The 140812-nt window shown below is 41.7% G+C and overlaps 18 protein-coding genes and 3 long non-coding RNA genes across 22 annotated transcripts in view; 15 read left to right on the top strand and 6 right to left on the bottom strand.

Moving 5' to 3' along the window:
* The window catches only part of LOC129457175 (uncharacterized), a 425493-nt gene extending 424778 nt beyond the window's left edge, over positions 1-715 (top strand). Inside the window, exon 4 of the long non-coding RNA XR_008649129.1 lies at positions 534-715. This is a non-coding gene — a long non-coding RNA (uncharacterized LOC129457175). The remainder of the gene's footprint in view (positions 1-533) is intronic.
* Positions 716-13824: 13109 nt separating this feature from the next.
* LOC129457178 (uncharacterized) lies at positions 13825-18462 on the bottom strand. The gene is made up of 3 exons (XR_008649132.1): positions 18350-18462; positions 17148-17287; positions 13825-13943 (listed from the first exon to the last, which is right to left on the bottom strand). It is a non-coding gene; the product is annotated as an uncharacterized LOC129457178 (long non-coding RNA).
* A 3903-nt stretch (positions 18463-22365) lies between these two features.
* Positions 22366-25536, top strand: LOC117387179 (histone H2B 1/2). The gene is made up of 2 exons (XM_055229687.1): positions 22366-22746; positions 25523-25536. The coding sequence occupies exon 1, from the start codon at positions 22371-22373 to the stop codon at positions 22743-22745; it is 375 nt and encodes a 124-aa protein (XP_055085662.1). The 5' UTR covers positions 22366-22370; the 3' UTR covers position 22746; positions 25523-25536.
* Positions 23781-24166, top strand: LOC117387173 (histone H2A). 2 transcript variants are annotated; one of them, XM_055229686.1, is made up of 2 exons: positions 23781-23861; positions 23967-24166. In XM_055229686.1, the coding sequence occupies exons 1-2, from the start codon at positions 23781-23783 to the stop codon at positions 24156-24158; spliced, it is 273 nt and encodes a 90-aa protein (XP_055085661.1). In that variant the 3' UTR covers positions 24159-24166. The 2 variants fall into 2 exon arrangements, with proteins under 2 accessions (XP_055085661.1, XP_033840491.1); XM_033984600.2 differs by having other exon boundaries at positions 23781-24166.
* A 632-nt stretch (positions 25537-26168) lies between the features above and the next one.
* On the top strand, positions 26169-29640 carry LOC117387188 (histone H3-like). The gene is made up of 2 exons (XM_033984620.2): positions 26169-26539; positions 29281-29640. The coding sequence occupies exons 1-2, from the start codon at positions 26211-26213 to the stop codon at positions 29600-29602; spliced, it is 651 nt and encodes a 216-aa protein (XP_033840511.1). The 5' UTR covers positions 26169-26210; the 3' UTR covers positions 29603-29640.
* LOC117387169 (histone H1-like) lies at positions 28105-28716 on the top strand. Its single transcript, XM_033984595.2, has one exon. The coding sequence runs from the start codon at positions 28110-28112 to the stop codon at positions 28704-28706; it is 597 nt and encodes a 198-aa protein (XP_033840486.1). The 5' UTR covers positions 28105-28109; the 3' UTR covers positions 28707-28716.
* Positions 29641-30400: 760 nt separating the features above from the next.
* LOC117387177 (histone H2B 1/2) lies at positions 30401-30802 on the top strand. Its single transcript, XM_033984606.2, has one exon. It carries the CDS (start codon positions 30418-30420, stop codon positions 30790-30792), a length of 375 nt encoding a protein of 124 aa, XP_033840497.1. The 5' UTR covers positions 30401-30417; the 3' UTR covers positions 30793-30802.
* Positions 30803-37701: 6899 nt separating this feature from the next.
* Positions 37702-38099, top strand: LOC117387175 (histone H2A). Its single transcript, XM_033984603.2, has one exon. The coding sequence runs from the start codon at positions 37714-37716 to the stop codon at positions 38089-38091; it is 378 nt and encodes a 125-aa protein (XP_033840494.1). The 5' UTR covers positions 37702-37713; the 3' UTR covers positions 38092-38099.
* Positions 38100-38997: 898 nt separating this feature from the next.
* Positions 38998-39408, top strand: LOC129457205 (histone H3). Its single transcript, XM_055229850.1, has one exon. The coding sequence runs from the start codon at positions 38998-39000 to the stop codon at positions 39406-39408; it is 411 nt and encodes a 136-aa protein (XP_055085825.1).
* Positions 39409-43089: 3681 nt separating this feature from the next.
* Positions 43090-45228, bottom strand: LOC129457204 (putative uncharacterized protein DDB_G0282133). The gene is made up of 4 exons (XM_055229849.1): positions 45204-45228; positions 45082-45171; positions 44623-44705; positions 43090-43978 (listed from the first exon to the last, which is right to left on the bottom strand). Exons 1-4 carry the CDS (start codon positions 45226-45228, stop codon positions 43193-43195), a joined length of 984 nt encoding a protein of 327 aa, XP_055085824.1. The 3' UTR covers positions 43090-43192.
* Positions 45229-47728: 2500 nt separating this feature from the next.
* Positions 47729-50053, top strand: LOC129457203 (circumsporozoite protein-like). The gene is made up of 4 exons (XM_055229848.1): positions 47729-47753; positions 47786-47875; positions 48248-48330; positions 48976-50053. The coding sequence occupies exons 1-4, from the start codon at positions 47729-47731 to the stop codon at positions 49933-49935; spliced, it is 1158 nt and encodes a 385-aa protein (XP_055085823.1). The 3' UTR covers positions 49936-50053.
* Positions 50054-63259: 13206 nt separating this feature from the next.
* On the top strand, positions 63260-63662 carry LOC117387174 (histone H2A). Its single transcript, XM_033984602.2, has one exon. It carries the CDS (start codon positions 63272-63274, stop codon positions 63647-63649), a length of 378 nt encoding a protein of 125 aa, XP_033840493.1. The 5' UTR covers positions 63260-63271; the 3' UTR covers positions 63650-63662.
* Positions 63663-64754: 1092 nt separating this feature from the next.
* LOC117387183 (histone H4) lies at positions 64755-65117 on the top strand. The gene has a single exon (XM_033984615.2). The coding sequence runs from the start codon at positions 64768-64770 to the stop codon at positions 65077-65079; it is 312 nt and encodes a 103-aa protein (XP_033840506.1). The 5' UTR covers positions 64755-64767; the 3' UTR covers positions 65080-65117.
* A 777-nt stretch (positions 65118-65894) lies between these two features.
* Positions 65895-66315, top strand: LOC117387182 (histone H2B 1/2). Its single transcript, XM_033984614.2, has one exon. It carries the CDS (start codon positions 65903-65905, stop codon positions 66275-66277), a length of 375 nt encoding a protein of 124 aa, XP_033840505.1. The 5' UTR covers positions 65895-65902; the 3' UTR covers positions 66278-66315.
* Positions 66316-70391: 4076 nt separating this feature from the next.
* LOC117387176 (histone H2B 1/2) lies at positions 70392-70783 on the bottom strand. The gene has a single exon (XM_033984604.2). The coding sequence runs from the start codon at positions 70764-70766 to the stop codon at positions 70392-70394; it is 375 nt and encodes a 124-aa protein (XP_033840495.1). The 5' UTR covers positions 70767-70783.
* Positions 70784-71530: 747 nt separating this feature from the next.
* Positions 71531-82340, bottom strand: LOC117387187 (histone H3-like). The gene is made up of 3 exons (XM_033984619.2): positions 81995-82340; positions 73378-73383; positions 71531-71890 (listed from the first exon to the last, which is right to left on the bottom strand). Exons 1-3 carry the CDS (start codon positions 82321-82323, stop codon positions 71569-71571), a joined length of 657 nt encoding a protein of 218 aa, XP_033840510.1. The 5' UTR covers positions 82324-82340; the 3' UTR covers positions 71531-71568.
* Positions 72455-73066, bottom strand: LOC117387172 (histone H1-like). Its single transcript, XM_033984599.2, has one exon. The coding sequence runs from the start codon at positions 73059-73061 to the stop codon at positions 72465-72467; it is 597 nt and encodes a 198-aa protein (XP_033840490.1). The 5' UTR covers positions 73062-73066; the 3' UTR covers positions 72455-72464.
* LOC129457174 (uncharacterized) lies at positions 77056-77278 on the top strand. The gene is made up of 2 exons (XR_008649128.1): positions 77056-77167; positions 77232-77278. It is a non-coding gene; the product is annotated as an uncharacterized LOC129457174 (long non-coding RNA).
* Positions 82341-83228: 888 nt separating the features above from the next.
* Positions 83229-83618, bottom strand: LOC117387493 (histone H2A). The gene has a single exon (XM_033985008.2). The coding sequence runs from the start codon at positions 83612-83614 to the stop codon at positions 83237-83239; it is 378 nt and encodes a 125-aa protein (XP_033840899.1). The 5' UTR covers positions 83615-83618; the 3' UTR covers positions 83229-83236.
* Positions 83619-86500: 2882 nt separating this feature from the next.
* On the top strand, positions 86501-88974 carry gpatch4 (G patch domain containing 4). Its single transcript, XM_033984868.2, has 2 exons — positions 86501-86740; positions 87658-88974. The coding sequence occupies exons 1-2, from the start codon at positions 86662-86664 to the stop codon at positions 88446-88448; spliced, it is 870 nt and encodes a 289-aa protein (XP_033840759.1). The 5' UTR covers positions 86501-86661; the 3' UTR covers positions 88449-88974.
* Positions 88975-92421: 3447 nt separating this feature from the next.
* Positions 92422-138952, top strand: wu:fj29h11 (uncharacterized). Its single transcript, XM_033984417.2, has 48 exons — positions 92422-92470; positions 94048-94689; positions 95884-96067; positions 97416-97771; positions 98352-98477; positions 98547-98744; positions 99885-100031; positions 100153-100404; positions 100588-100768; positions 102027-102193; positions 102269-102412; positions 103863-104041; positions 104383-104555; positions 104927-105151; positions 106955-107064; positions 107465-107671; positions 107840-107936; positions 108026-108260; positions 108727-108874; positions 109853-109960; positions 110168-110237; positions 110494-110671; positions 111867-111993; positions 112301-112420; positions 112602-112752; positions 113651-113763; positions 114534-114684; positions 115809-116057; positions 116482-116700; positions 117615-117796; positions 119037-119226; positions 120183-120325; positions 122146-122327; positions 125047-125306; positions 125903-126119; positions 126732-126915; positions 127612-127738; positions 127809-127895; positions 128798-128983; positions 130065-130330; positions 130862-131007; positions 131653-131737; positions 133177-133300; positions 134738-134857; positions 135243-135479; positions 135632-135818; positions 137247-137403; positions 138396-138952. The coding sequence occupies exons 2-48, from the start codon at positions 94054-94056 to the stop codon at positions 138807-138809; spliced, it is 8745 nt and encodes a 2914-aa protein (XP_033840308.1). The 5' UTR covers positions 92422-92470; positions 94048-94053; the 3' UTR covers positions 138810-138952.
* Positions 138953-140812: the final 1860 nt, after the last annotated feature.

Here is a 140812-nt window from a genome sequence, read left to right as displayed (position 1 = left end):
GAGTTCAGTCTGGTCCTCGTCTCAGTTCTGTCCCAGTTCATTCAAGAACTCAAGAGTCCAGACCAGGCCTTCAAAGGTAACACCCCAGAGCGGCCCAGACCAGGATCATAACTAGATCTGGATCGAGACTAGAATCCATGACCAGATGGGTTAGACCTGGTGTTAGACCTGGTGTTAGACCTGGTGTTAGACCTGGTGTTAGACCTGGTGTTAGACCTGGTGTTAGACCTGGTGTTAGACCTGGTGTTAGACCTGGTGTTAGACCTGGTTTTAGACCTGGTTTTAGACCTGGTTTTAGACCTGGTTTAGTCCTAGCTCAGATGTGGAGGTTGCGTAGCATAACAGCTTCAGACAGAGCAGTGCATCCAGTTAGCTACACGTCCCCAGAGAAAGTTGATGACGTCAGCTGCAAAGTATCAGTATACTGTATAAATGTGTATGTTCTCAGATGAGGAGTGGTGGAACCCCGAGCATCTGGACACTAACACCTGCTGTTACCTGGAGCTGCTGACGATTGAAGTTTCTCTTGACAGGTGCACCTGGGCTCTCCACTGCTCGTCTTCCGTTTCCTGTCCCTGATCTGGAGCTGCAACGCTCTCCAGGGCGACCAGTTGGAGGGGCGGGGCCATGTGCGTCTGGGGGCGGTGCTTCAGATGCAGGCGCTGCTCATGGGCGCCGCCCTGCTGGAAAACCAGAGCTCAAAGCAACTACAGGAGGTGTTCCTGAAGACACCCGGTGCATTCAAGTTGCATTTTAACCTGACCATAAAGAAGCCATGATTTAATTTTCTGACACTTTTCAAATATTGTGTCTCATATATTTTTTAAAGATATGAGATGTAGTCCCTTTGGTTCTGAAAAACTACATTATGCAATTTCCTTCTAAGAAACACTAAGTTCTGCTTTTACCAGTCCTGGTTCATTTCTGGTTTAGTCCTGGTTTAGACCTGGTTTAGACCTGGTTTAGACCTGGTTTAGACCTGGTTTAGACCTGGTTTAGACCTGGTTTAGACCTGGTTTAGACCTGGTTTAGACCTGGTTTAGACCTGGTTTAGACCTGGTTTAGACCTGGTTTAGACCTGGTTTAGACCTGGTTTAGACCTGTTTGTCAGGACCCCATACCCTATTTCACCTTTAAGGCTCTGTAATGTAGCTAGTCCATTACTATCATGGAGGCTAACAGGAAGAAAAAGACATACACAAATGTTTAAAATGTTTTATTGATAAATGTGTAGCACTGATTTGATTTGTAATTGAATTGTGAGAATTTTAACTTACCCATGTTGTCTGCCTAGGTGTTTCGGCCAAATGAGTCCCCGGGGAGCCGAAGCACCTTAAGAAGGTTCTGGGGCAGACCATTGGGGGTTAACAAGGAGGGGTGTTGTATATTTTAGCTTGTTGGTAATGTAATTATTTCCCACTGTTAAAATAATTGAATTTAAACGGAGCTCTATTTTAATTGACAATTTCATTGAATAAATTTGTACATTGATGGATTGCAGCTGAATTTTAACAGAAAAGATTTACCTGTTATACAGAATAGGCTCACCCAATTAGGGAGAGGCTCGATAAAAGGAACAATCTCAGTGGTTATGTGAGAGGGTGCTGTATGTAACAGGTACTGCAAATGAGGATTCTTTTAAACTTTTTCCTTGTTTTTTTGTAAATGGTTGTGGTGGAAATAAAACGCACTTGGGTCTGCACTGGACTAACTGGCTCAGCTCTGCTCTGTTCCTCTTTTAACCGCTAAAGTTGCTATCCGGGCGATTACAATTGGTGTCAGAAGCTGGGGCCCATGCAACAGAGTAACTGAGGATGAGTACAAGAAGAAAAGTGCAGATCGACCAACATGAGGAGCCTGACGAGGGGACAAGTGCACCTGCCGACCAAGAGGCTGGAGCAGCTTGCAATCCTGGGGACAAGCTGGAGGAGTTGACTGCGCTGGTAAAGTCACTCGCACAGTCCCAGGCAGTCAGAGATCAGCGTTTAGAAAAGGAAGCAGTACAAGAAGAAATAAAATGGAAAACATGCAGCACCAGATGAAGCAAATGCAGTCTTTGGTGACTCGCGTCATCCAAAGACAAGATCAAGAGCAAGAAATGGCTCCCCCTACAGGTCAGAATGAAAACTATGAAGATGAAAGTTCTGGCCAATGTGAACACAACAGATTTTTTAGAGAGATGGTAATCCACAGAGAGCCAAAACTGCTACCACTCTCACCTGAGGACGATATTGAACATTTTCTTATGACTTTTGAGAGAATGGCTCAAGTCTGCAGATGGCAAAGAGATGAGTGGGCACTCCGCCTCGTGCCTCTACTCACAGGCAAAGCTCGCAGTGCGTACGTTCAGATGGACTTTGCTGAGGCTGAAGATTATGAAAAGGTTAAAGCAGCAATATTAACAAAATATGAAATAACTTCAGAGACTTACCGCCAAAGATTTCGGTCCATAGAGATCTTGAAAGATGAAACGCCGAAGGAGCTATACGTACGACTGAAGGACATGTTTTCTAAATGGGTAAAACCTGAAAAATTTACAATAAAGGAGATATCAGAGACTTTGATTTTGGAGCAGTTCCTGAGAATGGTTCACGCGGAGCTTGCAGTATGGATCCGTGAACATGACCCCAAGACGGCAGAAAAAGCAGCAGAGCTGGCAGAGGTCTTCCTAGCAGCAAGGAAAGGACTCAATTACACCACTTATGGACGGAGCTCCTTCCAGGTCCAAAGAGGTCGGGACCGAGAACATGGACACAGAGACCAAGCCCAAAGTAAGTCCGATGGGGGTGAACGGGGTTTTGGTCATAATAGGGCTCTGTCTAGACCAAGGCAATTTATACCTAGCCATGTTCAAAAATCTAATCTTGGTAACAGTTCCCATAGGTCCAGCAAAGAAGGCAGATGCTACTTGTGTAATGGGCTAGGCCACACCCAGTATTCCTGTCCTTTAGCTAATAAGTCTAAGCCATCCCTTTACTGTGCAGTGCCCAGACCTGTGCTGCCAAGTCATTTTGCAACCCAGAGAGCTCATACCGCACCAGTCCTTATAAATGGCCACCGTACTATAGCACTATTAGATACGGGTGGGTTTCAGTCTATGGTTTTGTCAAGTTTGGTGTTGTCAGCTTTTCCCGGAGGCACACCGCAAACAAAAGTCCAGTAGGCTCAAGTAGATCCATAAACCAGGTTCTTTATTTCGGCACAGGCATCATTCAAACTGATTCAACATCATGATCTCTTCATCTCCTAATTTTACATCTCCAGAGTGGGCTCTATATACTAGTAGCACACGTCACATTCTCTTAATGATTAGCTTAGAATATACAGACATGTACATGTTATCTGGGTTCAATGAAGACAAAGTCAGCATGCTGATCTGGTCTTTCTTAAGAAACACACGTCTTGCACGTTTTGGTACAAAAATGCACATAGCACTTCCACGTCCATGTATGTTCCAAGTACATTATGACATCATCGTGCCACACTGGCACCCACAAAAACATACAGGTCAAAGTATAATATATCAAGTATAATAATATCATGTTACATGAAACATTAATCTCACAGTGTCAAGGGAAAAATGGAGTGAGGACAAGACTACCATTAGCTGTATTCATGGAGATGAACACCAGTATCCAATAGCAGAAGTGTACTTGACAGTGGGAGGTCAAACATTTCTAATGCCAGTAGCTTTGGCCCCAAACCTTCCTTTTGATGTGATTCTGGGCAATGATGTTCCAATTTTGTTAGATTTGATGCAGGAGTCAGAGAACTTGCCAGAGAACCTGAATATACCCAAATACTTACCTGTAAATCCTAATCTACTTGAAGATATACCTGCAAATCCACCTGTAAACTTATCTGAAAAAGCAGCACCACATAGGCCTTATAACATGGTTATTACAAGAGCTCAGCACGCAAAAGAATCTTTAAAAGAGTTACCATTTTGGGGGGAGGACCTTGAACCTGTAAGGGAAAAACCAGTCAAATCAAAGGCACAGAAAAGACGGGAAAAGTTTATAGGTACGGTTTGCAAACAGACAGGAAAAACAATTAAACCTTCTCTCCAAATTGAGTTTGAACTCCCATCAGATGTAGCCAGACTCCAAAAAGATGATGCAACCCTAAAACCCTGGTTCCAAAAAGTTACAGAAGTGGAAGGGGTGAAACAGGGCAGTCCAGGATGTTTAGAGGAGGCAACATACATCATTAAAGCGGGCATTCTGTTCCAAAGCAAGGGCACTGTTGAAGCCTTGGCATTACCCAAATCCTTTAGAGCCAAAGTAATGGAGCTCGGACATTCGGTGCCATGGGCGGGAACACATGGCATTTCAAAAAACTTTGTGCAGAATTTCGAGCAGATTTGTTTGGTCGGGCATGTACAATGACATCTCAAAATTCTGTAATACATGTGAAATATGTCAACTTACCTCGTCTCGCAAAGCCCCTCGTGCTATGTTGCAGCCTCTACCCATTATCAAAACTCCTTTTGACAGAATAGGAATGGACATAGTTGGGCCATTAGAGCGCAGCAGTTCAGGGAACAAATATATTTTAGTTCTCTGTGATTATGCAACTCGGTATCCTGAGGCCTTTCCTTTGAAAACAATCAAAGCCAGAAATGTTGCTAACTGTTTATTACAGCTGTTTTCCAGAGTGGGAATACCAAAAGAAGTTTTGACAGACTGTGGGACAAACTTTATGTCTAGGTTATTACAGCAGGCTTACAAGCTCCTAGGTATTAAGGGTATTAGGACCACCCCCAGATGGATGGGCTAGTTGAGCGGTACAATCAGACTTTGAAAAATATGCTGCGTAAGTTTGTGTCTCACACAGGAGCAGACTGGGACCAGTGGTTGCCATACCTGCTATTCGCATACCGTGAAGTGCCACAGGCCTCAACGGGGTTCTCGCCCTTCGAGTTGCTCTACGGACGCCAAGTAAGGGGGCCTCTCGACCTCCTCAAAGACTATTGGGAGAATCCAACCCCCTCAGAGGAGAATGTGGTGGCCTATGTGGTAAAGATGAGGCAATGTCTAGAGGAAATGTCTGCTCTGGCACAAGAGACTTTAAGGACCGCTCAACAAAATCAAAAGACTTGGTATGACCGCAAGGCTAGGGAAAGAAGCTTTGAACCTGGCCAGAAAGTGCTTCTTCTCCTCCCCACCTCCGAAAGCAAACTCCTTTCCAAATGGCATGGTCCATATGAAGTCACCAGAAGAGTGGGTAAGGTCACATATGAACTTTACATGCCGGACAGAACCAAAAAACATCAAACGTTTCATGTGAACTTGTTAAAAGAATTTCAGTCCCACCAGGATTCAGTTCATCAGCTGCTGATCCGTGCTGTTGAGGATGAGGAAAGGCCAGAGAAGTTCATGCCTGGAAGCCAGGGTGAGTCGCTAGTCGTAGACATGTCACATCTGTCTATCTCCCAGCAGGAGCAACTGGTTCCTCTTATTGACCCAGAGCTGTTCAGAGACTCACCTGGTTACACTGACCTGGTCCAGCACAACATCCGGCTGAAAAAAGAGGCTCCTCCACGTTAGAAGAGCTACAGAATACCTGAGCGGTTGGTGCAAGCTTTGAAAAAAGAAATCAAATTGATGTTGGAACTAGGCATAATTGAAATCTCAAACAGTGAATGGTGCAGTCCAGTGGTTCTAGTGCCCAAAAAGGATGACTCGCTGAAATTTTGCATAAACTTTCGTTATCTGAATTCTGTTTCACTGTGTGACCCTTATCCAATGCCTAGGATTGATGAACTGGTGGAGCGAGTGGGGCAGGCAGAGTACATCACCACCCTGGACCTGAGCAAAGGCTATTGGCAAGTGGCACTGGCTCCAGAGGTTCGAGAGCTGACAGCCTTTAAAACTCCTTTTGGTATGTACCAATTTAGAGTTATGCCATTTGGACTCCAGGGGGCACCAGCCACCTTTCAGAGTCTAATGGACTATGTTCTGAGAGATGTTTCAGAATTTGCAGCGGCATATTTGGACGACATTGTAATCTACAGCCAAACCTGGGAAGAACACATGGCTCACCTAAAACAAGTCCTCCAGTGCATAAAGTCTGCTGGTCTAACTATCAATTCTCAGAAATGCTGTCTGGCTCGGAGAGAGGTGGAGTACCTGGGTTTTGTCATTGGACACGGCAAACTCAGGCCCCAGGTGGGAAAAATGGAGGCTTATTCATTCTTTCCCCATTCCAACCACAAAGAAGAAAGTGAAGAGCTTTCTAGGGCTCATTGGCTGGTATAGGAAATTCATTCCTCACTTTGCAGATCGCTCCGCGGTGCTTAATGACCTCACCAAAGCATCAGCACCAAGAAAAGTGATATGGACTGACCAATGTGACCGCGCTTTCAGGGACCTAAAGGAGGCCCTGGACAAGCATACCATTCTACAAACCCCAGACTTCAACAAACCATTCATTTTACAAACTGATGCATCTGGAGTGGGCTTAGGTGGAGTTTTATTGCAGGAGGTGGATGGAGAGAGAATGCCAGTTGTATTTTTGAGCAGGAAGCTACAGGATAGAGAGACCAGGTATTCTACTGTTGAAAAGGAGTGCTTGGCCATGAAGTGGGTGATCGAGTCCCTGAGATACTATCTGTTGGGACGCCATTTCAGCCTAGAAACTGATCATCGTGCTCTCCAGTGGCTCCATAAAATGAAGGACTCAAATACAAGAATTGCAGGCTGGTACCTGGCCCTACAACCTTTCAACTTCACAGTTCACTACAAGCCTGGCAAGGCCAATGTAGTTGCTGACTCTCTCTCCAGGTTATATGAAGACTAAAAATATTGTACCCTTAAAAGAGGGGGGAGGAAATGTAATGTAGCTAGTCCATTACTATCATGGAGGCTAACAGGAAGAAAAAGACATACACAAATGTTTAAAATGTTTTATTGATAAATGTGTAGCACTGATTTGATTTGTAATTGAATTGTGAGAATTTTAACTTACCCATGTTGTCTGCCTAGGTGTTTCGGCCAAATGAGTCCCCGGGGAGCCAAAGCACCTTAAGAAGGTTCCGGGGCAGACCATTGGGGGTTAACAAGGAGGGGTGTTGTATATTTTGGCTTGTTGGTAATGTAATTATTTCCCACTGTTAAAATAATTGAATTTAAATGGAGCTCTATTTTAATTGACAATTTCATTGAATAAATTTGTACATTTAACCGCTAAAGTTGCTATCCGGGCGATTACAGGCTCATTTATGCTGTATGTTCTCGACACATGTAAATACACACAGAGGCTTTTGTCCGTTCTCTGGTTGTTCTGTTTAATCTGGTCCGTCTCTTTAGAACATGTGGAATCTCAGCACCAGCGCCGTACTTGATCTGACCACTGGGGGCAGTAGTGAACATAGCTCTGCCGCATCAGCAGAATAAGCAAACCAATATTTTACATTTACAGCAACAACCACTGAAGTAAAAAAAATGTTAAAAAAAAAAAAAAAGTCCCTTGGCATTAATGCTAATAGAATAAACAATTATAGGGCTGTTGTGATGTTTTTGAGATTGTCACAGGTTTAATGACTTAATGATAAAATGCTTTAAAACAACTACATTAGTTTCAATAAAACATTAAAAACCTGGGGCATGTGTGCAAAACCTCAACAGTGTGGCTTGATTTAATATAAAATGTGCTTAAAGTAAGTTGTAAAATCTAAATAAGATGGATCACGATGGAATATCTTGAAACAAATTAAATCTCATTGAGACAAGTGAAAAATCTTAAAATAGTTGAACTATGCTAAATAATCATCTTTGTGTAATCAGGAGTGTGTTCTGTTCACATCAGAGGTCAGTGGTGTTGCACAAACGTGAGCAGTGCCATGTGTTTTTAAACAGTGCAATATTAGGACTGTGATGAATTAACAGCATGAAACTAAATAATTTATCTTTTTAATGGTGAAAATGTGACATAAAACAGGGAGTTAAACCCATGAGTCCAGTCAGTGTTTCCTGTTTGACAAAAGCAGCAGCGACTTATGTTCATTTGTACATTGTTAATATTATTGTTAATTACTTTTTAAATTATAATTGTTTATTATTTTTTTTATTTTTGTGATTTGAAATTGTGATTTGTTTCAGGGTGAAGGTTTACAGGGTTTGGATTTATCAGCACATTATAATAGAAAAACGGAATCGGCGTGGAATTCTGTCTCCACGGCGACGGCGTGATGTCATCGATGGGATGCCACAGAATTGTAGTAGGTGTGAACTTTCCCGCACTTTTGTCATTATTGACTTGGTGATCGAATAGTGAGCCACATTGCATTTGTCTCCTCGACTTTTCGCAAACAAACTGATTTAAGTGTCCAAACGTTGAACTCAGAGAAATGAGTCGATTTAAAGCGGTGAGTTCATGTTTGAAGCTCTGGTTTACACTCACACAAAAGCCTCACAAAACACAAAAGCCTGTTTCTGCAGAGTTCAGTTTTAGTCTGTTTAACTGTTTCTTGATGTATTTTAATTTAATTTACAACTATGAACAGTACATTTTAACACATTTTGGCACATAAATATGGATCATATGATGTAAAACTCATGTAAGACGATTGTTTGGAGCTTGTGGAGACGAGAGTATGAAGTTTTTATGGAGTCAGATTGGGAAAAGGAGCAGTCAATAAATAATCCTCTTTGTTTTTACAGTTTCCATACATCTACGATAGGGACAACATCTATCCAGATGATTTCCTGAGCGGCTGGGAGGGCGAAGAGGAGTTTGCAGATCCTGAATTCGTCCGGGGGCTCATCTCTGAGCCTTCCCCTCCTCCTGCTGCACCTGTGGGACCTACCACACCCCCACCACCTCAGGACGGTCCAACCCAGAGCGGGTTGGACTTCATGGACGAATTAAGCACCATAGACTTTGAGATGGTGGATTTGTGTCGTGAGTCTCTTGAAGAGGACATTCCTTTTGACCTTCTGGACGATTTGGAGCTCATGATCGGCTCAGAGACGCTCAACCCTGGAGCACAAACCTCTGAGTGCTCCAGTCCAAAGAGGAGGAGAGTGTTAAACCGTTGGGACAGGCTAAGGTCTAGAGTAAGTGAACGTGCATAATCCAACGATACACTGTACTTTGCCATTCATATTTAACTATAAAATAAAAACACAATGAAATGTCTTTTTGTCATATCTCAATGAAAGTGATCGAATTGTTTTGTGTTTTTTCAGCCAAACAACAGCTCTGGCCGCACACAGATGCCCTCGGGGACACAAGAGCCACGTCCAGGACCGTCCTCCTCTCGTACCTCTGCTCCGACAAGGTAAAGAACAGGACCATCTGTGTAGAAATATACATACGATCCTTTGTCCCATGAAAGAACATGCACCTTACACCTTTGTTCTCTGGAGAAGTTTTTTGCAAAGGTCAATATTTCCATTTCCCTGTAGACTCCACTAACAGAGTGTTGTGTTTGTAGCAGGAGGACGCAGGATGCGGACGGGCAGAGCAGGCCGTACATCAAGAAGCCTCCAAACGCTTTTATGTTGTACAGGGCGGAGCAGAGGCCCTACGTGGTGCAGGAGCTCGGCATCACCGACTGCGCCAAAGTGAACGTGGTGCTGGGACAGAGGGTGAGTGGAACACGCCAAACACACAGAAACATTCAAGATACGGCTCACGAATGATGAAGAGCCGAAGGTAGAATCCTGTTTAACATGTGTCTTTTTGCAGTGGAAGATGTTGTCTGGTGAGGAGCAGGCGCCGTATTTTGAACAAGCGCGAAAAGAGAGACTCGCTCATGAGGCCAAGTACCCCGAATGGTCTGTGAAGGACAACTTTGTAAGTGCAACACGCGTCTCACATGTCTCACACGTCTCACGCTCGTCTCATACACATGTCGCACGCACGTCTCACACACGTCTCACACACGTCTCACACACACACGTCTCACACACACACGTCTCACACACGTCTCACACTCATCTGGATCATTTCAGTGATTAAAATGTATTTTTACTAAAACCTTTATGTCTTTTCAGGGTCAAAAGGCCAGAAAGAGAAACAACAAAGGCCGTCCAGTCACAGACCCACAGGGAGCTCCTCGAGCAGCGCCTCCTCAGCCTATAGCCTATATGACTTACCCAGTGAACAACCAGGGCCACAGCAACCAGGCCCCCATCAACCTGGTCCCCATCGACCAGGTCCTGAACAACCTGGCACCCGACAACCAGGTCCTGTACAGCCTGCCTCCCAACAACCAGGTTCTGTACAACCAGGCCCCCAGCACCCAGGCCAACAGCAACCAGGCCCCCATCAACCTGGTCCCCATCGACCAGGTCCTGAACAACCTGGCCCCCGACAACCAGGTCCTGTACAGCCTGCCTCCCAACAACCAGGTTCTGTACAACCAGGCCCCCAGCACCCAGGCCAACAGCAACCTGGCCCCCATCAACCAGGTCCTGTACAACCAGGTCCCCATCAACCAGGTCCCGTGCAGCCTGCCCCCCAACAACCAGGTCCTGTACAACCATGCTCCCAGCACCCAGGCCCACAGCAACCAGGCCAACAGCATCCAGGCCCTGTACAACCAGGTCCCCATCAACCAGGTCCCATACAACCTGGCCCCCAACAACCAGGTCCCATACAACCTGGCCCCCAGCAACCAGGTCCTGTCCAACCTGGCCCCTAACACCCAGGCTCACAACACCCAGGCTCACAACAACCAGGCCAACAGCAACCAGGCCCCCAGCAACCTGGCCCCCAACAATCACGCCCACAGCAACCAGGTTCTGTCCGACCAGGCCCCCAACAACCAGGGCCTGTCTGAACTGGCCTCAATCAACCAGATCCTGGACAACCTGGCCATCAGGAACTGGGCCAACAGCCACTAGGCCCCCAACAACCAGGTCCTGTACAACCGGGCCCCCAACAACCAGGTCCTGTACAACCGGGCCCCCAACAACCAGGTCCTGTACAACCGGGCCCCCAACAACCAGGTCCTGTACAACCGGGCCCCCAACAACCAGGTCCTGTACAACCGGGCCCCCAACAACCAGGCCCTGTACAATATATATTTTTCTACATTTTTCTACTTTTCTACTTCTATTTAATAAACAATTTTCTATTGAAAATACGTGTCAGCTTTTTCTTTAATATGTGTGTGGTATTAAGTATGAATTGTATATCTGGGTAAAAGTAACTAAGTTATTTATTTAAGGCCTTATTGTTCAAGCAGTTTAAATAAGTGGCAGGTTCTGGTTCACCCAAATGAAAATCTTGGGTGGACCCGTGGTGGACCCGTGTTCACCCATGTTTTAAGATACGTCCAAACTTGGCTTTTGTTTAGTAAAAGTCTTCATTAATTACTGCAGAACTCTCCTTCACGTGGCCCGGGAGGATGAGCTTCAGGGGACAAAGGACCCGAAATGAGTCATGTCAACATGAGTAGCATAGTGGCGAAAAAAAAAAACATATTTAGTGCCCAACCATTCAAATTGCTGCACAATTAGTGATGTCTCATTTTTGCAGAAGCAGTTTAGTGGGCATTTGGAATTTCAGACAAATTTAATGGAAACTTTAATTCAAAACATTAATGGAAAAGATGTTTTATAAGATACATGCATGATTATTTTACATTGTATTTATTATTATCTGCAATAAATGGAAAAAAGTCACATTTTTATATAGTGCTTTACATCAAGAAACCACTCACCCATTCACACACACACATCGCGCAGTAGAATAGAGTAGAATTCATTACAAGAACATATACAGTGAAATGACCCGTGCATTCAGCCTGTCCCTCTCTGTGCAAAGGCCTTGATGACCCTGTTCGTGATGTTCTCTCAGGATGGATGGGTCACTATCATGCACAACGGGATCGACGCTGTAGCAGAAGACATACAGGTATGTCTTAGATCACTCTTCATTTCTGCAGAATTTATTATAAATAATATATTATGGTATATACTCCCACCATCATTATATGTATATATATGTGTGTGTGTGTTATATATACATATAATCGAGTCCTAATAAATACCACGCGTCTTCTGGTGTAAGCACAAATATCTGCCCAAATGTGCTCCATTTTCATAGCCGACTTGATAAATGAGGGCCAGTGTGTCATATGGAATCTCCTGTCTCAGGCAGTGACCAACTACAGTGAGTGGCGCCTGCTCTACTTCCTGTCCTTCATGATGGTGAGCTTGTTCTTCATGTTCTTCAGTATCCTGGTGGAGAAGTACGCCGTGGTCCAGAAGAAGCAGATGGAGTCCACACAGCGCAGGCATCCCAAGACAAGAGGACACAATAAGGGTAAATCACATTTCTGCAAACACTACTGAATCAAGGTTTGCATCACATTTGAGAGAAAACTTTTTTACTGTGTTTTTTTTAAATAATTTATTAATCTATAAAAGGAGCTGTAGTGTCTTGAAAAACAGAACTGGTTCATTTTAAACGGGTTTGCAGAGGTCCAAAGTTATTCCTCATTTACCTTATGCATTCTGAGCATTCTTTTGTCTCGATGGTGACACCACTAGGCCAACTTACACGTCAGATCTGTAGAGAAGTGAATTCATTCACAGTAAGATTGCAAGTTTTTCAGGTTATATTTGACCAATTAAAAATAGATGAGCCTATTAGACAAAGCAGCATCTCCTTGGAGACAGGTAGGTGTCACAGTCACAAACTAGCTAGTAGTCTGTGACTGTTGATATTTGAAAGGGACCTGTTTAACAGCACAAATCAGCTCACCTGTTGCAGTTTCAGCTAAGACCGTTCTTTATTGTCAGATTGTGTTAAAACAAAGCTCAGATTAAAGTCTAACTTGAGTAAAAGCGCTTCAGACAGAGCAGTGCCTAGAGTTAGCATCACACCCTCAGGAAATGTTGATGACATCAGCTGCAAAGTATCAATCCAGGATATTTAGAGAGGTAATTATGGCAACTATGGAAGAGATGTAGCAAGGAGTTAAACACGACGGCACATTTGCTAGTGCGCGGCTTTTTGTGGGTTTGTAACAGCAGGATTTATTTAAATAAGAACAGACTGTAGAACACACAGCTTCAATTAAAGACGTAATTTACAGTAAGGCCTCACTGGTGAGAAATCAGGATACTCCATTTATATACCACAGTAAATGTGATATTCTGATTTTGGAAGTATTCTGACTTATAGGTACTGACTTATACAGGATTCTGAAATCAGAATACTGTGTTTGTACATGGACACACATATAACCGGGGAACTGGAGTGCATGTATACACACACTATGCTAAAAATCTCTTGCTTTATTTGACAGAGGAGAGCTGTGAACCCTGAGACATCCACAAATAGAGAGGATGTCCAAGTCTGAGAAAAAGAGAAGCCTTCTACATCTGCAGCACAACATTTCTTTTAAAACATTTTATTCCCAGTTTTTAATAAATACAAATGTTCAAATCTTTTCATATTGTCAACGTAAAGCTTTTGTCACTTGTAGACTTACTCACAGTGGGAAGAGTAACCAAAACGTTTACTCAATAAGCGTACTGTTTCTTCAATAAAAAATATAACTCAAGGAGTTTAAGTATGCTGCTAGAAAAGTACTCTGAAAAGTAGAATTTATTTAAAAAGTTACTCAAGTAGTAGTAGTAAATGTAACTAACGTAATGTACTACCCACCTCTGTCCATATGCATTTAAAATGTAGAAAGAAGTAAACCTAAAGAGAATGAGAAAGTGAAGGTGTGTCTAAACTTTTGACTGTATATTTTTTGTAATCATAACCACACACAGATGTAAAAACACTTTTATTAACATTCATACACACATTTATAAACATTCATAATTGATATACAGAAATCCATATTCTCTCCCAGCTGCCTGTCCTATCTCCACATACATCAGTTCTGAGTGTGCAAAGCTTTGGTCCTCCGCTCAGCCCGGGCCACCAGCAGCCTCACCCTTTCACCTGATGTTTGGATCAGCTCCTTCCCACTGAAAAACAAAACAAATTGATCACATTTTTGTTATAAATACACATAATTTGATATTTACTACTCTTACTATTGAGAATGTGCTCTTTAGAAAGTAGTGTTGACCTAAACCAGAACTAGTGTTGGACACATGCAAAATATCCAAGGTGACTGTGGAACTTTTCTGGCAGGGATGGTAAATGGTCACTTTATTATCCAGAGCTTTTCCACCTTCAGGGGAAAAGCTCTTTACATCAAGGAACCACACACACACATACACCAGTGTACGCACACACTGGGGGCGAGGTGTGTCAAGTGACTTGCCCAAGAACACAACGGCAGCATTCATCTGTGGAATCGCACACCAAACCTGTGGGTCAGTGGATATAACCTCCAGCCTTTGGATCTGAGGGCGAACTCTCTACCAACTGAGCTACTATATTTATTTGAACAATATATTACACTCAGGCCCAGCCTATAAACAGACTAAGCAGCTGCTCAGGGCCCCGAGGGGCCCCAACAGCCCAGACATTTATATTGAAAATAATGATTGGAAAGTTGTTGTTTTTTTAAACTAAATGTCACTCATGTGTTTATACTAATCTAAATATCCCTTTTAAACGATTAGATGTGTGCTATTTCCAGTACATAAATATGTTCTGCCTACATGAGTTTTTTATTCAGGCCAGGTGCACTCTGGGAACGCTGAGGCAGCAGAGGGACATTTGAATGGGTGTTTTACAGACTTTTACAGACTAATAGACTAAAAGTTAGTCAAGTTTATCTAAAGTCCGGGACAATGCATGAAGAGCCCAGACGAAGATCGTTTTCAGAGAAGACTCGAAATATGTCCCCACTTTACATCAGTGGACCTGCAGATAAAACAGTGAAGCTGGACGTGTGTAATTCTGTAGACAGGACACACCTCAGAGGGACAGAGGACAGACAGGACACACCTCAGAGGGACAGAGGACAGACAGGACACACCTCAGAGACATGAGGACAGACAGGACACACCTCAGAGGGACAGAGGACAGACAGGACACACCTCAGAGACATGAGGACAGACAGGACACACCTCAGAGGGACAGAGGACAGACAGGACACACCTCAGAGACATGAGGACAGCAGGTGAGTCTGTTTATTACACTGTCTGTTTGTGGTTGTGTCTGTGCTCATGCTCATTCAGGAATACAACTGCAAGTTGTTGAATACTCGCTGATACTGAGTAAAATGGAGTAAAACCGTTTCCAGACATTATTTTAAGTAGTAAAGCTAATTAATTTCATGGGATTTTTAGAGTATAGCCACTTTTCATCTTAGAATTCTTATCTACTGAAATCACTGTAGTTATGTATAATTCCAGTATAATTACTTTGGATAAGCGTCTGGCTTTAGTATTTACCACTTCCTCTGCAGACTGCGCTCCGCGCTAACATGCTAACTGCTAACATGCTAACTGCTAACGCGCCACTCTTAGCATAACAGTGACTGTTTTGTTACTTTTACCACGGTCACATTTTGACATGTTCATGCTGTACGTCTTTTAAAAGGTCTGAACCCGCTAAATGTGTTTGTCAATTATAATAAGTTACAATGCAGCACAAGCAAATTAAGAGCCACTTAGCAACATTAGCATGCTACTATTGTAAACACAAGCACTGCGCTGATCCTCTGTGAAATATAAAAACCTTTAGAGTCCTAAATATTTGTATATTTCCTGTGACAGTCACATGTGTCACAGCTTAATGTGCAGAACAGCGAATGTGCAGCTTTATGTCCATAGCTGATCTGTGGAGAGATGAGCTGTGAGTCAAACAAGAGGCAGCACAGATACAGTGGTATCGACAGCCCATTGATGAGTACGAGTACTGGCACTCGATACTGGCATCAGTATCTGTGCATCCTACTCATTAATATGTGCATTTATGTGAAATCACAGCATCCAAACCCTCACAATAAACATAAAAATGATGTGATCTTAAAATCTTCTCTAATTTAATGTTCAGTCCAAATGATCTGATGATTATAAATCTGATGTTATGTCCAGACTGATTCACTACTTTGTACTTCTTGAGTGATATGATTTTGAAGTAAGTGTACCTCTCATTAAGTACATCATTGGCTGCTTTATCCAATTCTGCATTTTATGACATAAAGAGTTGATAAATGTGAGCCCACTTTAGTCAAATGGAACACATTAAAATGCACCAGAAACAAACAAAAAAAATGGCCAGAATTTAAAATGTCTTTGGCAGACTCCCCTTCCTCACATGTTTATACTGTTAAACTTATAGACTTTAGAATACCACTAGAATTTTCAGTCTTTTTATAAGTGGCTGTGATGATGTCTGAATGTTGTCAAATATGAATGTGGCACTGAAGTGGAGAGGGCCCCGAGAACAAATTCAGCTTGGGGCCCCCTAAAGACTAGGGCCCTGATTACACTTCAGAATACATTCTCATGACAGTTCATTCTCAGTTCATGACAGGACTAGTAGCAGTAAACTTGTCTATCATGCATTTCTTCAATTACAGGTATTACCTAGGATTTTGATGAAATAATAAATAAAATACATTGAAAAACTTACATTGTTATTATGATCAGGGTCACCTCTCCACAGGTCTGACCTGTAACTTGGCCTGTGCTGGCTCCATGGAGATAGACATGTTTACTGTCATACCAAATTAAAAATAGTATAATTTATTGTAGAAGTTGATATTAAGTCTTTTTAGAGATGAGAGTACAAATTGTTCTACATTGTGCTCAGAATCCACTGGCCATATCAGGGCTGTATAAACTATGGCACCCATTTTTGTTCTGGTGAAATGGCAAATTTAAGTAATTCTATAACTAATCCCTCAATAACATCACACTTCATTATGGTACAAGCCTTAAGACAATGGTTCTGTCAAAACTTCGCATATGTTTCTATATGAACTGTCCAACTCTCTACTAAACAAAAAGTAAAAGGAGCTATAAACTTAAAAACTACAGCTTCATGGCATCACAAGGTGGAACAGAGTATTTTGAGCTTTGGTGATGCAGACAGACTAATAATAAAAGCATTACTCAAACATGTATGACTGAAACAAGACACAAATACAGGTATGTTTTTAAATTAAGTAACATTATACCATGGCTTAAAGCTCACAATAATCCATTTTGCGTGATATAGGACCTTCAAGTGACTGCCCACAGCTTTCCCTAGTGTCCCTTACTGACCCATGGTAGTCCACTCCCAGCAGACTGACTCCGTTGACGGCCAGGATCCTGTCTCCAGGGGCCAGCCTCTCAGTGCGAGCAGCCGGGGAGTCTGGAAGCACCGCACTGATGAAGAGGCCACTCGTTTTCACCGGTGCGTCCTGCAATGTACACAGACCACTTCAGTGACAGAGCGCGTGTACAAAGGGCCGTAACGTTAGAATACTTGAAATTCTTCTTACTGTGAGTGAACTTAACAAGTAGTAGTAATCACTGCTTGTTGGATTTCTAGAGTGCTGTAATTATAAAGGTGCACTGTGTAGCTTTTCTAGTGGAGGGTGCACCACTAACTTGTCTCCATGGAGTAGGGCTGAAAGATTCATCGCATTTAAATCGAAACCACAATTTGAGTGGACGCAATTAGCAAATCACAAAGGCTCCAGTTTTTGAAGTACCACAAATAACAAAATGCCTCGTCTTATTCAACAAACTGCTGACCCTGTAGTTTAGATCTGCACAAAACTTCTGTGTCTTTTTGTCAATTCTTCTGGACATGTTTAAAATGTGAACTTTGAACAGAATCCTATTATTAAACTACAAATTGCGAGACTAATCATAATCTTAAAGTGCTTGTTAGAAACATCAATTATATATTTTGCCCAAAATCATGTGGAGCTGTTATAGCTTTACTGAAAATGCTCCACAGTATGGCATTAAACTTGTGTATGACGAGGATGTAATGTCACCAGGTCAAGTTACAGCTCGAATATGTGGAGAGGCTTTTTAATATATTTTTTAGACATAAAAAATGTAATAAATGCAGGATAAATACATTTAATTCCACACTTCGGAGCAGCACTTTGGAACCTACTTTGTTTATGAAATGTGCTATATAAATAAAGTAAATTGGATTGAAAAACTCCAGGTAGAGCATTAACATTTTCCAGACAGCAGGTGGCAGACCCTCTACCAGAAAAGTTACAGTGTGGGGAGTTATACATGTCAGTGCATTTACAAATAAATTCTCAAATGAGGAATTACTAAGAACTGTATGGGCTTTAAAAAATGGTAAATTAACTGTATGTAAGACCTATGTTCCCAGATATGAAGTAGATTATGTTTAAATCAAATATATCTTATAGTGAGAATTTAAAAAAATGTAATGGGGGTTAAACGTGATAGTTACAGCCTAAAAATCCCATAATAAAACGTCTGCTCCTCACCCACGTGTCGACCAGGGCCAGCCCGATGCCCCGCTCTCCTCGCTGCAGCTCCAGACTGAACACCTCCTGGTTGTTGTTCTCATGGTCCTCCTCTTCTTCCTCCTGCAGCTCCACCACAGTTTTGAGCTCAGTGAGGTCCTCACACACTGACACACCTGTGACAAAAAGAAAGGTTTTTAATGTGAGACTTAACACCTAAACAGCACACAGTCAGTTTTTGAACATAAAGCTGTACATTTACCTAATTTACGCTAAAAATGCTAAAAAACTAGGACTTGGATCAGAAGATAATGCTATTAACATGTCATATATGTTGCAAAAAAAAACCTAAAAAACTGTTGATTTAGTGTTGGATCCCTTTCTGTCTGTAAAATGGAACCCAACTATTAAACTGAGGGGTATAAAACTGTACATTTACGTAGTTTACATAGAGAAATGCCAAAAAACTAGGACTAGGATCAGAAGATAATGCTATTAAAATGCCATATACATTACAAAATTAACTGCTAATACATAACATTAAGATTATTGTTTTGAGAATGGTTTATTCACCAAAAACAATGTATTAAGCTGTTTAATACGTTTCATAATATCATCACTATGCAATCCCGCTAATGAAACTACTGCACATCACATCAGGTTTGTCAAGTTGTAGTGTGTTGTTTTCTATCGTGCTTTTGTATACTTGAAGGACGGAGGCTTGTGGGTGAAGCGTTGGACAGAATCGTACTGCTAACCTTAAGGAGGGTTCAAAAAGGGATGAAATAAAACCTCTTCAGGCATAGTTTTTCATGAGGGAACAATGTTATAACATGGCAGAAACCTCCAAATAATCACATGTTTGAATAATACTACTTCTTTAAGCTGAGGATGAGGAGTTTTCATGTTGTTTTTTTCTAATTATGATATGGGTCTTCACACTTGTCATTCTTTTGTCCTAACTTGTTCCATTTCAACCCTGGTGTGGACTTGGTTTGGTCCTGTTGTAGTCCTGATTTAGCCCCAATTTTGATATATGTGTGAATGCATCTTAGTACGATACCCGTAGTAAATATATATAGTAGTTTTACATCAGTTAAGTGGCAGTTTGTGGAAAAAAAAATAAAAAAAATAAAGTAATGCTTGATTTAATAGTAATTGCATTATACAGAAATATATATGCTGCCCTCTGCTGGCCACTCAAGGCATTTGCAACTACACCCATTTACATACAAATTAGCTTCTTTGTGTATATCTCCATTAGATATCCATAGATCGGTCTCGTTGTTCTTCAGCTGCTGTGAACGGTCAATGTGGTGACCGTCGCGAGGTGAGCGGGGGCTAGTAGGAGGGGTGAGCAGACTGGGGGAGGAGCCTGCAGCAGCTTGCGTCGTGGCGTCTCGGTCTTCGTCCCGTTGCTGGTTTTGGAGCTCCAGATGTTGTAGTTTTTGTGCCAGCCGTTGTGCGCCGCAGGAGTTGTAGTTGTAGTTGGCAGCGGGTGAGGAAGCGGGGGAAGGGGGAGGGGTGCTGCTGGTAGTTTGGAGGTGGGATTTTGGAGGAGCCTAATAAAAGACAAATATTAAATATGTTGTTCTGATGAAATAAACCAAACCAAACATAGCTTTTACTATTATTTAAACTGACAATTTTAATCAGTCAACATCACCACATTCCACTCAGTCATACCCACTGACCCACAGGTTGATGTGATTTCAGCTCCCACAGATGTTATTGTTGTGTCCTTGAGCTTGACCCCTCACCCTTGCGCACTGGTGTAAAAGTGTGTTTGTGTGTGTGTGTGTGTGTGTGTGTGTGTTTGTAAAGCGCTTTGAAGGTAGAAAAATCCTATATAAATGTGACTATTTATGATCATCCAAAGCAGAATGAGCCTCAACACCAGTTTCTGTGCTGAAATCCAGTTGGTTTAAACCTAAAAAGACTCTCTGATCTGAAAAGTCATTACCTAAACTCCAGCAGCTGCAGCCAATCATGAATCAGTGCTAGTGCAGCCTCTGCAGCTCAGTGAGTGAATTCTGGAGGTTTTGAGCTTCCACATGAGGCCTGTCCATAAACTGAGAATGAGAAACACTTGTATGCGTCCTCTATCTGCAGGTTAAAGTTCTGAAAACCCAGGTTCAGTTGTGATTGTAAAACCCAAGAGTGCAGTTTACATACAGTTCATTTAATCCTGCTGAGCAAATTTAAAATCTTTGGACCAAACCTTGATTTAACAAAAATACATGTTAAATACCATTGATTTATAAAGCGTTGTGACTGATATGTGTGTTTGTTACATTTTACCTTTGTTCATGCACGAGGCACTTTGGAGAAAAAGACCTATCACACACTGCCCTTCAGTGCTGGAATCTAAATATGCACTTTACTTTTATATGTGTGTGCTCTAGCCCCTGTCCCATCTAAAGTTTACCCTGACCTTATTGTTATTTTTAACAACTGCCTTTCTGTCTCTGTGTTTCTTTGAAGGAACAGAAGAGGAGCTGGGGATCCAGCACCACCTCCCAGTTAGGTGGAGTGTCCTTTTTATAGCAGCATGTAAATAGTGTTGCAAACTGCAAACTAAAACAAAAAAAAAAAAACATATAGTAAACATATAGCAAATAGTGTGTTAGTGTTTAAAACAAAACAAACTAAACAAAAAAGTTAAGTCTAGTGTGGTGTTGTTATTATTGTGTTGTAAATAGTTTAATCTTTGTGTGTTACTGTTATGAAAAAAAAAAAAAAAAGTGTAGTGTTTAGTGTGATATTATTATTGTGTTGTATATTGTCTCATCTATGTGGCTGGGCTTAGGTTTGTAGGACCCTAAAGGGGGCAGATCACTTTGTGCACTGGAAACACTCAAAATGGACAACAGCAACTTGCAAAGTGTCCAATCAGTTCAATGTGAGCGGGTTTCCCCAAGCAACAGTCGCCAGAGTGACTGTAAATAAACAGTTTTATTATCAACATTCAAAAGTGTCTGTCATTAACTAAGCTGTATTGTTGATTTTGAGGTTTTATGTGTTTTTATTTTATTTTATTTTATTATATATATTTACAACACTTTATAAATCAATGGTATTTAACATGTAACATTTTATTTATTTTCATTTCAACAAATACTTACGCCACATGCAACAAATCCAGGGAGCTTTTGGTGACTTCAGAAGTGAGCAGGAGTCAACACAGGAACCTTAACTGCTGCATACAGAAGATCTCAACAAGTATCTTATGTTGCTTTAGATGGGAGTGAAGCCACGATGAGGAAATACTGTTTTTTCAGGTTAGTGAAGAGTAATAAAGAACGGCGAAAACAGAAGAAAAATTGCATCAAACATCAAACAGAGCAGACGAGTGGGTTTTGACTGACGTTTACAATGACGTGTTGAATGTTTATTATGTATTGAATGTATTAAAGTCTAATCTTATTTATTCCTTTGATGCAAATACTATTAAAAAAATATATAGTCTACAGAATAAAACAACCACGCTTTTCACTAAATGTTTTGTCTATTTGTGAATTATCCATGTTACTAGATGACATCACAGGCCAGTATTACTTAATACATGGTGATACTAACATTAATATTGTTAAAATGCAGATTGTAGTTAAGAGAAACGATCAGGTTCAATATTTGTGCATTTACCTTTTGGCCATTTCATGGCAAAATACAATATAATCAATTTAGAAAACCTTCCTGCCATTTAAGAGTATGATATCATGGATTGTGACATTTAAAAATAAATAAATCAAAGCACTGAGTGCATGTCTGTAGCCTGCACATATTCAACTCCTCCAAGGACTCCAAGCATCACATAAAAGTAAAGTGCACTTTCACTGGATGACTTTTGTAGGAAGCAGCTGAAGTCGTTGAATTCGGTCAGTTTCCCTCCAAAAAACATGGCAAAGAACCCAACATCCTGTCATACCCCCTCTGCACATCCAGCGCACACAGGCTCCTCCAATCAGAGCGCAGCGAGGCCCGCATAAAAGCAGCGGCTGCGCCACTGTGCCTTCAGTGTGCGCTGATCGCGATCAGAAACATGCCTGAACCCGCCAAGTCCGCGCCCAAGAAGGGCTCCAAGAAAGCCGTGACCAAGACCGCCGGCAAAGGAGGCAAGAAGAAGAGAAAGACCAGGAAGGAGAGCTACGCCATCTACGTGTACAAGGTGCTCAAGCAGGTCCACCCCGACACCGGCATCTCCTCCAAGGCCATGAGCATCATGAACTCTTTTGTCAACGACATCTTTGAGCGCATCGGCGGGGAGGCCTCCCGCCTGGCGCACTACAACAAGCGCTCCACCATCACCTCCAGGGAGATCCAGACCGCCGTGCGCCTCCTGCTGCCCGGAGAGCTGGCCAAGCACGCCGTGTCCGAGGGCACTAAGGCCGTCACCAAGTACACCAGCTCCAAGTAAAGTGCTCCAGAGAATTTACACACCAACGGCTCTTTTAAGAGCCACACACTCCACTAAAGAGCTCATCTGTTCTGTCTGCGGTCACCTGGTTCACTCACTGAAGTGTCCTGTGCTTATGGACATGTTTTTAACGCAGCTAATACCTTAAAGGCGCAGTGTGTTCTGTGCCCCGGGGTCTCCTGGCACATCTGCGTGTCCTGCACATCCATCGTGAAGTGTGTGAAAATGAAGTTTATTAGGTTTTTTGATTCAATCTTTTACACAAATTGAGGCCTGCCATTTGCATCCTAGAACAAAAATAAAACATTGTGGCATTATGTGCAGTGAAGAACATCACAAGAATTATGAGGTCTTTGTTTTCTTCATTTAAAAATAAACGGTGGCCATTTGTGGTGCAGATAATGTTTTACTACAGTTGCTCGGTTTGGGTTACACGTGTATACTCACTGAGCAACAATATGGTTATGATCTAACTGACTCGTCTCTGTGGAATGATGAAAAATATGTGGAGGTGATACAGTCAGGCGCCTTTTTACTATGAGCCACCACCTTTTATTATCAGGACAAATCGGGTAAAATATTATCCATTCTAGTTATTTTGACTTGTCTAGTGAACACATTTTTCAGTGTATGATTGACTCTGGTGTAGGCTCTCTAGTAATTTATTCATTTTATTGTAAATTTAGATTTTTAAAACATGTTTCTAACCAAATGTAGGTCGAAATATGTTGACTGGAGGCTTCTAACTCAAAAAGATTTAGGAATAAAGTGTATTCCAAATAATAATTATGATGATCAAAAATGAAGATGGTGAAACTGATTATTTTTAATTGTCACTATGAGTTGATTAGTTTTTGCAGCCTGACTTCACACAGCAGAAAACACGGTGTGTCCAGTGAAGTCAGAGCTCCTCCTCTTGTCTGAGTGCGGCCGCTCATTGGTGCGGCGCACAAACGCACGCGCTCCCGCAGATAAAAGGCGCTGCTCTTCGTCTCCAGACATTCGTTCTCTCGTCACGAAACTAAACTTTCAACTATGAGCGGAAGAGGCAAAACCGGAGGAAAGGCCCGCGCTAAGGCCAAGTCCCGTTCCTCCAGGGCCGGACTGCAGTTCCCCGTTGGCCGTGTGCACAGGCTGCTCCGCAAAGGAAACTACGCAGAGCGCGTTGGCGCAGGAGCTCCCGTGTACCTGGCCGCCGTGCTGGAGTACCTGACCGCTGAGATCCTGGAGCTGGCGGGAAACGCGGCCCGTGACAACAAAAAGACCCGTATCATCCCCCGCCACCTGCAGCTGGCCGTGCGCAACGACGAGGAGCTCAACAAACTGCTGGGAGGAGTGACCATCGCTCAGGGAGGCGTGCTGCCCAACATCCAGGCTGTGCTGCTGCCCAAGAAGACCGAGAAGGCCAAGTAAAGCATCTCCAAGACTCAACAACAAACGGCTCTTTTAAGAGCCAAACACTCTCAAAAAAGAGCCACCTCTGTTGAACCAGACCATAGTATAATAACATACGGCAATCAGTCACAAAGGAATGTTATAATGTCCCCCCTTTATGATAAACCGCATTTATCTCACCATGTGCGTAGACTGAGCACATGCAAGTCTCACCAAATATACAAAGAGCGCGCGTTGGAGTGTGCGTAAAAGCTCAGGGACGTGCGCATTTTGACGCAGTGTGTGTCCTCTTACACTTTTCACTTACATGGAGGACTGGGGCCACAGTTCGGAGAGAAACTGCCCTGAACCAGGAGCCAAAAAAAGCCCCTGTTCTTTTGTGTGCGCGCGCCATCACGTGCACGATTTACAGAGCTCCAGAAGAGGATGGTGTCTATTTGCCCCTCTCTTTATCTTCAATCTTCACTTTAGATGTGATTAAAGGTGATTACGGAGGTATTCAATGTACAAAATTGTAAGAAATGTTCGTTTCTGATGCAAGCGTCAAAGAGGACTAAGAGACTGAAATATAAGTCAGAAGGGTTTAATGAGTTCATCACAGGTAAAGTTAACAATGGAGCACTGGACTCTCAGGAAATATAGGAAGAGAGTCCTGAGATGTTTGTGTTTCCAGCTTTTATAGGCCTCCCAGTGTGTGAGGCGGGTCTTCCTCTCGGCAGCATGTGATTACACATTAAAAACCTTTTTGGCAAAATCCCTGAATGTGCGTTTTTAAGTCAATCAATCTTATTGTTTTATGACCCTCACAGGATGGGGGCACTCAGTCCTTGGTGAACAGGGCCACAGATAAGAAGTGGCCCTGGTCATAGGTGTTATCTTCTTGGCCCCAGTGCTGTAGATTGCTTTACGACCCTCTCAGGATGGGGGTCTTTGGTGAGTAGGGCTACAGGCATCTGAGGGTAGCATTACATTGTTAAAAAATACTTTACAAAATGCAAAGATGAGGAATTTGACTAAACCAAAGATGGATTCCACTCGTGAGCAACTTGACGGTGTGAATATGATCCACAACTACACAACAAGAGGTGGAGGAGGTTCATTGGGACAGAGGATCAGAGATCACAGGATGTACAGGATGTTCCACCTGCGGCAGCTGAGGAAACGCAAGCTGCCGGTCCAGATGATGGTGCAGTTTTACACTTCCATCATTGAGTCCATCCTCACCTCCTCCATCACTGTGTGGTTCGCTGGGGCCACTGCCAGGGACAGACAGAGACTGCAGCGCATTGTGCGCTCTGCTGAGAAGGTGATTGGCTGCAGCCTTCCATCTATACAGGACCTGTACATCTCCAGGACTCGGGGGCGAGCAGGCCGTATAGCAGCTGACACTTCTCACCCTGGACATGGACTATTTGAGCCACTTCCCTCTGGCAGGAGGCTACGGTCCATTGGGGCCAGAACCTCTCGCCATAAGAACAGTTTCTTCCCCTCTGCTGTTTGTCTCATGAACACTTTATAATATCTGCACTAAACTGGACACTTTATAATACCGGTCACTTTAATAAGTCATGTTTGCACTGTTGTTCTGATGCTGCTGTTGTATATATTTTCTACCTTTAAGCATTTTTTTTTCTTCGTGCATGCCCTTATTTGTATTTGTATTTATTCAGTGTGTTTTTATGTTTTATGTTGCACTTTATCACCAAAATAAGTTCCTAGTTTGTGAACTGTGTTCACAAACAATGGCAATAAAAGGATTCTGATTCTGATCAGGATATAGCTGGATGTGTCTGTGTGGAGCCTGGTCTACTGCCTCTTTTCCCTCGTGGAACAATAGCCCCGCCCCCTCCACGGTCCCGCTCAGCTTTAGGCGCTCACTTCAAACACGCGAGCTCCAATAGAAAGCGCTTTAGCTGCGCCTCTCTGGGCGGCGCTGTGCGTCAGAGTTTGACGCAGACCAATCACGGAGCCCGCTCCTGTGTGTGCGCGTGAGGCTGCCCGCTTAAAAACAGCTCGTTTGCAGCTCCTCAGTAGTTCCTCTTCTCTGTTCACAGACGAGACACTAGAAACATGGCCAGAACCAAGCAGACCGCCCGTAAATCCACCGGAGGCAAAGCCCCCAGGAAGCAGCTGGCCACTAAGGCCGCGCGTAAGAGCGCCCCGGCCACCGGAGGAGTCAAGAAGCCTCACCGCTACAGGCCCGGGACCGTGGCTCTGAGGGAGATCCGCCGTTACCAGAAGTCCACCGAGCTGCTCATCCGTAAACTGCCCTTCCAGCGCCTGGTCAGGGAGATCGCCCAGGACTTCAAGACCGACCTGCGCTTCCAGAGCTCCGCCGTCATGGCTCTGCAGGAGGCCAGCGAGGCTTATCTGGTGGGTCTGTTCGAAGACACCAACCTGTGCGCCATCCACGCCAAGAGGGTGACCATCATGCCCAAAGACATCCAGCTGGCCCGACGCATCCGCGGAGAGAGGGCTTAAAGCGCCTGACTCTCAACAACGGCTCTTTTAAGAGCCACCACACGCACTAAAGAGCCGCTTTGTTTGTTTTGCTGTAGTGGAACAACATCCTAGTTATGTTACTTAGTAAAAACGTGCAGTACTCATAGGTTTACTTTATTTGGGTTGTAAGATTCACACTGCACATTACAATCTGGCTACTTAAAGCCACAAAGTTGTTTCGAGACTTCTGGCTTTTCTATGGGGACCAAATCTTTTGGATGCGTTCATTTAAAACGGTCTCTTTCACTGGCTCTTATAAGTGTGAGAACTTTTATTTTAACAAGAAGCAAATCAGAAATGACCAAGGTGTGTTTAAAATGGTTCAAACTGAAAGTGGCGGTTATATCAAATTATGCTTTAAAACACGGGCTTTACTGAGCTACCACACCTTAAAAAAGGACATCAGTTTAGATTCAGTGTCAGATTGAGATGTTATTCATCAGTGTCATTTGGAGGAAGGACAGTGGAGAACCTGGCAGCTGCATTAACCCCAGACATAAGTGGGTCTTGGTTCTTTTATAGCAGATGTCTGTATTTTAGGTCGGCCTACAGGCTTCAGACTGTATCTGTTCTACACTGTCCAGCCCATATCTTTATTTTGGGCTTCTTCAAAATGACCAGGCAAACAGTTCAGCACCTTGGAAAGCGACTTCCTGTGATAACATGATTACGATTATCACAATTGAACATATAGATTCAGTATGAGTAACTCTACGAGAGGTGTAGGAAAACGTGGAAAAACAAAATGTCTTTGTCATCGTCACTTTTCCAAGACATAACACAATTTGGTGAGTATAAACAATGATTTAATTTCGAGTACGATATGCAGCAGTAAGGTCCATATATAAGGCTTTACTAAACACATATGTAGGCCTATTTATGTAAACACGCCACAAACTGGTCCAGTGTGTCCACGTGTGAGCTCAAGGTCCACAGCTGGAGGGATGTGCCCTTGTGTAGATGGTTATGAACAGGTGACACATGGTGAAGCACTTTGCCCTTTATCATTTTCAATATAGAAACTCAAACAAAACAGCAAAAACCTACAAAGAGCACGGACTGAATAGAGACATCCTACATAAAGTATCTCCAGTGACAATGATTGCTCTTATTTTCAACTACATGCACACACTAAGCATTGATGTATCTACTACTCTGACATTTCTCAATTGTTTCAGCGGCTAAAGTGAGTGGAGCGGCTTTGGAGAAGAACAGACACGCTCCACACTGAACATTGACTGGACTTTATGATAAGGGCACATTCTCGCGTGTCTATCCGTGTCCACTGTGTCCACTTTAGTTTTGGACTCTTTCCCTGACGCACAGAAGCACAGGCGCGTCTCACTCTGACGTACACAGCAGCCTCAGACTGCGTTGAGTCTCTACGGTTCTCACGGTGTGTTTAAGTGCGCTCCTTGTCCCGGGACACTCCATTCTCTCTCTCACTCTGTTAGTGACACTTGTACAATGGCAGAAGAAGCTCCCGCCGCGGCTCCGGCCAAAGCCGCCAAGAAGAAAACCACCAAACCCAAGAAGAGCGGCCCCAGCGTCAGCGAGCTCATCGTCAAAGCCGTGTCCGCCTCCAAAGAGCGCAGCGGCGTGTCCCTGCCCGCGCTCAAGAAGGCTCTGTCCGCCGCCGGGTACGATGCGGAAAAGAACAAGGCTCGGGTCAGGCTCGCCGTCAAGAAGCTGCTGGAGAAGGGCACTCTGGTCCAGAAAAAGGGCTCCTATAAGATGAACAAGACCGAGACCGTCAAGAAGGTGAAGAAGCCCGCAAAGAAAGCCGCTCCTAAAGCCAAGAAGCCCGCGGCCAAGAAACCAGCCACCGCCAAGAAACCCAAGGCAGCCAAGAAGCCCGCCTCCCCCAAGAAGGCCAAGAAGTCCCCGAAGAAGGCAGCGAAGCCCGCAGCCAAGCCCGCGGCCAAGAAAGCAGCCAAGAGCCCCAAGAAGCCCGCCAAGAGCCCCAAGAAGGCGGCGAAGAAGGCCCCTGCAGCCAAGAAAGCGGCCCCGAAGAAAACAGCCAAGCCCAAAGCCAAAAAGGCAGCGGCCCCCAAGAAGAAGTAAAGTCCCCGCTCAGAAAACTGCACCAACAACGGCTCTTTTCAGAGCCCCCACTCCCACTAAAGAGCTGCCTTTTATTCACTGCACACATTTATTTAAACCATTATTGTCCCACAGAGAGAAATGTGGCGCAGTGAAGTAATTAAGAAAATAAAAACATAAAAGGACCAACCAAATAAAACAACTAGAACAAAAAAAAAAACGGGAAACGGTGATTCTCCTGTGTCATTTTGTGCCACTACACGATGTTGCAGCATCAGTAACAACAGAAGACACATGTGTGAACACTAGATATACAACATGTTTATAAAAAGAAAGAATTGAAAACAAAAAGACAAATAAAGTCACACTGATCAAAGTACAGAAGTGAATGTTCCAATTGTGTATTCATATTTCCTGAACGTAAAAAGGTAACAAAAAAGCGGGAAATGTGAGTTAGTTTAATGTTTTGAATGTGTCTGTGCACATACTGTCCAGTTGGTGGAGCTAGAGAGCCCCTGTTCTCTGTCACGTCCTCTGTCAGTGAATAAAGCCCGTGCGCTCCGAGTCTGTAGTCATCTTGTGTTCACACTCACAGAGAACTCAACATGTCTGGAAGAGGAAAGGGAGGCAAAGGTTTGGGGAAAGGAGGCGCCAAGCGTCACCGTAAAGTTCTCCGTGACAACATCCAGGGCATCACTAAGCCCGCTATCCGCCGTCTGGCTCGCCGTGGCGGTGTGAAGCGTATCTCTGGTCTGATCTACGAGGAGACCCGCGGAGTGCTCAAGGTTTTCCTGGAGAACGTCATCCGTGACGCTGTGACCTACACCGAGCACGCCAAGAGGAAAACTGTGACCGCCATGGACGTAGTGTACGCCCTGAAGAGACAGGGCCGCACTCTGTACGGCTTCGGAGGTTAAACTCTGCTCCAAATCACGACACAACGGCCCTTTTCAGGGCCACACACACACCACTCAAGAGCTTTTGTTCTGTTCACTATATATACTTTATCACCAATGATGAAGACAATTTAACACATGGAAATAATACAACTTTAAGTTAAAAATAAACCTGTTTGAGTCAGAAGGTGATTGGAGGGGGGGAAACTGGCACAGATCATAGTAATAACCGTAACCAAACTGGGTCTATATGAATCTTGGTGCGCGTAAAACACTCCATTTGAGGATTTTTACGCATCTCGGTTTACTTTGATACTTTGAAATATGGGTTATTCAAAAAATCATGTACAATCATATTCAAATGGTGTAGCTGTTTACAGTGTGCATCTTTAAAGGTGTGAAATACTGAGGTGATTCTTTATTTGTGCTTCCTTTACAGTCAAACTCTGTGCCAGGATCACAGGAGAAAAGGCGCCCGGAGAAATGTGCATAATCGTCTTTGTCAGGCCTAAACCTACTCAAAAGAACATGTCAACAGCCTACATAAGAAATACACTGTGAAGCGCTAAAAGCACAAAACTCAAACCATCACGTTATATTTCTGCTAATAACTGCGGGGGGACTACACGTTTCTATCTGAAAACGGGGGAGGGCTGCCACGTTTGCGCGGGAGTTTGTTTTGTCCGTTTCCCTCCTAACATCAGACAAGAAGAACTCCCCTCACCCCGCACATCCAGCGCGCACACGGGCTCCTCCAATCAGAGCGCAGCGAGGCCCGCATAAAAGCAGCGGCTGCGCCACTGTGCCTTCAGTGTGCGCTGATCCCGATCAGAAACATGCCTGAACCCGCCAAGTCCGCGCCCAAGAAGGGCTCCAAGAAAGCCGTGACCAAGACCGCCGGCAAAGGAGGCAAGAAGAAGAGAAAGACCAGGAAGGAGAGCTACGCCATCTACGTGTACAAGGTGCTCAAGCAGGTCCACCCCGACACCGGCATCTCCTCCAAGGCCATGAGCATCATGAACTCTTTTGTCAACGACATCTTTGAGCGCATCGGCGGAGAGGCCTCCCGCCTGGCGCACTACAACAAGCGCTCCACCATCACCTCCAGGGAGATCCAGACCGCCGTGCGCCTCCTGCTGCCCGGAGAGCTGGCCAAGCACGCCGTGTCCGAGGGCACTAAGGCCGTCACCAAGTACACCAGCTCCAAGTAAAGTGCTCCAGAGAAATTACACAACAACGGCTCTTTTAAGAGCCACACACTCCACTAAAGAGCTCATCTCTTCTGTCTGCAGTGAAGTATATATTTGCTATGCTTTTATTTTACAGTAGACATGTATATGGAAAAACACAAGGGTATTTCTAGTAGTTTTTAACATTTCTTACAATATATCCTTGACAATGGAAAAACACTGCACTAATAAAGTTTGTACCACAGATGTAGGGTTAGGGTTAATGATGGGTTTATGGGCTAGGATTTAAGATATGTGTAATGTTTAGGCTTAAAGGGTGTGCCAAGTAAGGAAGCCTCTTAGTTGCATCACAAATGCATATATCAAAATATTGAATGCATATTAGTTTGAATAAAGCTTTTTAGGTGCATTATATATACATATATATATGAAAACACAGATTTCATAATGTCAAATAAGCAAAATCTTTTATACTGAATTTATATCCTTTGAATGTGTATAATTTTGAAGATGTTTAACGAGCACGTTGTTTGTACTAAACTTTGAATATTTCCAGTTGTTAGATTATCAAACCAGTGCTCAGTCACTAATGTTATATCCTTTGAAGAATGCCTAACGAGCACTATACTCTGACACTGTAACTATTCATTCCTTATAACAGTCCTCCTTTAAAGGCAACATTGTGTGTTCTGAATTATGGGAAATAAAAAAGGGGGGCTTTGCAGGATACTCCCTTACAGAGATAGGACCACTGGAGGAGACTCAAGGCCGAAAAACAGACCGGTGCAGTCCAGCGGGTCAAGAGAGGTGAACGAGGCCGGAGGAACCAAGGCGTCAACCTGCTCAACATAATATTTGCATATTCATGTTGCATTTTTCTCCTTTGGGGCGAGGGAAAGGCAGACAGACCGCCTGCTGCACATTCGAGGGATAGATCATTTGACCCCGGGTCCTGTATTAGATTGTAACTGTCAGGGTAATAAACTTTTGAGATTTGAACTGACCGAATCCAGTTGTCATTTTGATAGAACACGCCTAACAGGGTGTAGAATTTAAGATGTAGGGTAATACGTGTAATGTTTGGCGTGTTGTGTTAAAGGTGTAGGATATAGTGTGTAGTGTCACACTATATGTGTCATGTTGTGCTCATATTCTGTATACACCCCTTTTCCTCCCGGTCAAAATGACCCGTCTTCACTAAATCCCCAATATAAGCAGTTTAATTGAATTCTAAACACCAAATTTTATTTTGCTTGAAGAAACATTCACCACAAAATATGTGAAACTTGAGTTTTCCCTTTTCATCTGTACTTCTATAGCTTTAGAAACAAAAGAAATATGCAAAAATGAATTTATAATGCATTTTTATTCTTTATTCATTCATTTATTATTTTGTTTTGTTTTGTTTTTTGCCAGTGAACAATGTAAGAAAATATACAAAAAAAACAAAACAAACAAACAATATAACTCATTCAACTAATTAGCACATGTAGGGCAGTATGCAAATGCAGAGCTCTTGCAGATATATTTCTTACACCTATAGCACACAGTATGTGTTTTACAGTCCTTCTTTGGCGGGCAGAACTGACATCTCTTCCTCTTACTTGCCCCATCTGGGGCAGCGGCTGTGGATCCTCAGGTTGATCAGGAGTTTCTGCACTCTGTATAGCTTTGACAACTGCTGCAGAGGCTTCTGTGCGGGGGACATGCTTCCTTCTTTCAATGAGTGGAGTTACAAGAGCCTTTCCTAGCTGCTCCAGAAACACCCTCCTCTTGTTCTGCTTACGAAGCATCCAGGTTGGGTTGATCTCTCTTGTTAGGCGTGTTCTATCAAAATGACAACTGGATTCGGTCAGTTCAAATCTCAAAAGTTTATTACCCTGACAGTTACAATCTAATACAGGACCCGGGGTCAAATGATCTATCCCTCGAATGTGCAGCAGGCGGTCTGTCTGCCTTTCCCTCGCCCCAAAGGAGAAAAATGCAACATGAATATGCAAATATTATGTTGAGCAGGTTGACGCCTTGGTTCCTCCGGCCTCGTTCACCTCTCTTGACCCGCTGGACTGCACCGGTCTGTTTTTCGGCCTTGAGTCTCCTCCAGTGGTCCTATCTCTGTAAGGGAGTATCCTGCAAAGCCCCCCTTTTTTATTTCCCATAATTCAGAACACACAATGTTGCCTTTAAAGGAGGACTGTTATAAGGAATGAATAGTTACAGTGTCAGAGTATAGTGCTCGTTAGGCATTCTTCAAAGGATATAACATTAGTGACTGAATATTTCCAGTTGCTAGATTATCAAACCAGTGCTCAAAGTTTAGTACAAACACCGTGCTCGTTAAACATATTCAAAATGATACACATTGAAGGGTATGACAAATAATAAAGCTTCTGAGTTGCATTACAAATACATATATAAAAATTATTGAATGCATATTGATTGAATAAAGTTTCTTAGGTTCATCACATCTACATATATACTTTTTGACAGTGAAATCATAGAAGTTTTGAATATTGTCATGTAACCACTATTTGTATACTGAATTCATGTATCCTTTGAATATTGTACTCGTTTGAAGGTCATCTAATGGGCACCATGTTCATGCTAAAGTTTGAACAATATGTACTAACACCAAAACTATTCACTCAGTATAATACTCCCATATTAAAGGAGGCATTGTAAGATGTGAGTTATGGGGGACAGCTAGTTCTTTGCAGAAACTCCTTTTACAGAGATAAGGCAGCCGGATGAGATCCAAGGCCGAAAAACAAACCGGTGCTGCCCGGAGAAGTGAACGAGGCCGGAAGGAGGGACCAAAACACAATAAAATTAAAAAGGGGGGAGGTTGCAGTTCATATAACATAGGGCTAAACTGGACAACATTAACAAAGGACAATTATGGTTTAGGCAGTAATTATGGCATCTAATACACACTGATGCCTCTCAATAGATACTGAAGGATTTACCACCAGTACTGCACAAAAAAAAAAAAAAAAAAACCCTGAACATTCAATAGAACTGATAGACACTGGCAGGTTATTGACTGTGTACGAGCTCAGTATTTGGACTGGCACAGATATGACAAATATGTACCGAATATGTAACCAACAGGACAAATAAGTGTCACAATAGACCACCTGACAATTGACAGACTGTTACATATGGCTATATTTTATAGAGGGGGGCCCTCATCACTTGAGCAAATGGGGAAACAAAACATGAACTTTACCAGAATGACGTGGTTGGATGCTTTGCCATTAGCGCTGATGGCAACGTGATTCACAGCCATCATTCTTGATTTCTCTTTACATGAGATCTTAATTAGGAAAAGGATGGACACTCCTCTCCAACCTGAAACAAGTGTCCTTAAAAATCTTCAAATTCATAAGGTCTTGATTACAAAGCACTGACTAACTTAAGTCTATAGTTCTCTCCCAACAGGTCCAGAGTCTCTGAGAACCCCCTGGTGACTGGTAATGGTAAACTAACCTAAACTGAATAAAAACAGCTTAGAACGTATCTGGCCTGAAGCCTATCCTGTGAACCGTGAGGATACTCTTCTGTGATCAAGGTCATGATTAATCATTATATTCCTACTCATGGCTTTCCAGCTCTGATTAGGTCTGATAATGGTACAAATTTCCACAACCATGCTCTTCAAAAGGTCAAAAGAATGCTAGGTCTGTGTCATAAATTTGGTTCTGTGCATCATCCTCAAAGTCAAGGACGGGCTGAACACTTTAAAAGACAAATTGGCTAAGATCTGTTCTACTTCAGGGCTTAATTGGCTCCAGGCCCTACCCCTGGCCCTTCTGGCAGTGAGACAGAGTATTAACAAAGTTACTGGTTTCTCTCCTTATGAATTACTCACTGGACGTTTGATGCCAGGGCCAGGGGCTACATTGGTACCACAGGAAGAGGTGCCCCTCCCAAATCTCCAGTATAAGCCATATTGGGATCAATTGCGGCATCTGGTATCTAGTTTTTCTTCTCAGGTATCCGAACGGCTGGAGCTCTCCACCAAGGACACTGCTGTGTCACCGCCGTCTGAGGTCTATCTGAAAGTTCTGTCACGCAAGTGGTCGGAACCATGCTGGACTGGCCCGTACAGAGTAACTGCTCGTACTGACAGGGCGGTTCAAGTGGAAGGCAAGGGCCATAAGTGGTTTCACCTGACCCAGACCAGATCGGTGGACCCTTGAACTTTTGTGTTTGTCTGTCTGTTTGTTTTCTTTTTCAATATTTCACAGGTGTATTTTAGTTTGCTCCAGTGACGTTCGACGGTTTTAAACTCCAGGTGTGGTGTTAGGCTTTGGTCTCTCCTCCCTGTACATGGTTTGGTAATACGTTCTGGCGGAAGGTTAAGTACACTCACACACACACACAGCTATTTTAGATTGCATGGAGCTCCCCCTGAGCAAAAGGGGGAAATGGGGAATTGTGGTGATATTGATTGTGGGTGTGCTGGTTGCCTTTGCCATCCTTCTCTAAGAAGATCCTCTGTTGAGCATGGAGAATGACAGAGGGGACCAGCTGCCACGTGATGTTACCTTGCTCTGGGATGTGACCTCTTAGAAGAGGTCAAAAGGGGGAAATGAAGGGTATGACAAATAATAAAGCTTCTGAGTTGCATCACAAATACATCAAAATTATTGAATGCATATTGATTGAATAAAGTTTCTTAGGTTCATCACATCTACATATATACTTTTTGACACTGAAATCATAGAAGTTTTGAATATTGTCATGTAACCACTATGTGTATACTGAATTCATGTATCCTTTGAATGTTGCACTCTTTTTAAGGTCATCTAACGGGCACCATGTTTATGCTAAAGTTTGAACAATATGTACTAACACCGAAACTATTCACTCAGTATAATACTCCCATATTAAAGGCAACATTGCAAGATGTGAGTTATGGGGGACAGCTGGTTCTTTGCAGAAACTCCTTTTACAGAGATAAGGCAGCCGGATGAGATCCAAGGCCGAAAAACAAACCGGTGCCGCCCGGAGAAGTGAACGAGGCCGGAAGGAGGGACCAACGCGTTAACCTACTCATCACAATATTTGCATATTCATGTTACATGTTACATTTTATCCTTTGGGGCCAGGGAAAAGCAGACAGACTGCCTGCTGCACAAACGAGGGATAGATCATTTTGACCCCGGGTACTGTATTAGATTGTAACTGTCAGGGGAATAAACTTTTGAGATTTGAACTGATCGAATCCAGTCGTCATTTTGATAAGAACACGCCTAACAACATTCAAAGGATAAATTCAGTATAAAAGATTTTATTTATTTGACAACATTCAAAGGATTTATGAATTCTGTGTTTTAATATATATGTATATATAATGCGCCTAAAAAGCTTTATTCAAACTAATATGCATTCAATATTTTGATATATGTATATGTGATGCAACTAAGAAGCTTCATTACTTAGCATACCCTTCACTCTCCAAATCACAAAGGCATTGTGGGAGGAAACATCAATGATGGGCAAGCGGGCAGTCCTCCTTCTGCAGCTATATGTTGCAATCACCTTATCTAGGTTGTCCACACCTCCTTTGTTACAGTTGTAGTCTAGGATGATGGATGGCTTCCTGTCTTCACGACCGCTAATGCCAGTGTCTGTGTGCAGTGTGCTCAGAAGTACTACATTCTTATTTTTCTTTGGGATGTAGGAAACTAGGGTGGTGGTGGAGGTGAAGGCAAACTTTGATGAGAAGACCTCTCTCTCCTTTGTTGCAAGCAGTGCAGGAGGGAGCTCAGGCTTGTTCTTTCGAACTGTGCCAACCATGGTGATCTTCCTCCTCAGGAGCTGCTGTCCGAGTTCATAAGAGGTGAAGAAATTGTCACATGTCACATTGTGACCTCTTAGTCCCTCTGTCACATCAAGCACAACTCGCATCCCCTGGTTCTTCTCTGAGCCTCCACTGGTCGGCTTCCTGGTGTAGACTTGCATCTTCTAAGCGTAGCTTGATTTGGCATCGCAAGCCACTCATGACTCGATCCCTCAGGGCTGCTCATCTTAGCCATTCGCACGGAGCATTGAAATCGGACGGGTACTACGATAGGCACATCGAAGGGTGCATTTGTCAAATTGGGACACAGCCGGCTTCTGGAGACGCTCGCAGTTGGAAAATCAGATGAGTCGGGTGCGTGGCTTGACCTCCGCTGAACCTCTGAGACTGACTCACGGAACCCCCCAGGTTAAGAACTACTGGTTTAGAGTGTAGCATGAACTGAAGAAGCGGCATGGATGAGCAGCGAAACGTTTTCACTCCAACAACGTTTTGTCTAGTTGAAAGATTTAAACTTCATCTTTTGCTTTAGTGTGTAAGGGTTATGATTTGGGTTGTAGAGTTTAGGATGAAGCGTTTAGGGTGTAGGGTTTAGTGTGTATGAGTGAGGATTTAGGGTGTAACATTTTGACTGACTCATCTCAGTGGGGTTGACCTGCATATCCATCAAAAACAATTGATATTTGCAGGTTTATAATGTTCATTCCACACAGTGACAACTTCCAGGCAAAGCTTTAATTTTAAGAAGGTGGTGGTTTAGAAATGTTACATAGTGCCTCTTTAACCCCTGACATTCACGTTTCTAACCAAATGTAGGTCGAAATATGTTGACTGGAGGCTTCTGACTCGAAAAGATTTAGGAATAAAGTGTATTCCAAATAATAATTCTGATGATCAAAAATGAAGATGGTAAAACTGATTATTTTTAATTGTCACTATGAGTTGATTAGTTTTTGCAGCCTGACTTCACACAGCAGAAAACACGGTGTGTCCAGTGAAGTCAGAGCTCCTCCTCTTGTCTGAGTGCGGCCGCTCATTGGTGCGGCGCACAAACGCACGCGCTCCCGCAGATAAAAGGCGCTGCTCTTCGTCTCCAGACATTCGTTCTCTCGTCACGAAACCAAACTTTAACTATGAGCGGAAGAGGCAAAACCGGAGGAAAGGCCCGCGCTAAGGCCAAGTCCCGCTCCTCCAGGGCCGGACTGCAGTTCCCCGTTGGCCGTGTGCACAGGCTGCTCCGCAAAGGAAACTACGCAGAGCGCGTTGGCGCAGGAGCTCCCGTGTACCTGGCCGCCGTGCTGGAGTACCTGACCGCTGAGATCCTGGAGCTGGCGGGAAACGCGGCCCGTGACAACAAAAAGACCCGTATTATCCCCCGCCACCTGCAGCTGGCCGTGCGCAACGACGAGGAGCTCAACAAACTGCTGGGAGGAGTGACCATCGCTCAGGGAGGCGTGCTGCCCAACATCCAGGCTGTGCTGCTGCCCAAGAAGACCGAGAAGGCCAAGTAATGCATCTCCAAGACTCAACAACAACGGCTCTTTTAAGAGCCACGCACTCACAAAAAAGAGCCACCTCTGTTGAACCAGACCATAGTATAATAACATACGGCAATCAGTCACAAAGGAATGTTATAATGTCCCCCCTTTATGATAAACCGCATTTATTATCTCACCATGTGCGTAGACTGAGCACATGCAAGTCTCACCAAATATACATGAGTGTGCGTAAAAGCTCAGGGACGTGCGCATTTTGACGCAGTGTGTGTCCTCTTACACTTTTCACTTACATGGAGGACTGGGGCCACAGTTCGGAGAGAAACTGCCCTGAACCAGGAGCCAAAAAAGCCCCTGTTCTTTTGTGTGCGCGCGCCATCACGTGCACGTTTTACAGAGCTCCAGAAGAGGATGGTGTCTATTTGCCCCTCTCTTTATCTTCAATGACTCCACTTTAGGTGTGATTAAAGGTGATTACGGAGGTATTCAAGGTACAAAATACAGAGATGAGGAACTTGTCTAAACCAAAAATGGATTCCACTCGTGAGCGACTTGACGGTGTGAATATGACACAACTACACAAGAGGTGGAGTAGGTTCATTGGGACAGAGGATCAGAGATCAGGATATAGCTGCATGTGTCTGTGTGGAGCCTGGTCTACTGCCTCTTTTCCCTCGTGGAACAATAGCCCCGCCCCCTCCACGGTCCCGCTCAGCTTTAGGCGCTCACTTCAAACACGCGAGCTCCAATAGAAAGCGCTTTAGCTGCGCCTCTCTGGGCGGCGCTGTGCGTCAGAGTTTGACGCAGACCAATCACGGAGCCCGCTCCTGTGTGTGCGCGTGAGGCTGCCCGCTTAAAAACAGCTCGTTTGCAGCTCCTCAGTAGTTCCTCTTTTCTGTTCACAGACGAGACACTAGAAACATGGCCAGAACCAAGCAGACCGCCCGTAAATCCACCGGAGGCAAAGCCCCCAGGAAGCAGTTGGCCACTAAGGCCGCGCGTAAGAGCGCCCCGGCCACCGGAGGAGTCAAGAAGCCTCACCGCTACAGGCCCGGGACCGTGGCTCTGAGGGAGATCCGCCGTTACCAGAAGTCCACCGAGCTGCTCATCCGTAAACTGCCCTTCCAGCGCCTGGTCAGGGAGATCGCCCAGGACTTCAAGACCGACCTGCGCTTCCAGAGCTCCGCCGTCATGGCTCTGCAGGAGGCCAGCGAAGCTTATCTGGTGGGTCTGTTCGAAGACACCAACCTGTGCGCCATCCACGCCAAGAGGGTGACCATCATGCCCAAAGACATCCAGCTGGCCCGACGCATCCGCGGAGAGAGGGCTTAAAGCGCCTGACTCTCAACAACGGCTCTTTTAAGAGCCACCACACGCACTAAAGAGCCGCTTTGTTTGTTTTGTAAGACACAGGAAACTCACACTTTTGCTTAAGTTTTGTAAGGACGTGCTAAATTTAGGTTTAGATTAGAGAAAAAAACAGTCTGCATGTTCTTTTCACGTCAGCCAGCAGGGGGTGAAAATCCATCGGTCCTGGTCAACGGAGAGTGTTTGGAGGTGGTAGAGAAATGTAAGTATCTTGGAGTCGTCTTTGACTCATTTAACTTTTAAGGACCATGTAAAGAAAATCTCCAATATCATCAAATTTAACTTGTCAAATTTTAAGCATGTAAGACTTCATTTAACAGTAGAGGCAGCAAAGATTTATAAGCACTCAATGATACTTAGTCACATTAACTACTGTCATACCACATGGCCCCAGACTTCTGAGTGTTTTAAAGCCCCTAAAGTCTCTGTTTAAGAAAACTCTGAAAGCCTTAGATAAAAAGCCTTTAAACTATCATTATTGTAACATTTTGAGGAAGTACAATATCTTAGATTTTGAAAGTTATCAGATGTTCCTGGATGCTTATCTCATTTTTAAAGTTCTAAATTGGCTTGCTCCTCCACCTTTAAATGATTTTATTAATAAAAAAAATACTGGGATAAACACAGCATTAACAAGAGGAGACTGATAATTGCCAGTTTGACAAAATTTGGTTCTGCATATTTCTATACTGCAGAGGCTCAAAATTATGGAACACATTGCCAGAGCACGTTATAAACTGTGGACACTACTCAACCGTCAAACAAACCCTAAAGAACTGGTTGAAAGCGCAGCAGTCCTGTACTCATAGATGAATATCCATTTGTCTTGGGCTCTTTATACTCTAGACCAGTGGTCCCCAACCTTTTTATCACCGCAGACCAGCCAACGCTTGAAAATTTTACCGTGGACCGGGGGGAGGCCTCTCCAAGTGGCGGAGCAGTTTTGAAGGCTTCATTGCATAATATGCGGCGACAAGCTCTGTAATGAGGCAGAGTAGGGTTGGTCTGTAGAAATCACCTGTCGCGATAAATCCATAGTTCAAGTAGAACTCCTGGTATTGTCTGTTAAAAGCTTTCTTTTTCTTGGAAGTTGGCTCTTTTTCTGTCTCTTCACTGGGCCTTTTCCCCTTTGAAAAGAAACTTTCCAAAGACGTCTGTTTTTTACTCATTTTGCTAATTTGTGGGTTAAGTTCAATCGCTCAAGTGACGGAAATGTAACTGAGAGAATTCGGTAATTTTTCAAATTAAAGATTTTTCAAAATAAACGATTGTTCAGACTCAGATAATAAATACAACTGAAATAATTAATTATTTCTTGGACGGCTGGTGGCCTGGTACCAATTGATCCACGGATCGGTACCGGTCCACGGCCCGGTGGTTGGGGACCACTGCTCTATATAATTATATTTAGCCTGGAGATCATACTAAATATGCATTAGAGTTGGCCGGCCGCTTCTGCACCAGTATAGCGCATGCATTTCTAATACTATGAATCCCAGAATGCTTTGCCCCTACCACTTCTGTTGACAGTCATTAGCATCCGCTACCTGTCGCCTCACTCAAATTTAATCCACCCCTTCCAAAAAACATGCAGATGTGGTTGAAATTTTTCAATAAATATTTAGTTTGGTCTTAGTCCCAGCTTTTAATTTTGGCCCTTTGTGATTTTGAGTTTGACAGCTCTACACTAAATGGTACATGAATGGTACACTTATAAATATCTTGGGTTTTGGCTTGACTAAAAGTGATAATATTTATTTTAAACTCTTACATAGTTCCTACATATGTTTTATCACTTTATTGGGGTACAATATTTGTTTCTATAATAAACTGCTCAAAAGAAATACTGCAAGCAACCTTCCTTCCCGTACTGGATTATGAGGATGTGGCACATGCAGACTTCAGCCTCTGCTTTGAAACCGTTGGATCATCTCTTTCATTCTGCCCTTTGTTACCAATCACCTCTATGGAAAAGTGGGTTGGCCATCACTGTCTGTTAGAGGAGAACAGCACTGTATGAAATGTATCTGTATGGGACTATGTCAAAAACTGCTGTTAGGCGTGTTCTATCAAAATGATGACTGGATTCGGTCAGTTCAAATCTCAAAAGTTTATTACCCTGACAGTTACAATCTAATACAGGACCCGGGGTCAAATGATCTATCCCTCGAATGTGCAGCAGGCGGTCTGTCTGCCTTTCCCTCGCCCCAAAAGAGAAAAATGCAACATGAATATGCAAATATTATGTTGAGCAGGTTGACGCCTTGGTTCCTCCTCCGGCCTCGTTCACCTCTCTTGACCCGCTGGACTGCACCGGTCTGTTTTTCGGCCTTGAGTCTCCTCCAGTGGTCCTATCTCTGTAAGGGAGTATCCTGCAAAGCCCCCCTTTTTTATTTCCCATAATTCAGAACACACAATGTTGCCTTTAAAGGAGGACTGTTATAAGGAATGAATAGTTACAGTGTCAGAGTATAGTGCTCGTTAGGCATTCTTCAAAGGATATAACATTAGTGACTGATAATCTAGCAACTGGAAAGATTCAAACCAGTGCTCAAAGTTTAGTACAAACATCGCGCTCGTTAAACATCTTCAAAATGATACACATTCAAAGGATATAAATTCATTATAAAAAAAAGCTTATTTAACAACATTCAAAGGATATGTGAATTCTGTGTTTTGAAATATATGTATATATAATGCACCTAAAAAGCTTTATTCGAACTAATATGCATTCAATATTTTGATATATGTATATGTGATGCAACTAAGAAGCTTTATCACTTAGCATACCCTTCACTGTAATGTGCATTATTGATACCGGAACATTTATTACCAGATCACATGACTGCATAAGGCTAAGGACTAGCCACACCAAAACTCAGATGGGAAAAAGGGAAAACCCTTTTAGCCGTTTTGCTTCACAAAAATAGAATACACTCCAAGGAAAAGCTAAACGTAATGCATTTGTGAAACAGTCACAATTTAAAAATCTGGTAACGAGCTTTTATACATACACCTGCACCTTTCCCTTTTCTCTTATATTTAAATATTTTACTGCACTTATTACAAAAACATTAGAATAACACATATTTTTGGTTAGAACACAGGAAAAGTTTTATTTGTTCCACTTGCAAATAGTGCACCCTCAGATTCTCTTTAGAAACATCACCATCTGCCTAATTGATGCCAGAGCACAGCTCCTTACATCTCAGAATTGTCTAGCAAAAAAGAATTTAAGTTTTTGATGAAGATATCGCAACTATTCCCTTTGAATCAATGTGGCTATTGAGGTACAGTTTATCATTTTATGTCAATTACTTTTGTCAGTGCGCATGTTAAGGCTGCGTGACTTTGTATTAATGTGCAACTTGCTTGATTTTCCTACATTATACATCTAGGAGTAGATTTTAAGAGGGTTAATTTAAGTTGTATTCTCTTTTCCATAGATCTGACAACATGCGTCGGCATTGTGGGGCTTTTGTGCACGTGAAGACATGCTGAAGATTCTTCCGGTCTGAATAAATGTATCTTTAAACAATTTCATGTCTTGTTTAGCTGTAGACCATGCTTCTCCCCCTTGAGTTTATACAAGTGCCCCGCTCTTAATAGTAATCTACCAAACAGGACAAACGGCAAAACATTTTAAGTTAAGATTTTATTTAAGAGACAAGTAGGCAGTACCTATGCAAAATGAACTGCTGTACACCAAAAACCTTTTGGGGTCTCTGGACAGTCAGCTCCTCCATTGTCACCGAAGGGTTCTTTCCAAGGGCATAGCACGTCTTCGCCTTCTGCTCCCCTTTTCACTGGATGTGTGGTTGCTTGGCTCATTGGCATCATTAAGAGTCGTGTTCACGTGGTTGCCGGAATCTTCCAGTGGGGACACCAGAGTCGCATTGCTGTGGTGGCCGGCGTCTTCCAGCGTCGCGTTCACGTGGTTGCTGGCGTCGTTAAGCGTGGCATTCACGCCGTCGGCCAACGTCGCGTTGCTGCCGCCGTCGTTAAGCGTGGCATTCACGCCGTCGTTAAGCGTGGCATTCACGCCGTCGTTAAGCGTGGCATTCACGCCGTCGTTAAGCGTGGCATTCACGCCGTCGTTAAGCGTGGCATTCACGCCGTCGTTAAGCGTGGCATTCACGCCGTCGTTAAGCGTGGCATTCACGCCGTCGTTAAGCGTGGCATTCACGCCGTCGTTAAGCGTGGCATTCACGCCGTCGTTAAGCGTGGCATTCACGCCGTCGTTAAGCGTGGCATTCACGCCGTCGTTAAGCGTGGCATTCACGCCGTCGTTAAGCGTGGCATTCACGCCGTCGTCCAACGTCGCGTTGCTGCCGGCGTCGTTAAGCGTGGCATTCACGGCGTCGTCCAACGTCGCGTTGCTGCCGGCGTCGTTAAGCGTGGCATTCACGGCGTCGTCCAACGTCGCGTTGCTGCCGGCGTCGTTAAGCGTGGCATTCACGGCGTCGTCCAGTGTCGCGTTGCTGCCGGCGTCGTTAAGCGTGGCGTTCTGATCATTATGAGTGACTGGACTTGTCTGTAAACAGAAAGGCAGTTTTAGCATTAAACCAAACTTATAGCTACAATCAGACGCAACAAGTCCAAAATGGTGGTTGTGTCGGCCAGTCCAATAACTGATGGGGTCTGTAGGTCTTGTATGTTAACCCTAGGGTTTTTTTTCCAATTAGTCTTCAGAGTAGTCTATAGTCAATAAGTGCATTTGGGAGATGGCACTGGTGAGATTTTGGCATGACGCCAAAATTCAAGTCATCCAAAAAAAAAAAAAAGAACCATTTTGATTTTTGTAAACATGACAAGTTCTCCAATACTTGAATTAAATGTTCAGCCTGTCTTCCACGTAGTCTTTTTAAATGTTATCCAATAAAACCTTTTATAATGCAAGTGTGATTTGTGACAGCAACCTGTCCTGGGACTGCAGGTGGAAACTGGCATACGAGGGCTTTTGCGCACCGTCCCCGATCTTTGACCGATCCTGACATTACGAGATTCTCTCAGCAGACCAAGTTCAAATGAGTATCAGCCCCATCTGTGATTTTTATACTGTACTGACTCCTGATCAATTCAGGTGCAAATTCGTTCTACTCTGCCCTTTCCAAAGTGAATTCCTCCACCTTCAGAGTTATAGTATTGATTAGCATCCAAATTTGAAGAAAAACCTACCTCATTTTGTGCACCCCCTGCGGTGTCATTGGACAGAACGTGGACCTGCTGAAATGTTTTCACTGCATGGTTTTCCAATTGAACTGAAATGACACATTTTGGCAGTCATGCAGTGAAGTTTAGCTGTGCATTTCACAAAACAAGTTGATAACAATCTGTCATATGTAAAACAGATTTCGAAGAAACTGCCCCCCCATTCAAGTTTTTCCAATTTCATTGATGGACACCAGAACTCACCAGGAAACAGTAATGTCAAGTTCTGTTTCAGAACTCAGCACTACAGGTTTGTTTTTGTTTTTTTTGTACCATTACAAAACACTACAACCAACGTCTATTCCACCATGAATGTGGTCAAAATATATTCAAATGCATCTAACGTAATTAAAGTCAAATTACAAAGTGAAAACATCTCCACGGAAGATGAGTTAAATATAAAATGTTTGCATTGCATTGGCTTACCCTCTATATCGTTGGAAGATGCATTGGCTTCCACGTCAACGTCGACCAGTGACAGGAGCAGTTGGACTACATGCTTCCGAACAGATGATTCTAGAACGACATTACGTTAGCATGCTAAACACTTTGACATGTTCTAACATAAAACATTAATACCAGACCTTTCTGTGCATGCTTGACTTCATTCAAACTCTTGTCACTGCTGCCAACTAGTAAACAAAATTAAATAAATTCAACAGTTTTTAGAACATAACCAAATATTAAATTAAAGTTCTTAGTACCGGTGGCTGTCCCAAGAACAAGCAGGAAGCAACACAAAATCCAAACAGCTCCCATTTCGATGGTGTCAGGGAGGAAAGTCCAGTCAGAAGTGCCACGTGAGGCACAAATGAGGTAGGCTGGCTTTAAGTACCACAGCTGCCCTCCGTGACTGTAATGAGCCTTTAAAGGACAGGTGCAGGGGCTTCTGATTGGTTGAGATAGACAACGACCACGCCCACAGGTACACCATTTGATTAACAGGGCATGTCCCATTTCCACTATAAACCACTGAGGAGAGAGAACCAATGTCCTGTGAGCTGACAAAACTAAAATTTAACTGTTTGGCCATAATGAGCATCGTTACATTTGGAGGAAAAAGGGGAAAGCTGGCAAACCTGAGAACACCATCCCAACTGTGAAATACGGGCGCGGCAGCGTCATGTTGTGGGGTTGTTTTGCTGCAGGAGGGACTGGTGCGCTTCATGAAATAGATGGCACCATGAGGATAGATAAATAAAACATGAAATATTGAAGAAATATTGGAACTAATTCAGTTGGTGGTAACAAGGTCTTTGAGTCAAATACTGGATACAGGTCACAGTTTTATTCATGTGTGAGAAAAGTGGAACAAAGGACTGTAATCTTGTGAAATGACTGAATATGCCTCTGTTCTAAATGAGTTGACGAAAACTCAAAATATAGAATTGACTGAAAATAGACATGAATAACTTAAAGAAACGGAAAAATGTATAACTAAAATCACAAGTTCTGCTGTGTGTTTAGTTTGTCAGTAGGAGGGAGTGTTTTCTGAGATTGGCCTCATTGGTCTCAGTATGGCATTGAACTTTTCACAATAGGGACAAACAGGAGACTCCACAGGCCAAGGCCAAGCGACAGCCCAGATCTGTGTGTAGGCGACCCCACTTACAGTAAAATGTTCAAGGCACTTTAAAGCAATCAAATAACCTGTGTAAGGTATTTTTTTAACAATGTAATGCTACCCTCAGATGCCTGTAGCCCTACTCACCAAAGACCCCCACCCTGAGAGGGTCGTAAAGCAATCTACAGCACTGGGGCCAAGAAGATAACACCCAGGACCAGGGCCACTTCTTATCTGTGGCCCTGTTCACCAAGGACTGAGTGCCCCCATCCTGTGAGGGTCATAAAACAATAAGATTGATTGACTTAAAAACGCACATTCAGGGATTTTGCCAAAAGGTTTTTAATGTGTAATCACATGTTGCCGAGAGGAAGACCCGCCTCACACACTGGGAGGCCTATAAAAGCTGGAAAGACAAACATCTCAGGACTCTCTTCCTATCCTTTCCTGAGAGTCCGGTGCTCCATTGTTAACTTTACCTGTGATGAACTCATTAAACCCTTCTGACTTATATTTCAGTCTCTTAGTCCTCTTTGACGCTTGCATCAGAAACGAACATTTCTAACACCTGTTATTAATCAATCATTCAATATCACAACAATTGGCAGGAATTTTGGTCCATTCCTCCTTCCTTCTGATGTAACTGAACCAAGTTTGTCGGCCGACACGCTCACACATGCCTTTTTGGGTCTGCATGTTTATTTTCATAAGGTTTAAGATGAAAGCTTTGTGATGACCAAAACACTGACCTAGTTATCTTTAAGCCACTTTGTAAACAGTTTTGGAGTATGCTTCAGGTCTCTGGCCATTTGCAAGACCTATTTTCACACAAGCTTTAACTTCCTGGCTGATGTCTTGAGATGTTGCTTCGATATTTTTACATAATGATCTTTCCTCATGGTGCCATCTATTTCGTGAAGCGCACCATTCCCTCCTGCAACAAAACAACCCCACAACATGACGCTGCCACCCCCGTATTTCACAGTTTGAATGTTGTTCTCAGGTTTGCCAGCTTCCCCCTTTTTCCTCCAAATGTAACGATGCTCATTATGGCCAAACAGTTAAATTTTAGTTTTGTCAGCTCACGGGACATTGGCTCAATCTCCTCAGTGGTTTATAGTGGAAATGGGACATGCCCTGTTAATCAAATGGTGTACCTGTGGGCGTGGTCCTTGTCTGTCTCAACCAATCAGAAGCCCCTGCACCTGTCCTTTAAAGGCTCATTACAGTCATGGAGGGCAGCTGTGGTACTTAAAGCCAGCCTACCTCATTTGTGCCTCACGTGGCACTTCTGACTGGACTTTCCTCCCTGACACCATCGAAATGGGAGCTGTTTGGATTTTGTGTTGCTTCCTGCTTGTTCTTGGGACAGCCACCGGTACTAAGAACTTTAATTTAATATTTGGTTATGTTCTAAAAACTGTTGAATTTATTTAATTTTGTTTACTAGTTGGCAGCAGTGACAAGAGTTTGAATGAAGTCAAGCATGCACAGAAAGGTCTGGTATTAATGTTTTATGTTAGAACATGTCAAAGTGTTTAGCGTGCTAACGTAATGTCGTTCTAGAATCATCTGTTCGGAAGCATGTAGTCCAACTGCTCCTGTCACTGGTCGACGTTGACGTGGAAGCCAATGCATCTTCCAACGATATAGAGGGTAAGCCAATGCAATGCACACATTTTATATTTAACTCATCTTCCGTGGAGATGTTTTCACTTTGTAATTTGACTTTAATTACGTTAGATGCATTTGAATATATTTTGACCACATTCATGGTGGAATAGACGTTGTAGTGTTTTGTAATGGTACAAAAAAAACAAAAACAAACCTGTAGTGCTGAGTTCTGAAACAGAACTTGACATTACTGTTTCCTGGTGAGTTCTGGTGTCCATCAATGAAATTGGAAAAACTTGAATGGGGGGGCAGTTTCTTCGAAATCTGTTTTACATATGACAGATTGTTATCAACTTGTTTTGTGAAATGCACAGCTAAACTTCACTGCATGACTGCCAAAATGTGTCATTTCAGTTCAATTGGAAAACCATGCAGTGAAAACATTTCAGCAGGTCCACGTTCTGTCCAATGACACCGCAGGGGGTGCACAAAATGAGGTAGGTTTTTCTTCAAATTTGGATGCTAATCAATACTATAACTCTGAAGGTGGAGGAATTCACTTTGGAAAGGGCAGAGTAGAACGAATTTGCACCTGAATTGATCAGGAGTCAGTACAGTATAAAAATCACAGATGGGGCTGATACTCATTTGAACTTGGTCTGCTGAGAGAATCTCGTAATGTCAGGATCGGTCAAAGATCGGGGACGGTGCGCAAAAGCCCTCGTATGCCAGTTTCCACCTGCAGTCCCAGGACAGGTTGCTGTCACAAATCACACTTGCATTATAAAAGGTTTTATTGGATAACATTTAAAAAGACTACGTGGAAGACAGGCTGAACATTTAATTCAAGTATTGGAGAACTTGTCATGTTTACAAAAATCAAAATGGTTCTTTTTTTTTTTTTTTGGATGACTTGAATTTTGGCGTCATGCCAAAATCTCACCAGTGCCATCTCCCAAATGCACTTATTGACTATAGACTACTCTGAAGACTAATTGGAAAAAAAACCCTAGGGTTAACATACAAGACCTACAGACCCCATCAGTTATTGGACTGGCCGACACAACCACCATTTTGGACTTGTTGCGTCTGATTGTAGCTATAAGTTTGGTTTAATGCTAAAACTGCCTTTCTGTTTACAGACAAGTCCAGTCACTCATAATGATCAGAACGCCACGCTTAACGACGCCGGCAGCAACGCGACACTGGACGACGCCGTGAATGCCACGCTTAACGACGCCGGCAGCAACGCGACGTTGGACGACGCCGTGAATGCCACGCTTAACGACGCCGGCAGCAACGCGACGTTGGACGACGCCGTGAATGCCACGCTTAACGACGCCGGCAGCAACGCGACGTTGGACGACGCCGTGAATGCCACGCTTAACGACGCCGGCAGCAACGCGACGTTGGACGACGCAGTGAATGCCACGCTTAACGACGCCGGCAGCAACGCGACGTTGGATGACGCCGTGAATGCCACGCTTAACGACGCCGTGAATGCCACGCTTAACGACGCCGTGAATGCCACGCTTAACGACGCCGTGAATGCCACGCTTAACGACGCCGTGAATGCCACGCTTAACGACGCCGTGAATGCCACGCTTAACGACGCCGTGAATGCCACGCTTAACGATGCCGTGAATGCCACGCTTAACGACGCCGTGAATGCCACGCTTAACGACGCCGTGAATGCCACGCTTAACGACGCCGTGAATGCCACGCTTAACGACGCCGTGAATGCCACGCTTAACGACGCCGTGAATGCCACGCTTAACGACGCCGTGAATGCCACGCTTAACGACGCCGTGAATGCCACGCTTAACGACGCCGTGAATGCCACGCTTAACGACGCCGTGAATGCCACGCTTAACGACGCCGTGAATGCCACGCTTAACGACGCCGTGAATGCCACGCTTAACGACGCCGTGAATGCCACGCTTAACGACGCCGGCAGCAACGGCAACGCCACACTGGATGACGCCGGCAACCACAGCAATGCGACTCTTAATGATGCCAATGAGCCAAGCAACCACACATCCAGTGAAAAGGGGAGCAGAAGGCGAAGACGTGCTATGCCCTTGGAAAGAACCCTTCGGTGACAATGGAGGGACTGACAAACTAAATGAACTGCTGTACACCAAAAACATTTTGGGATCTCTGGATAAAGATGTGTTGCATAGGTACTGCCTACTTGTCTCTTAAATAAAATCTTAACTTAAAATGTTTTGCTGTGTTTGTCCTGTTTGGTAGATTACTATTAAGAGCGGGGCACTTGTATAAACTCAAGGGGGAGAAGCATGGTCTACAGCTAAACAAGACATGAAATTGTTTAAAGATACATTTATTCAGACCGGAAGAATCTTCAGCATGTCTTCACGTGCACAAAAGCCCCACAATGCCGACGCATGTTGTCAGATCTATGGAAAAGAGAATACAACTTAAATTAACCCTCTTAAAATCTACTCCTAGATGTATAATGTAGGAAAATCAAGCAAGTTGCACATTAGTTTCTATCTCAATGACTGCTTTGGCTGTTCGCATTCGCCAAATGCACTGGTTGAAGGTGCCCTTCGGCTGAGAATGGGTAGTCCTCAGTGTCCTCAGCCACCATCTTGACAAAATGGGACAGGCCTACACCACGGACCGTACTTCCACCGCTGTCTTTGCCTGTACATTATGTATCTTGCGTTACGCCTACTGACGGCTGATGACTAATGAGCTATACGGTGTTGATGTATGACCAAAGGTGTAAAATGGACACTGAATTAATTACATTTTTATTTTTCATTTTTCATTATTAGAATAGTCAAGTTGTCGTCGCAGGTGTTCAGTTCTTTTTAGATTGAAGTAATGTTTTCCGTGGAATATCAATAGGGAAATCTAAGGTTCCAGGTGATTGTTTTCCCCATTGTAGCTCCTTAATAACTTTATACCTTATTAAAATGTTATAACAGAGACAGAGGTAACCAATATCGTTCACAGGGTCACTGGGAAGGTGGTGGCCCTGCGTCACAAAGTCATACACCTTTCTACCAATGATGACCTTGAGGCAGAGACCCTTGGGTTTGGGCAGATGGATGGTACCCCTGTCTCCAGCGTCCACTCCCCCTCATCACTCTCTACAAGCGGCCAGTGCAAGGTGTGGGAGCCCATTGCTTAAATTTCCATCATTCCAAGGCACGTTCAATTATTGAGTGTGCCTTTGAAATGTTGAAAACAAGATTCAGGGCCATCTTTTTTCATGTGCTGGAGGTCCACCACATCTTTGCACCACATGTAAGTGAAATGTTAAATATGATATATGTGATTGTGAAATACTAAATACATATTTTCTTGTCATAGGTCATTACTGCCTGTGCCGTCCTCCATAACATCTGCCTTGGGGCAGGAGCCTTCGTGGCCCTGGAGGACGAGCCCGAGGAGAATGTATTGGGGGATGAGCGGGACAATGAAGTCGAGGCCATAGTTGGAGCACAGTTGCGGGACCACTTGTCTGCTGACGTCTCTGTCCTGGAGGAGGTTCCAATGGATCATGATTATATCTAGGTATTTACATAATAGCTACAGTTTCAAATTCTTATTGAAAGTGTTTCAGGGTGATTGCCTGTAAACACTGTAACTGTAAATAGATGTGATGTACCATGAGCAGTACTATCGATATTCTTTCCCATGTTTCTAAAGGGACATGCCAGCCCTGCAAACCAAGCCCACGAATGATGCAGTGGACAGTGAAACAGCACCTGGTATGAGAGCCCCACCTACCAGCCAGAAGATGAAGACCTCAATCTCAGGACTCTCAAGTCGGTCCAGGCAGAGAAGGTTGATTAGCACAGCCAAGGTCCCTGGAAGTGTCTTCATGATCAAAACCTGGTATTGGCACATTCAGGTTTATTGATTTGCACTTTGACTGTTACACTGTTACTTTAGTGTTTTAAGTTATTATGTTAATATATTGTAAACAGTAGTTTGTTTTCCTTTGTTTAAGACATATGACAATGATAAATGTAAATAGTTGTAAATCCATCCATCCATTTCCTTCCGCTTATCTGGGGCCGGGTCGCGGGGGCAGCAGTCTAAGCAGGGACTTCCAGACTTACCTCACTCCGGACACTTCATCCAGCTCCTCCGGTGGGACCCCAAGGCATTCCCAGACCAGCCGAGGGACATAGTCCCTCCAGCGTGTCCTGGGTCTTCCCTGGGGCCTCCTCCCGGTGGGACATGCCCAGAACACCTCCCAAAGGAGGCGTCCAGGAAGTATCCTGAACAGATGCCCGAGCCACCTCAGATGGTTCCTCTCAGCAGTGGCTCTACTCCGAGCTCCTCCAGTGTGACCGAGCTCCTCACCCTATCCCTAAGGGTGTGCCCAGCCATTCTGCTGAGGAAATCCTTTTCGGCCGCTTATATGCGCAATCTCATCCTTTTGGTCATTACCTAGTGCTTATGACCATAGGTGAAGGTAGGAACGTAGATTGACCGGTAAATCGAGAGCTTTACCGGTCAGCGCCTTCTTCACCACAATGGACTGATACAGCAACCGCATCACTGGAGACGCTGCACCGATCCGCCTGTCAATCTCACGCTCCATCCTTCCCTCAACTCTTGCACTTCAGGCAGAGACTCATCACCCACTCGGAGAGGGCAAGCCACTTTTTTCCGGTCGAGAACCATGGCCTTTGGCGGAGCTGATTCTCATCCCAGCTGCTTCACACTCGGCTGCAAACCGCCCCAGTGCCTGCCGCAGGTCCTGGCTCGATGAAGCCATCAGGACAACATCATCTGCAAACAGCAGAGATTAAATCCTGTGGTTCCCAAACCAGACCCCCTCCGGCCCCTGGCTGCCCCTAGAAATTCTGTCCATAAATATAATCAACAGAACCGGTGACAAAGGGCAGCCCTGGCAGAGTCCAACATGCTCTGGAAACAGGTCTGACTTACTGCCAGCAATGCGAACACAGCTCCTGCTCCGGTCATACAGGGACTGGACAGCCCTTAGCAAAGAGCCCCGGACCCCATACTCCCGGAGCACCCCCCAAAGGACACCACGAGGGACACAGTCGAATGTCTTCTCCAGATCCACAAAACACATGTGGACTGGTTGGGCAAACTCCCATGAACCCTCGAAGACTCGATGGAAAATATAGAGCTGGTCCAGTGGTCCGTGATCAGGACGAAAATCACACTGCTCCTCCTGAATCCAAGATTCAACTATCGGTCGAATTTTCCTCTCCAGTACCCTGGAATAGACCTTACCTGGAAGGCTGAGGAGTGTGATTCCCCTGTAATTGGAACACACTCTCCAGTCCCCCTTCTTATACAGAGGGACCACCACCCCGGTCTGCCAATCCACTGGAACTGTCCCCGACCGCCACGTGATGTTGCAGAGACGTGTCAGCCAAGACAGCCCCACAACATCCAGAGACTTAAGGTACTCGAAACGGATCTCGTCCACCCCCGGGGCCTTGCCATTGAGGAGCTTGCCAACCACCTCAGTGACTTCAGCCAGGGTGGTGGATAATGTTCCCTCTAATTTCTCACGAGTCTGAGCAAACACACAAACTCCCTGAGTGGTCCCATGGACCACTGTGAGCGACATCAGACGTGTGCACTGTGGTCATGCTGCATCACATCCATCCAAGTTAAATGGTTTAATAAAATAATCAAATTACCACATTTACATTTCTGTTATAAGACTTTTAATTAAGTGCTTTAGCCACTTATACAATGAAAATGACAAAAATATTGCTCATGACCTGTGTAGTATGTTAATGCTATTGGAAGTATAAATATTTAATTTTAACTATGGCAAAACATGAGCTTCCAACCAAACCAAGACAACTGTAAACTCCAATGTTGAAAACACACTTAACATTTTTATGATAAAGCTCTGACTTGTATTATGAGTATAAGCCATTGTGTGAAGCTTTTGCTGTGCACTGAGTGAGATTGTCCTACTGTGGTCTCAGAGACAGTCCGTTAACTCTTTGATTTTTACAACTCAAACTAGTGACAGTATCAATGACCAACACACACTGAGAGGAATCTGTATCTGCACACCCAGCTGCTCTATTACTGTACATTTACATATCATATCAAAACACAATATAAAATGTATATTTGTATATAAAATATAGTCAAAATGAGTGGTATGGGTCAAAATAAATATATATTTACAAACCACACACTGCAAACAGTGAACAAACACACACACTTCAAAATGTCAACAAACACACACTGGAAACTAAGAACACACTGTACATGATTGTACAGTGAGACAGTCATTCTGCAACAGTGGCTCAGTGTTTAGAAGTTGGAGGATCGAGTCCCACTCTGACCAACTTCTGTCATTGTGTCCTTAGGCAAGACACTTCACCCAAGTGTGTGCGTGAGTGATTGGTGGTGGTTGGGGCACGCAGATTGGGATTAGCTAATGCTAATGATTACACATAATACACATTTGACCCAAAATTAAGTCAATAGCAGAATAAACCACGTTTACCGATCAGGAACAGCATCCAGTCCATCAAATCATAAGGTCCTCTGCTCCTGAGTCCATCATTAGATCTTCACTCAGTTCCATGAACCGCTCTGGGTCCGAGATGCCTCTAGTTTAACTTGTACAAACATCCACAGTGTCCTCGGTCGTGTACTTCCTTTGTTTTGTCCGTTTCGTCATGTTTAAAATGCAAAACTGCTGCAAAACAGTGCGTAACAGAGTGTCCGAGGGCGGGCTGTCGGAACGTTAAGGGGTTAAACACTTAGCATCATTAGCGAGTTTTCACTCCACATCGGCTAAAACACTGATAGCGGCGCACGAGGACGTCTGTCAATGACGTTGATAAGCTGCGCAAATACGTATGTGAATCACATAATTGTCTGGAGCAGCTCGTCCCCGGTCACACTCACTGACTCACATTGAAAAATAGCACAGAATGAATTGCTGTGCGTTTATTTTATTTTCAATTCCAGTTCGATTTTCTGTGCACGAAGACCGTGTCAGCAGTGCGCAATTGCGCACGCGCGCAGCTTAGAGGCAACAGTGGTGATGGACGAGTCCACCTTGGGGTCCCCAGTCTCTGTTTCCTCCTCGGAAGACGTGATGGTGGGATTGAGGAGATCCTCAAAGTATTCCTTCCACCGCCCAACAACATCCCCAGTCAAGCTCAGCAGCTCTCCGCCCGCACTGTAAACTGTGTTGGTAAAGCTCTGCTTCGTCGGACGGTTTGCCAGAATCTCTTTGAGGCCATCCGATACTCCTTCTCTGTGGTCTCCCCGAACTCCTCCCAACCCCAAGTTTTTGCCTCTGCGACCGCATGAGCCGCAACACACTTGGCTCGCCGGTACTCGTCAGCTGCCTTAGGAGTCCCACGAGCCAACAAGGGTCGATAGGATTCCTTCTTCAGCCTGACGGCATCCCTTACTTCTGGTGTCCACTACCGGGTTCGGGGCCCCTCCAGATGTCACTGTCATTACCTGCATGGGCATTGAAGTCCCCCAGGAGAACAACGGAGTCCCCGGTTGGTGCACTGTCTAGTACCCCTCCCAGGGACTCCAAGACGGGTACTCTACACTGCTGTTCGGTCCGAAGGCCAACACAACAGTGAGAGACCTGTCCCTGACTCGGAGGTGCAGGGACGCGACCCTCTCGTTTACCGGCTGAGCTATGGGGCAATAAGAAAGCCCACACTAGCTCGCCGCCGCTCCCCGCGGGCAACACCAGAGAAATGGAGAGTCTAGCCCCTCTCAAAGAGTTGGGTTCCAAAGCCTAAGTTGTGCGTGGAGGTGAGGCCGACTATATCTAACCGGTCACACTCAACCTCCCGCACAAGCTCAGGCTCCTTCTTCCCCAGCAAGGTGACATTCCATGTCCCCAGAGCCAGTCTCCATGTCCGAAGATCCAGTCATCGAGGCCCCCGCCTTTGACTGCGGCCCAGATCTCTTTGCATCTGACCCTCAGGACTCCTCCCACAGGTGTTGGGTCCATGGGAGGATGGCCCCCTTCAGGCCCCATGGGGAAAGGCCTGGCCATCAGGTGCCGAGCACCCACCTCAGGCCTGGCTCCAGGGTGGGGCCTCGGTAACGCCAGTCCGGGCGACGTAACTGGCCTTGTTTTACTGCTCATCATGTGGGGCATAGTTGTAAATTTAAAAAAAAATACACACACAAACATGCACACACAGACTCACACATCTTCTTCGACTGTCACAGTCTAGTCCCACTTGAACAGAGCTCAGGCTCCTGGTCATTGTTGAACCTGTGTTGAGTGATTGTTTTAACTTTATGACTTTTTATTTACAAATTTTATTATAGTTGTAAATAAAGTCATACATTTTTCAAAATCAAAGTGTTTAATTTTTGTCAAATTATTTCTCCAATAAACCAAACAATGTTTATTGTTATAGTACAAATGAAAACAGTACACATTCAGATCATGTACATACTTATATATATTTCTTTTATAAATTTTCCCACTTGCACTTGGCCTGAAGGGGTGTGACTTTCCCCTCCAGACCCAGCTTCTGCAGTACTGTCCTGAGTCATACAGAAAAACATTCACCATTTACCCAATTATAAATAAAGCAGCTTATAATACATTGACAATCACAATGTTCTACAACAGTTACAGATTTCCTACAGTTATTGGAAACATTTGTTCAATTACTATGCAGCACATTCTATCATTCCATTTATGTAGTTCATTATGTCTTTTTGAATATATTTTTGAGTCTTCTTTGGTAAAGAAGGTAGTTTTGATTATAATCAAATGAATAATTCACACGTTTTTGTGAGCAACAGTTTACTGAGAAACAGGTACGTTTAGTTCTCCATTGTGATCTCAGATCAGCATCCTAAGGACCATCAGTTAGTGCTCACAGAAGTACAGGCTGTGGATAAGACAGGAATAAAATCATGAAATCCAGGTTAAGTCATTACTATTTACTGTTACTAATTTGGCACCTATGAACAGGTGCACATTCTCCCCCCTCAGGGAAGCTATCTACTCGTCGCTCCCTAAAGACAAAAGAATATTCGTAAAATAAGGAAGAATATTAAACATTACGATTAATACACAAATATACTTGTGTAAGCGATAATTCATTCACTGTTTGGTCAGTTACACAACAATTACTGTAAACTCAATTTAACAGGACTTCACTAAATTGATATGCAGGGCAAATTGTGGCCGGCGCATTCATCGGGTGCACTGAAATGGGACAGGCCTTGTCCCGCCGGAAATTATGTAACTGCCCTTGGTAGCACACTTCCAATGGTGAATCTAAGGCCATTTTGGCGTATTGGGACACAGCCATTGACTCAAAGGGAATAAAGTTATGATATCTTCTTGAAAAACTTAAATCCTTTTGTTAGACTTTTCTTTCTTATGCCAGAGTACAGCTCCTCACGCGTCTCAATTAGACAGATAGTGCAGCCTAAGATTCCCCTTAGAAACATCACTATTTGCAAGTGGAACAAATAAAACTTTATTTTCCTGTCTTCTAACCAAAAATATATGAACTCATGGAAAATATGCATTTTTATTCTAAATATTTTACTGCACTTATTACAAAAAAACATTAAATATAAGAGAGTTGCCCCTGATGGTAGCTACACTCCCACCAAATCACTACATACACTACATTCATTTTTTGAAAATCACTAAACTATTCTAATCGGTGACTTTGGCCAGCTTCCAGTGGTTCCTTGGTGTTGTGTAATTTTGTATGATCACTATGTCGTTCATGTCATGTTTTTCCATCTGTGCCATAATTCATTGGCGAGGTCCTGGACTCTTTGCCATCAGTTGTGAAGGTAGAGGTCTTCCTTTACAAAATCTCCTGGTGGTGGCAATATTATTGATGATTTCATGCTCAAGAGAAGAGGCTGAGGTCCAGTAGGATCATTGTGTAAGTGTGGGGTGATAGTTCTGCTGTTTACAATCACCATCACTTTGTAATGATGAACTGCCGAGTGCTCGAGATGACTGATCCGGGATGGATGTCTGGACACTTATGAATGGAAGGTAAATTCGCACCATTATATTTTATCTTATTTTTTATTCATCTTTATTTATATAGCTGAACCCAATGAGGGCACTTGAGCTCTCTTTTTCATGGACGCTCAGTTTAAAATACATTTGTCGTAGCGTCTGACAGGAGGGACCAAAAAGACAAAACTCGGGGAAAGGTTTAACAGTGTTTATTTACAGAAGTGCAAAGTGCAAAATGAATGAAAAATGGGCAAAATGAATAGAGGCTTCGAAGTGTGAGTCAAGTAATCAGTGCAGCTACAAAGCAAAGTGTGGTTCGAAGTGTGGTTTAGTGACGTCAGTGATGACGCTTGAACCGTCCTGAGGCACTGCACCATGTGACTGATTCAGGAAGTGGTTTGCTGGTAACCACTTCAAATGACAATGAAGTCCCCTGAACGTTTTGTGTTGTCTGACTGCACTTGTAAGTCTTTCCAAATAGAAGATGGAACGAGCACTAAAAAAAAGAAAGTACTCCCCGGTTTGGGAGTACTTTGACATCATAACTGCCAGTAAGGTATGTCCTATAAGAACTATATGAATAAAATCTTATTAATTTCACAATGTACAAAATCACAATTGCTTAACTCGTATAGTCACACAAGAGGTGTGCGAAATTACACATTGTCTGCTCAGGTATTATAAACCTTTTGAGCATGGGCTTGTTGCCACAGGTGAAGTGTCTCTTGTGTTCGAGAGAGCTGGGGTATAATAGGAACACCTCAGCAATGCTGAGGCACATTAGAGCCCTGCATCAAGACGGCATGGCAGGTGGTTCAAGCTCTGGTAAGCTATTTTGAGTGCAATTCACAATACACATACTGTGTCACAGTCAGAGAAAATTAAGAAATTTGTATATATAAAAATATCTTAATATCTCAATATGTCAATATATAGATTTGTACTTCACATATGAGATAACAAAGTCATTTGAACTGTTTGTAGTTAAACTGTTGTTAATTGTACTTATTGCTCTCATTTTCTTAATCTTTTTAGGCCCTGAAAGTTATGGTGGATAAGAAATATAATGGAAACAAGGAGAAGGCAAAAGCCACTGTGAGTGCATCATCTGATATAAACTTAACATCTGACATGTGGACCTCCATAAATACTGAAGCATTCCTCGCCGTCACTGCCCATTTTGTTGATGAAAACACTAAGTTGAATTCTGTTGTGGTGGGTGTTAAACACTTCCTGACATCACACACTGCAATAAATTTGGCTGCTGTGAAAAAAGACCTTCTTCTACAGTGGGGCATCAGTAACAAGGTCACCTGCTTAGTCATAGACGGAGCTGCCAATATGGCTGCGTGTGCAAAAAAGATGGGAGTTAAGCATGCCATCTGTGTAGCACATACTTTGAATTTGGAAAAAAAAAAGCACTTTCTGTGAATGATATGCTATCAGAAATAAGACACAAAGGCAGGAAGATGGTTGGGTACTTTAAGAGCAGCACTACAGCAAAGGTAGTTTCTTTTTCATCTTTGTCTCTCCATCACATTCATGTGTATGTATGCATAATATTAGTAATAATAACACTTTTGCTCCACTTGTAGGAGAGACTTTCGCAGGTTCCAAATGGGTCGGCCAACTCTAAAACTTAAAAAAAAGTGGAAATGATGTAACGATGTAATAGTTCTTACAACATGTTGCAGAGACTATTTCAGGAAAGGGAGCCAGTTGCCGCTGCCCTGGCTGGCTTGAGTACAGACATTTCTCCTCTCTCCTCCCATCAGCTTAACATAATTTCTGATTTATTAAAGGTTCTGGCACCATTCAATGATGCAACCATTGAGTTGTCAGAGGAAAAGTGTGTGTCGGGGTCTAAAGTCATACCAATGCTGACCATGCTTCATACTGCACTAGAAGAAGAAATTATGAATATGTCCACTCCAGAGGGAATCACATTAGTGGGGTGTCTGAAAAAACAATTAAAAGAAAAACTGTTCTATTTGCAATCTCAAAGTGTCCTATCACTGAGCACCATGTTGGATCCCAGATTTAAAACTCAGTTTCCTTAGTCCACATAAAGCTGCAGAAGCAGAGAGAAGACTTACTTCAGAATGTGCTTCTATAATAAGGCGCACTTCTCCCTCAGTAGCAGCTTCAACATCATCAGCTCCAGCATCAACTTCAGCTCCAGCATCATCGCCATCTGAAGCTTCACAGCCACAAACAGGAGGTATTGTATGTGGTGCATGAATGTTACTTTTATATAGTGACTGTTTTACTCTCTCAGGGAGCAAACTGTGGCATTGCTTGGACGAATCCGTTCGAAAAGGCAAAACCCCATCTGTGACAGTGAATGCTACAATTGAAATTCAGAAATACTTGGCAGAGCCGAACAGACAGACGGGAAGATCCACTGCAGTATTGGAAACAGCAGGAAGATTTTCCCTACTTTATACAAACGGGCTGTCACTTATCTTTCAACACCAGCATCATCTGTGCCATGTGAAAGGATTTTCTTTAAAGCAGTGGAAATCCTTACAAAAAAACCCAGAACGGCCTCAGTCCAGCCACTTTGGAAAAACTTTTTTTGAATAAAAACCAATGAAACATATCAATGTTTTATTTTCATTTATTTACAAACGCTCCTACAAAGTTACACAAGCGTTCCTATTTCTAAAACTGCATTTCATGGTGATCCTATCACATGTTTTGAAGTACATTTGTCTACGTGATGGTGCTGTAATAGAAATTAGATCATTGTACATGTTGACCTCCAGATGGCGTCATGGCGTCAAAAAATCAATATGAAGCACGTACATGTACCAGCACAGTCGCTGAAAGGGTTATTGCTTCACAGGGCTTCATCTGAACATCACTAGTGTTTGCCGTGGTCCAGGGGTAGAGCGAGATTTACCCAATTTAGCAAAAGTCAAAAAGATCAAAGAGCAAACACCCCATGACCTGAGCCAAGCAGGGTGTACCGAGAAAGGGTTAATTTCTCAAAGCTTCATGTGCGCACGAAACCACCTACTGGCCAAGTGTAGAATAGAGTAGAGTAGAGTAGAGTAGAGTAAAGTTATTGTCACTATACACATGTACAACACCATACACATGCACAGTGAGATTAAAAACAATCAATCACAAGCAGCTGTATCTGAACCACATAATGTGTAATGCAGTGATTTTTTTGTGTGAGTTGGGAATGACAATAAATTACAAAAAATGTATGACCAAATCATTTCTGATCATATATTATCACATATGTGTATAATACATTTTGCATGTATTCTGTGTGTGTAAATTTTCCCAAAATGGTAATATCATAATATGGCAGGTTAAGCTGTTTTTCTTAAAATGGCAAGGGTGTAATCAGGCAGAGGACAGTGAAAGTGCTTGTGGAACTAGGAAAAGGGCACAGATTATACTTGTGTAACTTGGACAATGATGTACAGGACAGGGGAAATTGTATTGATTTTTATTCAGAAACAAGAGTTTCTCAACAGTTTTTGGTTTTAACACAGGGCACAGATGAGGCAGGCGTACACAAGAATGCCACTGCTAACTTATATAAATACACACACACACATATACATGGGCTCTGGATACACATATTTCTGTCTCTTCCAGTACTGAAGGGGTTTCCTCCAGCCTTGCAGTATTTGTCTCTGTCATGTATCGCTGGACCTCAATATTTGCATCTGCCTGACACTGTCATCCAGGCGACACCTCAGGTTGTTACCTGCACTACAGGTTGTTACTCGTGGCAAAATCCAAACCACTTAGTGAATCAGTCACGTGGGACAGCCAGCCAGCGAGGCTTCAGATGTCATCATTTTCAGCTCCTCCCCTAAATGAAGCGAGCCTCGATACGCACATCGTGGGAACGCCCCTCTCCTGCTCCACACACGCCTCGAAGCCTCGATACGGAACATCACATCACTCGCTAAAACCCTCTTTCCCGTCTCAGTTTTGGTGCAGCTAGTGTTTAGCCTTATGCAGTCACGTGATCTGGTATTAACTGTTCTGGTATCAATAATGCACATAACTGTTTTTAAAGTAGTCCCTTATAGACACACACATTATATACAGTGTTTTTTTTTTTCCCCTAATAGACAGTGATGGTCATTTCTGTAACCTTTTGGGATGCAATATTTCTTTCTATAATAAATTGATTTTAAACTGTAACATAGTTCCTAGATATGTTTTTTTAAAGGATAAGTTTTTGTCAAGCCAAAACCTAAAAAAAATCATGTATGTTTTATTTGCATTCAATAACAGTTTAAGATTTATGAGGGAATTTTGTATTTCATTAAAATCTTGTTGCAGTTTTAAAAGTTGCATATCTGCATATAAATATATGAGGATTTCTCTTAATACCAGATCACACTAGCTGCACAAAAACTGAGGCAGGACAGTGCGCTTTTTGTTCTTTTGCTTCACAAAAATGGAACATACTCCAAAGAAAATAGCAAAAGACTGGACAAGGAAAAGAGCGAGAATATCCTCCTCCAGCATAACCAAACTGTAGGCCTGTATCTTGGTGCCTCCTGTGTACTATACTCCATTGAGATGTATAAAATTTCTCTAATAAACTTGAATACTTGAATACTGGACTCCTTCATTTCTCTTTCTGCTTTTAAATGTAAACTGAAGGTAATTTTTAAAGACATGTGTAAATGTTTTACTAATGATACAAAAGGAGATTTTTAGTGACAGATGTAAATATTTGTTTTATATTTTAATGAAATGATGTGAGTCTAATTGTGTTAACTCCCCTTCCCTTGGCTGCTCTGGCATGCCCAGGCCATCATTGTAAATAAGAATTTGTTCTTAATGTTTTGCCTGCTAAAATAAAGGTTAAAAAAATAAAATAAAATAAATAAACTTTGAAATATGTTTTTTATTTATTTGTTTATTATTTTTTATAGCTGGGTTTCAGATGACATCACAACAATATAAATTTAATACAAATGGGGGCAGCTAAAATTCATATTGTTAAAACTCATGTGAGATCACAGCATGTCAATTTTAGGGTGTATGGTTTAAAAGGCAGGGTGTAGGCTTTGGGATGTGTCGTAGAAAATCTGTAAAATTATACCAAAACATACAAGAAGATTGTCTATGTTGGTTAACTAAATGTATTCCTAAATCTTCTCGAGTTAGAAGGCTTCAGTCAACATATTTCGAATCAAAGTTTAGTCCAAATAATAATTACGATGATCAAAAATGAAGATGGTGAAACTGATTATTTTTAATTGTCACTATGAGTTGATTAGTTTTTGCAGCCTGACTTCACACAGCAGAAAACACGGTGTGTCCAGTGAAGTCAGAGCTCCTCCTCTTGTCTGAGTGCGGCCGCTCATTGGTGCGGCGCACAAACGCACGCGCTCCCGCAGATAAAAGGCGCTGCTCTTCGTCTCCAGACATTCGTTCTCTCGTCACGAAACCAAACTTTAACTATGAGCGGAAGAGGCAAAACCGGAGGAAAGGCCCGCGCTAAGGCCAAGTCCCGCTCCTCCAGGGCCGGACTGCAGTTCCCTGTTGGCCGTGTGCACAGGCTGCTCCGCAAAGGAAACTACGCAGAGCGCGTTGGCGCAGGAGCTCCCGTGTACCTGGCCGCCGTGCTGGAGTACCTGACCGCTGAGATCCTGGAGCTGGCGGGAAACGCGGCCCGTGACAACAAAAAGACCCGTATCATCCCCCGCCACCTGCAGCTGGCCGTGCGCAACGACGAGGAGCTCAACAAACTGCTGGGAGGAGTGACCATCGCTCAGGGAGGCGTGCTGCCCAACATCCAGGCTGTGCTGCTGCCCAAGAAGACCGAGAAGGCCAAGTAAAGCCTCTCCAAGACTCAACAACAACGGCTCTTTTAAGAGCCAAACACTCTCAAAAAAGAGCCACCTCTGTTGAATCAGACCATGATGGAATAACTAGGGGAAACTAATCACAGAACAAAAGGCTATACACAGCTACAGTGTTTTTAATGTCCCATTTTATGATACACTCTTCATGATTTGTGAGTGTGCGTGGTCTCATTAACGTGCAGTTCTCACATACAGGACACTGGAGAGTTACTGCGTAAAAGCTCAGATCTGTTTAAAATTGTTCAAAGTGGCAGTGTTTATCTACTGAGTTTATGCATGATCTAAATAAAACGTTGCTGTCTATAATTTATAAACAATACCAAATGTGTTTTTGTGTATAAATCTCTCACTTGTCGCCTGCTTCTGTGCTGATTATAGTGTTGACTCGGGGGTAATCAGGATAACAAAAAGTTTCGGGTCTTTTGAAAATGAGATGAAGAACCGTCGAATATCAATATTAAATAGTCCAATGTACATATGCATAATAATTAATCTTGATTTGCTCTGGGGAAGCCTGTCTATGCAGAACATGCCCCTGCTGTGGTTACCCAGTCCCTGTGTCTTCAAGAGTTCAAAATGTATCTTCACAATGTGGCATGAACTAAATATAATACTGCAAAAAGTCACACGATGACAGGAAACTAACACTCCCCAGGTTCTTCCTGTGGGCAGTGCTCTCAGCGCACACAGAGCCATGTGTCTCCTGTGATGAAAATGCATCTGTCGGGTTTGTGCCGCAAAACACAGTTTTACAACATTCTTTCACTGACAATAGCAACAAACAAGAAGACACCTGTGTGAAGATTTACAAAGAAGACTAATAGTAAAGTCACATACACTTTTATACACTGATCTTACCAAAGTACAGAAGTGAATGTTCCAATTGTGTATTCATATTTCCTGAACGTAAAAAGGTAACAAAAAAGCGGGAAATGTGAGTTAGTTTAATGTTTTGAATGTGTCTGTGCACATACTGTCCAGTTGGTGGAGCTAGAGAGCCCCTGTTCTCTGTCACGTCCTCTGTCAGTGAATAAAGCCCGTGCGCTCCGAGTCTGTAGTCATCTTGTGTTCACACTCACAGAGAACTCAACATGTCTGGAAGAGGAAAGGGAGGCAAAGGTTTGGGGAAAGGAGGCGCCAAGCGTCACCGTAAAGTTCTCCGTGACAACATCCAGGGCATCACTAAGCCCGCTATCCGCCGTCTGGCTCGCCGTGGCGGTGTGAAGCGTATCTCTGGTCTGATCTACGAGGAGACCCGCGGAGTGCTCAAGGTTTTCCTGGAGAACGTCATCCGTGACGCTGTGACCTACACCGAGCACGCCAAGAGGAAAACTGTGACCGCCATGGACGTAGTGTACGCCCTGAAGAGACAGGGCCGCACTCTGTACGGCTTCGGAGGTTAAACTCTGCTCCAAATCACGACACAACGGCCCTTTTCAGGGCCACACACACACCACTCAAGAGCTTTTGTTCTGTTCACTATATATACTTTATCACCAATGATGAAGACAATTTAACACATGGAAATAATACAACTTTAAGTTAAAAATAAACCTGTTTGAGTCAGAAGGTGATTGGAGGGGGGGAAACTAGTACAGATAATAGTAATAACCGTAACCAAACTGGGTCTATATGAATCTTGGTGCGCGTAAAACACTCCATTTGAGGATTTTTACGCATCTCGGTTTACTTTGAACTTTGATACTTTGAAATATGGGTTATTCAAAAAATCATGTACAATCATATTCAAATGGTGTAGCTGTTTACAGTGTGCATCTTTAAAGGTGTGAAATACTGAGGTGATTCTTTATTTGTGCTTCCTTTACAGTCAAACTCTGTGCCAGGATCACAGGAGAAAAGGCGCCCGGAGAAATGTGCATAATCGTCTTTGTCAGGCCTAAACCTACTCAAAAGAACATGTCAACAGCCTACATAAAGAAATACACTGTGAAGCGCTAAAAGCACAAAACTCAAACCATCACGTTATATTTCTGTTAATAACTGCGGGGGGACTACACGTTTCTATCTGAAAACGGGGGAGGGCTGCCACGTTTGCGCGGGAGTTTGTTTTGTCCGTTTCCCTCCTAAAATCAGTCAAGAAGAACTCCCCTCACCCCGCACATCCAGCGCGCACACGGGCTCCTCCAATCAGAGCGCAGCGAGGCCCGCATAAAAGCAGCGGCTGCGCCACTGTGCCTTCAATGTGCGCTGATCCCGATCAGAAACATGCCTGAACCCGCCAAGTCCGCGCCCAAGAAGGGCTCCAAGAAAGCCGTGACCAAGACCGCCGGCAAAGGAGGCAAGAAGAAGAGAAAGACCAGGAAGGAGAGTTACGCCATCTACGTGTACAAGGTGCTCAAGCAGGTCCACCCCGACACCGGCATCTCCTCCAAAGCCATGAGCATCATGAACTCTTTTGTCAACGACATCTTTGAGCGCATCGGCGGAGAGGCCTCCCGCCTGGCGCACTACAACAAGCGCTCCACCATCACCTCCAGGGAGATCCAGACCGCCGTGCGCCTCCTGCTGCCCGGAGAGCTGGCCAAGCACGCCGTGTCCGAGGGCACCAAGGCCGTCACCAAGTACACCAGCTCCAAGTAAAGTGCTCCAGAGAATATACACACCAACGGCTCTTTTAAGAGCCACACACTCCACTAAAGAGCTCATCTCTTCTGTCTGCGGTCACATGGTTCACTCACTGTTTAAGCATTTGGGTATTAACCACAACACTTAAGTGTTGTAAACATTGTCCATATTTCGAGTTGCATCATGGGACTTTTGTGTCATGCACATCTGTCAAAGTATCTGAAAATGACAGTAGCTAATTCAGAATCAATCTGACACATTGGAAACTGTTGAAATAATTAATGAATTAAACATCTTCTCACTGTGGCTTATCTCAGTGATGATCACATCCTTCATTAAAGTGTGTTGTTCAGCTCATCCACTCACTTCTCCAAATCCTCAAGGCACCGGTCCCTCGTTCTGGATTTGCAGGTTGTTTACCCGCTCCAGCAGAGTCAGAAGCTGTGTCTGCTGCTCTCTGACAGGTAATCAAGGGAAGCTTTTCTATCCTCAAACTCCTCTGGTGTTTGGCTTCATTTTTGGCATATTGGTGATAACTCAATTGATCCAGATAATATTCTCAAGGATAATAAAGACAAAAACAAAATTCTGATGACCACAATGAACACACTGCCAGGCCAAAAAAAGGTCACACACTCAAATATTTGCTTGTTCCACCTTTAGCTTTGATTATGTCACACATTCACTGTGGCATTGTTTTGATTTCACTTTATTTCCATCCAGTGTTGCATTAATTTTTCACCAAGATGTTGCATTGATGATGGTCGAGTCTGACGCTGCACAAAGCTTCTCCAGCGCATCCCAAAGATTCTCAATGGGGTTAAGGTCTGGACTCTGTGGTGGACGATCCATGTGTGAAAATGACGTCTCACGCTCCTGAACCAACTCTGTCACAATTTGAACCCGATGAATCCCGGCATTGTCAAAAATAATCAATTTCACCATCTTAATTTTTGATCATGGTACTTATTATTTGGAATACACTTTATTCAAGTTAGAAGCCTTCAGTCAACATATTTCGATGTACATTTGGTTAAAAATGTGTTTTAAAAATCTAAATTTACAATAAAATGCTTTAATTACTAGAGAGCCTACATGAGAGTCTACACAAGGGTCAATCATACACTGCACATGGATAATATTTTATCTGGATTTGATCTTAATAATTAAAGGTGGTGGCTCATAGTAAAAAGGCTATGACCTTGACCCAATGGGCGCCTGACTGTCGGGGGTTAGTGACCTTCACATTTAGGTTATATTCATCACCTTTGGGATCCTTGAGGGACATTAAATGATTAAATACACAATTACTACAATACACAGCACATGTTCATGAGAAGAGCCTATTATATTCTATTCACAGGTTAACTCTTAATAACCATAATAAAGTAAGTCTGTTTTCAATGATTATCACACACACACACACCCGCACACCCCCACACGCACACCCCCACACGCAACCACACACGCACACACTGAAGGGTATGTCAAGTAATAAAGCTTTTAAGTTGCATTACAAATACATATATCAAAAATATGGAATGCATATTGATTGAATAAAGTTTCTTAGGGCCATCACATATACATATATATCTTTTGATACTGAAATCATATAAGTTTTGAATATTATTATGTAATCACCATTTTTATACTGAATTTATATATTCTTTGAATGTTGTATCTTTTTGGAGGTTGTCTAACAAGCACCATACTAAAAGTTGAATACCATCTACTAACACTGAAATTAGGTTAAAGGTAAAATGTGAATTATGGGAGACAGTTGGTCCCTTGCAGAAACTCCTTTAACCGAGTTAAGGCAACATTGTAGGAGGTGAATCATGTCACCTGACAGCCACGATGTTTATACTAGAGTGGAGCATCTTGTGATAATACTGAAACTATGCTAAAAGCAATATTATGTGATATGAATTGGGGAAGGCTGTTGGGGTGTGTAGACGCTCCTTTACAGGGTGGTCGGATGAGACTCAAGGCCGGAAAAATAGACTGGTACAGCCCAGAGAGATGAGCGAGGCCGGAGGGAGGAACCTGGGCGACAACCTACTCAACATAATATTTGCATATTTATGTTTCATGTTACATTTTTATGTTACGGGGCCAGGGAAAAGCAGACAGACCGCCTGCTGCACACACGAGGGATAGATCATATGACCCCGGGTCCTGTATTAGATTGTAACTGTCAGGGGAATAAACTTTTGAGATTTGAACTGATCGAATCCAGTCGTCATTTTGATAGAACACGCCTAACAACACACACACACACCCACACCCCCCCTCCACACCTGAAGCACTGCTCCGGAGCTTCAAGTCACGTGACTGATGATGTTTAAACCAATTCACTGCTTCATTCGACTGAATCAGCTGACTGGTTTGGTTCAATGGGCTGGCAGGTCTCAGTTGTGTTTAAAATGGCTGAAACAACATGATGTGTTGCTTATCTGGTCAATACCATTTGGATTTATTTGATTAGCGTTCGTAGTTCTGTCTGTTTACTTTCTTATTGCTTTGCAGTGGAACCAACCAGGAAGAGATCTCAAGTCTGGGAGCATTTTGAAATGGTGCCGCCAAACAAGGTTATTTGTAAACATATTTTTCAACTCTTATTCACACAAAAGAATAATAATAATAATATCTCATTTTTAATTTGCAGGTGAAGTGTTTGCTTTGTTTTTGGCATCTGTCCTACAATAATAACACGTCATCAATGATGAGGCATTACTGTGCCAAACATGAGGATGGAGCAGCCCCATCCCCACAAAATTTCATTCTTCATGTTTTTAACATTGGTGGATGACAATTAAGTGAAATATCTACATATTGGTAGACTGGAGCAAGAAGGAAAAGCAACACATGAACTGAAGTGTGCTTCAGTTTTATTTAGAAATATATACTTTATTGATCCTCAAGAGGGGGAAATTATTGTCTTCATTGGCAAACATACATACAAAGACAAAGAGAAACAAAGAGGCATACAATACAGAGTAAAAGTTACCAACTCTGGTAACTTAATAACAAAAGTGCACACTTGCAGGGCCATCAACCTTTTGCTGCAGTACAACCAATGCGCCAGCAGACGACACCCACGTTCAAATCAGTGAAGCTTCGAGTAACGAACCAAATTCCAACACAATAGTCCCACAGGGTTCAAACCCCCATGAAGCCTCATTTGGACATCAGTGTCCACCACCTGCTTGTCTCACGAAAAAATATTACAAGCTTTGCTGTATACAGGGCCAGCCCTAGCTTTCAGGGGGCCCTAAGCAGAATGTGTCTCTGGGCACCTCGGCAGTGGATGTACCTGGGGGACTCGCATTTACCAACATTATGACCCTGCTCTCATCACCTTGTTCAATTGTGTTTCTACTTATATGACCAAAAGACTGAAATGTTTTAATCTAACTTGTAAAACAGCCATTCAAAAGTACCAGTTATGGCTTCGACCTAACCTTATAATACCATCTGTTATGTATGTTATGTCTTTTCTGTGCGTCTAGCGGCCTCCAGCCACTTTGATTAGACTAAACCCTAAACTGGGTTGTTTTGATGGTATAATCTTTCTCAGCTGAGGGCGAGACAACACTGCTAGGGACACAGCTCTTTGATGATTGTGCACAAGTGATTCAATAAACCAGACTTTTGATTCAAGACAACTTCTGTTGATTTTTATATCTTTAAGATTTTTTACTATTACAAATTCCACAACATACCTCAGTGCACCTCGGGGGTGTAAACACAGATAAAACAAATACAGGTGTAACAGTAACACTTCACAATGGATGTGCCAGGAGACCCCGGGGCACAGAACAGACTGCACCCTTAAATGTAGACGTATTAGCTGCGTTGAAAACATGTCCATAAGTGAAACCATTACGTTATATTTCTGCTAATAACTGCGGGGGGCTACACGTTTCTATCTGAAAATGGGGGAGGGCTGCCACGTTTGCGCAAGAGTTTGTTTTGTCCGTTTCCCTCCTAAAATCAGTCAAGAACTCCCCTCACCCAGCACATCCAGCGCGAGTGAACCATGTGACCGCAGACAGAACAGATGAGCTCTTTAGTGGAGTGTGTGGCTCTTAAAAGAGCCGTTGGTGTGTAAATTCTCTGGAGCACTTTACTTGGAGCTGGTGTACTTGGTGACGGCCTTAGTGCCCTCGGACACGGCGTGCTTGGCCAGCTCTCCGGGCAGTAGGAGGCGCACGGCGGTCTGGATCTCCCTGGAGGTGATGGTGGAGCGCTTGTTGTAGTGCGCCAGGCGGGAGGCCTCTCCGCCGATGCGCTCAAAAATGTCGTTGACAAAAGAGTTCATGATGCTCATGGCCTTGGAGGAGATGCCGGTGTCGGGGTGGACCTGCTTGAGCACCTTGTACACGTAGATGGCGTAGCTCTCCTTCCTGGTCTTTCTCTTCTTCTTGCCTCCTTTGCCGGCGGTCTTGGTCACGGCTTTCTTGGAGCCCTTCTTGGGCGCGGACTTGGCGGGTTCAGGCATGTTTCTGATCGGGATCAGCGCACACTGAAGGCACAGTGGCGCAGCCGCTGCTTTTATGCGGGCCTCGCTGCGCTCTGATTGGAGGAGCCCGTGTGCGCGCTGGATGTGCGGGGTGAGGGGAGTTCTTCAAGTCTGATGTTAGGAGGGAAACGGACAAAACAAACTCCCGCGCAAACGTGGCAGCCCTCCCCCATTTTCAGATAGAAACGTGTAGTCCCCCCGCAGTTATTAGCAGAAATATAACGTGATGGTTTGAGTTTTGTGCTTTTAGCGCTTCACAGTGTATTTCTTATGTAGGCTGTTGACATGTTCTTTTGAGTAGGTTTAGGCCTGACAAAGAGGATTATGCACATTTCTCCGGGCGCCTTTTCTCCTGTGATCCTGGCACAGAGTTTGACTGTAAAGGAAGCACAAATAAAGAATCACCTCAGTATTTCACACTGTAAACAGCTACACCATTTGAATATCATTGTACATGATTTTTTGAATAAACCATATTTCAAAGTATCAAAGTTCAAAGTAAACCGAGATAAAAATCCTCAAATGGAGTGTTTTACGCGCACCAAGATTCATATAGACCCAGTTTGGTTACGGTTATTACTATGATCTGTGCCAGTTTCCCCCCCTCCAATCACCTTCTGACTCAAACAGGTTTATTTTTAACTTAAAGTTGTATTATTTCTATGTGATAACTTGTCTTCATCATTGGTGATAAAGTATATATAGTGAACAGAACAAAAGCTCTTGAGTGGTGTGTGTGTGGCCCTGAAAAGGGCCGTTGTGTCGTGATTTGGAGCAGAGTTTAACCTCCGAAGCCGTACAGAGTGCGGCCCTGTCTCTTCAGGGCGTACACTACGTCCATGGCGGTCACAGTTTTCCTCTTGGCGTGCTCGGTGTAGGTCACAGCGTCACGGATGACGTTCTCCAGGAAAACCTTGAGCACTCCGCGGGTCTCCTCGTAGATCAGACCAGAGATACGCTTCACACCGCCACGGCGAGCCAGACGGCGGATAGCGGGCTTAGTGATGCCCTGGATGTTGTCACGGAGAACTTTACGGTGACGCTTGGCGCCTCCTTTCCCCAAACCTTTGCCTCCCTTTCCTCTTCCAGACATGTTGAGTTCTCTGTGAGTGTGAACACAAGATGACTACAGACTCGGAGCGCACGGGCTTTATTCACTGACAGAGGACGTGACAGAGAACAGGGGCTCTCTAGCTCCACCAACTGGACAGTATGTGCACAGACACATTCAAAACATTAAACTAACTCACATTTCCCGCTTTTTTGTTACCTTTTTACGTTCAGGAAATATGAATACACAATTGGAACATTCACTTCTGTACTTTGATCAGTGTGACTTTATTTGTCTTTTTGTTTTCAATTCTTTCTTTTTATAAACATGTTGTATATCTAGTGTTCACACATGTGTCTTCTGTTGTTACTGATGCTGCAACATCGTGTAGTGGCACAAAATGACACAGGAGAATCACCGTTTCCCGTTTTTTTTTTTGTTCTAGTTGTTTTATTTGGTTGGTCCTTTTATGTTTTTATTTTCTTAATTACTTCACTGCGCCACATTTCTCTCTGTGGGACAATAATGGTTTAAATAAATGTGTGCAGTGAATAAAAGGCAGCTCTTTAGTGGGAGTGGGGGCTCTGAAAAGAGCCGTTGTTGGTGCAGTTTTCTGAGCGGGGACTTTACTTCTTCTTGGGGGCCGCTGCCTTTTTGGCTTTGGGCTTGGCTGTTTTCTTCGGGGCCGCTTTCTTGGCTGCAGGGGCCTTCTTCGCCGCCTTCTTGGGGCTCTTGGCGGGCTTCTTGGGGCTCTTGGCTGCTTTCTTGGCCGCGGGCTTGGCTGCGGGCTTCGCTGCCTTCTTCGGGGACTTCTTGGCCTTCTTGGGGGAGGCGGGCTTCTTGGCTGCCTTGGGTTTCTTGGCGGTGGCTGGTTTCTTGGCCGCGGGCTTCTTGGCTTTAGGAGCGGCTTTCTTTGCGGGCTTCTTCACCTTCTTGACGGTCTCGGTCTTGTTCATCTTATAGGAGCCCTTTTTCTGGACCAGAGTGCCCTTCTCCAGCAGCTTCTTGACGGCGAGCCTGACCCGAGCCTTGTTCTTTTCCGCATCGTACCCGGCGGCGGACAGAGCCTTCTTGAGCGCGGGCAGGGACACGCCGCTGCGCTCTTTGGAGGCGGACACGGCTTTGACGATGAGCTCGCTGACGCTGGGGCCGCTCTTCTTGGGTTTGGTGGTTTTCTTCTTGGCGGCTTTGGCCGGAGCCGCGGCGGGAGCTTCTTCTGCCATTGTACAAGTGTCACTAACAGAGTGAGAGAGAGAATGGAGTGTCCCGGGACAAGGAGCGCACTTAAACACACCGTGAGAACCGTAGAGACTCAACGCAGTCTGAGGCTGCTGTGTACGTCAGAGTGAGACGCGCCTGTGCTTCTGTGCGTCAGGGAAAGAGTCCAAAACTAAAGTGGACACAGTGGACACGGATAGACACGCGAGAATGTGCCCTTATCATAAAGTCCAGTCAATGTTCAGTGTGGAGCGTGTCTGTTCTTATAACCGTCATGCCGATCTGGAGGAAAACTGACACTGTTTTATGACCGACCTAAACACAGCCCTCATGTTCATGTGTCAGAAACACACGTGTAAATTGAGTCCTCCTCTCTGTCTCTCTCTGTCTCTGTCTCTCTGCCTGTCTCTTTCTCTTTCTTCCTCTCTCTGCCCCTCTCTCTCTTCTCTCTCTCTCTCAGCTGGCAGATGATTGACAGCACCGTTCTGCGTGTGATTGGAGCTACAATCAAAGCCCTGGCCAATCGTCACCCTCCACCTGTGGGCACCGCTTTAAAAGGACCCGCCCCCTGCCACAGCATGTTACTTGTATGACTTTGAATCTTGAAACTTTGTAAATTTGGCAGAGCCTCCTTTTGTTTGTTTTGTTGTAATGTAATTTTAAGTTTTATGGTAATTACATCCTCATTTATCACAACATTTTAAAAAAAGCTACTTATTTCATATTACTTCCTTTCTCCCTAGTAAATGTTTTGTCTCAAAGACACTAACCACTCCTTTGAAGACAGTGAAGTTCACATCTTAGCCAGAGAAAGGAAATGGTTTGAGAGCTACTTTTGTTAGTCACCGCCACAGGTTAGAATAGTTTACATTTCATAAGTTCATTTTTTCAAAAATCACTAGTGATTTGGTGGAAGTGTAGCTACAGTCAGAGGCAACTCTCATATTTAAGTTAGTGTTTTTTGTAATAAGCACAGTAAAATATTTAGAAAAAGGCATATTTTCCATAAATATATTTTTGATTACAAACATCACTATTTGCAAGTGGAACAAATAAAAGGTTTTCCTATATTCTAAAGGGGAATCTTAGGGCGTACTACCTGCCTAATTGGGACACACGAGGAGCCACACTCTGGCAAAGAGAAGTGTCTACAAAAGGACTTAAGTTTTAAGATATCGTGACTATTCCCTTTGAGTCAGTGAGGTAGTTTCTATTGTATTGTTGTGAGGTAGTTTCTATTATTTCAGTGTGAAGGCTGTGTGACTTTGTATTAATGTGCAATTTGATTGTTTTTCCTACATTATACATCTAGGAGTAGATTTTAAGAGGGTCAATTTAAGTTGTATTCTCTTTTCATGTCTTTACGTGCACAAAAGCCCCACAATGCAGACGCATGATGTCAGATCTATGGAAGATTCATCCGGTCTGACTAAATGTATCTTTAAACAATAATTTCATGTCTTGCATAAACTCAAGGGGGGAGAAGCATGGTCTACAGCTAAACAAGTGCCCAGCTCTTAATAGTAATCTACTAAACAGGACAAACGGCAAAACATTAAGTTAAGATTTTATTTAAGAGACAAGTAGGCAGTACCTATGCAAAATGAACTGCTGTACACCAAAAACCTTTTGGGGTCTCTGGACAGTCAGTTCCTCCATTGTCACCGAAGGGTTCTGTCCAAGGGCATAGCACGTCTTCGCCTTCTGCGCCCCTTTTCACTGGATGTGTGGTTGCTTGGCTCATTGGCATCATCAAGAGTCGCATTGCTGTGGTGGCCGGCATCTTCCAGTGTGGCGTTGCCGTTGCTGCCGGCGTCGTTAAGCGTGGCATTCACGGCGTCGTCCAACGTCGCGTTGCTGCCGGCGTCGTTAAGCGTGGCATTCACGCCGTCGTCCAACGTCGCGTTGCTGCCGGCGTCGTTAAGCGTGGCATTCACGCCGTCGTCCAACGTCGCGTTGCTGCCGGCGTCGTTAAGCGTGGCATTCACGCCGTCGTCCAACGTCGCGTTGCTGCCGGCGTCGTTAAGCGTGGCATTCACGCCGTCGTCCAACGTCGCGTTGCTGCCGGCGTCGTTAAGCGTGGCATTCACGCCGTCGTCCAACGTCGCGTTGCTGCCGGCGTCGTTAAGCGTGGCATTCACGCCGTCGTCCAACGTCGCGTTGCTGCCGGCGTCGTTAAGCGTGGCATTCACGCCGTCGTCCAACGTCGCGTTGCTGCCGGCGTCGTTAAGCGTGGCATTCACGCCGTCGTCCAACGTCGCGTTGCTGCCGGCGTCGTTAAGCGTGGCATTCACGGCGTCGTCCAGTGTGGCGTTGCCGTTGCTGCCGGCGTCGTTAAGCGTGGCGTTCTGATCATTATGAGTGACTGGACTTGTCTGTAAACAGAAAGTCAGTTTTAGCATTAAACCAAACCTATAGCTACAATCAGACGCAACAAGTCCAAAATGGTGGTTGTGTCGGCCAGTCCAATAACTGATGGCATTTTCTCACAAAAACCACTACAGACCCCAGCTACGCCACTACAGTCTCTTGTATATTGATGGTGTGCCTGACTGAAGACTAATTGGTCTTGTATGTTAACCCTAGGGTTTTTTCAGAGTAGTCTATAGTCAATAAGTGCATTTGGGAGATAGCAGTGGTGTAATGCCAAAATCTCACCAATGCCGACGCCAAAATTAAAGTCATCCAAAAAAATAAAAAAATAAGTAAAAGAACCATTTTGATTTTTGTAAACATGACAAGTTCTCCAATACTTGGAGAACATTTAAAAAAAAAAAAAAGACTACATGGAAGTGGAAGACAGGCTGAACATTTAATTCAATAAAACCTTTTATAATGCAAGTGTAATTTGTGACAGCAACCTGTCCTGGGACTGCAGGACTACTGACTCCTGATCAATTCAGGTGCAAATTCATTGTACTCTGGATGCTAATCAATACTATAACTCTGCCCTTTCCAAAGTGAATTCCTCCACCTTCAAATTTGAAGAAAAACCTACCTCATTTTGTGCACCCCCTGCGGTGTCATTGGACAGAACGTGGACCTGCTGAAATGTTTTCACTGCATGGTTTTCCAATTGAACTGAAATGACACATTTTGGCAGTCATGCAGTGAAGTTTAGCTGTGCATTTCACAAAACAAGTTGATAACAATCCGTCATATGTAAAACAGATTTCTCATCAAGATTTTGAAATAAAATGGAAACGCATGAATGGGGGGGGGGGCAGTTTCTTCATGGATGGACACCAGAACTCACCAGGAAACAGTAATGTCAAGTTCTGTTTCAGAACTCAGCGCTACATGTTTTTTTTTGTACTATTACAAAACACTACCACCAACGTCTATTCCACCATGAATGTGGTCAAAATATATTCAAATGCATCTAACGTAATTAAAGTCAAATTACAAAGTGAAAACATCTCCACGGAAGATGAGTTAAATACAAAATGTGTGCATTGCATTGGCTTACCCTCTATATCGTTGGAAGATGCATTGGCTTCCACGTCAACGTCGACCAGTGACAGGAGCAGTTGGACTACATGCTTCAGAACAGATGATTCTAGAACGACATTACAGTTACTTTAACACACTAAACACTTTGACATGTTCTAACATAAAACATTAATACCAGACCTTTCTGTGCATGCTTGACTTCATTCAAACTCTTGTCACTGCTGCCAACTAGTAAACAAAAATACACAAATTGAACAGTTTTTAGAACATGATCAAATGTTAAATTAAAGTTCTTAGTACCGGTGGCTGTCCCAAGAACAAGCAGAAAGCAACACAAAATCCAAACAGCTCCCATTTCGATGGTGTCGGGGAGGAAAGTCCAGTCAGAAGTGCCACGTGAGGCACAAATGAGGTAGGCTGGCTTTAAGTACCACAGCTGCCCTCCATGACTGTAATGAGCCTTTAAAGGACAGGTGCAGGGGCTTCTGATTGGTTGAGATAGACAACGACCACTATAAACCACTGAGGAGATCGAGCCAATGTCCCGTGAGCTGACAAAACTAAAACACTTCTGACTGGACTTTCCTCCCTGACACCATCGAAATGGGAGCTGTTTGGATTTTGTGTTGCTTTCTGCTCATTCTTGGGACAGCCACCGGTACTAAGAACTTTAATTTAACATTTGATTATGTTCTAAAAACTGTTGAATTTTTGTTTACTAGTTGGCAGCAGTGACAAGAGTTTGAATGAAGTCAAGCATGAAGAGAAAGGTCTGGTATTATTAATGTTTTATGTTAGAACATGTCAAAGTGTTTAGTGTGCTAAAGTGACAGTAATGTCGTTTTAGAATCATCTGTTCTGAAGCATGTAGTCCAACTGCTCCAGTCAGTAGTCGACGTGCTCATCAACGGGCTCGCCAACGCGCTCACCAATGCGCTCACCAATGCATCTTCCGACGACGAAGAGGGTATGCCAATGCAATACACACGTTTTATATTTAACTCGTTTTTCTGTGGAGATGTTGTTTCACAGTATGCCACTGAAATGATCTAATAGGCTTATTTATTGAAACTACGTTTTATGATTATAAATTGCCTGGAAAAACATGCATACATGTTGTGTCATTTGCCTGTCTCCATGGAGATGGAAAACTTGAATGCCATACTGTTGAATGTTTCTAGGCAAACCTCAGCATCTTTGGATTCAAGCGGGTAGCGGCCTCTACCAGGGGAAACAATGACATGGTGTAGCCTAGCCTTTTAAAGTAATTTGACTTCCATTACTTTAGATGCATTTGAATAAATTTTGACCACATTCATGGTAGAGTAGACGTTGGTTGTAGTGTTTTGTAATGCTACTTTTTTTTTTTTTTTTTTTTTTTTTTGTCCGTCCATGAAATAAAATGGAAACTTGAATGGTGGGGGCAGTTTCTTCAAAATCTTGAGTAGAAATCTGTTTACATATGGCAGATTATGCATTTCACAAAACGAGTTGATAACATTAGTCTAATGTAAAGGCTGGCACAGCTAAACTTCACTGCATGGCTGCCAAAATGTGTCATTTCAGTTCAAGTGGAAGCTGCAGTGAAAAGGTTTCAGCAGGTCCACGTTCTGTTCAATGACACCACAGGGGGTGCACAAAATGAGGTAGGTTTTTCTTCAAATTTGCCCTTTCCAAAGAGTATTCCTCCACCTTCAGAGTTGTACTCCAGATGGGGCTGACTTTTGGTCAAATTTGATGCTAATCAAAACTATAATGAAGTTGAACCTGATTTTTATATATATATATATACTGTACTGATACTCATTACGAGATTCTCTCAGCAGACCAAGTTCAAAGAAAGCTGGGGTCTGTAGTGTTTTTTGTGAGAAAATGCCATCAGTTATTGGACTGGCTGACACAACACCCCCCTCCCCATTTTAGACTTGTTACATCTGATTGTATTTATAGGGTTGGTTTAACGCTAATGCTAAAACTGCCTTTTACAGACAAGTCCAGTCACTCATAATGATGCCATGAATGCCACGCTTAACGACGCCGGCAGCAACACGACGTTGGACGACGCCGGCAGCAACCTGAACACGACTCTTGATGATGCCAATGAGCCAGGCAACCACACATCCAGTGAAAAGGGGAGCAGAAGGCGAAGACGTGCTATGCCCTTGGAAAGAACCCTTCGGTGACAATGGAGGGACTGACAAACTAAATGAACTGCTGTACACCAAAAATGTTTTGGGATCTCTGGACAAAGATGTGTTGCATAGGTACTGCCTACTTGTCTCTTAAATAAAATCTTAACTTAAAATATTTTGCCGTTTGTCCTGTTTGGTAGATTACTATTAAGAGCTGGGCACTTGTTTAGCTGTAGACCATGCTTCTCCACCCTTGAGTTTATACAAGACATGAAATTGTTATTGTGTTTAAAGATACATTTATTCAGACCGGAAGAATCTTCAGCATGTCTTCACGTGCACAAAAGCCCCACAATGCCGACGCATGATGTCAGATCTATGGAAAAGAAAATACAACAACTTAAATTGACCCTCTTAAAATCTACTCCTAGATGTATAATGTAGGAAAAACAATCAAGCAAGTTGCACATTAATACAAAGTCACGCAGCCTTCACATGCACACTGACAAAAGTAATTGACATAAAATGAAAGAAACTGTACCTCAATGGCCACGTTGATTCAAAGGGAATAGTTGTGATATCTTCATGAAAAACTTAGAAATGTCTAGCAAAAAAGAATTTGAGACATGTGAGGAGCTGTGCTCTAGCATCAATTAGGCAGATTCTCCTTAGAAACATCACTATCTGAGGGTGCACTATTTGCAAGTGGAACAAATAAAACTTTCCATGAATTAATATATTTTTGGTGAGAGGAAAAGGATGCATTTTTATTCTAAATATTTTACTGCGCTTATTACAAAAAAGGGAAAGGTGCAGGTGTATGTATAAAAGCTCATTACCAGATTTTTTAATTGTGACTGTTTCACAAATGCATTACGTTTAGCTTTTCCTTGGAGTGTATTCTATTTTTGTGAAGCAAAACGGCTAAAAGGATTTTCCCTTTTTCCCATCTGAGTTTTGGTGTGGCTAGTCCTTAGCCTTATGCAGTCATGTGATGTGGTAATAAATGTTCCGGTATCAATAATACACATTACAGTTTTTGACGTAGTCCCATACAGATACATTTCATACAGTGCTGTTCTCCTCTAACAGACAGTGATGGACAACCCACTTTTCCATAGAGGTGATTGGTAACAAAGGGCAGAACGAAAGAGAGGATCCAACGGTTTCAAAGCAGAGGCTGAAGTCTGCATATGCCACATCCTCATAATCCAGTACGGGAAGGAAGGTTGCTTGCAGTATTTCTTTTGAGCAGTTTATTATAGAAACAAATATTGTATCCCAATAAAGTGATAAAACATATGTAGGAACTATGTAAGAGTTTAAAATAAATATTATCACTTTTAGTCAAGCCAAAACCCGAGATATTTATAAGTGTACCATTCATGTACTATTTAGTGTAGAGCTGTCAAACTCAAAATCACAAAGGGCCAAAATTAAAAGCTGGGACTAAGACCAAACTAAATATTTATTGAAAAATTTCAACCACATCTGCATGTTTTTCGGAAGGGGTGGATTAAATTTGAGTGAGGCGACAGGTAGCGGATGCTAATGACTGTCAACAGAAGTGGTAGGGGCAAAGCATTCTGGGATTCATAGTATTAGAAATTCATGCGCTATACTGGTGCAGAAGCGGCCGGCCAACTCTAATGCATATTTAGTATGATCTCCAGACTAAATATAATTATATATAGGGCCAAATTTGTCTGATTTAGAGTAAAAACATTTGTAGCTTGCACATTACTTAACTGTAGAAGCTCTTGGAGGCACAGGGACTGGGTAACCAGTGCAGGAGCATGTCCTGCATAGACAGGATTTCCCAGGTCAAAACAGGTGTGTAGCATATATATGTGCATATAAGACCGTACATATTAATCAATGCGTCTACAAAAAAGTTTCCACATAAATATGCCAGAGTTAGCACTGAAGCTAAATTTCATCCATTGCCCAAAGGCAGGTGCAAAGATGAAACACTCAACATGAAAACACAGACATTTAGACAATACACCAGTCAGACATAAACACACAACATGAGAACACAATAACATATTACAGTATTTACAGTAGAAGTGCCTCAGTCTAGAGTAGGAGTGTCAAACATATATTCACCGGGGCCACATTAGCAAAATAGATTTATTTTACATCCGGCCCTTTGAAGGCAGCTAACTACTTTTTTAACTTGTTAATTAACCGTTTCTGTATTTATTACTTGTTCAAGTTACAAATATTACATATGCATTAGCCTAGATGTAAAAATGTGGCTGTGTAACTGTGTATCTCCTGATAAAATTACATTTTAAGACCATCATACCTTTGAGTTTACCCTGTCGAGGGCCACATGAAATGCTGTGGAGGGCCGCATTTGGCATATGTGGTTTAGAGTATAAAGAGCCCAAGACAAATGGATATTCATCTATGAGTACAGGACTGCTGCGCTTTCAACCAGTTCTTTAGGGTTTGTTTGAAGGTTGAGTAGTGTCCACAGTTTATAACGTGCTCTGGCAGTGTGTTCCATAATTTTGAGCCTCTGATAAATGCCAGTTTGACAAAATTTGGTTCTGCATATTTCTATACTGCAGTCTCCTCTTGTTAATGCTGTGGTGTTTATCCCAGTATTTTTTTTTTTATTAATAAAATCATTTAAAAGGTGGAGGAGCAAGCCAATTTAGAACTTTAAAAATGAGACAAGCATCCAGGAACATCTGATAACTTTCAAAATCTAAGATATTGTACTTCCTCAAAATGTTACAATAATGATAGTTTAAAGGCTTTTTATCTAAGGCTTTCAGAGTTTTCTTAAACAGAGACTTTAGGGGCTTTAAAACACTCTCAGAAGTCTGGGGCCATGTGGTATGACAGTAGTTAATATGACTAAGTATCATTGAGTGCTTATAAATCTTTGCTGCCTCTACTGTTAAATGAAGTCTTACATGCTTAAAATTTGACAAGTTAAATTTGATGATATTGGAGATTTTCTTTACATGGTCCTTAAAAGTTAAATGAGTCAAAGACGACTCCAAGATACTTACATTTCTCTACCACCTCCAAACACTCTCCGTTGACCAGGACCGATGGATTTTCACCCCCTGCTGGCTGACGTGAAAAGTACATGCAGACTGTTTTTTTCTCTAATCTAAACCTAAATTTAGCACGTCCTTACAAAACTTAAGCAAAAGTGTGAGTTTCCTGTGTCTTACAAAACAAACAAACAAAGCGGCTCTTTAGTGCGTGTGGTGGCTCTTAAAAGAGCCGTTGTTGAGAGTCAGGCGCTTTAAGCCCTCTCTCCGCGGATGCGTCGGGCCAGCTGGATGTCTTTGGGCATGATGGTCACCCTCTTGGCGTGGATGGCGCACAGGTTGGTGTCTTCGAACAGACCCACCAGATAAGCTTCGCTGGCCTCCTGCAGAGCCATGACGGCGGAGCTCTGGAAGCGCAGGTCGGTCTTGAAGTCCTGGGCGATCTCCCTGACCAGGCGCTGGAAGGGCAGTTTACGGATGAGCAGCTCGGTGGACTTCTGGTAACGGCGGATCTCCCTCAGAGCCACGGTCCCGGGCCTGTAGCGGTGAGGCTTCTTGACTCCTCCGGTGGCCGGGGCGCTCTTACGCGCGGCCTTAGTGGCCAACTGCTTCCTGGGGGCTTTGCCTCCGGTGGATTTACGGGCGGTCTGCTTGGTTCTGGCCATGTTTCTAGTGTCTCGTCTGTGAACAGAGAAGAGGAACTACTGAGGAGCTGCAAACGAGCTGTTTTTAAGCGGGCAGCCTCACGCGCACACACAGGAGCGGGCTCCGTGATTGGTCTGCGTCAAACTCTGACGCACAGCGCCGCCCAGAGAGGCGCAGCTAAAGCGCTTTCTATTGGAGCTCGCGTGTTTGAAGTGAGCGCCTAAAGCTGAGCGGGACCGTGGAGGGGGCGGGGCTATTGTTCCACGAGGGAAAAGAGGCAGTAGAACAGGCTCCACACCGGCACATGCAGCTATATCCTGATCTCTGATCCTCTGTCCCAATGAACCTACTCCACCTCTTGTGTAGTTGTGTCATATTCACACCGTCAAGTCGCTCACGAGTGGAATCCATTTTTGGTTTAGACAAATTCCTCATCTCAGTATTTTGTACATTGAATACCTCCGTAATCACCTTTAATCACACCTAAAGTGGAGTCATTGAAGATAAAGAGAGGAGCAAATAGACACTTATCTTTTGGAGCTCTGTAAATCGTGCACGTGATGGCGCGCGCACACAAAAGAACAGGGGCTTTTTTGGCTCCTGGTTCAGGGCAGTTTTTCTCCGAACTGTGGCCCCAGTCCTCCATGTAAGTGAAGTGTAAGAGGACACACACTGCGTCAAAATGCGCACGTCCCTGAGCTTTTACGCACACTCCAACGCGCGCTCTTTGTATATTTGGTGAGACTTGCATGTGCTCAGTCTACGCACATGGTGAGATAAATGCGGTTTATCATAAAGGGGGGACATTATAACATTCCTTTGTGACTGATTGCCGTATGTTATTATACTATGGTCTGGTTCAACAGAGGTGGCTCTTTTTTGAGAGTGTTTGGCTCTTAAAAGAGCCGTTTGTTGTTGAGTCTTGGAGATGCTTTACTTGGCCTTCTCGGTCTTCTTGGGCAGCAGCACAGCCTGGATGTTGGGCAGCACGCCTCCCTGAGCGATGGTCACTCCTCCCAGCAGTTTGTTGAGCTCCTCGTCGTTGCGCACGGCCAGCTGCAGGTGGCGGGGGATGATACGGGTCTTTTTGTTGTCACGGGCCGCGTTTCCCGCCAGCTCCAGGATCTCAGCGGTCAGGTACTCCAGCACGGCGGCCAGGTACACGGGAGCTCCTGCGCCAACGCGCTCTGCGTAGTTTCCTTTGCGGAGCAGCCTGTGCACACGGCCAACAGGGAACTGCAGTCCGGCCCTAGAGGAACGGGACTTGGCCTTAGCGCGGGCCTTTCCTCCGGTTTTGCCTCTTCCGCTCATAGTTAAAGTTTGGTTTCGTGACGAGAGAACGAATGTCTGGAGACGAAGAGCAGCGCCTTTTATCTGCGGGAGCGCGTGCGTTTGTGCGCCGCACCAATGAGCGGCCGCACTCAGACAAGAGGAGGAGCTCTGACTTCACTGGACACACCGTGTGGTGTCACTGTTATTTTTGTGGTAGATTATTTAATTTATATGAAATGGAATACTTTAATACAGGGGAGTGTAAATTGCAGAAACTGCTGCTGTGTGAAGTCAGGCTGCAACGATTAGTAGTGACAATTCCAAATAATCATAGTCGAATTTTGGTCATTGTAATCGTAATCTGGACTATACAGACTTTAAAACACAAACACATAACAAAGACAGCTTCATTAATACATCAAGATGTCAAAAAGAATAGCATTTTTGGATTTTCATCAATAATACTGTTTCGGTTTGATACAGGACCCAAAAGCAGAACACAGAAAGATAGTCAAAAAAGTTACTTATTTACAATTAATGAAGCAGTTAGGCTGGTAGGGCATGATAGGCAAGGGAGCAGGATCTGAGCAGAGGAAAACATACTTTCATCAGGAATCCAAAAATATCAAAAGCACCAAGTGATGAATTACTAACGAATAGCGTTGAACAAATAAACTGGCCAGGAGTGGCTGTGGAGCTGCTCTTCTTATACTGGAGATAGATTATAGACATAAACCAGGTGTGCACGTAGCCACGCCCAGACAGGAGGGGACAGATGACAGAGGATGAGGGAGAGACAACTGGAAGAGCAGTACAGGATCAGAGTAGACTGTGAGAAATACACTTTATTTGTAGATATTCTTGAGTTAAAATTTGCAATAAAATGAATTACTAGTTAATAAATAATGGCTGTGTAGTCACAAATGGGTGAAATGTGTGACGTGAGATCATGTAACTAAAGAAAGGCGCTTGTTTCTACATTTGACACAGTTAAGTGCTCATGCTGGATCCTCACACAGGGTCCAGATGAAATAGGCCTTTGACAACACCAAAAGCACATTACCCCAGTCACCCATCCTTTGTTTCTTTTGTTTTCTTTGGGTCTGACGATGAGGTTACACACAAAGCAAACAACAGGAACGAAGGAAAACAATAGGATGAGCCAGTAGGACCAATAAAGGTTGAATTGAGGCCATGAAGACTGAAACTGGAGACAATATCTGTTTACAGCTGCAGTGTAGGTATCTGTTCAGGCATCTGTTCATAATGTCTCCTGGATGCCTCCCTAGGGAGTTGTTCCAGGCATGTCCCACTGGGAGGATGTCCCAAGGAAGACCCAGGACACGCTGGAGTGACTATGTCTCTCGGTTTGCCAGGGAACATCTTGAGCTCCCATCAAAGGAGCTGGAGGACATGTCCGGAAGGAAGTCTGCGAGTCCCTGCTTAGACTCCTGCCCTTGCGACCTGGGCAGTAAGTCAGACCTGTTCCCGGTGCATGTTGGACTCCACCAGGGCTGCCCTTTGTCACCGGTTCTGTTCATTATATTTATGGACAGAATTTCTCGGCGCAGTCAGGGGCCGGAGGGGGTCTGGTTTGGGAACCACAGGATTTCATCTCTGCTCTTTGCGGATGATGTTGTCCTGATGGCTTCATCCAGCCAGGACCTGCAGCAGGCACTGGCGTGGTTTGTAGCCGAGTGTGAAGTGGCTGGGATGAGAATCAGCTCCTCCAAATCCGAGGCCATGGTTCTCGACCGGAAAAAGGTGGTTTGCCCTCTCCAGGTGGGTGGTGAGTCTCTGCCCCAAGTGGAGGAGTTCAAGTATCTCGGGGTCTTGTTCACGAGTGAGGGAAGGATGGAGCGGGAGATTGACAGGCAGATCGGTGCAGCATCTGCAGTGATGCGGTCGCTGTATCGGTCCATTGTGGTGAAGAAGGAGCTGAGCCGGAAGGCGAAGCTCTCGATTTGCCGGTCAATCTACGTTCCTACCCTCACCTATGGTCATGAGCTCTGGGTAATGACCGAATGGACAAGGTCGCGGATACAAGCGGCCGAAATGGGTTTCCTCCGCAGAGTGGCTGGGCGCACCCTTAGGGATAGGGTGAGGAGCTCAGTCACACGGGAGGAGCTCGGAGTAGGGCCGCTGTTCCTACACGTTGAGAGGAGCCAGCTTAGGTGGCTCAGGTATCTGTTCAGGATGCCTCCTGGACACCTCCCTAGGGAGGTGTTCTGAGCATGTCCCACCGGGAGGAGGCCCCGGGGAAGACCCAGGACACGCTGGAGGGACTATGTCTCTCGGCTGGCCTGGGAACGCCTTGGGATCCCACCGGAGGAGCTGGAGGACGTGTCTGGGGTGAGGGAAGTTTGGGAGTCTATGCTTAGACTGCTGCCCCCGCGACCCGGCCCCGGATAAGCGGAAGAAATGGATGGATGGAATTAGAGGATGAAAATTGCAATTAATAACCTAATTTCTAATTTTTCATTGCAAAATCCCTCCTCCTGAAGATGTGAGAAAGGCCTTTATTCAGAGTTTAAATCCAGGCTCAAAACGACTGAAAGGTTTTTATTCCGCAATCTTCTCTTTTAATATTAATTTTATCATGATTATTTGTGATTACTGTATTTATATTCTGATTTGTTGCATGTTACTTTTAATGTCTATATTATTCTGTAAAGTATTTTGAATTATTTTGTGTACGATTGTGCTATATAAAGAAACTTGCCTCGCCTTATACAGAAGCGCAAATACTTGAATGAATTTGAGACCACTTCTTTTTTAAGCTGAACAAGGTACTATGATTGTACAATTGTTTATTTTTTAGAAACCTGCTCAACTTGAAAAGAAAATGTGTGTATATATTTACAAGCCTCAATGACGTTTAAGCTTATAATAAAAAATAAATAAATAAAAAAAACAATGGGCGGCGCTTATGAATGTCGTCATCATTAATGGACGAATTCAACCAACTGGTGCCACATGTGTTTCTTTACCAGCATCCCAGTGAAATATGTGTGAAATCTACGTGCCTTTTGTCATTATTCCGTTCATATCTGTAAAGGAGTTGTAGTTGCTGTTTTTGCCCGATCATGGCGGAGTCTGGAGCCGAGAAGAGCCGCGGGTTACGGTTCGCCGAACGCCAGCTGCTCCGCCACGGCTGGGAGCACGGTAAACTCTTCTCGCAGTGGCCTAGTCTTATATGCTCCGTTTAGGCTTTAACGAGTGGACATATGCACCCCAAGACCAATCTCATCAACAGATTTGTGTTGAAGTTGTCATAATAATAACAGAACACGTAAACGACGCACTCAGACGCGCCCTGCTCCTGCCGTGATCTGACCTCGTAAACTATACAACGTTTAGAACACGTCTCGTATCTTTTTTTTCAACGTCAAGAAAGAGAAATGACTGGAGGAAAGCAAGCATATGTACTCATGCTCCATGTCCATTTAAAGTTGTTACCATTTCAGTGTTTTCAGCTGGCATTCTAAGCAAACCATTTACTGAATATTGCAAATGATGCATAGATTGTTTTACGTTATCTGTTTTTGTTACTTTCAACACATGTAAAGGTAGTAAGGCAAGTAAACTATACAAATTTATTTAAAAACTGAGCTACAATCACAACTGAACCTGGGTTGCCAGTGCCTTAACCTGCAGATAGAGAACACGTATGTTTTTTTTCATTCTCAGTTTATGGACAGGCCTCATGTGAAAGCTCAGAACCTCCAGAATTCACTCACTGAGCGGCAGAGGCTGCACTAGCACTGATTCATGATTGGACCCTACCTAAACCCCAGCTTCTGCAGCCAGTTAGATCAGAGAGATTCCTTTTAGGTTTAAACCAACGGGGCATGATGGCCAAGGTGTTTGTTTTAATTTCCAATGTTTTTGTAATTAAAAATAAATCAGCATTACAGTTGTCATCAGTAGTAGCTATCTTTGATTTGAACATGTCTACCCCATATCTGGGGACAAAGTGCAAGATTTGTATTTTTATTTTATTTTCATATAGTTCCTTTGTGTAGACACCACATTTAAATCAACAGTATTTTCTATTTACTCCTCTGTATGTGTATTCATAGGCAAGGGGCTTGGGCGAGATGAAAACGGCATTTCTGAGGCCATCAAAGTGAAAGTGAAATGCGACAAAGGCGGTATCGGGCACAAGGAGGGTGACCAGTTTACGTTTCACTGGTGGGACCACATTTTCAACCAGACGTCTGCCAGCCTCAAAGTGGAGTCCAACCACTCCGGCACCAAACTCCATAAGAGCGGTGGCGAAAGTGAGGGAACCATCTCCAACAAGAAGCCACTAAAGGCCAGCTTTGCTAAAGACAAACTGTATGGTGCATTTGTCAAATCAGCTACGCTAGTGTCTGGCCTTGAGCAAGCCACAAGGAGCGCTTCTAGTGACAGCAGCAGCAGCTCGGATGATGAGGACGACGCAAAACTGGACATGTCCTCAACCACCAAGATGTCCGACGCCGAGCTGGTGAAGGCGTGCGGTGGTCGGACAGCGCACAAAGGAGCCAGGCACGGGCTGAAAATGAGTGCCAAGCTAGCCCGTTTGGAGCAGCAAGAGGCAGAGTTCATGGCCAAGTATGGCAAAAAGGCACAGACACAAGATGTGAGCGGAGATTGCGAGGATAGCACAGCAAGAACGCCAAAGAAGAAAAAGAAGAGAAAAAACAAGCCAGCAGAAAGTGTAAGGCGTTTGGAGCCAGAGGAGAGCGAACATGCTGAGGAAGTCAGATGTAAGAAGAAAAAGAAAAAGAGGAATGCAGTGGAAGAGGATATACAAATCCAGGGAGACGATGATGCCCAACAGAGCCCACCACCACGCAAGAAGAAGAAAAAGAAGTCCAAGGAGTAATGTGCCATGAGAGTTGCAAAGCAAATCCAGAATATCATCTCTGTATTTATTTATACAGACAGATAGCAGTCTGATTCTAGCTTGAGATGCAATGCGACATAGGGCATGGGGAACAAACATGATTGTGCAATCAGATGTGTTTTTTCAGCAACACATGTGTGAGAAACATAATTTTGTTTGCAGATTACTGCAGAGTCAATGAGCAAAGCACTAAATTCTGTTAATCTGATGTGAAACAAAGGAGCTGAGCTGTCATCACACCCATCTGACCTTTGGAAGATTCACCGGTGAGCACATTTATGATGACTGCCAGGGATCCAGAATACACACAGTCCAATATTTTTGAAACTTTTCTGGTCTAAATCTGATAATGGACTGAATGATCTAATAATTCATGCAGTCTTTAATGAACTTACCCATAACTGACCGAAATTCATAAACAACAGGTCTGAACCTCCTATGAAATTAATATTGCTATATTGAAGAAACAAAACAACATGCTTAATAAAATTACATTTTCAGTGTGTTTCTTTTTAATCATTTTTCTATTGTTTTGACATTGCCATCATCACAAGGTGTGTGCAATCCTATCTCTCAATGAAAAAGGTGAAATTATTCTAAAGCATTTTTCTTTTTAACATTTTGAATTACACCTTAGGAATTTTCTCACAAAAATTCAAAGTATGTATTTACTTTGTGCATATTTATAGATCACATTTTAAATTGAATGCAATTGGTCTTATTAAAAATAAATACGGGTTTCAGTGTGAATTTTCTCAATCTAAAAAAATACAGATGTTTAATCGGTGACATTTAAAACGCTTCAAACCATATGCTTTTACTGACTGGACTGACTGTGGACTTCTCATTGACAATTAGAAATCACTGAATCTTGATCTAGCTGGCATTGCAGATAAAGGGCTAGGACTTGTATATCTATGGGATAATCTCTGAAATATCTAAGGTAGGATTAACAAATGTCCAATCTTGGTAACATAAAATTGATATGGCAACTAGTGATTACTGCTTACGTCCTGACAGCAAAAAACAAAACAAAAAGTGTTCAGATAAATTGAACTCTGTACTTTTGAAATGTGGATAAGCCCAATAACAAACAAAGGTCTTTTTTTTACTTGCCATGTTGCTATGTACAAAAAAATGAAATGTTTACAAGACTTTTGACACATTTGAGTGAAAGGGAAATGGTTTTCATGCGTTGTTAGAATTCAATCAGCCAAATTACACGCGCAAATTACCATCAAAATTATTTATATAATCATTAGTTATGTAATTATTTTTAGACAGTATGAAAGGCAAACAGTACATCCATGTTGACAAGTGAAAAGTTGGTTAGTATAAGATTGGCTCGGAAAACAATTCTTTCAGAAGGTCAATAAAATTCCACCATAGAATTCTTGCTGTTGTGAGCTAGTGATATTTGGTACTTCGCGTGGATCGGGATTTTAAGAGAAGCTACTATTCGAATTGATTGTATTTGTTGATATATATTTTATAATCTACCTATTAAACAAATGTTTTAATATACACACATAGGGGATGGGTTATCGACAGCAGAAAAATACATAAAATATAAATTACAAATAAGAAAAAATACAGTACTGCGTTAGGTGAGCAAATCTCCCACTGTTATTGTACAGTGAACGCACCATGCTAATGCTACTAGCTTAGGAGTTCTGTGCTATTTCTGTTAGCATTCATGCTGCTATTCCGACTAATCAAGACGGATAACGATGCGACGAGCACATTTTATGCATTTTTAAAAAATTTCCCCGTGAATATGGTGCATAGAAATTTACAACATCACACGTTTATGGTGCGAAATGACAGCACTGACGTTAGCTTGTACCGGGCTCGTGCGCACACATGGTCGTGATGGGGGTTCAAACTTTGGCTCATTCCTGGATTATTTTGTCTTTTTACCGTTAGCTCCACAACGCTGTCACTTGCTCCGTGTCGGCTGAACTGTGAGGTACTTAAATGTTTACTTTAGCATTTAAACTTTAGTAATGAATCCAAAGCAAACGGTTATGCAGGTGGCATCACAACATTTGAAACGTTATTAGTGAGTGGCAAAGGTCACTTGGGAGTAATGAATTAGACCTGGACGATTGAGGGACTACACAGACAATGCATAATCTCTGTAACGTTCAGTGTGTTGAATTCTAAAACCACACTCCTTGTAACGAGTCCTTGCTGTTGCTCTGCATGGAATGTCCCTTAGTATGGCATTAAACTGATCTGCCTGTGCTCAGTTATGGGTGTTTTAGTGCGTTAAGTGTGTTAAGCACTAAACATGTAAAATAATACATCTTTTACATGTTTAGTGCTTAACATGTAAAAGGTGTATTCTTATTGTGAGTGGGCTTGCCGCTCCACAGATCTGACCTGACCTGTAACCAACATTGCAGATCATCCATCAGCCTTTTAATTCTCCTCACAAATCTTTGCTTTCATAGTTTTTATCAAGGTAAAACGCACATCTCTATGCACTAGAGTGGCAAGAGATAGGCCTTTATTGAAAAATTTGGTAACAATGCAATTTGGATGTATGTAAAATTATTATTATTTTTTTTAGTTTTTTTTATGAAACTTTTTAAAAAGACTCAAAAAAAAAAATATATTATATATATATATATATATATATATATATATATATATATATATATATATATATATATATATATATATATATATATATATAATCTCAGTTCCCTTTTTTGCAGTACTTAAACTGGAAGTATGACATCACAAGCACATTGTAGCACATTTCTGATGGATTGCAATAATTTTGGCAACAGGTCAGTAGTGAACATCTATTCTGAATATTTGAATATTGAGTTGACTAAGGATAGAAGTTTTCCATTGGCCATTCAGAATATTAGGTTTCTTAAAGCTATGGCCTTCTTGGAGAGTTTTATAATCACAGCAATGCTGTAGGCGAGTATTATTATTAGCTCAGCAACATAGTTTAAAGTCCACATGAGTTAGGTTGTGGTTATGATTGGGTAAGTTCTGACAATGGTTAAGATTATAGTCTCTGCATTACATCATTCCTGACTTACGTTAAGTGAATGTTATGGCCTCACATAACATGTAAACCCAACATGAATGTAGCAGTAGCATTTTGCGAGAGGACAGGCAATTCTTCTAAGATTGTTGTGTGACCAGTGTTGGAATAGTTATACAGATGTACCAAGATGCAGATAGGTGCAAGGACAAATAATGAACCCATAATAATGTTTGCACCTCACCTGGAGTTTAAGTTTCATAAATTAATAATTAATTAATGACTACAAATATCTTTCATTTTTCCATTTTTCCACTCAAATGTGAGACTCATCTTTCTGACCGAACAATCGTATTGAAAACCAAAACACCAAATAATAACAGAAGCAAACTGGCCATCATGTTCAACGCTTTTATAATTAGTAATTCTAATGCTGATTTATTCTTATCAGTAAAACCTGTAAAAATGTTCAAATCAAATATAGTTTTATCTGAGAACACTGATTTTAGATTCGTAAACTTTTATTCAAGTCTTACATACAGTTATTTTAAACCTCAACTTACTCATTTACAGGTGTACATCATCATCACTTTAATGGCAATTTTCCAATATAATCATTATTGTTTTACAGATGAGCAAGTTTGAAAATTGAGCAATGTATTAAAACATAAACTTAAGTCTTCAGAGGTTTTGAGATTAAATTGTAGTTTGACTGCCAGTCTAAATTCTTAAAGTTATTTTCCCTTCTCAGCTGTGCCCATAGAGCCATCACGTGACTGTGATTGAGCCAACAGCATGTGGACTGGACTGGTTACCACTGGAGACACACACAGCTGCTTTACTTTCAGTTTCCATTCTGCCGCTCTTGCACAGAATGAAACCCAAGGAAGTGCTGGGAGGGAGGGATCTGCTGCTTTAAAGCCTCTCAGCGCAGCAACTGTTTATTCTGAGACACCATAAGACTAAGGAAGCACTGAACGCACTCAAACACCAGGTATGTTATCATTTTAAGCTCCTAAATATGGGTTTGCATGAATGTGTAAATGACTGCTGCTAGCTTTTGAACATGTATGAGTACTTGTTTTTTTTAAATATAAAATTGGATTCCATCAAAAAAAGAAAATCTACTGAAAATATAGATCCATGTCAGTTTGTCCAGTTTTTAAGCTTCATGGTTGTTATTTTTGCTTTAGTAAAAAACATGTGACTCTGTTGCTGATATCATTTTAACAGAAATGGAAACTTCAGCAACATTCCAAGCAGCTTTGTTATGTATATGTTTCAGAGTAATCAAAAAAAACAAAACAAAACTAGCAGTGTTGCTGCTTGTTATTTTTTAAACAAATAAAATAGTTATTTGTAAATGAATATTCTAATATTAAACTATTACAATGCGGAAGTAAATGTATACATTAATAACAATAAGCTAACATTAAATAAAAAAGTGCACTACATAATTTTTGTGGTTGACTGTCCATCAACCAAGAAAAAAAAAACAAACAAGTAAAGCAACCTGGAAAACGTGTCACCGCACTATCACATGACACTTTTGAGAAGGCTGCTGGGAGTGGCTGAATCATATAAAGCAGATAAACAAACACTCCAGTCTGACAAAAAGAAACGCTAATTCTGAGTTTAAAACTGAAGACACAATGAGCCTTTACTAATTAAATGTATTTACTTAAGAGATCGACCAGTATGTTGTTTTGTTTTTTTTTTCATGGTGAATGACGATACCGATTGTTTCATATCTAGAGCAACCGATGGCTGATAAGCTCTACCGGATTTTTGGGCCCAATAAGTAGGGCCAATTTTAATTATTTACCACAAATTATATCATTACAATTTAGTACAAACTCATCCACATACCTGTTTGACTACAGACTGGATAAGAGAGGTGTGTAGTCATTAGAGTACTTACGTAGATTTAACTAAAAGTGTTACCTAGTTGTTGTTTTTTTGATGTTTTTTTGTTTTGTTTTTTAATTTATTTCTGATGAATAATGTTACTTCCTGGTTGGACATGGGCAGCCGATGTGATATAGGTAGAGGAAATTCCACAACTGTTACCCAGCAACCATAATGTTAACATGGGCAATGGTTAATAGTCTAAATATAAAATTAATAAAGATAAGTACAAAAATAAAATATCTTTTTTTTTCAACTTTTTTTTCCACAAACTGCCACTTAACTGAAGTAAAATGAAGATAAATACTTACCACAGGTGCTATTCCACCAAACCAAAGAATTAGATAAAAAACAAACAAACATGAAAACCTGTCATATAGACAATAATTGTAATTCATTTTGATTGGCAAATTTGAATTACACATTTGTCTACTCAAAGGTCACATTCATTTGTTGTGGAAATATTACTATAAAAAATAATCCATTTGCAAAGTCTGGTGAGTTTTGAAAAACAAAAATCAGACAGACTGATACAGATCAAATGAATTTAAAGATATGATAAGAATATTTTCTTCACAACATAAATATCCATACATTTCCATCACACATTTATAATATTGTCATTTGTGTCAATATTACCGGTTGTGTCTTCTGTGTTGTTAGACAGCCATGGAGACAGACCTGGAGGACTTGGTGAAGATGATGACGATGTATTCAGATGGCATCCCTGTGAAAAGACTGAGCTTGATCTTCCAGCAGAACTTCCACCGCAACTTGTGTGCAGAGGCCATGGGCTTCGACTCCTTGTCCAGCCTGGTGGACAGTCTGGATGAAGTGCTGCTTGTTAAAGATGGCAAAATATTCCACAAGATGCACACCGGGAACAGCGTCGTAAAGCCTAAAACGTCCAAGCTAAAAAAAGCAGATCGTAAAAAAATTATTGAGAACTTTCTGACCATGATGAAGGAGCACCCTAAAGGAATTCGTCTAAAGGCCTTGGACAGAGTATATACAGAGAAATACAAGAAAAAAATGCTTCTAACAGAACTTGGTTTCTCAACAATGTTAGAGCTGGTGGAGTCTCTAAGCGAGCATCTCTTTGTGAAAGGAAAGCGTGTGATTCATGTCATGTTCAAGAAGCAAGAAGATTCCTCAAACTGTCCAGAGTCCAGTGAGCTCCAGCCAGCTGCCAGCCCCACAGTGGGGGTTTCACTGTTACCCACGCCCCCCGTGGCCTTAACCAGCACTACGCCCAGGCCGGCAGAAAGGCTGACCCAGGAGGAGCTGTTCAAACGGGTTATGGAGGTGAGTCATAGTTGCGCCCATGTGTCAGCAATAAATGACTCATTATGATGCGTGAAAAAGTCTTACAGCCCAAGGAACTGGCCTTTACCCTGTTTTTTTATAATGGTCTTTGCCATTTATTAATAAAAGATTAATTATGTTAGCAGTTAATACCCCATACAAGTGTAATATTCCCTCTTTAATTTGTTAAAATTGTTTCCCTTCTCATTTACACTCTCGAAGTTGTGTTTGTTTGAGCAATCTTTAATCACTTATTTTCAAGACACCACTTTGCCGATCAACCCCTGTTTTCACCGCCACTGGCATATGCTCACTGTTCTGTGCTTTTTTCAATTTAAATTATATTGGTACAAAGGAAAAAAAATCTGCTACTTGCTACCGCGATGTGCAGCTCCATCAGAAGGGCCAACAACTTCATGGCTCTTTGTTGTGATGATGTTTATGATGATGTCACCTCCCATTGGGCACCGCAGTTTTCTAAAGCGGAAGTCATCTGACTTGTTTCACTGTTTTAGATCAATATTGCTATTTAAAATGTGCAAATTATAACATGATCCACATGTGTCATTGATTATAACCATATAGCAGGCTCAAGTATAATGTGTGTTCTTTAACCTAAACTTACTTTCGCTGCCGTTTGGTCTGTGAATAAATACATACATTTCAATAATAATTTTAGAAAACACATATTTGCACAAATTTTCAAAACTCAATAAATTATTATGTTCAACCAGTGACATACTTGTTCAGTCGTGACCCAACAATTTAGTAATGCTGCAGTATTAATCTCAATTGGATCAAAAACGGGATTTAAGTAGAGGCAATTAGTAAATTGCAGAGCCTCCTATTTTTGAAGTGCCATAATTTCCTCCACAAACAACAAAATCTCATGTCTTATTCTGCATTAAAAAACAAAACAAAACTGCTAAACCTGTAGTTTCAAACCTGTTCTGAATCTGCAATGTGATTTTTGTATTAGTTTGCCATATTTCAGTCAATTATTAAACCATAAATCTAATTGCAATCACAATGCTTGTTAGAAAAATCACAATTAACCCTAACCCCATATCGTTCAAACCTTACTTGAATGGATTTTTGATTATACAATTTAACTCATCCACCAAAACATGGCAGGCTTGTTCTGTAGATGAGTTAGACCTTAAAGTAGCTCTTAACCTCTCACCCATGTTGCAGGTCTTGCAGAAGTTCAACCTGGATAACCCACCAATGCAGAAGCTCCAAAGCTGCTATTTGGAACACTTTGGCTCAGAGCTTCCCTTTGGCCAGTATTTGTCCCTGTATGACCAGTGGGAGATGTCCCTCTGTAAGGCCAACACCTCCCCCGACAACACCAAGACAGCAACACAACCACAATCAGGTAACATGGTATCAAACATGCAATAGCCCGTACAACTAAGTATATTTAACCATCATCACAAACATGGAGAAGTTCTGCTAAAGGACACATTTTATGCAGAATTGACTTTTTTTTTTGCTTTTAGCCATGTTATAATGTCTCCTCATCAAAAACAAACCTGGACTTATATTTTGTTTACTTACTATTTCATTAATCTGCTAATCCAAAATCATCTTCATTCAAAAATACTTGGTTTACATTTTGCCCTGATTGTTGCATCAGTGGTAAAAATCCCATAAACCGTGACCAGACTCATTCTGCAGTATTATCATAACATTCATCAGGGATAATGACTTAATGTGCTTTTACTTTACAGCTAATTCCTTAACTCTTGCACTTAAGTATGTGTTAAAGATATATTTTTTATTCCTTACGTTTTAAACATCTCCATTATGTAATAAAATATAATAAATAATTTCCATTTAAATAAAACTAATGGAAATTATACCATTATTCTCTGTGCCGACTGCACCATACTGCCTATTTGTGTTTGAAGTTTTGATTTATTTAATGTTTACCATGTTATTGACGTCATTGTCCCTGCCAAATAAATAAATTCAATATTTTAATTGGCAAATTCCAGGTGCTGCTATTTTTGAAGTATCGTAAAACTGGTAACCCTGTAGTTTAAATCTGTACAAAAATGAGATTCTTGTATTCATTTGTTTGTTCAGTCTTTTTGTCAATTCTGGACGCATTTAAAAATGTGAAGTTTGAACAGAATCTTTTAATTAAAACATAAATTGCAAATTGAATTGCAAATTAGAATTTTTTTTTTTTTTTTTTTTCACAAATCTAAGTCAGATATTATAGATATTGTTTACAAGACATGGGCAACTGAGAATCTACAGCAAGTGTTAATCCCAATTCCCAAACTGGGCGGTTCTACAGTGGATTTCAATATATACAAAATACACATTCAACGATAAAATGGCATAGGACTGAACAATTTGTGAAAAATATCTAATTGCGTTTTTTAGGGGACAAGCATTGCAGTTGTAATTAGATTTTTGATTCATGTGTTAATAGGATTCTCTACAAAGTTTACATTTTAAACATGTCCAGAAGAAATGAAGACTAACAAAAAGACCAATATGAACTGACAAACTAATATAATAATCACATTTCAGAACATGTTTGTTCAGATCTACACTACAGAGTTAGCAGTGTTTTTATGCAGACATAAGAGGAAATTTAATTATTTGTAGAGGAAATCATGATGCTTTTGCAATTTGCTAATTGCATTCATTCAAATTTTGAATTGATTTCAGTTAATCAATATATTTTGACATATTCTCGTATCCATCAGCAACTCGGAAAAATCCTAAAGTTCCACCTGTGACGGCTGCCTCCTCCAGCCTCCTCTCGGACAATGACTTCCCCGCGCTGGGAGTGAAAGTATCCCAAAAGCAGAGCACCACCACGGAGACGGCGGACGCACCGAAACCCAAGAAGAGCAGCAGCAGCAACGTGTTCACAGAGGGCTATCACAGACAGCTGAGGGAGGTGCATGGGGCCAACATGAGGGCAGTGGAGGCCCTGGAGGAAATCGTGGGAGGACCAAGGCACTGGAGCCGGAGGCTGGAACGTGACAATGTCGACAACCTCATGAAAGACATGATACGGGAGATCGCCTCAGAGGGAGAGCTCGTCACCAAAGAGCAGGTGAGCTGGGTCCTCTAAAGTGTACACTAGTATTTAGAAAGTAGTAAACAAAGTTCATAGCGGTGCCTTGTCATGATCAAGGAATGCGAGTGTGATCAAAACAAAGGATGGCTACTTTTTTTAAATCTAAAATCTGAAACATGTTTGGAGTTATTTTGAGTTTATTTTTTCTTTACTACATTTCATATTTGTCCACTGATAGTTTTGATGGTTTCAGGGAGAATCTTCAGTTTAAATAGTCCTGAAAATGCTCAGTCCCCCCTCCCCTTGCTCCCGTCCTAAGTCACTCCCCCTTCAGAGCCTAACAACACACACAACACGTGCTGGGCTGTGGGCTGAGCATTGAACAGAATCATACTGCTAGTACTCAGACATGCCTGAAGAGTTTTTTTTTTATGTCATCCATGCATGTTTTTGATGAGGGAACAACATTAGAACATGGTAGAAGGCTCCAAAAAGTCAGTAAATATCAGTAAGCATTAAACAAGGAGCAGCTTTGAATGCAGTCGTACTGTTCCTTTGCCTTGTGTGTCATTAATTATATCTAAATATCTGAATAAAATGCAAAATGTATATCCAGGTGATTTCCAGAACTTGCCAGCTGCTGCAGATCTCCTCTTTGGAATCAGCCGGAATCAACCAGTGGCAGATCCAGGCTCTGAAGGACCTGCAGTACACCATAAGAGAGGTCAACATGTTCCTTGAGGTGAGGATTACATTTTCACAGCAGTCCCATTCATCCTAAACTCACACTCCTCACTTCGCTCCCCCCCAGGCCACTGCGTCGGTGTCGTGCGTGTGTACCCTGTATGAGCTGGGTCAGGCGCTGGCCGCTCTCAAAGACAAGAAGCGCTACGAGGAGCTGAACCTGGGCCCTCTGTGCAAACTACCCCTGGTGCACCGCATGTTCAAGATCAACAGCAACACCAAAGACGACGACATCCAGCAGATCAAGACTGTGGACATACTCCAGGTCTGCTGCACTGTCCTGTCATATTCATACTTTGCAGCTGATGATTTTAACATTCCCTGGAGGTGTGAAGCTAACTGTAGACACTGCTCTGTCCGACGTTCTGTTACTAAAGGTAGACTTGAGCTTTATTGAAACACAAAACATCTTAACAGGACCATGGGCACTGCATTCATCACAGGCTCCTGAAAATGTGTTGTTTAAATCCATTTTGTATCTTTTCTTGAGTTTTCTGTCAATCTTAAAACTTTTTTGACAGTGTTTGGTAGCGTATGCATTGTGTCTCCGTGGTAACTGCTGAACATTCCACCATAGAGATATACGTAGAACACCCCCAGCGTGATATCACTGCAAACTATCAATTGGTGGTTTTAAGATTATTCCTCATTGATTGCATCACAGTGTTCTTTCTCAAGAAAAATCCAAAACTTACCTTCACAAATGCCGAACCCGACCATTTCTATTAGTGACCAGACCCAAGAACCCACTGTTTGTTTATTTTGGCTCTCCCCCATCTGTTTTATACAATATTTGTCTACAGAATGTTGTGACGTCATCTGAAACCAGTAATACACCCGTCACAAATTTTGAAGTCCGATATATTGCTGAAGAAAATATTGACAATAAACAATAATATTGAAACTAATTTATGCCACTGACACAATAAACCACAAAATTTCTCACTTTACGATATTGTTAAAACATGAGCTGCAATAAATAAATAACAGAATGATAAACATCAGTAGTTAGTTTGTGCCTTTTTGAGGCAGTTATTTACTCAGCCCTGTGAAGCTCAAATTGTATCGTAATGCAGAAAAAATAACTAATAGTTCCCCACTAGTACAAGAAAAGCTACCCACAGTAAGTACTGACCCCCAAAAATTTTTGTTCCATCCAAAGATGCGTCAACATGTCGTTTGTCACTTTCATCTGGTTTTATTATTTTAAATGACAAGGCCTAATGAAAACGTGACTTGACTGGAAGACACTGACTGGCTGGCACTTTATGCAGTTTTATATATATACACATATACATATATATATACATATAACGTGACACATCTAACTGTTGTGGATAACAAACAAATAAAGAAAGAAAATGTATGTAAGACGTGAATCATTTTCTTTTTTTTTCTTTTTTAGCATCTTCGCAATTTTCGAAGGACGAATGCCAATAATAGGATTAAAATCGACCTGGCAGATTTCATGAAGTACCTGTCTGATCAGTACAACTGTGACTCCCCATATGAGCTGGGCATCCGCATTCACAGTGTGGCCCTCCCTATTGCCGTAAGTATCTCTGTATGTTTTATATGATAAGAGGATTGTGTCACCATCGTCACAGGGGAATATCCCTCCATAGAGAAACATGATGTCACTGCAAAGTATCAGTTGAAATGTATGTTTTCAGTCCCTGTCAAAGGTAGTCCGCAATGAGAATGCTCTACTGGAGAAGGCCCGGGAGCAGGTCCAGAAGGAGCTGGAGGAGGAGACAGTGGAGCGGCTGAGGAAAATGAAGAGGCATGTGTTGGATGCCCTCCCAGGTTCTGCATCTGGAGGCAATGCAGAGCTGAAGAAGAAGTACGCCAGTCTGACCGCTGCCGAAGTGGTGTTGGCTGTCTTTTCAAAGGCAGAAGGAGTGTTCAGCCCCAAGATGACCAAAGCAAGTCATACTCATAACTCATCAAGTTTTACATAGAGACAATAGCATTTTCCTGTGTAAAGAGTGTTACTTCCCCTCAAAAATATCTTTTACTAGGATACTGATACATTATTATTTTGCCTCCTTAATATGATTGTTTTTATCATATGACTTGATGCCAAATGTGATGTGTTGTGTGTTCAGCATGTGCAGACTTTCCTGCTGCAGGTGTCTGGGGACCGTTTGGCCACAGCTCTGTTTCAGCTGTCCATTTGTGGAGGCTCCCTGGCCCTACCTCAGGACTTGGTACTCAAGGACAAGAGCTCCAAAGCCCATGAGCAGACCAAACCCGAGAAGAAGCCCTCCACACTGCGCCCCACTGAAGGTATACTAGCTTATTATACTATAGGCCAGGGGTCACCAACCCTATGCCCACGGGCGCCATGTCGCCCCCAAGCCCCACATGAGTCGCCCGCAGACCGGTTCTAAAAATAGCACAACTCACTAATGAGCTGCATCTAAAATGTAATTTTCTTCTGTTATATTTTTTAATCACCCTTGCATTTATATAGATTTAAAAATGACAATATCTTAAACATAGGTTCATTATACGTGAAGTTTAGATAAGTTAAGGTGAACTTTGACCTACTCACTTCAAAGGTCAGTATTGTGCACGTGACAAAACCAGTGCTCCGCTCGCGAGCGCTGTGAGGATGCGCTGAAGGCAGTTTCTTACTCCAAAACATGTTAGAAAATAAGATCACTTTCACAACGATTTAAGACATGCGCGTATCTCATCTGCGGAGCGACTGTGGTGATGGCAAAGCAGCACAATGTGGAGGGACACTTCACTACGTCTCACAAAACCCCACACTAACTACCCACGGGGACGCACACTATGGGCAGAACAAGCCCAGAGCTAAACGCAGCTTTGGGTAAACAACAGGCTTTTTTCACGACACCGGTGAAAAAGTCTCACAACGCAACCGAGATTTATTTAAAAATATGTAAGCTTATTTTTCTTTAACATTACATAATTGATAACTTTATGAAACATGGTGCAATGTATATTATTTATGTTTTGTTAAAAAGGTTTGTCAGTGGATAGTGAAAATGGGACACTTTTCCTATGAGATGTAGTGATGTGTCATCTGGAAATTTAACAATTACTAAGATTAGTAAAGTTAAAGTGCTGAATACTGATATCTGTTTCCCTCCTTGCTCATTGTTGATAATTATTTTGAAAAATCATTAATGTGATCAGTGTCTTGCAACATGATCAGTGTGTTCACATAGATGATTATCATTACTAATAATGTATAACTAAAGGCAAACTGAGAAAATGTGTTATTTCAGAAGAGCGTCTCAAACTGGTAGCCCTTCGTATGACTCAGTGCCCATAAAGTAGCTCTCAGGTTAAAAAAGGTTGGTGACCCCTGCTATAGGCTAAAAGGCAAGGCCATAACAAAGCTCTGTTAGCGCACGCCATCTGGTGGTTTAACCTGTTATTACACAATGCTTAGGCGTTTATGGGCACATCCTTAATGTAACACCTGTAATGTACTGCTGTCTCCTGTTTAGTTGGCTGACTCTAGTCCTATTGTAAATCAGTCCAGAGTTTCATGATGAGTGCTGTGTTTCAGGGATGGTGCAGCAGTTTGTGAAGGACAGCCTCTCCTCTCACAACTCCACCTTCACTCTGGCCCACATGGCTGCCCTGGAGAAGAAAATCACTAAGCACTTCCACCTCCAGAACTTCCTCTGCTTGGAGATGGGCACCTTCTTGGACTTCCTTGTGAAACATGTACAGGTGGGTCTAATGGGATGGACATGTATGTGTATTGTACCTGTAAAAAACCACAGATGTGATGTTGTGTCTGCGCAGGTGATACAGGAGTGTCTGGGCTCGGCTCTGTTCCTCAGTACCAGCAGTGTTCAGCTGGGGGGCGCTAGTTTCAGGCCCACGCGCCAGGACTTGTTTGAGTTCATTAAACAGTGTGGAGATCTGGACCAGACAGACCCAGAGCAGGTATGGTTCTTCACTCTCCCCTCTGCTCCTTTTGCAAGACAAGAAACTGTGTCACTTATACACAGAAAAATAGGAAACATGCATATTTATATTGAAACTATTTGTACAGTTGAAACCAGAAGTTTACATGCACTATATAAAAAGCCAGATACATTTTTTTTCTCACTGTCCGACATGAAATCAAGTTAAACTTTTCCTGTTTTAGGTCAATTAGGATTACCAAAATTACTTTCTTCAAAGTCAGAAATGGTAAATGGACACATTTTTAAAACAGTATAGGCCTTTCCACCTTCAAGGCACTCAAAAGACTTTAAATTAAGGAACAATTCACCCATTCACATACACATTCACACACCAGTGCACGCAGACACTGTGTGATGGCTAAACACATTCCCATGGTGTTTATACTTATGTATATTGTAATAGTTTGAACATATGAATGTGGCATCTGGAAATTGCACCCAAGAATGAACCAGACTTGTGCACATCCACAATTCTCTTCCTGATATCTTGGCTGATTTCTTTTGATTTTACCGTGATGTTACACAAAGAAGCAGTGTGTTTCAGGTGTGCCTTCAAATACATCCACCGGTGTGTCTCTAATTAACTCAAATGTTGTCAATAAATCATCAAAAGACTTCCAAAAACATAACATCATCATCTGGGTTTTCCCAAATTGTTTAAAGTCATAGTAATCTTACTGTATGTAAACTTCTGACTTTGAAGAAATGCAAACAGAAATAATTTTGGTAATGCTACTTGACCTAAATCAGGAAAAGTTTAGTCTGATTCCATGTCAGACAGTGAGAAGAAAAGCACATGTATCTTTTTATATAGTGTTTGTAAACTTCTGATTTCAACTGTATTATTATAGTTAATTAGTATTATGTAAGATTTTGATTTGAACGGACATTGACCCACCTGTGTCCCTAGAGGTAAATATGTTCAAATCAAATCTAGCTTTTTCTGTACTGTAATGCTGATTTATTGTTGAGTACAAAAACATTGTGCATGATGTATAATTTATTTATTTTATAATTCTCTGATCATTCATTCATTTGGGCTGCCAGTTTTTAAAAATCCTGTTGTTTTTAGTCTAAAAGGACTCTCTCCGATCTGATTGCCAATAACTAAATCCCAGCACCTACAGCCAATCATTGATCAGGGCTTGTTCAGCCTCTGCAGCTCAGTGAATTCTGGAGGTTCTGTATAGTTACTATACTATAATTTATAAAGTAAAGTGACACATGTGTAGGCTTGCATTATTTTTACTCTGCAATACCATTTACAAATTCAAAATCTTTTAAATGTATATTTTTCCTTATGTTTTCCTCAAGTAAAATCTGCACTCCTAACTTTAGAGAATGTGGAAGTGAAGTCATTTTTGAACCCTGTGTTGTCTGGTGCTGTTGGAATTGTCTTTTAAAAGAGCGTCTCTCTCCTGGCACAGCTTTCGTTGATAGAGACAGCGCTGTGCTCCCACTACAGGCTGAGGGACAGCAGGGACCTGGGTTTTGGGGCCTTGCAAAGACTGGCTGGCCTGGTCCAGCAGCAGAAGCAGCTGTCTGGAGGAGGACTCAGCCCGGTCTACTATGAGCTGGCACTGCTGGCCAAACACCGTAACTCATGGTGGGCATTTACATGTTCATAAAGAAGTTATTTATACAGTATGATAAACTGGCTCAGACTTGTTTGTGCTATTGATTGAGTCATTTATTCATTTGATTCTTTGGGGTCATGCAGTATGTAAATGATTTGCATAAGAAAAAGGTTTAGTGAGCAGGGTGTTTCCATTTATTGGTTTAGCTTATTGAAAATGCCAACATTTCTAAGAGGGAGATGTTTTGGCATTGAACCCATTTAGTTTCTTAGTTATCTGCTAACAACTATTGTCCTAGATAGCTTGGCAGTAAGCTTTAGTATAAAACAGTACATGTACAACTCCCATGTCCCCTCTGTGTCTCCCACAGTGCTGAGGAGGAGGGTGAGACCGTGGGGCGCCTGGGGGACATGTCCAAGGACCAGGCCCTGTTCAGTCTACTGTCCTGCCCCCTGCTGGAGGACGTAGGCCAGTGGAGTCAATGGGACATTGTGTTCAAGCCTGTCTATGGTTCTTTGAAAGATTTCATTGAAAGAAATGCAGGTAATTCTTCATCAACATTTGACTTGTGCCCTAACGCTAATCCTAGTGTCGCAGATTGGTGTGTGCAGCCAACACATGGAGCTCAACTAACACAATATTGTGCTAATTTAACAATTAAGTCTATTATGCATGTCTGTATTTAGTATACTGGTCTATGTGGTCTTACACTTATTCTGGTACAGCTCAAGATCATTTTAAAGCTATTCAGGAAAGGTTCATTTCTGTCCTGTGAATGTGACGTTTTTAGTACTCAAATACTTTCATTTAATTCAGCTTTGGCCAGTAAAAATATTACATAACATATAAATATTATATAACATACAAAATATTTTATTGGAGAAATTGAACAGCAGTATGCCCTAACTCCTCAGGCACCACCGGTCTCTCTGCTCTGGAGGTGTGCCCCGGTGTGCTGCTCAGGACAACCTCACACACAGGAGACCAATACTTCAGCATGGCAGCGGAGCGCCTGGATGCAGTGGGCACTGCGGGGCATCTGGTGTCCATGGTGGTGGCCTATGGGGTGGCCAATGCCCCCCTGGCTTTGCTGGCCAATCACATGCAGAGCTCACTGGCAGCAGCTGTGGCCAGAGAAGGTAGAGTTGAACAATGAGTATTTTAATGAACATATATTATGCAGAAAGTTACTTTCAACCCTTCAACCATGTTATACCATTGCCCTCTCATCAAAAAACTAGTATTTTTTGCTTCATTTACACTTGTTTCATTAAAGGGGGAATTGCAATTTATGTATATATTTTTTAGCTTTCTACCATGTTATTATGTTGTTCCCACATCAGAACACGCCTGAAGAGGTTTTAGATGTCATCTATGGAGGGAGGGGGGAGTCAGTGTCAAAAACGAAAGTGAAACTTATAAAACATGTTAATATGAAAGGTAATATAATGATCTAAACAATATGTATTAGCAGTTAATAGTCCACAGATGGAAATCACCACCTCTTTAATCCACTAATCCAAAGTCATTTTATCTGAGCACTCAGAAATGCTCCATTCACATTTTGGCCTTTTAGTTGCATCATAGGTAAAAAAGAAAAAAAAGAAAAAACAGACTTGCCCTGTGCTGTCCATAAATCTCATATTTATCACCAGACTCATTCTACATTCAGATTGTACCACTGTAGAATGACCACATCGCTCTATTAGCCTAGCATACAGGGGGATAAGGACATTTATTTACCTTCTTATTGTTCTTTCCCGTTGCTGACAGCAGAGGGAGCTCTAGCCCATAAATGTGTTACTGGAAACATAGGTGTAGTTTATAAAGTATATTTTCCAAATCCAGACATTATTTTAAGCTAGAAAGTGTGAAATACATATTCCAAGGTGACAAATACATGTTTAGAAAAACAATTCAAGCCGTAAGAGTGCTGACTATGTGCTTGTAGTTTGTAAACGTGGATACAGCTGGAAGCAAAAGTGAAGTAGAGCATAATATGATTTCAATGAAGAAACCAGGGTTAGTTAATTGCCTAATTTACACAATAATTATGATTAGACTAAAACATGTAAAATAAATGATAAATTGCATAAATTGCCCCTGCGTTCTGGATGGAGGTTTACCTGTTGTTGACATAGGTAGAGGTAAAAAACACAGAACTTACTGCTAATTTCTGTATTTTTGTATTTTTTTCCTAAACCCACCACAGTTGCTATCCTGTCAAACCAAGTCATATGAAAAGCTGTCATATGTACTTCAACTGACATCAGAGCCCGGGCATTTACACTTGTATTTTACATTATTTTTCTATTTAATAGGATAATATTACACACACTTAGCATTTTACTGAAGGCAAAATTCAAATGTTTCAGATTTACAGGACATTATTTGTATAATAATTTTAACTACAGATATATGACATACCAAAAAATTACTTTGATTATCAAAAAAAAACATTTTGTGAAGCTCAAGTACAATTTTGAGACTAGAAATTTTTATTTTTCTTTCCTTTGTAATAGGAAAGCAAACTAAATTACATTTCTATCTTGAAATGAAATGACATTTCCATCCAGGAAATTACAAATTTTAGCTTATTTTTGTTAAAGATTTGGTATAAAGACTGTCTCCATTTTTCTCCATTCCGCAATTTTGAACATTCAAATTACATAGCAAACAAACTTTTACAACTTTTTTTTTTTTTTTTTACTTTTATACACAGACCTGTTTTTATTATTTATGGATTTGTTTACTTGCTTGTTTTGTTTGAGGGTTTTTTTTTTTTTTTTGCTTGTATTGTATTTTAAACAGGGCGGCCCAGGTGCTCTCATTGGATCCCCCTGTATAAATAAAGATACATAAAATAAATAAATAATTGACAAGATCTCTTTGCTATTGAGACACACATACATTTTTTTCTCTAATATTTGTAATTTTGGCAGATTTGTCCCAGGCTTATGAAGACGTGTCATGCTACAGAAGAGTTGCTGAGTTCATTTTGGCCTGTTTAGTTCGAATCCCTACAAAAATCTGCAGGACGCTGATGCAGCAGGTCAGGAATTCCTCACAATCTATACTTGATAATAACAGAAAATATAATTGCTGAGTTGTCCTAAATGTGCACTACCTAACATTTTTGTGGGGTGCTACTTGCTAGTCTCCATGGATTTCTCTGTTGCCTAGAATGTTCCACAGTATGGCATTAAAAATACATGTAATGCAAAATTGAGTATTCAGAGCTTTTAACCATGTTTTAACATTGTTCATATATAATGTCCTATTTACATAATCCTTGTTTAGTAAGTCAGATCCTTCTAAGCCCCATAAAAACACGCAATTTTGAAATTCCCAGTTTTGTGATGGGGGAGCATCCACCAGAAAAGTTACACAGTGAAACTTTAATTACTCCTGGTAATGAATCGCTGTCACACGTTGGATTTCTTTGTTGTCAGGTGTTCATGGAGCCCTTTTCCAAAGTGTTGGGTCAGACACGGTCTAAGGAGGTTTTGATGAGTGTGGCCCAGTCCAACCCACAGCACCTGAACCTCCTGCACCGCCTGGGCATCCTGCTGGGCATCACCGACTGGATCAAGGACTACCAGAAGAAGCTGAGTGCACCTCTGCCCCAGGAGAGGCAAGACGCAGTGCTGGAGGCCAAGGTTAATATGCTCCTCTTTATAACCAGTGGCTTATTACATGTGCTATTGACCTTAACTGCCTCTAACACCCCCCCCCCCCCCCCCCCCACACACACACACACACCCCCACCCACACACACACACACACACACACACACACATATATATAAAATCTTTTTTTTTTTTTAGCCTAATAACATACACTCAGAGAGCAGCAATGAGTCCGACTTGAGTGACACAAAGGACGCTGAGGACAGTCTCGCCTCCTCTTCTTTAAACCTACAAGGTAACCTCAGGATATACAAGAGATATTCACAAAGTGTGCATGCTTTGAGAGACAGAGCATAATGTTATTTGTGAATGACTTAAATGCAGTGAATGATGACATAGATGTCAAAGTGGAGGATGAGGAAGAGGAGGAAGAAGATGATGAGGAGCTGTACGAATTGGCCAGTGTTTCTAACGGAGAGGCTCTAGACCACAGCAGTGAGGGAGAACCAACCCCAGATGGAGGCCAAAGAGACGGAGACACAGACCAAGAGGAGCAGACCCAAGTCACAGAGGAGAAAGGGGGGCTGTCTTCAGAACAAGCTCTCATCGAAGACATCAGGTTTGGAAGGAATATATTCTCTTATCATATAATAGTAGGGATGAACAATATCAATATTTGTTGATATTTTTACATGTTTACACCAACATGCAACAGATTGTTTTACATCAAAGATGAATCCATTTAGTTTTTATCTTTATCTCTTTATCTGTCTTCCTCTTGCTTGTTTAGATAGACATTGTGATAGGCATTTCTGTGCTATACTGAGCTGGCAGTGAGTGCCCTCGGTATAGCACAGAAATGTTTGTTTGGCTGGAATATTCTCCATGGAGAATGTTCTGAAGTATAGTCTTAACTTTCTATTTCTATGGAATCGTGCAGGTGATGTGCCACATACTGTACCTAAAATACTTGTTGGTGGCAATAAAACTATTGGACTATTGCAAATTCATTCTCTGGATTTAATTGTGGCTCTGATGTAATCTGCATAGTGAGAAGAGTCTCATGTGTGTCCTGTTGATTGCAGGAAGAGTGAGTTTGGAGTGGGTGTGGAGCTGACACCAGAGGGCCAGAAGCTGATGATGGTGCACCAGGAACGCCTGGGCCGGAGCCTGGACCGCCTCTCCACAGAGCTGTACAGCAAAGACACACACTTTGTACTGGAGCTTATTCAGGTAACACTGCACTCTTCAAAAACAGATGTAAGCCTTACATCATTTTTATGGAATTTTAAAATGGTGTTCCCAGATATGAGGTAAACATGTTCAGTCAAATATAACTTTTACTGATAACAATAATGCTGATTTATTGTTAATTACTAAAACATTTGGCATGATGTCTCATTTATTTATGTTACAATTTGGTGTTTTGGTTCTCTATGATTCAATCAGAAAACAGATTGAGCCTCACATGAGTCTCTCATTTAGGTTTCCAGTTTCAATACTGAAATCCAATTAGTTTAAACCTAAAAGGACTCTCTCTGATCTGAATGGTCACTACCTAAACCCCAGCACCTACAGCCAGTCATTAATCCATGCTAGTGCAGCCTCTGCAGCTCAGTGAATGAATTCACAAAAGCCTGAACATTTTGTATATTGGACTTCTGGACACTGGAATGTGATGTTATACTCCAAAACAATAGGCAAGAGACAATTTTTCCTACAGAGATTTTGGAATTTTGTTAACCAGTAAACCAATGGAGATTCTGAAGTACTTCAGTTGGCACCAAACTAAATGTATTTCGACCCATTTTGCAATGTTTATTGGCCAGTAGTAGTCCACAAGCTAAATGAATTGATCCATGATTTTGTATTTACAAGTTAAATCTACGGAGTTTCTGTTTGCTTGCAACATAGATGGTGCACTTTGCCAATAACGTTCAGTTAGTCGTGTTCAGATAAGTAGTTTATTCATCCTGTGAGGAGGGGAAATTCATGAGAATTGTCCAAGAGAAAATACACACATGTTGAACTTTTCTATTAGTGTAATGATCACAGTTTGATTTTGTGTAGTCATTCTTTTGTGTGTCTTCTGCACTTGCCTTAAACACACTTGCACACACTGTAATGATAACAGTATTGTGCTAATTTAATATTAGTGTATTTCAGTGCAGTCTTTATCTTGTTTTCATATATTACTGTACATGTTTACAGAATGCAGATGATAACACTTATGCGTTAGAGGATGGTGTGACCCCTGCCCTGGCCTTTGTGGTGGAGAGAGACTGCATCACTGTGCTCAATAATGAGACTGGCTTTCAGGTATCACACAAACTCAAATTAACTCAGTACATATTTCAGAAGCAAGTAGTTTTGGTTGGTGGAGCTGGCAAGGACAAATTTATTTGGGCTAAGGCTAAACGTTGTATACTTTCAATGACTAACAAGAACAACATTAAATGAAGTATGAATTGGCCTAAGCCCTCAGAATACTGTGTGGTTTACAATTCTTATGGATTTTATTTGCAGGAGAAAAACATTCGAGCAATCTGTGATGTCGGCCGTAGCACCAAGGGCAAGCACACATATGGATATATAGGTGGGTCAAATATTTAATGTTCAACGGTGAGAGGTTTATTCTTATGATTCATCAGGTAACATTCTGCATAATAAATGAAATGGTATTCTAAAAAATTACATTTCATTCATATATTTATTTTATTATTTTTAGAGAAGACCATGAAGTTTAAATTTAAGTTATTCATTACTCCTTTTAGAATGTGCTCATTTAGATATTATGCAATGGGTGTTTCAGTGTACTTGTTGTGTTTTGCATATTTAAAATCCCTTCACAGGACAAAAAGGGATTGGGTTTAAATCAGTGTTCAAGGTGACGGACTGTCCTGAGATCCACTCCAACGGCTTCCACTTGCGCTTTGACAAGACCTGCGGGCCCATGGGCTACATCCTGCCCCATTGGACCGAAGACCAGAGGGATGTGTGCCCCCTGCTGGAGGACATTAGCCAGCACAGGTCCTCTGTCTCCTCTCTCTGTAATGTCTGGATCAGTGTTTTTTAACATTTTTTGAGCCACTGCATAGTTGCTGGTCGAGTACCACATCATACTTTTAGAAAAAAAAAAAAAAACATGGTACATAATGTAGCAAATATTGTTCTTGCCACTAAGGCTGCAAAGTAAAGTATGACTAATTGTGACTAGTCAATTACAACAAAATAATCATAGCTGTATTTTGATAATTGTAAATCTGGATTGCACAGACTGGAAAACACATACAAAAAGATCCTTTAACAAAGACAGTGACATTATTAAATCAAAATCTCCAAAAATATTAAACAATTTACTATTTTCACCGATAATGGATTTTATTAAGTTGCTCAGGGCAATCCAAAATTGTAAATTATACAGTGAAATCCATGTTTTGTTGGGGTTTTTTTGACAAGCATTGTGATTACTACTGTGTTTGAGATTTTTGTTTAGACACCAGGATTCTGTGTCTAAATGACCCCAAGCCTTAACTTTTGACCATGGCTGAAATCTGAACTGATAAACTAAAGCAAAAACCATACATTCCAAAACATGATTGTTGAGGTCTGAACTAGGGCTGCACAAAATGTATCGATATCATGATATTGACTAAATAATCAAGATCACAACATACTCAATGTATCGGAATAACACCAATGTTAAATAAAGCTGATTTTATAAATGCATTTTATTATTAAAGGTCCTATATTGCACAAAATTCTCTATTTTGACCTTTTGGCCATATTATAATGGTATTACCTCATCAAAAACATATATGGTGTTGTGTTTTGTTTTGAGTAATCCTTTCAAATGCTCTGTTCCACCATGTGAAGTCATGTAGTGGTAGTTTCCAAGTTAACAGCTACTTTTTATCTTGGCAATTCCAGGGCTACAATCATCCAAATGATTCTAGTAAAAGGTGTATGGACTTTAAAAACACAATGGAGCACTTCCTGTATTACCATATGGCATCACAAGGTGGAACATCGGCGTGTTTTCCAAATATGCAATATTTGCCAGTTAAACATGTGTGATTGAAGCAAAACAAAACATCTGGTATGTTTTTGATGAGAAGACAACATTATAACATAGATCAGAAAATTGCATACTATGGGCTCTTTGAGGAAAAAAAAAATTTAATTAGTTTTTCTAGTTTTTCACTTGGAGTGTGTGTGTTGTCAGCTGGAGCACAAAGATCTGCCTGCCTCTGCGCTCTGAGAGTCATCAGACCAGAAACCTGTTTCATGACGTGCACCCATCTCTCCTGCTGTTCCTGCACCGTCTGCGCTCCATCACCATCTACAACCAGGTCACCCCCTCAACCACATCACTACTGTTAGCGGTTAATAGCACTGTTTGGGATGATAGCTACTACACTCAGTACTCCCGCTGACATTACATCTCTAAAGCTTGCAATGGCATCCATCTTTGTGTAAAATTCAAGCCTATGACTTCAGGCTTTCTGAATTAGTCTACTACATTCCCGACTTATACTGCGAGTCATATATATAAAATATGTGTATACCTTCTACAAAATACCAGATCAGGCCTTCCATACAAAATACAACATCAAAATCAAATCTATCTTTAAAATAATGAGTTCTTACTTTTCACAGCTGGAGAACCGCCTGGTCACCATGCTACGTAAAGACCTGAGCCACAATGTTCTGGAGGTGGAGCACACGAATGGCACAGAGCGCTGGTTGGTCATCAAGAGCATGCTTACCCCACGGAAGGTGAGGCCTAGGACAGACTGAGCGTGTATTTCGACCTATGCATGTGTAAAAACTGCATGTTTTAGAAAAAAAAATATGTGCAGCCAGTGGCTGCCAGTGTGTTTGACCCCCAAGGCCCCCCCTTGTCTTGAGACCACGAGTTGGTGCTGTGTGTGTGCATTCATCCCTGTGTGGCATGCAGATCAAAGATGGCGTGGAGGCGACGGAGCTGGCCCTGGCTTTCCAACTGAGCACAGAGGAGACAGGAAGTGAGGTCATAGGTCAGCCGCAGAAACAACCCGTGTTTGCCTACCTGCCCCTCCGCACCTTTGGCTTCCGCTTCATCATCCAAGGTGAGATGTGTGGATTATTGGGTCTAAAAATAAATGCACCTTTAAAGGTACACTATGTAACTTTTCTGATGGGGGGTGTCCACTTGCTTATCTCTATGAAGGGGTTAGTGCTTTGCCTGGAATGTTCCATGGTCTGGCATTCAACAAAAATTAAATGACTGGTGTTTTTTATTGCAAACATGTATTGTTACTGTGAGCGGGGCTGCCTCTCCACTCGTTCCTGCAAATTTTTTATATAGAAATTGAAAATCAATTGAACAAAGGGTACACAGATCCTGTAATTTGGACTTGTGGTGTCACCTATTTGTTTCCATAGAGGTAAATATTTTCAATACCATACTATGGAACATTCCAATTAAAGTAATAACAAGCAGGCTGTTGTGTTCTAGGGCCAAAAAGTACTATGAATGAAAAACACCTTACTTGTCCTCACATTGCCCTCATGTGCATTTAAATGTGGGTTGCACAAATGTAGTTTTAATTATGAAGTAATGTGTGACTCATTCACAAGCTGCATTTATGTGAGCCATGATGACATAACAATTGTTTGCGAGGAAAACTAATTTTTATTAGCAACTCCCAAGATCACCAGCATAATGTCATCAAAATAGAATCAAAGGTGAACAAGTTGTTTCTTGAGAGAAGGGCAAAGATGCGTCTCTGAGAGCTGTTTGGTTCAAGCTCGTACAACTCTGTGCACAGTGAATGTGCACAACACTGCACCTCACGCCCGATGTGGCAAAACAGACCAATCACCGTCAAGAACAGTTCCTCGCGCTATTTTTGGCGACTCTACCCACCTCTGGCCATTAGAATTCAGTATTGGCCCAGTCCTATATAAATGGGCCCATGCACCTTTGCTCTGGTCACTTTAGCTCATTCCATGTTAACTGCACAGGTGACTTTGACATCCCCTCATCTCGAGAGGACGTGGACCGAGACAGCTCCTGGAACCAGTGGCTCCGATCGGAAATCCCTCTCCTCTTCTTGCAGGCTATGGAGGTCTTTAATGTAAGTTTGTATTCAACTTTTCTCTTAATAAGTCACAAAATAAGATTTTTACCAAGATTGTTTTCATCTTTGAAATGGGCACGATCAGTCGACTGTCAGTCCATATTTAACAAACATCAGCTTCAGTCCTGCTTATGTTTACAAAAAAAAAAAAAAAACATCTAGAGGGATTTGATCTGATTTTCCTGAGTGTCAAAGTGTCAACCTATTTGGTAGAATAGTACCTGTGGTAAATATCATTGTTTTACATTAGTTAAGAGACAGTTTGTGGAGAAAAGTTTAAAAGAAAAGTACAAATTATAGGAAGTGGAGGTGAGCTGCCAAACGGATTCTCTACTTATGTCATCAACACGAAAAACTCCATCAACAATTTATAAGCAAGGAACACACTTTTCTGGCAGTTTAAACTTAATTTAACACAAAAAAGGTGTCATTTATACATGTCATTATTTTCTTAGTCTCATCATAACAGTTGTTTATTTAACACTATGGTTGGTAGGTACATTATGGAGTGTCACATCTGCTGGATGTGACCAACCAGGAAGTAAAATTATACTTCACAAAAAATTTTAAAAACTCGAAAAACTTTATTTATGTTTTTTATTTATTTATTTTAATAGAATCTTAAATATAATAATGTCAACTATGAATTAGTATTTTAACCTACCATATGCACTTTAATCATGTACTCCAATTAAATGTCATACTTTCTTTGAATATTTAAGCTCTTATCGTGCACTCTAAAGTATGCGTCTGACTTCCCTATGTAGACACACTCAGACTTGGGAGGACTCCGAGGCCTGTGCCACTTCTTCCAGTTCATCCCTTTGCCTGACGAGATCCTGGACTTCTTCAAACCTGTGGCTCTGCAGATCATCCAGCTACTCAAGGGGAGAGCGTTCCTGCCCACGCTCAGCACAGGTACCACGCTGTTCTGCTGTTACAACGTATAAGGTATTGGCATGCATGAATCTGTCAACTATGTGTCCCTCTCTACTTGAAACGTGCAAAGAAATGTTTTGTTCTGAATTCTCAGTGAGAAATCATTGAGAATTCAGTATAGGGTTGTTGAGAAAAACACAAACAAACGATACTAACTGATACTAAAACCTGTATCAAAACAGATAATTTATCTTTATCTGTAAGATTTGTCCAATGCTCCGCCTACAAGCCTAATTCATCCATGCTCCCACATGTCAATTATCTATAAATATACAAAAGCATGATATACAACAGTACACTATAACTTCACAAACCTGATGTGATTTGCAGAAGTTTCATAAGCGTAACGCACGGCGACTGTAATGTCACAGTCGCTTCACACTGTGAAGAGGGAGTGACTTTTGACTCAGAGCCTTCAAAAGTGAAACTTATAAAACATGTTAATATGTTGTTTTCAGAGAACGTGGCATTTTCAAAACAATAAAGGGTAACATGGTGATCTAAATATGTGAAGTGGCAGCAGTTAATAACGCACTAAACCCACCTTATATCTAAATTTAGTTCAAATTTGAAAATCGCTCTAATTTCACTGAATCTGAGACTGGACAAAACTTTTTGGTTTAAACTGACAGTATAAATGTAGTTGTATGTGAACAAGAAAACATAAAAAAAACTGCCATAAACTTGTTTTAGGTTTTTAATTAAAAAAAACATGCAAAAAAAATGTCTGTTAATGTATGGAATCACTATGTTCCCTTACGAAAAACAAAAAAAAATCGTAACATATGACGATTTTGTGGCAGTTTAAAAAACAAAATACACGTTTTGTTTTGTTTTTTTCATTTAAAGCAGAAGGGATAATAAGGATTTATGCAACAATGACAGTAAGGAGAAGTGAGTGAATTAATCAGCTGGAGATTTGGTATTTTTTGATATTCATATGTAAACAGACAGATTAAACTCATGATTCACAAGTTTAATTTATCATTACATAAATAATTTTGTTCTAGTGTTTGTTTTTAGTTAAATAGCTTGGGAGTGTAGATTTTATTTAATTGACTACAGCCCTAGACAACATCAAGGACATGTTCTTGTGTCCTCAGATGGTAAAGTGGTGTACAAGCTGCCGTCCCAGGTGGCCGTGTGTCAGGACCCTGTGATCCGTGAGGTGATTGGAGGAGCAGAGCTGGAGAAGCACCTGTCTTTGTCCTACCTGCACCCCAGCCTCAGCCCCGCCCCTCCCCCCTCTCTCCTGCGAGAGCTCGGGGTGCGTTACCTGAGGGGGCCGGACGTCACCACCGTAACCTCCGCCATGGCCAAAGAGCTCATGAAGATGGAGGGGATTCACTCAGGTTTGGGACATTCACTGAGAAATCTTTGTTTTTAGTACATTAGCCAAGGAAGAGTTACCAAAAACTGTTAATTATTACTAATGAAGCAGAAGTAAAAGTGTAATTTATTTACAAAAAAATTAAACTGATGTTTAGGTTATTTAAGAAAAAAGAACTGATAGCTCGAAATATTACTACTTGTACAGAGTTGTGTATCCAAAAATTGCACTGAAGTAAGAGTATAGTTTCTTAAAAATAATTGTGGATGTATAGAAGTACAAAGTGGTAGTCAGCAAATTACTCAAGAGTAAGAGTAGTTGTGGTATTGAATGTAACATTTGATTTATGTTTTTGAAGTTAATGGTAACTGAAAGGCAAAATTTATCCTGTAAATTCTATGTATAATTTCTAAATATCTTCATGCTCTAAACTCTGTGTCTTGTAGAGGACGGGCTGCAGAAACTGGCCAAGCTGTTGGTGTGTAACTTCCGTGCTCTGGAGCACGGATACGGAGAGGCCGACTCCATACTGCAGACACTCAGAGACTTACCCATAATCCCCCTGTCTGACAACCGTGTGGTGGCCCTGAGCACAGAGGGAGTGTTCTTCCCTATGGAGGAGACCAGCAGCAAGAAGAAGAAGAAGAACAAGGCTCACAACACTGGTAAGAACAGTACAACCTCCACAATAGTTTTGGGACAACTTTTGACTACAATTGGGCGGCACAGTGGCATAGTGGTTGGATATGTTGCATTTGTGTCTAATTTATAAACCATTACTCTTTATGAGCTTTTGATGTCATCGTTCTGTCAGCAGTCATTTGGCTCACACTGCAGTCAGTAAGGTAGAGTACCACCAAAAGCACCACATAAAGTGCTTTAAAGGCAGCACTAACTCAAAAGATATATATATATATATATATATATATATATATATATATATATATATATATATATATATATATATATATATATATATATATATATATATATATATATATATATATATATATATATATATATATATATATATATATATATTTGAATATACACTGACATATTAAACAATAAAATGTATATATATATATATATATATATATATATATATATATATATATATATATATGCCCCAAATCACATTTTAAAAGCCACGATTACATATGCATGTCCACAATTAATGTCTAATTGTTTGTTCCATGCCCATGTTCCACAACAAAAAAAAAGAAAGAAAAGTTATTTTTATTGAACTATTGAAGTGGGTCTTGTCCTGCCATGATTTATTTGAATAAAAAATACTTTCCATCAGTCCCTTTTTGGTACCAAACTTCAATGCCAACATTTCTGTCACCAGTAGTGCCTTTTTCTTGGTAACATAGTGATTCTTCTTAACAGTACACAGAATTAGCCATATGCTTGACATTTTGTTAATCAAATAAAGGAAAAATGTAGAAGTAGCTAACCACATAGGTGTTTCTGAGTGGTAAATAACATGCTAAAAAAGCTTCATTCCATAAAGTGCACTCTTCTTTTTCAAACCCAAACACCTTATGGGTCTAATAGTGTTGTAACTTATTGCTAGGCCCCCTGAGTGCACTGTATCAGGACGTGTGCGTGGTTCACCCCACCCTGCTCAGCTGCATGGACCCTCTGGAGAGTCAGCAGGTCAGAGAGCTGCTCAGGAGGCTGGGGGTACACGAGCTGGAGCCAGAGGAGCTGCTCCAACAGCACATCTACCCCACCATACACAGCGCCAAGTGGAAGGTAACATACTATAAAGAATGCTTTCTTCTCCATTCAGGCTATGTTTTTATTATTATTTATGACGAATGTTTCACAGTGTGGCATTACATTTACAGGTCAGGGGTCTCATTTAAAATACTTGTGGAATTCTGACTAAAAGTGTATGTAGGAGCAAGTTTTTGGGAGTTTGTGTTTTGTTATAACTCCTCTTTGAGCTCAGATTGCCTTCTAGCTTATATCTAAAAGCCTGCAGAAGCTAATTTCAAAATATTTTCATTGACATATTGTCAAGTTTCAAAATAGTAACAAATCTCTACTTTTAATCCCTCCAAAATATATTTATAAACCCCATAAGACCAAGAAAATGTTCCACTTATATGTATGCAAATTTATGGGAGGTAAGTTATCTGCATTATTCCATGGAAAGTTAAAACCATACTTGGGAACATTCTCTGCGAAGATAGGTTTTATACCATATTGTGGAATGTTTTCATCGCAACAAGCAAGAGCAGGCTCTCCTCCAGACCAGATAAGAGTCAGGTTTCTGGCAGTTCAAGCATACTGACAGTGAGTGCATGTTTTTCAGTGCAATAACCACAACCAAACTGAAAAATATATATACACTATTATTTTAGTGTATATTTTGTCTAAAACGTTACATAATGTAGCTTTAAGAGTAATTTGTATTAGGTGTTAGGGATTATGCTTTTAAGATTATACTTGGTCAGAGGGTTGTCAAAAGTATCGAAAATGAGATACTAATCGATACTGAAACTAGTATCAAAACTGGAGACTCATTGGAGCAGGTATCGATTCTAAAAAAGTCACATTGGCAGGACAGAAATGAACCTTTCCAGAAGAGCTTTAGGATGATCTTGAGCTGTATCGGAACAAGTATAAGACACAAGTATAAGCCCATGAACCACTATGGAACCTACCTGGACGACTGACGATTATACAGATATAAGGCCACATGTAATATAAAAAAGTACTACGATTTAATGTTGAAAATCACATTCTATTGGCTAGTGTTTTGTTTTTGTTTTTTTGTTTTTAAGTAATCATCGTGATATTAGAATAGGTATTGAGTAACAAATCTATTCATTAGTATCGAAAAATCAAGTTTGAAATTTTTAGCATTGAGACAACACTACGCTCACAAACAAACACTACTCTGACAGTACTCCTCAGCTACATTGTTTTATTATTGTAATATCTACAGGTGATACATTTCTACAGAACAGTATTTGTCCTCTTACAGTCCAAACCAGAGGCCGTGGTGGTGAGCTACCTGGTGTTCATCAAACAGCACTCCTCATCCGCCTCTCTGCTGGAGTTGTCAGACACTGCAGTCCCTGTACTCACCAGCAGGGGGCTGCTCTGTCCCAAACACAGCCGGGTCTACTTCTCTGAGGAGTACGGCAACATGGACCTGAACAGCAGACTTCCCGGTATGTCCACATTTCACATTAACCACTACAGGCTCAAGACTTACAACGTGTTCATAAAGTTAAAGGCTCTGTTTTTTTGAGCAAAACTGTCTTTGCACCAGTACAGATACATTATATTATTGTATAAGCAGATCATAATACTGTCCACATCTAAGTGTTTTATTGTCAGATAATCAGGAAGTTCACAGTTAGCATGCTAGTTGTCGTTAGCTTTACCATGACTACAAAACTCTCCATAACTGACCGAAAAAGTTGTACAAAGCACTTATAAACTCATTGCGGTGAATAATTAGGATGCTCTGAATGCTTAAGGTAAGTCAGGTTTAACTTTGAACAAATTGTTTAAAAAGAAAGTTTCTGTTTTTCAAGTTGTTTTACAAGAAAGTAAAATCAAGTACAGCGCCTTTAAGTATCTATTATGTTGAATGTAGGTAATTTTGTGTGCATGAAATAATGTATTTATTCTATTACTCCCATCAGTTACAACATATAGCACATTCATTCAGGTTTTAGTCATAGTCTTAGGATAATTGCTTTAACAGTCAAATTATTTAAAGATGCTGTGCCTGATTTTTACAGAAACTGAAGTAAAGAAAGAATCTGGTGCATGCTATTCCAACATTTTTTTTTTCTTTTTTTTTTGGAATCGACATAAATATTACAATTATTTTTAGTGAAGTCAATATCTGATTTGAACATGTTTGCACAGATACTGCAGATAAGACTTACTGAAATTCTTACAACTGCTGCTGAAGATTATCTATTTAAATCTGACAACAAAATATTGCAGTTTTGATGGAAATTTACATACTAAAGTGCAAAAAACACATTGCTATGTTGAGACTGAGATTTTGCCAAGAGATTTGACTGCACCAGCAACGTGATTCATGGATGACATTAGCAGAGGTGGTTTAAACATTTCCCTTTGCTAACCTGTGCTGTTGTGGATGGTGCAGGTCATGAGTGGGTGCTGCTGAGCCCATGTTACGCACAGGCAGATTCAGACGTGGCCGGCTGGAGGGAGCTCTTCACCAAACTGGGAGTCAGAGACGGCTTTATCATCAGGAAGGAGAGGAGGACGCTAACCCCAAAGGAACTGGTGAGGACGTGTGAGACCTCTGCACACTGTACTCCCATTCTACCACTCCACTGAATAAACAAATGATCATAATATACTCTTATATAAGAACCACCCTCTTCCAACCAGATCCCATGCTGCTAATTTGTCATGTCTAAATGGTTCACTCCAGCTTAGGGCATTAAACATTTAATTCAAATGTCATCTATGAAAGTGAAAGGCTGCATAATGTTTTTGTAAGTTTTCTGTTAGACGGTCTGCTATCTGCTTGTCTTCATGAAGGTTATTGTTTGGTTGTAAAGTTCTTCAATATAGCATTAAATATCTTCTTGGAGACAAGTAGGTAAGCCCACCCACAGTCGAATGTTCATTTCTACTGAACAAAAATGCCATGTAAAACAGTCAAGAAGTCTAATGTCATGACAAAACCCTAACAGAAAAGTTTGCATAGTGCACCTTTTAACATTTCGTGTAAGCAGCTCTTGAGGTCAAAATAAGTCTGCAGTGTATTGCCTGAGCATCAGAAAGTGTGTAGTTAGCATGCAAATTCCGCTCTGGTCTCTGAAAGTTGTAAAAAGCGCTTATAAACTCATCACAGGGAATCATTAGGATGCTCAGAATGAATAAGGTAAGTGAGGAATAGCATTGATCACAAAGCGTTTAAAATGAACTAGTTGTGTTTTTCACATTTTTCAGACAGTAAAACCCACGTACAGCACCTTCTAATGAGAAAAGCAATTATGTAAGACCCATGACAATATTGACCGGTTGCATGGACACCAGAAGCTTGCTGTCTCTGTGCCTCACACCAAAGCCGTGCTCATTGTTGTGGGATCAGGAGCGCTTATGGGACAGCACCAGTAGATTCACAGAGGAGGGCTTACATCAGGGGAACATTCTCTGCTCCTGCTTTATCCTGGATCATAGCCACATGGGATCATACGTCTATTGTTGGCATACAGTTAGCGCACTGACTGGTGGCTGTATGAACTTTTAATCATTGTTGTCAGTCATCATAGCGTAGCAATAAGTGTAGTATTAGCAGCATTGTTCATAATCTAATGTGCATATTTTTTCGTATTAAAAGTATGTAAGATTTAGATTTTTTTTATTCCATAAACATGAACAGTGTCCCCAGATATGAGGCAAATATGTCCAAATCAAACATAGCTTTTACTGACAACAAATGCAATGCTGATTTATTCTTAATTACAAAAACTTGGACAAGATGTGAATGTTATAATTTGGTGTTTTGGTTCTCAAGAGAATTATCCAGTCCAGTTTCAGTGCTGAAATCCAATTGGTTTGAACCTAAAAAAGACTCTGATCTGAATGGTCACTATCTAAACACCTAAACCCCAGCATCTGCAGCCAATTAATCAGTGCTAATGCAGCCTCTGTAGCTCAGTGAGTCAATTCTGGAGGCTCTGAGCTTTCACATGAGGCCTGTTCATTAACTGAGAATGAGAAAAACTTGTATGTGTCCTCTATCTGCAGATTAAGCCACTGACAACCCAGGTTCTGTTGTGATTGTAGTATTTTTTTAGGCTGCATACAGTTCCTTTAAGTATATTTTTACCAGTCAGGAAGGGAAATGGCCAATAACACTGGACAATATAATGGTGCTAATATGAATATTGGTGTTACTGAGGGATTTTATTTTATTAAAAAAATAAAAAATAAATTGAAGATCAGTGAAGCTAATGAGGTAACCGTAGTTTGCACTTCTTAAAAAATACAACAAATTATACCTGAGAACATGCGAATATTTTCTTATTTAAATACAATATGCAATTAAGTTTCACATGTATTTGCAACCGTGTCTGTCCTTCTGGCTGCAGGCATCCAGTCCATGGTCAGTGGAGAGCTCCATGTGGCCCCAGAGCCGGACGGAGTGCTGTGTCATCGATGATTACCCCTGTGAGGAGTTGTACAGCCTGGCCACGGCTCAGCTCCCCGATCACCTCCTTCACCAGCAAAGAGCCGCCCTGCTGGAGCTGCTGGCTAACAACTGGGACTCTGGGTACGACGCAACACATCACATTCAAAGGACTGCACTGTAGAATATCAAATGGTATTTAGTTATGTAGGTTATAAGAGAACCGTTATTTATCCCACATGCATACATACAAAATGTAACCAAAATACTCAAGGTTGATAAGGATTCAAAGATAGGCCTATTAAAAATATTTAAACTAAATAATAGTCAATATATTATAATGAGTTTTTGAAAAAATATGTCCAACCGCGATTTCAATGTATTATTCAGTCCAGGTACACGTCAGAGAAACTAAAGAAACAACTACTAACCCAACAAGCAAAGTAAAAGTAAAAATAAGGCATGGTGCCTTTAATATACGGTAATTATTATTTAACCCTAATTTAGCATCAATGCTATATAATGCTATCAAGCTAAAATGTTCCAATAATCACCTTTAACAAACACTGCAATTTTGTCGTAGTGTGTAGTCTGAATTAACACATGCTAATGGCTCAGGGTTTCTATTGTGCACCACCCCAGAGGTAACATGGGGTGATGCTCAAAGCTACGTGGTGTGCAGTGGTCTTTTGTGTGGGATTAATCCTAGGATAGGCCACGGATTCATCTGGATTACAGTTTAGATGGCAGCTGCAGCGGTGGAGCAGGCCAGTGGTTCTAGTGAGCGAGTCCGAGAGATGTCACAAACTCAAATTTTAGTGTTAGGATTATTGTGAGAAAAATCACTGATTTAATGATTTCACGATTATTTTATCCATGACCAAACAGTGAAATCCTTCAGTTTTGTTCATTTCTTTGTCCAACATATTACAGTGACCTGGTTTATGAAAACAAACTTTCTGAATGATAAAGATTAAAGTTGAGGTGACATATACAGACAGATAATTTTACTTTTTTGTTGGGTAGATTAAATGGAAACAACTTAAACTTTCTTCTTAAATTCTCACATAAATTATTTTTTTAGCTCTTGTGATTATACTGTGACCTGAATAATCACAATCGTCTGTCAGTGTAATAATCTTGACTAGGGATGCACCAATATATCCCTAGTCAAATATCTGTGAAAATACTGAAAAATTGGCTGAATCAGGTGTCCTGGATAGGCCTTTAATCAGATGTGATTAGACCATTTACTCGCTCATTTTGGCCTGGAACATCTTTTTTTTTTACTTTCATTCATGCAAAGCTGTTCAGTAGTGATTTGAAGGATAAATCACAGTTGTATAAAACAATTGCATCTCTTGTAACAAGTTAACTGTGTTTTAAAGAAATAAATGCCATTTTCCGTTCCTACACTGGTGTCAGTTAAAATCGGGTATCAGCAAATATCAATATCTGTATCAGAACTGAAAAAGCTGAATGGGTGCATCCCTAAGCTTGGCATCCATAGTGGGTACATAAAAAAAAAAAAAAGATTTGTTATAAATTTAGCACAAAAATATGTTCAGACTTAACACCAAAACTAAAACACTGAGCTTCTATTGACAAAGTTTTTCTAATGCTATGCCATGGTCAGCAAATCTGAATCACCATTTTAAAACTAAAGAGTTGGTTGTAGTTTTATTTAAAGGTGTTGTACCTGATTTTTGCAGCCTTAAAAAGGTGAAAAATAGAACTAGTTCATTTTACACAGTTTGATTCAAAATGAATCCTCACTTAACTTATGCATTCTGAGCACAACTTTCAGAGACTAGAGCAGATTATCGGACAATAAAATGCTTCATAATTAGATGCAGACAGTACAGCACACATATTTTTACCTCATTTTACCTTATACAGTATATCTCATTAAACCATAAACTGTACTAACTGCAAACAAAGTACTACAGTTTTCGAGGTTCATAGTCAATAGAAAGGTAAGTCCTACATCTCCACTGTAACAAGCACATTTAGGAGTGCTGGTATATATGGGTTAGTCAGTGCATTCTCTCTGATGGGTGGCACGTGAAGAGCGATGCTGATCATAAATGTAGGTCAATGATCTCAGCTGAGGAGGTACTCATCCATGTAGTAGAGTCCTGTAGTCTTGCTACTCCAACTACGAGCATTAGAAGCCTGTGTTCCTCTAGAGTCCCTGTTCATTCTAGTCTATTCTGTTTCATTTCAATACAATATAAATACAATTGCACTGTTACAAATTTTATAGATTTTTATTTAGTGCCATTTACAACAGAAAACTCATAGCTTTTATTATGGATACCATTTAAAAAAAAGATTTTAATATCCATAAACTTGACCTATGTGTGTTTCAAGATATGACGTAAACATGTTCAAATCTAATGTAGCTTTTACTGACAACAACAGTAATGCTGATTTATTCTTGATTACAAACACACTGGGCATGATTCACTAGTTCTTGCTTCTATGTTATTATTTAGTCATTTGTGTTGCCAGCTCCAATGCTGGCATCCAGTTAGTTTAAACCTACAAGTCTTTCTTTCTGAATTGTCACTACCTAAACCCCTGCACCTGCAGCTGATCATGACTCAGTGCTAGTGCAGCCTCTGCAGCTCAGTGAGTGAATTCTGGAGGTTCTGAGCTTTCACATGAGACATGACCTGTCCATCTCTGCAGGTTTAGGCACAGGCAACCCAGGTTCAGTTGTGGTTGTAGTACATTTTTTTAAACACATAATCATGCAGTCTATATGCAGATCCTTTAAACGCATATGTCTATGGGCATATTGTTTATTTTAGTTACATAAGGTGTCTTTTAAGCATGACTTCGCATGTGTTTCTCTCAGACACCACTACTCCCAGTACCTGACGGCCCAGGTGATTGATAGCGATGGCCAGTCAATCAAAAGTATCCGTTCGTCCTTCTATTACCACCTGTGCCGCCTGGAGTGGGTCCCGGCACATCGCCCCCTGCAGAACGGGCAGGAAGAGAGCAGCTTCCTGTGTCCCAGCTCTGTGTACGTGTCCTCAGAGGAGATACGGGGACTGCTGGGGACTCATGTGTGGTATGTGGACATCCAGCCCAGCGACTTCACCAGGGCATTAGGTAAGTCTATGTCTCTATCATGAATTATGATTGATCAGATGCAAATAAAAAATATAGTGTTTATGATTTTATGATTATAAAAAAGATGGTTAATCTGCCATTTAAAACTAAAATAATCTATGTGGTTTGGAGCAGAATTGTCACAGAAAACATTGCTTTTACCATAAGATGACAATCGCTGACCATTAGAAATCATGGTGGATTAAAACTGGCACAGCTACATTTGTAAATACCTTATCTAAATTATAAATTAATTACAAGACCCACAGTTTGATGGACTCTGTATGCTGATTGTGTCAACTTAAAACGACCTGTTCAGCTTTATTCCTTTAGAAATAGAAGAAATCTGTTTTCTAATGAGTGTATTGTGTCACCATGGTGACCACTGAACATTCTGCCATAGACAAACATGCCCAAAACGTGATGTCACTGCAAAGTATCAAATTTGTGGACCAAATCTCAAACAAAACAAAACATGATGAACTTAATGATGAAATTTAAAAAAATCAATCACCCTTAGAGAAATACAGGCTACTAGAACATAGTCAATTGAAATGTTTTTTGTGTGTTGATTCCTCTCTCCTGTTGCTGTACAGGCATGAGGAACACAGTGACGGTGGAGTCACTGATCTCCTACCTGAAGGAGTGGTGTATGGGGACCCAGGCTGAGGGGGAGGAGCCTGAGGGGTTAGAGTTCACGTCCACAGTGGAGCATATCCATAACGTGTACTCGTATCTGCACAAGAACTGCTCCCAGATTGTGCTGAAGGAGCTGTTCCAACAGACGCCCGCTGTGTTCGTGCTCCTACACAGGTAAGGATCAACATGTAGGGCTAATGAGGTTTACTTACTAAATCATACACAGTTAGAAGAGAGCTTAGATCATCTCGGGCATTAAAGTGCATGTGACGGGGTTTCATGTTTTTCTAATTCTGACTTAGCTTGATGGGGTAGTACCTCTGGTCAATATTTATCACATCATTTACATCAGTTGAGTAGCAATTTGTAGAAAAAAAAAGTTGAAAAAGATTGGATGAAAATAAAGGAAGTAACGCTGAGTTCTAAATTGAAATACGTCTACCTAAAATTCAATTCAAAGCTTTTCTTGCATTTATACTTTTTAGGTGTTTATTTTTACTAGCCTAATTATAACTGTTGTGTATTTTAGACAAGCTTTTTCTACATTATAGTTACGAGGTAAGTGCTCTGGAATTACATCTATGTATTTCATATCTGCTGCTTGTGTCCACCCAGAAAATAATAAACTTCACCAAAATGATTAAAAAAAATATATAGAGAGAGATTTTTATTAACATCTTAGATATAATGGTGGTAACTATGTTTGAGTGAAATCAGTTGTCTAATTAAGTTTGAGAAACTCTGTTGTAGCTAAATGAACTACTTTCTATGGGCGGATGTGTACAGGCACAGTGAGGAGTGGTGCTTGGGTCAGTTCTACCACCTGAAGGACGTGTGCTGGAGTGACCCCACCTCCATGTTCCACCGCTACAAAAGCCTGACCCAGAGCCCCTCCTGCCCCATGCAGAACCCCCGAGTGCTGGCCCCCTTCTACAGTAGCCTGGAGGGCATGAAGGATTTCTTCACCAGGGTACACACTATTTTAACAGCTTTTTCATCCACACACTTTCACACTCTAGAAGCAAAAGCTGTGGTCAGGTGGCTGAGTTGAATAATTTTGAGTTTTTCACAAGTGAGAGAAAGACATTTACAGGTGGATCAGTTAAATCCCCCCACAGTTGTTGGCTGTGGTCATGAGCTCTGCATTATGGCTGTTATGAGCCAAATATCAAAACCTCACCTAAAGAGGACACAGGAGTGAAGGGTCATGTCTTCAAACTATTTTTGTAGTTCAGGTTACTCATCCTGAAGTGTGTCACTCAGAATCGATGTCGTGTTAAAGGAGCAGCCATGGTGCTACGGGCCTTCCCCTCTGTGTTACTCAAAGTGTGATAGAATATGGCTTATCTGAAGGATATTGTGAAGAATAAGGAAAATAACAAAATAAAAAAACATTTACAGTGTGTCAAGAAGAATTATTGTAGGCCTGTATGAAACAATACCAGGACATAGGAAGTCTTTAATTAATTTATAATGCACTTATGAGTATGCTACAACCTAATACCGTTACTTCATATTTGTAAATGCCATATTTTTAAGGCTTTATCTGTATCATATGGTTTGCTTTAGTCATATTTAGGCCTATAAACTAAAACAACATTTTCAGATTATTTGCATTGGTTGAAAATGCCATTATCATGCGTAACTAATATTTTCTTGTACCCAGCTGCTGAGGGTGGATATGAGTCCTAACATAAAGCAGTATGTGGGCTTGTTGGAGGCAGTGTGCTCCTCATGTCCCATACCCACCAGTGAGGTTTTGCAGGACGTGTCTGTGCTCTACGCCACTTTGGGTAAAGACGCTTCCAGTACATTCATGTTTATGTGCTTTATGTGGATTTAAAAGGACTCCTATCCCAACAGCTCACAAGTGCAAAACGCCAACGACTCTGGACCAGGAGGACAGCACCCAACCAAGGCTCAACACTGGATACTGTTCTACCCTCAAAGGTAACAAAAAACTTTATGTATTTTAATTTGATAACAAAAAGGCCTTGTTGTAATGTGAATATAGTTAAACAAGTTACAGTGTGCAGTTTAAATGTAAATGGATGGATATGTAGAAGTGTTTTTTATTGTGATACTTTGCAATGACATCCCTCTGGAAGTGTTCTACATGTATCTCTATGGAGGAATGTTCAGCAGTTACCATAGTGAACAATGCACACCTTAGCAAACACAGCCAAAAATCTTTAAGTAAGAAAAAATGATTGAAATTGATTTATTCCACAGTCAGTGAGAAGTCCAATGGCTGACTACTGCACATTAATTCTGCATAATGCACAAGTAAAACAGTAAAATCACATTCTGCATCACTGTTCTTTCACTTCTTTATGGTCAGATTGTATTAAAATAAGTCTCAGATTAAACTGACTAACTTGAGTAACGGAGCTTCAGACAGAGCAGTGTCTATATTTTGTGTCACATCCCCAGGGAATGTTGATGACATCAGCTGCAAAGTATCAATAGTCACCTCCCGGGCCCAGGGGATCACACACAGAAACTACCTCCAGCTTCATCTGTAAAAAAGATCTTGTCCTTTGTGAGATTTGCCTGGAATGTTCCACAAAAAAGCATTAAACTTGGCAACTGAAGGCACACTGAAGACTTTTCTAAACTATGTATTTTTTTTGGCTGTAAATATGTTTGTAACTAAATAAATAAAGGATAAGTTTGTGCCATACTTTTGGAACATTCCAGGCAAAGTGATATTTTTATGAAATAAGCAGATGACTGACCCTCCACCAGAAAAGTTGCACAGTGTACCTTTAAATAAACAAATAAATGAAATTAATGAAGACTGTAGACCTTTGAAGTCCTTTGACCTTATTCCTCTTGTCTTGGTCCTTTAGGAATGGTGTCTGACCTGAGGGTGTTCCCCACTAAAGACAACACGTGGGTGACTCTGTCCCGCAGGCCCATGGTCAGTGACAGCAGAGAGCTGGAGAAGGTCTTCAAAGCCCACAAGGAGCTGTGCCTGCTCAACCTGCCCCCAGCCGAGAAGAACACGGCCAAGAAGACCTGGAGCTCCAGACCTGGTACACAAGTCGTGCTTAGCTCAGACTATCACATCACTCCACATTGCAAGAAGGAATGTGTACAGGAGGAAATCTGAACATTCATTTACGAGTTAACGCCAGATTTTATTTTATGTAGAATTTTTTTACTAATTTCAAGGTCTCTTTCTAATTAAAATATTTATATGTTTCCTATTTTCATGCTGAATGTGCAGGAATGATAATGTGTTTGCCCTTTTCACTTTACAATTAAAGCTGCATTTCCTTACTGTCACACTATGAAAGGAGGATGTATTTAAATCTGAGCTTTAAGATCACACAAACCCTTCAGTTCTTTGTTAATATCCACAGGCATAGTAGGCATAGTTTCAGGGCACATGCAAAAACAGCTTAATTCATTCATTGAATTGGATGGATTAAATTGTGCTAAAATCTAGTGCTGCTTGTGACTCATTTCTGCAGCTACCCTGGGGCAGATTAAGCACTTTTCAACAATTAATTACACTAGTTCTAATTGTGTTATTGTTGCTTGTAATGGCAATGTATAATATTTATATTGCAGTTTTAATACACACTCTGTGAGAACTGGCAGCCACAACAATGGAAGCTAATGCGGCTCCATTTCAAGTCCTCCTAACCACCAAGTACTGCTCTGACAGTCATTCGAGAGTCATAGAACCGTAATAACATACGTATCTATCTTTATCTATTGTACATACATCAAAACCTGGCCGTCATCCTCTACCTAATCATGGGGTTTAGGCATATAGCAATAGAGTAATTCAAATCAAAATATTATCTCTTTTGAACGGGGAAAGGTCCTCACGAAATTCTTCAAATCAGGAAGGAATCATTTGTCTGAAACGCACAAATACACATCACCAACTGCACAATCACGCTGCAGGATTTGAACTATCAACCATTCAGTTCAAAAACAACAGCTCCAACACCTCAGCCACTGTCACTATATTGAATAATCCAAAAATACTTACTGTGGCAGAAAGTCAACCATTCTAGACCTACCAAGTTCATAAATATCCACTGTTTTACCTGTATTTGGAGAAGAAATGTTTTGAGCCAAGGTGTTTTATCATCCCATCAGGTCAGAGCGCTGAGCGGCCTGCGTTCCGAGAGGAGGACCGGAGCTTGTTCCTGCATATCTGTGGAATCAAACAGCTGTCTGCCTGTGTGACCAGCGAGGCCCAAACGGAGAACCTGAGACCCTGCCCCAGTATGCAGGAGACGGTGCGCTCCATCGTGCCGTACATCCAGAGGTTCCTCTACCACCGAGAAGACCTGGCTGAAGTCTATTCTGAGCTGCAGGAGAGCAACATTGCACACAAAATTAAGAAACTCTACTTTGGACAGGTTTGATGGAACTTTACTAGTTTGGGTTTAAAGACACATGCAATGCTAAATTTACTTTTTTATAGCTTTTCACCTTGAGCTACATAGTAAACATGAACTACCAATACAACGGTGTCCAAATGTCAAATAATTAGGGCTGTAGTTGATTAAAGCTTGCCGCCTGATTAGTAAAAAACTGGTATCTCATCCAAACTGTCCTCACGAGACTACAGCTGCACGGGAATTAATGTAAAAATAACTATTTATACAGCAAAAAGTACAAGGAAGCAACACATTTATATAAAAATGTGTGGGTTTAATCTGCCTTTGTACATATTTATACTGAAAATACAAAATGTTCAGCTAACTTACTCAATAAGTTCTCCAGTCCTGTCCCATACAAATGATCATAATCTAAATAAAATGATTAGTCAGCTAAGACACCATCAACCAATTCATGAATGACTAAAGACCTACAAATGTGCAAAAAAAACAACAACACTGAGGAGCTGTAGTCTTGTTCTTGTCCTAACTGTGTTGTGACTGGGCCAGGTGGGGAAGCTGTACCGGCGCTACCAGTTGGACCTCCCAGACTCAGGCAGCATCGTGGAGCTGGAGGACGTCATCTGTCTGCTCAAAGACAACAAGGAGCTGTACATACAGAAGGACCACCTGGAAGCCAAGCTGGACATCTGCAGGTCACACCCCAATATATGTCAATGTCTGGGAATTTATTTTTATCTCACAAACAATGAAGAAACATGTTGTGTATTAGTTAAAGGATGTGTATGTTTCTCTTACAGTTTTAAAAATGTGCTCATAACTGAATTTGGATTGTCAGTGCCTTTTTTGCAATAGTTTGGTTATATCTATGCTAGTGTTTTTTCTTAGCCCTAATGATAAATTACTAGATGCCTCTCTCTCTTAGCCTCCTGTTTGCACCTATCTAGCTTTTTGGATGTTCTGACATAACCTGACAGCAAGATGGATTCTTGCAATATTTGTGTGTTCACAAACTTACAAGAAGTCATCTTGAGATATCTTACGCTCTAAGGTTCGGATTTGAGCAGCTGGTGGATCACTGACAGAGCATCATTTGGGTTTGTGAACGAAAAGAAACATGGCACCGGCAGACATATTTCGGTCTATTTTAGTGAAAATACACAGTATTTAAGCACTTTGTGTATATGTGCACAGGGAAGATGTCTGTGCTTTTAATTCCACTGTCTGTAACAGAAGTTAGTTTTTTCAGTTCTCTGGAGAAACAGGATAGAAAGTGGACCAAGAGTGTACTTCGAGTTCCCTGTGCATGTAAACATAGTGACTGTTGCATTGTGTTGCAGGGAGCTGGTGAAGCTGTTCTGCTCTGAGGCGTCTCACAGGAAGGAGCTCATGCACTTCCTGAGCGGACTCATCACATCACTGTCTGTAAGTCTGCACAATCCTTTCTGGGAGTGATACGGCAGCAAATGACCTAAGAACAAAGTGTGATAATGCTACACTTTCAATGATGATTAAAGTGGGACTGAACACCTAAACTCTGCCCACAGCCACATTTCAAATAGAGCCTCTAAACTGGCCTGTACCTGGAGGACTAAAGGGGAGGGTGAGGGTCTAACAGATATCCACACTTCAAACTCCACCCCTGCAGCCAGGTTTTTGTAATCAAGTACAGAGCACTGGACGTATGCCAGAGGCTGTGAAAACAAGGGTAGATTGGAGCAATGACGTCTTGAATGAGAAGGGGGAAAAATTTAAAAATTTAATTTAATTTAAAATACGTCGTAGATAGTAGGCTTTAATTTTTATTGAGCCGATGAAAAATCAATCCTCTTGTGAATGAAAATATCTACTTTTGATCTTATTTTTAGTTGACTAGGACATGCGTAACTTCTCTCTTAGTTTCAGTCATTACTGATTTTTATTTTAGCCTGTATAAAATTACATGGACTAAAATTATGACAAAATATTTTTGTCGATGAAATTAACACTGTTCCATTATCACATTGTGTTTGAGATAAAATTAAATGGTTATGCATTACGCTCTGTGTGAAGTTCTGGGTCACTAGCTCATGTTATATAATATATAATCCAGCTAAGTCACTGAATGTTTATGTGAAATAAACTGAATCCCTCTCTCTATGATTAATATTTTATAACTCTCATCTGTAACATCCATTCACTTCAGCTCTGATATGAGAGGCTTGGTGGTATTTATTTATGAATTTTAATACCCAGTGAGCTCTTGTACAGTAATATTTCTGCTGAGATTGTTTCAGATAGACCTCAAGTAAGGGTGCTGTTACTCCAAAATTACTTACACTTCTTGAGTATTATTTAAAGTACTTATTTGAGTTGTAGTTCATAACTACAACTCAAGTGCAGTAGTTTCATTTGTAACATCTGATTTGAAGTTATTGTAATTGGCTCTGCGCACAACAGTAGCCTGCTCATTCCAATCAGAAGGACAGTTGGCTCATCTATTTCCGGTGTGGTGTAATGTCTACGAGGTTTTTGAGCTAAAATATATCCTGACAAATCAGGCAGTGGACACAGAGCTCTGGGTGGATGTCATTGACAACATGTTCAACACTTTACAAATGAAAACTTCACTGGAAGTTTTCCTCCGGTAAAGTTTTCCTTGAATTCGCACCAGTGACATCCACTTCCACTGCCACCTAAATCTCATAGACATTACATTACACCGGAAATGGACGAGCCAACACTGTCCCAATGATTGGAACAAGCCGGCTACTGTTGTGCACAGAGCCAAGTGAGAAGACAAAACACAAAATAATTCACAGAATCCTGTATTTTCAAAGGAAAGACACAAACATGGAAAAAACTAAATCACCTTCTTTTTACAGGACCATGCAGCGTTGAGGAGGTATCTGCAGAAGGAGGACATACGAGAGCTGCCTCAAGAAGAGGAGCAGTGGGAGGTCCCAGAGCCACCTAAACCCCCCCAGCCTGAGCCCAGCCTGGACAGAGGTATGCATAAGAAAAAGCCCAATTGTCAAAATATTAAAGAGCTTTCTTTTAGTTTGCATTAATTCTTGAGTCGAATTTAACACTCCCAGCCTGGCTGCTGTAAGTGGATGTTGGTTACTTTAGGTTACCATGGCAACATGTTGACCATGATCGACCAGTGGATCTCAGTGGGGGTAGATCCCAAAGCCCTATTAGTTTTTATAAAGTTTCATGGATAAATGCAAAGACCAGTCACAGAGAGAGTCATGCCGAGGAGCAGGGAGGAGGAGACAGGTGGCGCCTTAGCGTATAATCCTCCCTTTTTATGCTCTTTCTGTACTTTCCAAAGCAGTTTATTATTGATGTGCGCCAACAGAAAAATGACTTTCTCAAAGTCTCAAGCCTCTCCCCTCAGAGTTACCATGGAGACCGCCTCATCAATGACAAATACACTGTGTTATGTTGCATAATTATGTTAAATCAATAGTAAAAACCCTGTTATGTATAATAAAAAGAATTAATTCATTTAGCATAATTTATAGGTATTCTGGCTTTGCTGAATCTAAAAGTAGCCTGTGGGCCAATAAAGCCCTGGCATCCCCTGCTCTCGTCCTTATTACTACCTCAATGGTCTAGATTCTATGGTACATTTTGACTAGTTTTGATCAATCATTACAACCCTACTTCTTTTCAAATAGTATCAATATTTGTGGTACCAAAATTATGATTTTTTTTCTTTTATTGAACATTGTACCTTGTTTGCTCATATTCGTCAGTAGCCCCGTATGCTGTATTGGGGGTGCAGGTCAGCTACAGCAGCTGTCTCTGGGACTTTCCATGAGATAGGAGCAGAGCCTGACTGCAGTGACAGTCCAGGCTCAGGCAGACTCATCAGTGTGATTATTAGCTTATGGCGCATTACATAACGCCAGCAGGCTGAACTATGGGCAATGACACACAGAGACTAAAAGGGAAACAGGTTAAGCTAAATTTACTTTTTTGACCTTTTAACAATGTTATATGGTCAAAAACATACCTGGAGTTGTATTGTTTCATTCACGCATGTTTCATTAGTCCATTAACCAAAAGTCATCTTTTTTGAGTGCTCAGAAATCCTCTATTTGCATTTTGCCAATTTTGTTGCGTCATAGGTAGAAAGACTTCTCTGCGCAGTTTTTAAGCTCATATACCATCACCGGACCCATTCTACGGTCAAACTGTGTACATGGCAAACGCATGACTCTATTAGCATAGCATTCACGGGGGATGAGGACATTTTTAACATACTGTAGTTATGTCCTTGGGCAAAACAAAAAACTGCCTGGTCACCATGAGATTGGATTACAACAACAAGTGATATGAAGTTGTTGAATTCTCTGTTTAAACTTAATGGCAGCTGGAATTACCAATTAGTAATAGTCTGTAATATAATGTGTATTTTTCCCTGTCCTTGCCCAGCATTCTTCCTGTCCTCCCAGTCAGAAGTGCCCCTTCAGCCCTCACAGGAGGCTGGGGAGCAGACCCTGATGTGTTGGCCCCCACGTGCCTCCCTCTCCAACACCGGAGCCTCCTGCAAAGGTACGTCTCATTCATCACAATCTGCTGCTACTGTTTGAATCCCTTGTTCAATTTGGTTTAATAGAATACCAATGTGAGCAGCTTTTTACCAATGTGTTTGTTTTATCTGTGAAATATTTTTAAGGCCCTGTACCTGTTTTTTTCCCCTTGTATGTGAGCAAAGCCCGTCTTGCAGATGTCTTAAGGTCAAAATAAGTCTGCGTGCTCTAAAATCTAAAATAAAAATAAAATATATTAGTTTGTTCTGATTTACATTTAGGCTACATCATATGTGGCTGTTTCATGAGTTTGCAAATGTTTATAAGAAAATTCATATCAATTTAACTCCATACATACACTTGCAAATGTGTTAAACTTTTTTTTTTTGTTGTTCTTTGTTCTGCAGTTGGAGATAGTCGTGTGGTGGAGGCAGTGAACAAGATGTGGCCCCCACCCGCTCCCCCCAAAGACAGTCAGTACGAGGGCCCCGCAAAGCCCAGGGACCAAGCCTCTGCGTTCCCCAACAGCCCTGGTACCATCAGCCAGGAGAGCCACCCTCGAGCCCCAGAGCCTCAGCTGCAGCGTGGACACAGCCAACAGCCCTCTGCTCCTCCTCCCACCAGCAGCACCACCAGACATACAGGTTAGCAGAACTATGGAGGGTAGAAGACTATCTAGTTTAGTCCTGCTTGAGACCGTTTAAAGGGTTATAATGTTGTTTAACTACCGATTGATGACATCACAAGGTGGAACAATGCATTTTAAGCTTTGGACTTTATCCTTGTTCACCCACAGAGCCCACCGAGCCCCGCAACAGAGCCCAGCCTGTGGTAGAGAAAGGAGAGGTGGCCCCAGCAGCGCCCACACCTCCCAGCACTCCTGAACACACTGCTACTACTGCTGCTACTACTGCTGCTCCGTCTGCCCCGCCTGCTGACTGCTCCAACTCCACCACTTCTGCCCCGACTGAACCAGACAAACAGTACGGAGAACACACTCACATGTATAGGTTGACACAGGACAGAGAGTGTATTTATATGGCCCCATTCACACATAGATCCCAGAAAACTGACGGGTACAAAATGCCAGAACACAAGCACCATTGCCAGAACATTGTCGAGTCTGCTCTGTTCACACTTAACCCAGCATTTGTCTCTCTGCACCGTAGATATATAATTAGTAGATGGTTAATACTAGAGTTTTGTTTGCTCTGATTGATCTGATTTGAAGTGAGGAAGTTTAGGAACAGTTATGGTTAGGGTTATGAATAGGGTTAGGAAATGTTAGCAGAAGTAACGTTAAAAAACAGATTTGTCACTAATTAGCTGATCTAGCATCAACCTTAGTCAGTACAGAGTTCAGTTCTCATGCTAATCAGTCTACTATAGCTATTAAGCCCAACAAAATTAAAAATATGAATAATCTAGATGGTGTCGACTGGTACTAAAGCTTTCGAAAAGTCATGGTTGAGTATGTAAACCTTTCGGTGTTTTATTTTAGATCATTATTAGCGTGTAATTGTGGCATCTGAGCTAACGGCTAACCAACCCTAGAGCGGAGATTTCTGAACTTGTGTGGTTCTGGTAAAGATCTAGTGACACTAAACATCCTCTTTTACCTATTACTGGTGAGGAGAGCTTATAAATGGCCTTAAAATAATGAAATAAACATGTTATATACTCTAATATGGGGTTTGGCTTTCACAGTTGTTGTTGTTGTTGTATGTGAAGGAGTTCTAACAATTACATTTGTTTTAGCTCATACAATTATAATATGACCTGAATAGTTTCCAAAATTTGATGGTGTCATAGTTTCAGATCGAGGGCAGGAGCCTGTGAGAGATAAACTGAAAGAAATATCCAAATGTATGATTCAGAAATGTTTAAGTTTATTATTTGTTTAGGATTTTTTTATATTGGCTCCACAAAAAGCCCTTTCAGTTCATATTTGGGTTTGAATAATGTCACGAGTTTCTGAAGGAATTGTGAAATATTAATTTGACTTCTGCTTTATTACAGTTACATGGTGAACTTTGGGCCAGTTTATGATTCATGTGGATAGTCCCAGTTATTACAGAGATATTAAACATAAACCAGATCAACAAATCAGCAATTTGACAGTTAAAAATTTAGGTCAGAATTCTATGAAAATGTTTGCTTTTTAACTATAGGGATTGTGATGTTGTATTGTCACGTGAACACTACTCATTATCTCACCAAATAATCTTGACATTCCAAAATTCTAAATATGAAGAAAACATGTAAATTAAGCCAATATGTTGTTTTGTTTTACATTTTTTGCTCTTATATCACACATGAGTTTTTCACAATCATTAGTCAGAGCACAGCGTTAAATATGGCCCTTGCTGTAAACTGGAGAAGACTAGAATATCCCCTGTCCGTGTGCGCAGAGCCCCAGGTCCAGAGGTGGTGCTGGTGTCCGGAGTGTTCCAGGGCAGTGCAGCTGCAGCAGACCTCCACCGTCCCCCTCTGCACATGGACTTCCCTCAGTGGAACGGAGACATGTCTATGGAGGACATGGTCATCGCCTGTGAGAAGCCTGCTACTGTAAGTGTGTTTGTACAAGGACGGCTCTGAGTGGGTGGAAACAGGACTGAAAATATCTGTTTGAGTAAAAATAATTACAGCTAAATTGAACATCTACACCTTAATTAGTCTTAATAAAGCATGAACAAAGACTTGACAGAATGAACGAAGAACAGAATGAAGTAAAATATGTCTTGTCCCAGTATAGATACATTGTATAAGCAGTCCTTGAGGTCAAAATAACTCTGCTATGTCTAGTTTGCACCTAAATTAGAAAGCGTTTTATTGTCTGTTAATCAGGAAACGTGTTTTAGCATGCTAGTTGTTAGCCTTACCGCCTTACCAGCAAAACTCCACTCTGGTCCCTGAGAGTTGTAAAAAGCACTTATAAACTCATCCTGGTGAATATTTTGGATGTTCAGAATGCATAAGGTAAGTGAGGCATAACTTTGGACCACTGCAAACCATTAAAAATGAACCGACAAGGTCAAAGTAAAATCAGGTATAGCCCCTTTAACTACTCAAATTGAACTATATCTGTTAAGCCTAATCTTTACATTATTAAGAATAATTAAGGCTTAGTAACTACTTCATTAACATATTTTTTATTGTGAATTAAGTCTTTTTGTATGCTTTATCAAGGCTATGAAGGTTTATTAGTACAGATATAATGTATAAGCAGCTCTTGCGGTCAAAATAAGTCAGTGTTGTACTGTGTGCATCTTATTATACAGCTTTTTAGAGCCCGATAATCAGAAAGTGCACATTAACATGCTAGTCGTTGTTAGCTTTACTGCCACAAAATCATCGTCGTGAATAATTAGGATACTCGGAATGAATAAGGTAAGTGAGAAATAACTTTGAACCACTGCAAACTGTTTAAAATGGTTCTGTTTTTCACATTTTTAAGACAGTAAAAATCAGGTACAGCCCCTTTAATCGTATGCAGGTGTTATTGTCACAGCCGTAATCCTGCCTAAAACACTATAAACACTGACCCCACCCTCCTCCAGGTCTTCTTGTCGGACCAGAAGGACTTGGTGGCCATCGGCGAGTGGGGGGAGCGCCTGGTGCACTCCTTCCTCGTGCACTGGCGCGACGGCCCCGATCCAGCCCGTCCCTCCTCCATCTCCTGGTGCAACGAGCGCGGAGAAAGCGGCCAGCCTTACGACTTCCAGCTGTCCTTCGCCCACCCCCACGGAGACACCACCACGGTCTTCATCGAGGTCAAGTCCACGGTGAAGACTGAGAAGGCGCTCATGCACATGTCCGCCAACGAGCTGGACTTTGCTCTGAAGAAGAAGGAACACTACCACATCTACAGAGTGTACAGCGCCGGGGATGCACAACATGTCCGCTTGTGCCGCATCCAGAACCTAGCACAGCACCTCCACACCAAGAACCTGGAGCTCTATCTCTTTGTATAAACACAGAGTATGCACTTAAACTTTATGGTGACACTTTAGTCCTGGGACCACATGTTAATCGCTAACTGAGTGGGAATTGGTATTCTAGTTCAGTGGTTTCTAAAGTGGGGGTCATGAGGCACCGTGCTGGGGCTCAAACTACTTTAAATGGTATGGTATGCTTTTATTTGAAACAGGGACAGTGCACAACATTACATTGACCTTAGAAAAAGAAGGAGAGATGTTTGGTGCCAGGTTGTAGCATAAATGCTAATTTCCACCTGTAGTCCCTGGACAGGCTGATGTTTAGTAAATACAGCATTATAATTTTAAAATGCCATCTTTAGTTTATTTCTTGATTGGTAATTGAGTTTTTTTGATGAAATCTATGCAAGGAAATGCAGTAAGTATGATTTTATTATTATTATTTTTATTTATTTGAATTTTTTTTTACTGAAATGATCACAAAAAATGTTGCTGCAGGGGTCCCTGGATGGTTACATGGTTATTTTATAGATCTTAAAAGTTTATAAGACACTCAATTCTTATTACTCTTTTAGTCTTTGTTTATTAAAGATTGTAATGTTGATTGTAATGTAAGATGTATGTTTAAAAGCACCTTTAATAAGGACAATGAAGCTTTGTTTTTTTTGTTGTACAGCACCTTTTAAGAGTTCTGTAATTAGAAAAATGTGTTAATGGCTAAATACTTATTAATTTTTTTGTGTCTGTGGCTATATTTTATAAGTTGTAGCTGTAAATACCCCACTATTATCCGTTAATACGTGGTCCCCAAACTAAAGTGTTACCAACATGAGGCACTGCACTGATTTGATGTGCCTTTATATTTGAGCTTGAACATTCCCTGTACATTTGATTTTATTTGTCGTAGTTCAGACTTTTAGTATTTTGATGGTTTTATCTTTGTTTTATACTCTCTCTTTTAATAAAGTCATGTTCCTGTGGCTTATCCCCAGTGTCTCTGTTTGAATGTGGACTGTAGTTCATTTATGAGTCTCAGTTTTCTTTACCTTTCAATAACGGCAGCATTCACACCAACTTATGAGCCTCATTCAAAGCAAGTTTATGTTTTATATATTTAAATGTTTACAGTGTGAATGAATGATCCAACAACCAAGTGTAAATGATTAAAAGGAGGTGGGTGATGTTCCAGCTAATTTGTACCCATTTTTTCCCCAATGTATTTCAGCAAAATTTGTTTTTTCGATAGATATATTGTATAGCTCTTGAGGTTAAAATACGACCACTGCCCACTGCCTGCATCTAATTATAAAGCTTTTTATTGTCTGATAAAGAGAAAGAGTGCGATACCATGCCAGTTGTTAGTCTTAACGTCACAGCAAAACTCCAATCTGGTCTCCGAAAGTTTTTAAAAGCGCTCGTAAATCCATCTCAGTGAATAATTAAGATGCTCCGAATGCAGAAGGTATATGAGGGATAACTGTTATTAACTGTTAACTGACTTTTTCATGTTTTTAAGACAGTAAAAATCAGATTCTGTGCTTTTAAATACCAAATTGAGTAAACATACAGCCTCCAATACTACATAGGTTTACCTGTCCTTGTAATAAGCTTTTGAACATTACTAGACAAGGCAAGGCAAGTTTGTTTATATAGCACAATTTGTACACAAAGTAATTCAAAGTGCTTTACAGAATAAGAAAGACATTGTGCCTGGATTTAAACATAGTCAAAGTAGAGGCCTGTCTCACAGCTTCAAAAAGGTTTTAGCTGCATAAAACTGAAATGCTGATTTACATGTTTAGTCTTGAGTTTGGGCACCAGCAGGAGGCCGGTTTAAAGTGCACGTATGAAGGATAAAGCAGGATTTTAGTATTTGCGTTACAAAAATGTGAGTTTATTACTATTATGGGGCTGATCTTTGTTCTCATCAGTAGAACATGTTTTAACTCTGCAGTTTTCAGTCAATGCATGTTTATTTCAGCTGTGCTTTACAACAGTCAGCGTGGGACCATGCCTTTGTTTCTGTAAGTACCTGTAAT

The sequence above is a fragment of the Periophthalmus magnuspinnatus genome, chromosome 19, assembly GCF_009829125.3.
Source record: "Periophthalmus magnuspinnatus isolate fPerMag1 chromosome 19, fPerMag1.2.pri, whole genome shotgun sequence".
Classification (NCBI taxonomy): Eukaryota; Metazoa; Chordata; class Actinopteri; order Gobiiformes; family Gobiidae; genus Periophthalmus; species Periophthalmus magnuspinnatus.
This window is presented reverse-complemented; position numbering and strand designations above follow the sequence as displayed.

What these genes read in the sequence shown, in the direction of transcription:
- LOC117387179 (XM_055229687.1), top strand. Translation starts at nt 22,371, where the DNA reads ATGCCTGAACCCGCCAAGTCCGCGCCCAAGAAGGGCTCCAAGAAAGCC.
- LOC117387173 (XM_033984600.2), top strand. Translation starts at nt 23,781, where the DNA reads ATGAGCGGAAGAGGCAAAACCGGAGGAAAGGCCCGCGCTAAGGCCAAG.
- LOC117387188 (XM_033984620.2), top strand. Translation starts at nt 26,211, where the DNA reads ATGGCCAGAACCAAGCAGACCGCCCGTAAATCCACCGGAGGCAAAGCC. An exon ending in CTGTTCGAAGACACCAACCT is followed by an intron (nt 26,540 to 29,280) that starts GTGCGCCATCCA and finishes TCACACTCACAG; the next exon opens with AGAACTCAACATGTCTGGAA.
- LOC117387169 (XM_033984595.2), top strand. Translation starts at nt 28,110, where the DNA reads ATGGCAGAAGAAGCTCCCGCCGCGGCTCCGGCCAAAGCCGCCAAGAAG.
- LOC117387177 (XM_033984606.2), top strand. Translation starts at nt 30,418, where the DNA reads ATGCCTGAACCCGCCAAGTCCGCGCCCAAGAAGGGCTCCAAGAAAGCC.
- LOC117387175 (XM_033984603.2), top strand. Translation starts at nt 37,714, where the DNA reads ATGAGCGGAAGAGGCAAAACCGGAGGAAAGGCCCGCGCTAAGGCCAAG.
- LOC129457205 (XM_055229850.1), top strand. Translation starts at nt 38,998, where the DNA reads ATGGCCAGAACCAAGCAGACCGCCCGTAAATCCACCGGAGGCAAAGCC.
- LOC129457204 (XM_055229849.1), bottom strand. Translation starts at nt 45,228, where the DNA reads ATGTTTTATGTTAGAACATGTCAAA. An exon ending in TTATGTTAGAACATGTCAAA is followed by an intron (nt 45,172 to 45,203) that starts GTGTTTAGCATG and finishes ATGTCGTTCTAG; the next exon opens with AATCATCTGTTCGGAAGCAT. An exon ending in CAGGGGGTGCACAAAATGAG is followed by an intron (nt 43,979 to 44,622) that starts GTAGGTTTTTCT and finishes TTCTGTTTACAG; the next exon opens with ACAAGTCCAGTCACTCATAA.
- LOC129457203 (XM_055229848.1), top strand. Translation starts at nt 47,729, where the DNA reads ATGTTTTATGTTAGAACATGTCAAA. An exon ending in TTATGTTAGAACATGTCAAA is followed by an intron (nt 47,754 to 47,785) that starts GTGTTTAGCGTG and finishes ATGTCGTTCTAG; the next exon opens with AATCATCTGTTCGGAAGCAT. An exon ending in CAGGGGGTGCACAAAATGAG is followed by an intron (nt 48,331 to 48,975) that starts GTAGGTTTTTCT and finishes TTCTGTTTACAG; the next exon opens with ACAAGTCCAGTCACTCATAA.
- LOC117387174 (XM_033984602.2), top strand. Translation starts at nt 63,272, where the DNA reads ATGAGCGGAAGAGGCAAAACCGGAGGAAAGGCCCGCGCTAAGGCCAAG.
- LOC117387183 (XM_033984615.2), top strand. Translation starts at nt 64,768, where the DNA reads ATGTCTGGAAGAGGAAAGGGAGGCAAAGGTTTGGGGAAAGGAGGCGCC.
- LOC117387182 (XM_033984614.2), top strand. Translation starts at nt 65,903, where the DNA reads ATGCCTGAACCCGCCAAGTCCGCGCCCAAGAAGGGCTCCAAGAAAGCC.
- LOC117387176 (XM_033984604.2), bottom strand. Translation starts at nt 70,766, where the DNA reads ATGCCTGAACCCGCCAAGTCCGCGCCCAAGAAGGGCTCCAAGAAAGCC.
- LOC117387172 (XM_033984599.2), bottom strand. Translation starts at nt 73,061, where the DNA reads ATGGCAGAAGAAGCTCCCGCCGCGGCTCCGGCCAAAGCCGCCAAGAAG.
- LOC117387187 (XM_033984619.2), bottom strand. Translation starts at nt 82,323, where the DNA reads ATGGCCAGAACCAAGCAGACCGCCCGTAAATCCACCGGAGGCAAAGCC.
- LOC117387493 (XM_033985008.2), bottom strand. Translation starts at nt 83,614, where the DNA reads ATGAGCGGAAGAGGCAAAACCGGAGGAAAGGCCCGCGCTAAGGCCAAG.
- gpatch4 (XM_033984868.2), top strand. Translation starts at nt 86,662, where the DNA reads ATGGCGGAGTCTGGAGCCGAGAAGAGCCGCGGGTTACGGTTCGCCGAA. An exon ending in CCGCCACGGCTGGGAGCACG is followed by an intron (nt 86,741 to 87,657) that starts GTAAACTCTTCT and finishes GTGTATTCATAG; the next exon opens with GCAAGGGGCTTGGGCGAGAT.
- wu:fj29h11 (XM_033984417.2), top strand. Translation starts at nt 94,054, where the DNA reads ATGGAGACAGACCTGGAGGACTTGGTGAAGATGATGACGATGTATTCA. An exon ending in GACCTGGAGCTCCAGACCTG is followed by an intron (nt 128,984 to 130,064) that starts GTACACAAGTCG and finishes TCATCCCATCAG; the next exon opens with GTCAGAGCGCTGAGCGGCCT. An exon ending in GCCAAGCTGGACATCTGCAG is followed by an intron (nt 131,008 to 131,652) that starts GTCACACCCCAA and finishes ATTGTGTTGCAG; the next exon opens with GGAGCTGGTGAAGCTGTTCT.